The 144,179-nt window shown below is 40.4% G+C and overlaps 3 protein-coding genes across 5 annotated transcripts; 1 reads left to right on the top strand and 2 right to left on the bottom strand.

Moving 5' to 3' along the window:
* Positions 1-45,290: 45,290 nt before the first annotated feature.
* tedc1 (tubulin epsilon and delta complex 1) lies at positions 45,291-76,491 on the bottom strand. Of its 3 annotated transcripts, XM_034037370.3 has the most exons (9): positions 76,005-76,488; positions 75,043-75,127; positions 74,400-74,602; positions 68,542-68,700; positions 61,693-61,791; positions 58,764-58,850; positions 57,403-57,621; positions 49,408-49,780; positions 45,297-48,674 (listed from the first exon to the last, which is right to left on the bottom strand). In XM_034037370.3, exons 1-8 carry the CDS (start codon positions 76,131-76,133, stop codon positions 49,433-49,435), a joined length of 1,329 nt encoding a protein of 442 aa, XP_033893261.2. In that variant the 5' UTR covers positions 76,134-76,488; the 3' UTR covers positions 45,297-48,674; positions 49,408-49,432. The 3 variants fall into 3 exon arrangements, with proteins under 3 accessions (XP_033893262.2, XP_033893260.2, XP_033893261.2); XM_034037369.3 differs by having other exon boundaries at positions 45,295-49,780; XM_034037371.3 differs by lacking the exon at positions 61,693-61,791 and having other exon boundaries at positions 45,291-49,780; positions 76,005-76,491.
* A 6,089-nt stretch (positions 76,492-82,580) lies between these two features.
* On the bottom strand, positions 82,581-95,272 carry LOC117422395 (dynein axonemal light chain 1). Its single transcript, XM_034037381.3, has 8 exons — positions 95,122-95,272; positions 93,830-93,868; positions 93,550-93,659; positions 89,766-89,821; positions 88,066-88,121; positions 87,223-87,349; positions 84,137-84,277; positions 82,581-83,919 (listed from the first exon to the last, which is right to left on the bottom strand). Exons 1-8 carry the CDS (start codon positions 95,122-95,124, stop codon positions 83,870-83,872), a joined length of 582 nt encoding a protein of 193 aa, XP_033893272.1. The 5' UTR covers positions 95,125-95,272; the 3' UTR covers positions 82,581-83,869.
* Positions 95,273-95,328: 56 nt separating this feature from the next.
* On the top strand, positions 95,329-142,146 carry LOC117422392 (sushi domain-containing protein 6-like). The gene is made up of 6 exons (XM_058987222.1): positions 95,329-95,797; positions 100,477-100,639; positions 124,497-124,691; positions 129,121-129,259; positions 135,395-135,759; positions 137,528-142,146. Exons 2-6 carry the CDS (start codon positions 100,519-100,521, stop codon positions 137,551-137,553), a joined length of 846 nt encoding a protein of 281 aa, XP_058843205.1. The 5' UTR covers positions 95,329-95,797; positions 100,477-100,518; the 3' UTR covers positions 137,554-142,146.
* The last annotated feature ends 2,033 nt before the right edge of the window (positions 142,147-144,179 follow it).

Raw genomic sequence — 144,179 nt, 5'->3', positions numbered from 1 at the left:
CCAGTCCAATTGATTGCAGCTGCACACTGGTGCATTAGCCAATGATGTCAAGGGTAGCACCCACCCAGTTCAGTTTGATTGAAACTGATGAAATGCAAGGGTGAAATGTAAAAAGAAATGTGAAAGGAAACATCAAAGTGGGAATATAAAAGACTATGGAGGATCCTATGACATAGTAAAATATTATATACCTTTTAATACCAAGCAAAACAAACATTTGAATACACTTTTCAATGCAATGCTTGAGAATGTTATGAATTTAGCACTTGAATTTTGACACACAAACAGAAGAGAAGGTTACATAATGAAACATGAATATATTTTTGGGATAAATAACTCCATATTATAACGATGCAGGGAAGAATGCCAAGTGAAAAAGAACAGAGCTCTTTCCTGTTATATGGTTTCAAGTTTTTCTATTATGCATAAAGGAGCATGAAAAGACCATTCTGTCATTCTTGAAAAGTAGCTCTTTCTTCCATGTGTCAGTCTCTGTACAGAGAGTGCATTCTGAAGAGCAAACATGCCAAATCTCATGTGTGTCTGTGAATACACTTACTTCAGCATCTGAGCCAGATTTTAAATATTTACAACATACTGTGAATTATAAGCAGAGCTCAGAGATGTTTTATTTGAATACATGATTATGCTGCCTACATGCACTTGTAAGGAGCAGTGTGGAACGCTGGCTTGCAGTGCGCAAGGTCTCCAGTGCACACCCAGCCTCCGCCCTGTTACACTGGGGCTGTGACCCGGATCTCATCGATTCTCTGCAGCCGATCATCGAGGTAAAAGGGGGGGAAGGAGTGTAATGGGCAGAGTTCAGGTTAAAAGCTCTAAACCCATGGATGCAAATGAGGGACGGATCAAATGAAATAAAGAGGAATTATGAGTATATACAGTGCCTTGCATAAGTATTCACCCCCCTTGGACTTTTCCACATTTTGTAGTGTTACAACCTGGAATTAAAATGGATTTAATTAGGATTTTTTGTCACTGATCTACACAAAATAGTCCATAATGTTGAAGTGGGGAAAAAAATCTACATATTTTTCAAAATTATTTACAAATAAAAAACTGAAAAGTCTTGATTGCATAAGTATTCACCCCCTTTGCTGTGACACCCCTAAATAAGCTCTGGTGCAACCAATTGCCTTTAGAAGTCACATAATTAGTTGAATGGAGTCCACCTGTGTGCAATTAAAGTGTCACATGATCTCAGATTAAATACACCTGTTTCTGGAAGGCCCCAGAGTTTGTTAGAGAGCATATCTAAACAAACAGCATCATGAAGACCAAAGAGCTATCAAAACAAGTCCGGGATAAAGTTCTGGAGAAGCACCAATCAGGGTTGGGTTATAAAAAAATATCCCAAACTTTGAACATCCCCTGGAGCACCGTTAAATCCATTATTAAAAAATTGAAATATGGCACAACCGCGACTCTGTCTAGAGAACATCGTCCACCAAAACTCAGTGACCAGGTAAGGGGGGCATTAGTCAGAGAAGCAACCAAGAGGCCAATGGTAACTCTGAAGGAGCTGGAGAGATCCACAGCTGAGATGTGAGAAACCGTCCATGGGACAACTATAACCCGGACTCTCCACAAAGCTGGGCTTTATGGAAGAGTGGCGAGAAGAAAGCCATTGCTGAAAAAAACCCATATCAAATCCCGTTTGGATTTTGCCAAAAGGCATGTGGGAGAGACAGCAAACATATGGAAAAAGGTTCTCTGGTCTGATGAGACCAAAATTGAACTTTTTGGCTTTAGCGCAAAATGCTATGTGTGGCGCAAAGCCAACACTGCTCATCACCCTGAGAACACCATCCCCACTGTGAAGCAGGTGGTGGCAGCATCATGTTATGGGGATGCTTTTCATCGGCAGGGACTGGGAAACTGGTCAGGATTGAGGGCAAGATGGATGGAGCCAAATACAGGGAAATTCTAGAGGAAAACCTGTTTCAGTCTGCAAGAGACCTGGGATTGGGGCGGAGGTTCACCTTCCAGCAGGACAATGACCCTAAACACACAGCCAAAGCTACACTGGAGTGGTTTAAAAACAAGAACCTGAATGTCTTAGAATGGCCCAGTCAAAGCCCAGACCTCAATCCGATTGAGAATCTGTGGCAAGACTTGAAAATTTCTGTTCACCAATGGTCCCCATCCAACTTGACAGAGCTTGAGCAATTTTGCCAAGAAGAATGGGCAAAAATTGCAGGATCCAGATGTGCAAAGCTGGTAGAGACTTATCCAAAAAGACTCACAGTTGTAATTGATGCCAAAGGTGCTTCTACCAAGTATTGACGCAGGGGGGTGTATACTTATGCAACCAACAAATGTCTTTTTTTTGTTTAATTAACTTTTGGGTCACAATAAAAAATATTTTGCACCTTCAAAGTATTAAGTATGTTGTGTAAATCAAATGGTAAAATCCCAATTAAATCCATTTTAATTCCAGGTTGTAACACTACAAAATGTGGAAAAGTCCAAGGGGGGTGAATACTTATGCAAGGCACTGTATATATCAGTAGAGGCGTTTAGCTGACCATGTTGTCAAATAGTTAATAAGCATTAGGATGTATACCCCCACATCTCCTGTTGCTAAACCTCTTAACACAGCTGGACACACCACTGCTGACATCACAGTTTGTAGAATGCATCACTGCTATGGAAAACAAAGAACACCAGTTTACCTGGAAGCTGGGCACCTTGGAGCCTCCTGGGATGAACATTTTGTCGTAACCAAAACATCCCTGATGCCATGTTTCATAAAATTCTTATTTGAAAATCAACTGCACCGCTTTACGTTGAAGAAGGACACACTGTCCAATTAGGGTGACCACTCGTCCCTAATTGGGCGGGAAAGTCCAGGAATGTAAAGAGCAAGTCCTGATCCTGGGCTTAATGCCTCCGGGACAGCCTTTGTCCTGAATTCTTAGACACAGTGCAATCTTACAGTTTAGTGCCACAGTCAAACAATACCATATCTGTTTATAGCACATCATAGCACCGCCCCTGCAGCATTATTTTACAATGCCGTACACTCGCTCGCTAGCCAGTTAAAACAATAAAATATTTCACGTTACAGACAACTGAACCACACCGACGTCCCATCTCATGCCAATAACAACTCTGCATCAACATGCTGTAAAGTGTTTTAGCCAATCAGAGTGCTGCATTTCTGTTCTTTCGTAAGTTTCCCTTTCTAAAAATGTATAAACACAGCATACTGCCATCGAGAACAACTACAGTGACAGCCAAAGAGTCTACAACAATAAAAACTACAAATAAACGATTTGAAATACAGACTTATACTAGGGGAAAAACTAGCTCACAAATCTGTTATGCTGGTTCCATTTCTAATCATTTACTCTCGCAATCACCTCATTACTCTCACAATCACTACAGCTAATCATTTACTCTCACAATCACTACAGCTAATCATTACTCTCACAATCACTTCTCACAAAGGGTTAATGAAAAAAACAGTTTAGGTCATTTATTTGTGTTTTATTCATCATATGGTAACATTTTATAGCGATTACAGGTTTGAAAACATTATTATTATTATTTTCAAAATCTGGTACTTGGGAAGGGATTTCATTTTTACATCTGGAGTTGAAATGGTTAAACTTACTAATAGTATATGTTTTATCTATATAGCAAGTTTATTTTTAAAATAAATTCTTCATACAACAATATATTACTTATCTTTACTTCAAGTTTCACTAAAAGTTATTTCAACAAATGTTAGCTTGCGAGGTTCGGGGGGCCGCTAATCTCTAATCTTTCAATTTTCTAATCTCCCGTTAATTAGTTTCTATTTACTATTTAAGACCTGATCACCTGCACCTTTTCTGTCTAGTGTTTCGTTTTTTAGCAAACGCTCAGACGCCGTCGTTTCGTGCTTCACCTCTAATATCTAAACTTCGTTGCCTCACTCACACAGGTCGTTTCTCTGCACATCGCTGCCAAGATATTATCAATCATTTTCTTACCTGCTCAGGTGATCTTTCTTTTCAGTCAGCTTCTCTTTTCGGCTCCAAGAGCTCCAACGTTACTCTTTCCTGTTCCATCCGGTCTCCACCTCGGCATCATAGCCGTCCAAAGCGCAGCTTCAATACTCAACTTGTCTATAACTTTATCAGAAAGTCTGGTCCTCCGTTAAACTTCCAAGCTCCTTCGACATGACATCCTCATTCCCGTTGTCTGCGATTGCCTTACCTTAGCTCTGTTTAATTCTACCACGAAGTTTTGTCGGCTTAATCCTTCTTTACTCCTCGCTTGTAATCAGACGCCCCTCCCCTCGCTCCCACTGAGCCAGCACAATTACCGTTTCATCAGAAGATCTTACCCTGGACCTCCATCAGCTACGTTCAACCTTTTAAAGACGTATCCAGCCCATTCTAAACTCAATTTTTAACTAGTGGCGGCTCGTGACTCGACTGGTCACAACATTCTCCAACTACACTATTGTACTGTAACTTTTCCACCGGCGCCTCACAGACTATGGTTACCACGGCAACGCCCTTATTGAGTGACTGCGGGGAGTGGTAAGTTGTCATGGTGACCAGGCAGCTTCATCAGGCTCTGCGTGCTCTGCGCCTCAGCACTGCAATCTTCCGGCTTCCTGTTGCTGCACTTTCACAACTGGCAGAGACGAATTCAACGCGCCGAACCATAACATCTAAATATTGCGTTAACTTATTTCTATTCATGACTATCTGTCCTAAACATGTCTAGAATATTTATTATTCAAATCTAAAGGAATAAGCAAATGTTGTTCTACATAGACAAGGATTTTAATCGTAATAACTTCTTAGATTCTACCCTGATTCACTCAGGTCAATGATGTAATTCCAATCATAACCTCTGGATGGCAGTATAATACCACAAGCTCTCTCTCTATACATTAAACCAGTTTGGTTTCACTGCAAAGCTCGGACACTACAGCTTTTCAATCTATTCCCGCAGTTCTCACTCGGATGGATTCTCGGGAGTTCCCCTCCTGCCTCATCCTCCGTCTATCTATATCAAATGACATTCTTCAATTTCAACTCTTACCCCCCTCCCCCCGCCCCTTTGAGGCGGACTGCTCCTGACCAAATCTATAGATATTTCAACAGCCTCAGAGCAGCGGATTCTTCATCCTCTTAGGTTCTACAGCAGCCTCAGCTCTATGTATTCTCCATCTCTGGCTTCATCTAAATCAGTTTAACTCACAGTCCAATATCCACCGCATTCAGCAGATGTCTGTGCTCTACAGCAGATCATCACACTACCGATGGCAATCCACCATTCACTATTACAGATCCCTGCTTCAGCAGATATCGGCGTTCTGCAGCAGACCACCACGCTCTACCAATGGCAGTCCACCATTCACAAACAAACAAACAATCACTGCTTCAGCAGATCTCTCTCTACAGCAGACCACCACTCATTATTGACAGCACTTCTTTGTTTACTTCCTCAGATCTCTGCACCGTCCAGCAGATCCCATCCTCTACTGTTAATTGCTCCTCCCTGCAGCAGATCTCTGCTCCCTCTTCAGATCTACTCACTGTTCTAGCATGCAAGTTGCTTTAGTTCAGTCTAAATCTGGACCTGCACTACTCCAGATCTTCCAACGCTTCCGCTTTCCTCCAATACGCAGATCGTGGAAGCATTCCGCAGTCAAGGCTAATGCTAATCCCCATCTAATCAAAAATACAAGGTGCTTGTCTTTCTCAGCAATCTATTTATATGTCCACACATCCTCTCAAATATTACAGCATTAATACATGGTGAGAGACGCGGTGAGACTGGAAATCTGTCTTGTTTATGAGTTAAGGAGTTCCACTCTAGGAGAATAACTGGAGTTGTGAAACCCAGTCTCTCAATGTGAGTTCACCTTTTCCATTTCAAGCAGACATGATAGTAGCAGACCACAGATCGATCCCGTATTCACTGACACATAGGATAGTCAACATCTCATCTCTGCCCTCCATTCCAGTAAATGGAGCACAAAGCGTGCTGAGCTTCCCCAGCAGTCGATTTACACACGTTCGTTCAGTTCCAGCTGCTACCTCAACTGTCAGTTCCAGCTCCCCTTCGGCCTCCACATTTAGTGTTCAAGTTCCGTCGACTGGTCCCGTCTGCTGCGTGCCCCCCCCCCCCCCCCCCCGATTCACCAGCTGTCATTTGACAGAATCATCCTCTCAGTAACCTCCTTCAATCTGCTCAGTATTTCGTATCTGCAGCTCTCTCCCTCCTTCGACAGCTTCATATTGTACAGCTTGGTCAGTGTTTTAAACATTCTGTGCCAGAATCTGATTCATCCTATTCCTTCAAATCAAACCAGATCATGGCTTTCATCATCCAGCTAGGGATTTTTTCTTCCCACCATTCTCTCCATACCAGTAGTTTGTCTGACTCTTTCCTGAATCTTCAAAGTTCCCCCCCCCTGCTGCACCTTCCAGCCTGCCTATATCAACAGACATTCTCCATTCACTTATCTCTACTCTTTGGAAAGTTTGCTTGTCCCCTTACGAAGATCTCCTCATGGAGACCATCTGCCTAACAGCTGATTCTTAAGAGCCTTCCCTTCTGCCTCACCTTCCCGCTGTCCGCATCAATGACCATTCTCAGTTTGCTCATTCTACTCTTCGGAAACGCCGCTTCTCCCCATACAAGGATCTACCTATGGAGATCATCTGCATCTGAGCCCTCTTCGGTCTCCTTAGGAGCTCAGAATTCACAGTTCTAATTTACGCCATCATTCAGTTGTGTACCTCCAGACGGATCCATTTCAGCGCGGTCAGTTAATTCAGCTGTCAAGCAGATTCCCCTATCTGCCCCTTATTTTCAACGTCAAGGTATCTCATCTGCTTCTCGGCCTTCTTCGGCTTCCTCAGAAGCTCAGACTTCACAGTTCCCTCAGCTTCAAGCTTCCCTGCAGCGACGAAGATCTCCTAATCAGCCAACCTCTCCACCCTCCTTTCTAGAGCAGGCCTCCTTCCTCAGCTGTATTCTCCCCATTCATTTCGTATAGGTGCAGCTACCTCCGCTGCGAGAGCCAACATCAACCACAGTCTGATCAAGACCGTGGGCCGCTGGTCCTCTTCCGCAGTAGATTATTACGTTCAGAACTCGCAGTTTCTTCTGCTTCTGATTTACTTCACCATTCGGTCGTACCTCCAAGAGGGATCAATTTCAACGTGGTTAGTCCATTCAGCTGTCAAGTAGAGTCCCCTATCTGCCCCTTTTCATCATCAAGGTATCTCCCCAGCAAGAACCCCCCCCCCCCCAGGACCCTCGGTTCATTGATTCCTCTCGCTCCTATCATCACTCATCGCCCCTCCTTCCACCCTCCAGAGCAAGCCTCCCTCCTCTACTTCAGCCCCTCATTGATTTCTCTCGCTCCTAGGATCACTCGTCACTGGATTCCAACCTACCTTGCCTCCAGAGCGGGCCTCCCCCCCCAATCATTCCGTAGGCACAGCCCCCTCTGCTGCGAGGGCCAACATCACTCACAGCCTTCTTCGGCTTCCTCGGAAGCTCAGAATACACAGTTTCTTCAGCTTCAAGCTTCCCTGCAGCGACGAAAATCTCCTAATCAGCCCAACTCTCCTCCCTCCTTTCTAGAACAGGCCTCCCTACTCAGCTGTATTCTCCCCATTCATTTCGTATAGGTGCAGCTACCTCCGCTGCAAGAGCCAGCATCAATCACAGTCTGATCAAGACCATGGGCCGCTGGTCCTCTTCCGCAGTAGACTATTATGTCCATTCATCTCCCTTCGATATAGCAGCAGCCCATTTTAAAATTGCTAGCATGCCCGGAGTGGGGGCTACCTGTTCGCCGGGGCCACCTGAGGTTTTCCCCTAAATTCACTTCGAGGGGTTTTTCCCTCTCCACTGAGCGGCAGGTATACACATAGTCAGGTATACACAGTCACATCCCATTAACAAATTTACTAATTCCCCTTTGTTCGTCCTTCTGGTCTTTTGTTTGTTTGTTTATGTTATGCGTTGGCATGTTCTGTCTTGTTTGTCTCACGGTGTGGGAATTTTCGTAGGTGCCGGGGGTCCATCCTTTGGGGGGCAAGTGAGGCTCACTTCCCCGACCTCAGGGCTAGGCAGCCGCCTCCCTTACCTTCAGGGGTTCTCACCGCGTGTCAGAGCGGACCCCCGGCCAAACTCTGTCCTGTCGCAGCTCCTGCGCTCATCTCACTCGAGGCTCTCTTCTATTCTGCCTCTCTTCAGGACGTGGTCACTCGTGCCGAGTCCTATACTAACCTCAATGCTCTGTCCTTATTATCAGGTCCCAGGCAGCGTGATGTCTCGGCCAATCAGGGGTTTTACGAGCGCCCCTTAATAAGCCTCAAATGCTGGGTACCTCTCTCATCTCCTCCCGAGGGGTGGCTTTTCAAGTCTAACCCTCATATGTGTTTTCAGGTTGCCGGGTCCTCCGCCCCTGGGATGTAGACAGCGTCGGCACCAGTCGGTGACCTCTTTTCTATCCTGTTTCCGGTTGCCGGGTCCTCCGCCCCTGGGATGTCGACAGCGTCGGCCCCAGTCGGTGACCACATTCTGTCCTACTAACTGCTCCTTGCTGCTTCTTCTGCCTTATCTTTCCCCCCCAGCTCACGCCCAGTGAAATGTTAGCTTGCGAGGTTCGGGGGGCGTGGAGCTGGGGGGGGCGCTAATCTCTAATCTTTCAATTTTCTAATCTCCAGTTAATTAGTTCTATTTACTATTTAAGACCTGATCACCTGAACCTTTTCTGTCTAGTGTTTCGTTTTTCCTCCTCCTCCCCTCCTCCACCTTCTACATGCCTTCGCATCGGTCATCTCTGGGGGGCAAGTGAGGCTCACTTCCCCGACCTCAGGGCTAGGCAGCCGCCTCCCTTACCTTCAGGGGTTCTCACCGCGTGAGTCAGAGCGGACCCCCGGCCAAACTCTGTCCTGTCGCAGCTCCTGCGCTCATCTCACTCGAGGCTCTCTTCTATTCTGCCTCTCTTCAGGACGTGGTCACTCGTGCCGAGTCCTATACTAACCTCAATGCTCTGTCCTTATTTTCAGGTCCCAGGCAGCGTGATGTCTCGGCCAATCAGGGGTTTTACGAGCGCCCCTTACATAAGCCTCAAATGCTGGGTACCTCTCTCATCTCCTCCCGAGGGGTGGCTTTTCAAGTCTAACCCTCATATGTGTTTTCAGGTTGCCGGGTCCTCCGCCCCTGGGATGTAGACAGCGTCGGCCCCAGTCGACTACCTCTTTTCTATCCCGTTTCCGGTTGCCGGGTCCTCCGCCCCTGGGATGTAGACAGCGTCGGCACCAGTCGGTGACCTCTTTTCTATCCTGTTTCCGGTTGCCGGGTCCTCCGCCCCTGGGATGTCGACAGCGTCGGCCCCAGTCGGTGACCACATTCTGTCCTACTAACTGCTCCTTGCTGCTTCTTCTGCCTTATCTTTCCCCCCCAGCTCACGCCCAGTGAATTAATAGTTAAATTCTATGTGAATGTGTTACAATTAATTAATTTAGTTCCATGAGAGGAAAATGCTACTGGAATTATACTCAATGGTTCCTTGAAGCTTAGAATCTTGGTTGGCTGGACTGGAAACTCAATCTGTTGAAGTGTCCAGTATCAAAGGCTCTCCTCTCAGCAACAAAGTCTTCAACCCTGATGTAACCAACAAGCTCAACAACAAAGTATTCAATCCCTGATTGGATCAACAAACAGCTGCAACAAAGTCTTAAATCCTGATAGGATCCACAACAGCGCCCGTCCGCTCTGTCCTCTTCACTGAATCTTCAGCTACGCAGGTAGCAGGGCACAGTCCCTTTTGGATACTGTGACTTAGGTGTACAGCAGACCCAGACTTGTTTGTCTGATAAAAGTCTGTAAATTTTACGGCAGTCCTCCAGCCGGGCCTCAGTCTCTCTTTGCCTTTGGTCGTCTCCTCGCATGCAGCGTGCCATCTCTTCTTAGGTCTGTGTAAATCAACACCCACTGCACAGCTTAAATGAGAATATACCATTGACTGTATTCTAACGAGATAAAGACAAACTCATTGATTACACCGTGTAACAATTTTTTTTTTTTGTTCCTGGGTAGTAAGTGTTATTTCCTAATTGCTTATGCCTCAAAAGTATAGAAAATGGCTATTATTCCCCACAAACTTTGCTTTTGTGACCAGGACAGTGATATTTTGAAATTTACCTATTTTCCAGAACATTCCAGATAGATTCAGTGCTGAGTAAACTTGGAGTAACTTCTAGAACTTTCTACAACTTTCCAGTAATATAAATAGTAGTATAAATACAGGGGCCTTAAGCCCACCAGTTCAGTTTAGTTCCAGCTGCCTAAGTGGATACATATCTGCATTTTTCTGAGATGGCATCAAGGTCATAGGAGACTTCAAAATGGTGGCATTCCTGATGGGTCTCCAAGGCGGTTTTACCAAGTTTCCCTGCTATCTTTGCCTTTGGGACAGCAGGGACACCAAGGCGCACTACCACAGGCGGGACTGGCCACAGCGGACCGAGTTCTCTGTGGGGAGGAACAATGTCAAGTGGGAGCCACTGGTGGACCCCCGGAAGGTGCTGATGCCACCACTGCACATCAAATTGGGCCTTATGAAACAATTTGTCAGAGCTCTAGATAAGGAGTCGGCAGCCTTCAAGTACCTTCAAGACTTCTTCCCTAAGCTGTCTGAGGCAAAGGTCAAAGCCGGTGTCTTTGTCGGACCACAGATAAAGAAGATCCTGGAGTGCAATGAATTCCCCAAGAAGCTCACTAGTAAGGAGAAAGCAGCTTGGAACAGCTTTGTCGCAGTGGTTCGGGGCTTCCTGGGCAATCACAAGGCCGAAAACTATGTGGAGCTGGTTGAGACTCTGGTGAAGAACTACGGCACAATGGGCTGTAGGATGTCCCTCAAAGTCCATATCCTTGATGCTCATCATGATAAATTCAAGGAGAACATGGGAGCATACTCGGAGGAGCAAGGCGAGCGCTTCCACCAGGATATACTGGACTTTGAACGCCGCTACCAAGGACAGTATAACGAGAACATGATGGGAGACTACATTTGGGGGCTGATTCGTGAAAGTGATTTACAGTATAATCATAAATCTCGAATAACTACTCGCTTCTAAATCTTTTGAAGTCATTTTTGTATTACTTTAGTATAAATACATGTTCATTTGGATTCATATGTTTTTTTTCTGACTTTATGTGAACGAAAAGACACAAATTCGCCCGTTTTCTCATTGGAAATAGGTAAATTTCAAAATATCACTGTCCTGGTCACAAAAGCAAAGTTTGTGGGGAATAATAGCCATTTTCTATACTTTTCAGGCATAGCAATTAGGAAATAACACTTACTACCCAGGAACAAAAATTGTGTTACATAGTGTTACCGGAGACATTTGGTAAACTAAATCCCCTGCTGTGTTGGTCAGCCAGACTTAAGTGGATTATGAATTGGGAGAACTGTTTTAAAAAAAAGATTCCTGCTGTGAGACACCAAGTTTGAGGAATGTGTATTCAATAAGAATTCTGGTCAAAATGTCATACCGCCATCTGGTGGACGATGGAGATGGTTCAGTTTGTAATTAAAATGCATTGGCTTCCCTGGTGATTTATGTTAACTGTTATAAAAACGATATACTTGTGAACTCTTACATTATAAACATAGAAAATATTGTGCATTAAAAGCATTAATTAAATCAATAAAAATTAAGTAATTTATCATTCAGGAAATTGATTATAATATAATTAATTCATTGGAATGATAATTATGGGACTTATATGATTTATTTTCGTACTGCATTGTGTGAAATCACATCAGGAAAATGGAAATGTGATTATCAAGTAACAAAAGAGTATTTTTAACTAAATGCATTTTCTGTGATTTACGACAATTTGTTCAAATGAAAATGTTTGATGAAGTTATGATGTCATCTGCTTACATTCAAAGCAGCCAATAAAATTACCTGATGGAGAGTTTACCAATGAAATGACTAGCAGAGTCGACCAATTGAATGACAATAATCTGAGAGATACACATTTTCTCAAATGTTATAAAAATGCTTGCAGCATGGAAAATTAATCTTTTTAAAATTGGACTTTTTCGACCTGAAAAAAGAAACAAGGACCAGGGGTCATAAATGGAGATTAGATAAAGGGGCATTCAGAACAGAAAATAGGAGGCACTTTTTTACACAGAGAATTGTGAGGGTCTGGAACCAACTCCCTAGTAATGTTGTTGAAGCCGACACCTTGGGATCCTTCAAGAAGCTGCTTGATGAGATTCTGGAATCAATAAGCTACTAACAACCAAACGAGCAAGATGGGCTGAATGGCTTCCTCTCATTTGTAAATGTTCTTGTTTCTTTTTTCAGGTCAAAAAAGTCCCCCGGGTCGACATTGTCTATATCTTTTAGGATTTTGAATGTTTGAATCAGATCGCCGCGTAGTCTTCTTTGTTCAAGACTGAATAGATTAAATTCTTTTAACCTGTCTACATACGACATGCCTTTTAAACCCGGGATAATTCTGGTTGCTCTTCTTTGCACTCTTTCTAGAGCAGCAATATCCTTTTTAGTTACCAGTCCTTCACATATAAGGACTGGTAACTAAATAACTTATGCATCTCCATGGTGCATAAATCGATTGTATGATTAATTCTGTTTAAATTGGGTATGAAGTAATATTAACATAAATTACATGTTAGAATATGAATGCATTGTTGAAGGTTGAATATATTTAGAATCGTAATTACAACTGAATATATGGTTAATTTGTCTTGAACATACTTAGTATAATACTTGATTAGACATTGAAAACGAATTACTTCAATCTAATGCAATCTACTTTTAATCTTATTTTTGTAATTTTTCAAATAAAAGAAGGTATTTACTTTCAACAAGATTTGTCGTTCTGTTTTTGTATGTTGAAACAAGCACTGATATATGATAACACTGAATTGAATCAAAGTTGAATATTGTCTAAACCTTAAATCATATGCTGAATGAATCAATCATATTTATAGCCAGAATTTGATGATTACTGTAAAATATATATTCATATGTTTAGTCTACCTTTTGATTGCACTTGGATATGAATGTAGTTTTGATGGTGATATAGAAGGATATTGTGGTAACACTCTAGATCATTATAGTAAGGTATTGTTTATACATGGCTAAAGGCGTGTCTTGAGAAAGTATCCAAATACAATTACTTTATAATAACTTTTATCACCACAGGTCCTGTCTTCAGTCCTGGAGTTGCAGCTTGGCTTAGCAGAGTGACAACACCTAGTTTATCAATCAATGTGAGCGAGGTTTAGTTTAGCTTGAATATGTATAGTCTCTTCTCTCTGTTATGTAGCTATACACATGAGGTCATATGTGTATCTTGCCTCTTAAGACTCACAGTCCTTTGATGTTTAATGTCCTTTTCCTCTCAGGATATGTATACTTTATGTCTTCCTTCTGTCAAAACGCTTGTGGTTGATGTTGTGAATTATCTGTACATAATTCAACTGTCCTTTCAGCCTAATCCAGTCCATATGCCACCTAGCCCTGCTCACCCAGTTCAGGGATCACACAGTTCAGTATGTCTGCCAGGAAAGGGTCCCTTTTCCTTCAAGACACAGAGATTTCATTAATTAGCCCAGTTACATTTCTAATACACGTTCAGGTATTAATATCATATTCAGGGAATGTGCACCACATAATCAATATCTTATCCATGTGTCATTTATGTTACTGGTTTCCAATTCAATTATCTTACAATATTGAAACACACTTCAAAAAATGAAGGCTTTCCAATATTCATAACCACAGGCCTCAGTCTTGAAGAGCAAAACAACATGCCTATCCAAGCACAGAGACTGGGGGCCTTCATGCCATTGATAATGAAATCAGTCTTCATCACGTGTGCAGACTTCCTTTCTGACAGTGGCATTGCTGTTTGCACTGCTGTAACGAGATACATTCGTCTGATGCATGTTTCTTAATTATGTCTGCGCAGTCGCACAGACATAGTTAAGGTTTGAACGAAGGTACTGTTTAAAGTCGATTTTACAACCAGCTCGAAAGGGGGGTAAAACCCCACCAATATGCTTGAACATTTTTATGTGTGGTCGAATTGACAGGCTCAACAAACCCTGTGAACGGGGTAGCATTTGGTTGAATACTTTTTGAGATACATTGTGGCGAAAAAAAACAGCTGTTTTTTTCCTTTTTTTTTTTTTTTAAAGAAATGATTAAGACACTTTTTTATACACCTATATCTCAAAAGGTATAGCAGATTAAGGAACCACGTTTGGCATACAGATAGTCCCGGGGGTGTAGATATTAATATATTTTGGGGCTCCCAGTTTTACAGAATTTGAACCCCAAAGATAACGGTCTGATGTCATTGCTAAGCAGAGTGACTTGCGACCATTCCTTTGCACTGATAGGGCGACATAGAATATATAGTTCAGCACACATGGGTCACAGCTGTGTTTCTGTCTGGATTAAAACTGGTAATCATTGAACATTTTTTTGTGGTTGTGCCTTCAACACTGGGGAAACTAATAATATGTTTTTAATTTAGAAAATACGATTGTCATTTTCCCCGGCTCTCTTTTGTTGTTATGGTACAGTCGGGAGTTCAATGATACCGTTCCATTCCACAAACAAATCTATGTTGCTGTTGGTATTAAAACTTCTCTGTGCTTTTAAATAATAAAATGTGAAAAATAAAAGTGGTCCTGTGTATAGTGTTACTTATTATACAATTAAGATTAAATTAATCTGGTGGGGACGCAGCTTCTAGCATGTAGCTAGTACAGCAATTGCAAGCAACGACACTTACAGTACAGATTTCTTTCCGAGGTACATACTGATGTCCACATTTAGCGAAGTTTAACAATAACAGAATGTTGGTTGACAACAATAAATGATAACATGCTCTTGTTTACAGTTTTTAAAAGAATATTCTGAAATGAAAATGATTTTGTAAAGACATGAATGCATTTTATACGTTTATTCCTACTAAAAGTTACTTGTTTGGAATGTAACTTGTGCTGAGTTAGAAAATGAACATACTGCTCCATATCACCAGATTCATATAGCACCACTTTAAAATTCAAACATGGAATTAATTATCCCCCATATTGTTTATTCGTTTATTAAAATGATATGATATTGCAATTGATACAGCACTTGCCAATTTCAAGCATGACAGAGCTGTAATTGCTAGGAAAACATTTTAGCTCTGGCAATTGTGTTCCAAAAGTGTTCCACAAAAGGAAACCCATCAGCCATGGTCACCATGTTGCCTGGGTGTGAAAAGATGAGCAATGGTTTCAATGTGATGATACACAATGCAAACAATGCATCAGACTGCCTAAAAATCGGCATGATTCGTACGTGATATTTCTAGAGAGAGTGGACAGAGCCGTACAACATGAAGAATAACTGCCCTCAGCACTACTGTTCAAAGTTGTCCCCACCTCTCCAGTCTCAGGGACAGCCGTTGCTGTCCCCACCTCTCCAGGCTCAGGTACAGTTGTTGCTGTCCCTACCTCTCCAGGCTCAGGTACAGTTGTTGCTGTCCCCACATCTCCAGGTTCAGGTACAGTTGTTGCTGTCCCCACCTCTCCAGGTTCAGGTACAGTTGTTGCTGTCCCCACGTCTCCAGGTTCAGGTACAGTCGTTGCTGTCCCCACCTCTCCAGGCTCAGGTACAGTTGTTGCTGTCCCCACGTCTCCAGGTTCAGGTACAGTTGTTGCTGTCCCCACGTCTCCAGGTTCAGGTACAGTCGTTGCTGTCCCCACCTCTCCAGGCTCAGGTACAGTTGTTGCTGTCCCCACGTCTCCAGGTTCAGGTACAGTTGTTGCTGTCCCCACCTCTCCAGGCTCAGGTACAGTTGTTGCTGTCCCCACCTCTCCAGGTTCAGGTACAGCCGTTGCTGTCCCCACCTCTCCAGGCTCAGGTACAGTTGTTGATGTCCCCACGTCTCCAGGTTCAGGTACAGTTGTTGCTGTCCCCACCTCTCCAGGCTCAGGTACAGTTGTTGCTGTCCCCACCTCTCCAGGCTCAGGTACAGTCGTTGCTGTCCCCACCTCTCCAGGTTCAGGTACAGCCGTTGCTGTCCCCACCTCTCCAGGCTCAGGTACAGTTGTTGCTGTCCCCACCTCTCCAGGCTCAGGTACAGTTGTTGCTGTCCCCACCTCTCCAGGCTCAGGTACAGTCGTTGCTGTCCCCACCTCTCCAGGTTCAGGTACAGTCGTTTCTGTCCCCACCTCTCCAGCCTCATGGGCAGGGATTAACATTTTTCACATTTGATTTGGCTTCAATAAATCTGGCTTTAAAAAAAAAAAAAAAAAAAAAAACTTTACATACTTGGTGCGTGTCTCTTTCTTCTGTGCTGTTTAGTGTCTCAAGTTGTGTTTTCACCACTACATTATGTGGCAGATGTGGTTGTTTGATTTTCCAGGATGCCTTCTGCAAAACAATGGAAATTCAATGGCAAAAACTTTGTTAAAGTAACGTTAAGGTTTGGTTGCAAAAGTCCAAAAGGTTAGGAAATTGCAAGTTAAGGCAGCCATGCAACCTTAACTCTGCACCTTCATCAATGACATTGGAAATTACATCACTAAGCACATGACAAATTCTCCCTGAAGACTGGCCATACAGACAAAACACTGGGAAAGCATAGTCCTTGTGATTGGTAACAAGTTCAGTAACTACATTAGCATTCCCACAATGTTTGCTGTCAATGTGTGCTTTAACGAACAACAGAATTGCTTGTACTCAGAAATGTGTAATTCATGTTGAAGTATGTAGTGATGAGTATTAGATTTTTGGAAAGGAGTACCTGAAAACGAATGAGACATGCAATATGTCAATCCCTATGTTAACATTTCCATTACAGTTAGTACTGTATGGTACACTGTTGATACATGTATGCTGTGCTACACGAAGCAGTGTTTTATGTCTCTTGTAAGCATAACATCCACACATTACAATCCACCTCTTGTTTATGTACTTAATTCAGTACTGTTAAATTTTCACAATGGTGAACTGCAGAAATCTGCAATTGTACCTGAACATTTTAACGTCATAATTGGCTTCCAGCATACCTTAACTTGCAATGTCCTAACCTTTTGGACTTTAGCAACCAAACCTTAATGTTACTTTAACAAAGTTTTTACCATTGACTATTATTATTAATATATAATGGTAGTATTCTCACAGAATGCTCCTGACAATTAGTTGTGTTTAATGTGTCTGGGTAACTATTGAAACAAGAAAAATCTGAATATTATTACTGTCATTCGCACATCAGAATAAAATGAAACATTTCTCAGCGGTTATAGCAATGCAATGGCAGCAATGCTTCTGCTACTGTCAGCCCCATGAGGTTATAGAACACCTTCAGGCTCTGCAGTAAGAAAGAAGATGTTAAAAAGGGTGTTTTATATACAGTATATACCGGTAACTAAGTAAAACACCTGTCATTTCAAGGTAACAACCCTTTTAAAATACAGGGCACCCTTGTTTCTGCTATTCTGACTTACATGTCAAGAAATATTGAACACAGTGAATTAGTGAAGGGCCTTCACAGCGTACAGTACAATGCATTGCCAACAAGCCTGTCAGTGCAGAGGGAGCTCTGCCTGCCTGGCACAGCAACAGTTCTTTGCTTCACAGACTGAATGGCAGACAGGTCTGTTTGTACTGAAGAGAGTCCCACTGTCCCTGAACTTTCACGACCAACTATGCACAGCTTGAAATTAAAAAGGCACAGCATAACAGCTTAAAGGGAAGCTCTGTTAGCAGACCCGAGATACTGTAGATAGACAGAAAGGCAGATGGACTCACTATGTTAATGTATATAGATCTACACAGTAATGGTGCTGGAGGCAGGGTCAGCTCCTTCCTGTTAAAGCTCTATATTTAGTCTCTGCACTGGAGGTATTGGCAGGACACTTCGTCAAAATCCTTTCACCCTCCTTGGCTGAGAGATTCCTAAAGAAAGCCCTGTGACAGGAATTTCTCAGCAGAGACCCTCAAGAAGACAGCTTCATATCATACTGTACCACACACACACACACCCACACGCACGCATACACACACACACCCACACGCACGCACTGGCACAAACACATGCATGTACACACACACACACACACACACACACACACGCACACATACACACATACACCCACACGCACGCACTGGCACAAACACATGCATGTACACACACACACACACACACACACGCCAGGCTCTTCCTCCAAGGTGGGTCTCCAAGGTGATGCCCTGTTTGAAATTGACTGTTGCTGTTATAATATTATATTATATACATTATGGCAGCGTGGTAGTGATAGCGTGGTAAAGTAACTGATTTATAAAACCAGAGCCCTGGGTTACTACCTCTGTTCTTTTAGGATTCTACTTCATAAAAGCGGGTCCTTTGTATGGTAACTGTGTCTGTCTGTCTGTCACACTCTATATGATGAACACGATCACTGCCTGGATCTTCACCACACTTTTATCACACACTCCTCACCTCCTATTCACATTCCGGATTGCATGAGGCTGTAATCCGATTTTATAGAAATAATTTAACCCTGTCCTGTGCTTTAGGATTATGAGGACCCTCTGTATGCGCACTGTTTTTTAATGCTGTTCAATCACTGGAATGTGTTTCTAAACATGGGTCGCCCTTGCATCATGCATTTAGTCTGTGTGCACTTTTTCTGTTCTGCAAAACTGCCTTGGAAGCGAACAGAAATGATTTACAAGAGCAGGTAAATGCAACTTAATCTGCGCAAAGGGACCCTCGCTCCACTTACTGAGGACAGCACACTGCCAAGCATTCTGTACACAGCCGGGTTTCCCTGACTCTCTGATAGGTGGGGTTCATTAGGGCACTGACTTTTTCCTATCTGTACACAGCCGGGTTTCCCTGACTCTCTGATAGGTGGGGTTCATTAGGGCACTGACTTTTTCCTATCTGTACACAGCCGGGTTTCCCTGACTCTCTGATAGGTGGGGTTCATTAGGGCACTGGCTTTTTCCTATCTGTTTCAATCCACATGATTTATTGATAAGCAGTATGAGGGGAGCTCCACACACTCAGCGATCGTGAATTTTCTCATTTGTATTTGTCACTTAGTCACACAGGGCTCTCTTCAGATCCCTCCTCTTACTCTGCAGTGTCACATACCTCCACATGCACTGCAGCACACATATCCAGCAAGCATATACATATTGCAGGGCTCAGTCGCCAGAGTATCTCCCTTAATGCTGAATAAAATGCTATGACTGCTGACTCAGACTTTTGAACAGTACAGTACACGCAAGTACAACTCAAGCCATTTTGTTTACACTGTCAGCACTCGGATATCCGTCAGTTGCGTTTTACCGCCCTTGTAGTAAGAATAAAATCAGTCCCCATTATATACACGTGTAATATTTGGGTTCGGATGTAGTGAAGAAATGACTCTAATATCAACACATCAATTAGATGCAGACAGATTACAATCCAACAGTTTTATTTAAAACAGCTCACACGATGTCAACAACAACTGACACCCCTTACCCACTCTTCCTGGTGTTGTCAATAAAGCTTATCAATACAAAACCTTTAAATAACTTTATACAAACAATTAGAAGGCAAACACTCATACACTATTAAAGCAATACTGCACAGCACGCTTAATGCTGCCAGGAGAGTTTAACCAACTTACTTGCTAGCCTTTTAACAGTAAGTATTTTCCTTTATTATTAATAATATCTTATTAATGCTGTTTTACATTAATTATTAATTTTGTAAATATAAATGTTAACCTAATTTTAAAATACTTAATAATCCTAAACAATAACAAAAATAATCTTACACACGTAACAAATGAATGCACTTACCCGTCACACGCGATTTCTGACTTTTCTGATACAAAGCCCGTCTCTTCAGTCTTACAATGTACTTGTTTATCTGTCACAGCCCGTGTTTATTTTTTTTCTCGCATGCCAAATCTGTTTTTATTGTGCAGTTACACAGCGCTTCCTCCAATGTCACTACTAAAATGCAGCAAAAACAAAGCGAACGAGACAAGCTAGGGTAATGTAAAAGTTAATCATTAAACAGTTTTAGATACTGTGATGCATTTAAAAAAAATCTGTGATCTTTAGTTGCTTTTGGGCATTTTCATTTGCAAGTGAACTGTGATATTAGGGTCTTATCTAGTACTATATTCTGCAATTTTAAATACTGACTGGATACTGTTTTAGTTCTGGAAATTGTTGTTGTTTTTTTAAATCTTTTGCTAAATTGCATTGCCTTTTACGATGTACGCAGTTCTGTGCATGGGTAACATTTTGATTTCATTTTGCTGTTGGGTCATTAATGGGGAATTTTACATACTGCTACAATATGTACCGGATTTAAAAGTATGTCCTGTATGACATTCCATATGTCCACAATCGTCTCTTTTGGCAAGTGATATTTTCAGAATCATCGTTCTGAATTAAAATACTTCTGTTGAAAATATAGCACTGTACCAGCAAAACCAACTACTGTACATCTAAATGTACAGCAGCGTGGAGTAGTGGTTAGGGCTCTGGACTCTTGACCAGAGGGTTGTGGGTTCAATCCCAGGTGGGGGAGACACTGCTGCTGTACCCTTGAGCAAGGTACTTTACCTAGATTGCTTCAATAAAAACCCAACTGTATAAATGGGGAATTGCATGTAAAAATAATGTGATATCTTGTAACAATTGTAAGTTGCCCTGGATAAGGGTGTCTGCTAAGAAATAAATAATAATGAATAGAAGAATACTTATTTTAAAACACAGTCCTTTCAGCTATGTATTTTTGACATTGTATCTTTTATGTGTTCCCAGAAAAAATGGACAAGGGTTGAAACGGGCCAAAATGAAACAATCATATATGCGTCACACTCATTTAACCGTCACTGAAGTCAGCATTTTTAGGGTTGGATACGTGAGTGCTGACTGTATCTGGAAATATGAATACTGGAAGTTCCTTCATTCATACTTATATTTAAATACAAAAATAAATACTGAACAGGTGTACTATCCCATTACCAATAGCAAATGCATAGGAATGCTTTGACTGGTTTATGGATATTTATATTAGCCATAGGGTTATAAACAGTATATAATATAGGCTAATATGTTTTTAGCCGCTCACAAAATAAACACTGTAGTAAACAGGCACTTAATTAAAATTGTATCTAACCTTTCCACTAGTTCAATATCTGTGGCTCAGCTTTGGCGTTCAATAAACATCTCACTCATTGAGGCATCGAATCAACAAGACATTGAACTACAGCTGCATGCCTTCTTTTTATAGCAGCATGTATTTTGTGAGTGACTCAGATATATTGTCCACAGAATAGTGCATTTCTGTATTTTAAGACTACCACCCACACACATTTTAATACATTAAACTATTGATCATATAATGATTTATTATCTTTTTATTTAGATTGGCCAATTATTTTACCCCTGTTTCTCTCCCCAATCTAGAATGTCCAATTACAGTCCCTCAACACAGCAATCCCCCAAACAGCAGGAGAAGGAATTGCCTCTTCATACCCAAGAGCTTGAGTGGAGATGTTGTCTGAGGGAAAAGGCCAGCGCTGCAGGGTCCTCTAACTCACTGAGCTCTGTCCTGTAGGGTCCGCTAAAGCTTGATAAGAATAAACAGTCCCTGCCCATTTGGCTTTCATAGCCTGTGGAATTATATCATTTTTAAAGTCTGTTTTTGAAAGTAGTCTGAATGATATACCAGCTTTAAAAAAAACGAGGTCGCTGTTTGTTTGGGACATTTTACAAAAACTGCATGTGGGCGGCCGGCCGGGTCCACACACACAGGAAGAGAGGCGCACAGAAGCTTGCTTTTGGTTGATTTAGTTCTTTTATGATGGCTAGGCATTCCTTCTCGATTATAGCATACCTGGTTTCCGAGTCTTTCACGCAGCAGCTTCCTGCTAATGTACAATATCAAATGCACACGCCCTCTACCTCCTGGGAAAGATCCGTCCCTAGTCCTACTACTTCAGAGGCATCAGTCTGCAGAGTAAAATGTATGAATCAGGCTCAATTTTACGCATTAATTTATTTCAGTTTTAGGACCAATTTAAAAACCTATCCTGTCTCAAATGTGCACAGTATGCCTCTTTACATTTTAGAAACTTTTAATTAGGGGGTTGGAATTTTAGAAAAAAAGGCAGGTAAAGTTGAACGTGTACAATGCGGGAGGCTGAAGGAAATTCAAATGTGGATCCATATTCCCACAGATGTTTGAATGCAAATTCAAATTATCATTAATAACTGTGAGATTTAATTATTATCACTTGCATGTGATTTCTGTCGTATGGTACAAGGCAATAAAGGCATGAATAGTTTAACAAGCCTCATACCTTGAGTACTCTGGTTGTTGTGGAAGAGTGAGTATGTAGATGGCCCCCAAAATATGGGTTAGCGTAGGGTCCTGCTAATATCAAAAGCACTTTAAATACTTCCTGTAGCACAGCATCTGGTAAAACAAATGCCACAGACACTTGTGTAAAGGGTCCGTGTGACAGTGTGGATGTGTGTATATGTGCTGCGTTTACCTTGCCATGGTGGGAGCGCTAGGGCACTGTAAATGATTGAAACGTCTCTTTGAGAACGCAGGCTATGAGGAAAGATTGTTTTCTCTGACACTAATCCCAGTGAAATGCCTGAGCGTCTCCTAGTTATGTCACAGATAGTTGTTAAGTCCAATTAAAGTGCAAAACCACCAAGGAAGGCATTAAGAATTTACATCCCCTAGAGTATTTCTCTGAAAACTTTCCCATTCATTAGAATTTAGACAGCAGCTCCCAGATTTCTTACAGCCCGACAGTCAGCAGTCTTCATTAATACTGCATGTACCGCTTTTAGCTGAATACACTTCCACAGGTGATGTTATGTTTAGCAGTCATGCCTACAATGCTGTCAGTGTACCAATTAACTATTTTGAATAGTGTTACTGTATGAACAGTAACACATTCTGCAGTGTTGTATAATTACAGTGTAACAAACTGTCAAGTTTAATGAAGGTTACAAAACACTACTTTTAGTATAACAGCAGGTAGCAAACTATAACATACTGTAAAAAAGAGTTTCTGTAACTGAGTGGGATGTGATTCAAAGAAATAAAACGGATCACATGTTATTTAAACAATTCGATTTTCATCCTTCAAATATATTGTAATTTGATACAATAAAGTCCGCCAGGGGATCATTTTAATGAGCTGATTAGGTTTTAATTAATTAGTAAGCTGATCATTTCCTCCGGGGTTATAACAGTGAACTCGCCTCTGGCTCAAGATAATATTCTCCTGGCAGACAAAGACAAAGACAAAAGAGTTCTGTGAATGCTGTGAAAGCCACAGGGTGTCTCAAGCGCTTAAACTCCAGACCTGATACTGTACGTATTGTGTAGAATGCAGGCATATATGGATCTCATTTTTCAGTATTGTTAACTCACCCTTTTAACATTTAACAGTTACAAGCAATCTGAATCTGATCTATATTATAATAACATGGATAATTTTATTAGCAAATGCGCTGGCTGTAAAATCACTGCCAGTCTTTAAAATAGTGCTTCTTGGCACCCTGCTGGGGAGGGCTGTGCAGACATGGCAGGAAGCGATTGTGAATCCAGGACACATGGCAGAGAGGCAGGGGGCCGTGAAGTCTGCACTGCGCAGCAAACACACCCCTTGCTGTGTGAAGCATATATAACAGATACCTGCTGCTGCTCCGCACCGCTTCTCATTGTGATGCTTCTATTAATATTTCATAGACACGACATATTGTTGCAAATTTCTTTTCAAATCCAACAGAGTACGGGTCATTAATCATACATGACACTGCAATCAACGACATGTATCCTACTGCTACGGTTTCGCATTGCAGCATGCCTGTAGTAAAACAACTGGTTAACTGCAAAACTACTAGCACATTTACAATGGTAAACTTTACATGTGGCTACATGTGGGTGACCCAGCTAAAAGAGATAATAACAACACAACAGGAGGTCTTTGAATTCTCTGAAAAAATATATCTGCTCAGGGGTGCAGGAACTAGGGGTGTGGGGGTGCTTGAAGTACAGCGGTGCTGTGCACCTGCTGGTGCGATGATAAACCCTGATAGTTTCGTGACTCTTACGAGCTGTGTTACACCTAATGCCCAGTGTCCCCAACAAGTCCTCAGGGCGCTGTGCAACACATGGCCGCAACCGGCCACCTCCCCCCCTAAAACACCAAAAGTCCCTGTCTTTGTCCTTGCACAGGAACAACAACAAATCCCCGGGGGTCAGCAGCAAAAAAAACCTTTTGGAAAGATCTGAAAACTTACTAACAGACTGTTCCTCTGTCTGTAACAACCAGTTGTGTTTGAGTCTGAACACCAGAGTACATTGTTTCAAGAACAAAGCAACACTCCCAGGCAAACTCTTTAGGTTTTCTCAAAACATTACAATGCTGTTTCTTTCTTTTAAAGATATTGTGTTGATGGCTCTTATCTGTAGAAAACATTCACCTCCTCAATGTTGTTTCGAACTGCAGTGCCAATAAGCTTCTGGTAAAGTTTGCGATTTTGTCTTTTTTTTTTTTTTACAAAATGAATATGTGGAATATTATGCCTTCCACATCTGAAGCACACCTTGATGTGAGATTAAAATGGCTTCTTTAATTCAACATGGAAAGGGCCCATCATCTGTACTTTCTTATTGTGAATGACTGTGAGGCAGTAGTCCTGAAGTCATCTCTTCACTCACTGTCCTTGTTTCGGTGGTGCATGATCTCACACCAGCATCTGAAATGTGCAGCCCATTTGAACTTACTAACACTACTGTTTGCCATTGATATTTCCCAATAGGTATATAACCATGTTTTCTCAGATTTGAGTGTCATCAGAAAAATAATATATTGCAAAATATATTTCAAAAAAGATTTCCATTACACGAGAGAAGATGTTAAAACTTCATGCTGATTTGAACTCAGTTCTCGCCAAGATAAGCGCCAACTAAGATGTAGCTTTACAGTAAACTAATGTGATCCATCTGCATCTCCATCCATTTGCATTTCCTTCCATCTGATGATATAGATATCCTTATGTCTGGTGTTGATGGCTGAAGTGTTGTCTTTTGTGCGTAATGTTTTGATGGAACTGGTGGCAACTTATTGGTCATGTTACACTTGTATCGCAGCACCTGGTCATGGCGCCAAGTTGTTACGCCTGTCACCCAAAAGTAAATATTATATAAGTGGTCCATTTAAGTGCACCACTTTTTAGCCTGGCCCTTTAAATATGTTGGAGGACCTTGACCTTTATAAACCCTGCACTAATGCACTATGGGACGGCACCTTTTCCTGTTGGGAGTTTGGACTCTGGTTAGTTTGCTGCTGAAGGTTTGCCGTCGAGTATTTACATGTGTACAGGTTTACTAAACTTAGATGTGTTAATGCAAACTGCACACAGTTAGATGTATACTATGTTTATCTAGCTTTAGTTTTTCACAGTTTGAGACAATGTTCTTCGTTTAGCAAACGATACTGGCACTTATTTTTTCACTGCTATTTCCTGGAGGAAAACAAGACATCCCATTGGATATTGGATTACAGCTGTGTTTTTTGGACTTTGTGTTGTCTTTCTGGAGCGCTCATGGACAACCACACAAACCAGTGAGACCAAACTGATTTATTATTATTTTTTACGACAGATGTTTGTTTCATTTCTTTTTACTTTATTTTTGTACTGTGGATTACAAACTGAATTTTGACTTTTTGGGTTTTTCTATTTTTTGTTTGTTTATGATACTGGACTATTATTTTGGGACATTTCTACTGGACATTATTTTTACTTATTTATTGCCTCTGGAGGCTTACCGGTGGATTTACCACCGCCCTATTTCAGTTTCAACTTGGTTTTATGTGCATGGGTCAGCAGCTACCTGAGGTACTGTGGTTCATAAAATTGTTTGGTAAGCTGTGTGTGTTGGATAGATGTTTTTTAAATTAAATGTTTTGCACTCAAACAAACCTATTTTTTGCTGTGTATCTGCCTTTCTGCCATCTACTTTTTATGTCATTTTCAAGGAGTTTTTGGTGGTAACTGATTCTTATCCTGGTAATGTTGTGTTGGCTTTTTGGGTCAAAGGTAGATTGTTTGAAAGGTAGAAGTAAACCGTCCTTGGCTAAGACCCACCTTGCATCCTGTCAAAATGTGCCTTAATGTTGCAGGTGATGAACACAAAGGACATGAGGGATCCTCTCCTACCCAGAGGTTTAGGTTCTGTGGTGATGGAAGAACATCATATGTTGATCTGATGAGGAATCTGATCCTGCTCTCTTCCATTGTCCATAGGTCTTGCCAGCCTATCTTGCGTTGTTCCACTCTCTCCCATCTCATCCATTCTCCCTGCTTGGCCTGGGAAACAGCCTTTATGCACCTCATCCTCTCCTCCTGCTTTTGCACCTCGTTGACTACCAGCTTCCTCCGTTGAGCTGGGGCTACCTTGTGCCATGAAGGAGGATCTGAACTGAGATCAAACCCCCTCTTCCATGCTGAACTTGCCCCATGATATTACCGATTCGAAGGGCAGCCTTTGCATCTTCCACGGCTTTCTTTGCCGCCCACTTTCTTCCAGTTTTCAACACAGGTGCTGCCTCCCATACACATTTGTCGTGTGACTCTACTAATGCCATTTCCAGTCGGACCTTGGTTAGAGCGGAGACTGGTAGCTGCAGTATTCCTTTACCATAAAGTCCCACTCTGCTGAGGCAGCGTGGAACTCCCAACCATTTCCTGTTGTTTGAACTGATTAAAGCTTCCAGCTTCTGTACTGTTGTCAAAGAAACCTCGTACACAGTCACTGGCCACAGCAGCCTCAGCAGTAGACCAAACTGAAAGACCCAGAGTTTTAGTTTGCCTGGTAAAGCGCTGCTGTCTATGCTCTTCAACCCTTCCACTGCTTGTTGTCTAACTTCTCCCACATGAACTGTGCCCTTTAGATCCCCATCGTACCATCTCCCAAGACTCTTTACTGGCTTCTCAGACACTGTTGGTATTGCCTCACCATTAATGTAGAACCTTTTATCTACTACTTTACCTTTAATTACAGAGATGCTCCTTGATTTAGTGAGCTTGAATTGTATTCATGCCCATTCAATGTTCTTGGTTAATTTGCCCAATAACCGGTTAGTGCAGGCTACTGTTGTAGTTATAGTTGTAATGTCAAGCATGTATGCTCGAATTGATGATAGTCACATTCCAGAAACCAAGTGCTCTCCTCCCACTACCCATTTTGATGCCCTAATAATTACTTCCATTGCCATGGTAAAAGCCAGTGGAGAAATGGTGCATCATGCCATTATGATTGAGTCCCTCCTTCTGACTTTGTTCTTCTCCATTGCTTCCTCAGCTGTCTCCTTTCTCTAACTAAGCGTTCAATCTCCTGCTGCCATCTAGACATTCCAGAAATAGTTTGCACTTTTTTTCTTCCTTTTGTCAACTCCAAACCTCTCGCTTCCATATGCGTAGATGATGTCCCCAAATTTATCCAGCTTCTTTTTAACTGTTCCACTTAACCTTTCTAAAGTAAAACAGATCTGTGTTTACTGTGTGCCACGCAGTTTTGTCACACGCTCTTGGCCATTTAACTCCAGGCTTGTGCCCATTGAGGTTCTTTTCTCTCTTATGCTGGTTTGTCTGACCAGGTTCACAAGGATCATTAGGTTCATCACCAGCTGTATCCATGCAAGTCCTCCTCATGTCTATGACAGGGATGCTGATATCCTGCGAACTGTGGTTTGCTTCCTGTCGCTGGATTTCATTCGACTGGCTTGACTGACTGTGAAATATAATCAATGAAGTACATTGTTGTATACTATGACTGTCATTGTGTATTTAATTCATTATATTATATTTACAGTTCCCAGTGCATTTCAGATATATCTTAAATATATGGCTAGAATGCATTTTACAATATACTATATAATCTCCCAGTATTTGTTTACAGTATATTTGAGACATATGTCAATATATGACACTATATTGCAATTGTGTTTCCAGTGAGGGTACTGAAGATCCACCTGAGCTTGTCTGGCTCCTGGGCATTAGTCCAGAATAAAAATCTACAATACTGCCTCATACTGTATGTTTTGGTATTTGCCAATTTGTGAAGCAGATTATTCTTATGAATAGTAACAAATATATTGTACTGTGACAGGGTGGCACAAGGGATGAGGCCCAGATCAAACAAAATACTTTTATTAAATAGAAAACACAAAATAAACAGGCACGAGGGCCAAACAAAAGGTTTTAAAAACACAAACAATAAACACAAAGTAAAACTTACAGAAAATAAATCTTCCAGGCTGAGCTTTGCCTTCACTGGACTGCAAACATTAAAAAAAAAAAAAAAAAAAAAAACAGCACACAAAGAAAAACCCAGCAAGCAACAAAAACACACTTGTTTCCTCAGCTACCTCTCTCTAATGAGGAGCTGAGGCCTCCTTTTATGTCAGGTGGCTGGGTGCTAATTGATTACTAATGATTCCCACCTGACACAATAAACGGAGGAGAATTTAACCCCATCCCTGCCAATATTTCCAAGGGCAGAGCCCTGCTCTGCCACATGTACTTACATTTAAAAAAAACATATAAAGGATTATGCATTTGCAAGCCTCATTATTCACAACAAAATTGCAAGTAAATCACTTTAACAATGACCAATTCTACAAAATCATTTGCTTTCTCTAATAGGAGCACATCATTTGTAAATACCAAATTTGTTTGGACTGAATATCGATATTGACAGAAAAAAACCCTTAACGATGAAGACATTTCCATGATCTATTAAACCTTTTAGTTTACATGGCCTGAAGACCTAAAGCTCCATTAAACTAGCTTGCCTTTTTTCTTATAATTGGCTTTACTGCCTTCTCATGGCAGAGATAGATGTAATATATTACAGCAGTAAACGACGGGCCCATCTACGTGCTGATTGTATGCAGCTCAAGATACTATAACAGCCTGATGCTGCCATTAACTAATGATAGATGAATCCCTCATTCCATTCACTGTGGTCGATTGAGGACCAGCTACTGGCCAAACCAACAATCAGCCACACAGCAGCCCAGCATTCTAACTGAGCTACTCAAACCTGTTACTTTCCACACTGCAGTCCAGCACTCCAGCCAGTGAACTACTAAAACCCACTATCTTACTTAGTTTTATTTTAGTATTTCTAAATTAAGCTTAATTATTGAGTAATGGGTGAACTTTCTTGGGCCATCCCTTGCTTGAACTTTCTGTACTTGAAAATATATTTCAAGTATATATTATAGTATTTAAGTACATTATAAACTATTATGTACTGTACGATAGTGTACCAATCCTCCCCTGCAGTCTTTGCATGCTCTGCCAAAGCCAAGCATCTCCAGGTCTTATACAGTCCAGGCAGCCAGGCTAGCCAACAGAGTCACAACTGGGCAACATAGCAATCACCAACTCAGTCTACAGCTATGGCCTAAAGTTCTGTCGAATTAACTCATTTTCATAAAGTCGAATGAAACTTGCTGAATAATGTTACGTTAACATACCGCTTTGTAGTTTTCCATATACTTAACAAAAAACTGACAAACATTTAACATTTCGAAATCTAACATGAAATGCTGTACTTCTGGTAGACTTTTGCAATATAATGTTGTAGTTTCTTTGATTACATTGTGTTAAATAAAATATATAAATTATGTTCATATAGTTTTTGTTTTTAATTTTGTCTCCATCCTAAAATTCTAGGTGATGCAACCTTTTGGCCATCTGTGGTCCTCACATGAAGGACTAAACTCACAGCAAGAGAGTGCAGAGGTCCTCACACAGCAGATTACACTGCATGCCTGCATGTTAGCAGCACACACACTATCTCAGCAACAATCAGACCTCATTGTGTAGCTCCTGCATGATGACAGAGACGATGCAATTCATTCTGATTTGAATTAGGTTATCATTTCAGACAAAGCCCCGGTAATTAGGATTAATGAGATCATCGTGAGCCGTTGGCTGACTGAGTGTAATCCGCAGATTCACTGATATGAACTCAGTTTAATAATATTTCTGCAGGTGGGGTATGCTGTGTGAACAGAGCTCCCTGCCCTGCAGAGCCCCATGAAGAGTCAGAGTGCTTTCCATCATGTGTCATTTCCTGTTTCTGTGTATTCTATGCCTGTCCTGAATATTATTTGCACAACACTTTCATGGGCAGTAATTTTGAAATGTTTCCATTTATGTATTACACTAAGAAACAACCCTAGAAACATAAGAATGAGAGCATAAGAAAGGGCCGAGAGGAGGCCATTTGTTCAACTGATGCTCTTCTAGCATCTTGTAGCTGATTGATCCCCTATCGTCTATTTGGCTCTTAAAGAATCCCATTGACTCAGCAGCATGGCTAGGTAACCCATTCCATACACTCACCACTCCATTAAAAAGGGTCTCCGATTCCATCTGTCAACTTCTTATAGGCCTTTAGAAACGGTGATCAGGCCTACCCTAGCCAAGGGCACCCACATTACCAGGTGTGGAGGAACCAGGGAAACATCATTACAACATTGAAGAAATGTGAACCAATCAGATCAAGGAACACAACCCACTCAGCAATATGCACAGTGGTGTCAGTAGAAGATCATTGCTGTTGATTGACGTGTTCCTATTTTGCTTTATTTTTTTTGTACTATATGATATTTCTTTATGAATCACTATATTTATTGCATCCAGATGCAGTGTACCTTGTCCCACTAATTCTAAGACCTACGTTCAGAGCATTGACTGGAACATGAAAGCTTGCACCAATTAAACTGTGACAAAGGGATTTGAAGGTGGATTTATTTGTTAATCAATGCATCTTTATTATTATTATTATTAGTTTATTTAGCAGATGCCTTTATCCAAGGTGACTTACAGAGCCTAGGGTGTGTGAACTACGCATCAGCTGCAGAGTCACTTACAACAATGTCTCATCCGAAAGGCGGACAAGTGACTTGCTCAGGTTCACACAGGGAGTGAGCCGGGATTTGAACCGGAGAGCTCCTGGTTACAAGCCCTTGTCTTTAAGCACAGGACACACAGCCTCCTCATCTGCTGCTTCATGTCAGACTTATACCACACTTACATTAGCCACTTTTAAGCAGCTTGGGTCTTTTGTTTTGTAGTGTAAATGCAGCCATCTCTATCTTTGACAGAACGCTGACAGAGACAGAGGATTCCAAAATACAAACAAACTTTTATATTTGTGCTTTAGCAGGGGTTTTCAACCGGGGGTAAGTTTAAGGGTCATAGAGGGATGTAGGACGAAATGCAAAAATAAAAAATGAAAGTAATGATCTTTAATTGATTTTGGTTAATGGTATTATATATTATCTCTAAACCACCTGTGCCTAAATATTCAATTCTTTGTTAATTAGTCTGCCTTTTATTGCAACTGTAGTACCATTCAGCAGAGCGGAAATTGTAAAGGGATTCTTGAGCTGAAACCTCCAGACAGAAGGGGTACATTTTTAGGCTGAAAACCACTGTGCTGTAGTGGGAAATGCATGTATTATTTATTTGGGATAAATGTGAAACAAGCCTAGTTGCCATGAAATATTACTTTTCACACATATCTACAAATGGGTAATCATATTTTATATGTATCATTATGAGGAAATGCTTGGTTGTGTGGGTACCTCAATCTAGGATTAAACGTAGAAGATGCTGTAGTAAAATACAGTGATCAGTCTATACTGATAGAATACAGATAAGAGTTATTCTGAATGCTGTAGTTCATGAAGTTAAACAAGTTACTTTAGTGTTATTATTTATAGGTGTGTGAAAAAGCTGAATATTATGATCTAAATTATTTTGACCTCTAATGGATTTTTCTTGCACAGCCAGTGGTTGAAAGTTGTAATAAACGTTTCTGTGACTAAATATATACCAGCACATAGAGAGATTTGGAGACCCAGTGCTGTATGCACCAAGGAATTTAATGGGGAAAGCCATGATCTAAAATAGCTTAGCAGATCCAAAAACCAAGTGAAACATGTGTGTCTGAAACCTTCCGTCCATGCTTGTATGTGTTTGTAGTTTTCCATTACGTACTGAGAGAGTTTCTGTTAACTACAGCCTGCAGGATACACTGTGCTTCACTTGTGCCTCTCCAGACTCGAGTCTCACAGGTGATAAGCTGGTGTCATTGAAATATGCTGCCACACCACAACATATTGCACTGCTCAGCTTCTTAATGCAACATCCCCCTCTCTATTTAGAACTCTAGGTAAGTGCATTTCAATTCAGAGCTGTTGATTTGATTGGAAATCTAAGACACATCATTATGAGATCATTAAGATTAAATAGCAATATATAAGTAAATGTTATTATAACATATAGAAAATTAAGCTTATTCCAACAAGCCAGGTTTCGTACGTTTTAGAAAGTTGTAGTTTGATCTTCACATCATCTCCTTGGTTTGCAGCTGCAGCTTGGCTCTCGCAGCTCATTGTAAGATCGACAGCAGGATCTGGGTAGGCAGGTGCTTGAGCTTTGTGATTTCATGGCATTGAAGAATGGTGCTGCACATAGCTTCATAGATCTGCACACAGCAGCATTACTAGAACGTCACCACTGTGCTCAGACAACAAGACACCTTTCATGCTCATACTTTCATTTCTACAAAGAAATACAAAGATAGGCTGTCAGGTCTGATAGTCCAGGCAGCCACTCAAGAGACGTGAATATAGAATAGCAGAATGTTAAATTATTAAACTGGATCTTTAAGTGACTGTGGCAAAGTGGCTGAGTGGAAACAGGTGCACGAGTGATGCAGTGTGTTAAAGAAGCAGACAGAGATAATTGTAATCCGGTTTGGAAACATTTTTATTTTATATTCCAGGTCTGGTGACCTAAACAATAATCCCCTGGAAATACACAACGTGTGCTGCACGGGGTACATAACGGGGTTGCAATCCCAACTAATAAACAATAATATCAGCCCCACAATAATACAGACTCGGTCACCAATCCTGGGTGCGTGCGGTAGTGCTCGTGGTGGGTGATACAGTTTATTTAGTGACAATTGGTGTGGTGCTGTTCCGGCTTAGTGCTGGCCCTCGGCGACAGCTCCGGAACTGTGTTAGCTGTCTGGTAACGTACAAGACAAGACAATTACAAACAAACAAACAAACAAAACACAACACTCACGATGCAATTGCTTTTGGGGTCTCTCACAGTCCTTCTCGGTTCTAGCAATACAAACCAATGCGAAGGAACAGATTGCGATTCTCCACCCCCTTTTATGCTGGCACACATGACCCCTTGGTAAACGAGTGCAATCGCCTCTCCAATCTGTGGCTGCCACATTGTTTCCCTTCCGGGTCAATGCGTCATTGCAACGGAGTGTGCACAAGATGGTTACCTTGTTTACTAATGACATCGTAGTTTATGTACAAAATTGCAGGGGGGCTAAACCCGAACTCTTGTGAGTGCACGTCTTTAACCTGCTAGAGCTGTTTCTGACTGTACACTAGATAAGGTGCAGGCCTTTGATTCAGCGGTAACAGGAAATAGGAATGCTGCTTGCTTTAATAATAAATAAAGCTGGTGCAGTAACAGGGTAAGTCGGGGGTCTTTTGATCAGAGAGAATGCACAGCTGGTAATTATTCCAGCTTGTTCACTGAACCTCACCCTTCAAATACTCAGGATTTATTTTGCTCAGAGCAGGAAGGACATGATTTCTCCATCGAAATCCCTGAACTCTGGAGGAGTCAAGTTTAACAAGCTTCAGTCAGCATATTTCAAGATGTAATTGATCATACTTTCACAGAGGAGACATTTGGGTTAGGCTTCTTTTTCTAAGCTGGGCACTCCCTTCAATTAAACTCTTGGAAAAGTGGTCAGTTATTTCTTGTGTAACTTGATTGAGACTGATTCTGTTTCATTAATGTAAAAAAAAAAGGCAACATTTAATTCAAACCAAACGCAAATGCCGCATTCAGTTAAATTGATTTAATTAAATACTAATTAAGAGAAAACTATTATTTGCAAAACAGGTTATAACATTTTTGCAACGAGTTGTTAGATTTTAAATCCAGGAAAAGCAATTTAACTGAACTCGCTTTTTGTGTTCGGTTTGAATTAAAAATAAGGAGCTGCCTTTTTTTTTAAGTCTCATTCAAGTTATGGGAGAAAAAAACAAAAGTGAGCTTGTTCCACAATCAACGCTTTTCAAAGAGTTTAATTAAGAAACAGAGTTGGCACAATATAACTTTAAAGGGACATTACGTGACCATAAATGAAAACCGAAAACGATCCCTAGCTATTATTAATGTATTTTTAAAATGTGAACTTTCGGTATTATAAATGAGATGTACTTTTAAAACATCAAAACACATCTCAAAATAATGCAACGTTCAGCATGACACAGTACTTAATACTTTTAAGCCCACCACACACAGCCCGACTCAAGCCCGACTCAAGCCCGACCCCTCTCATCTGAACTGGTCGTACACAGTCTGGAGAATCGTAGCAGTGTGCGTGCCCTTAAACCAAGATTATCCAGATTTCAGTCGGGATGTATTCAAGTTGAATCTTTTTTAGTCACAGTTTTGTTCAGATGTGGTCAGTCTATCTTGCCGACCAAGACTGACTGAGACCGATTAGTCATAAGGGTGTCAACCAATGGTGAAGCAGGTTTAAGTGACGTGGCTAGTCATGTGACTTGTCATACAAGATGGCGGAATATTGGACAAAAGATCGCGAAGATGAGCTCGTCCAAATGTGGACCAATAGTCCATGTTTGTACGATTGTAGTGCTAAAGCGTACTCCGATTATATCTCCAGAACCTACGCAACAACAGAAATTGCAAAAGCACTTGGAACTACAAGTGAGTTTATGTGGTATTTAGTTTTAATATCAGTGATCCAGGGATCTCATCACACTCTGTACTATCAGATTCCTACCAGTAAAATGATCTACAGATCCAGGGATCTCATCACACTCTGTACTATCAGATTCCTACCAGTAAAATGATCTACAGATCCAGGGATCTCATCACACTCTGTACTATCAGATTGCTACCAGTAAAATGATCTACAGATCCGGGGATCTCATCACACTCTGTACTATCCGTGTTTTTTTTTTTTTTTAATATTGAACTTGTTTTCTTTTTGTTCTGAATTACGAACTTATCCATTTCACAATTACTGTACTTTGCCCTACAAGGAAACCTCTATTTTTTTACCAGACAGACAAGTACATTATGACAAAGGGGGGTATGTATAATTGAGTTTGCACAGAGAATTAAGGTTGCAAGTTGCAGTATACAAATTTAACTGCTGTTTTACAAAGTATTTACAAGCAAATATAATGTAATATCATAAAATTGTTTGTGATTACATTTATAACAGCACAGTTTTCTGGGAAGGGAGTAATAAAAAAATAAACCATTCACAGAACCATAAGTTAATTTCCCTCACAGTTAACACTAACCCCTCTGGAGCTTCCATGCAAGCTGTAGAGCAAGCGAGCATGCAGTAAGAGGGATTACAATTGCATATATGTGTAAATACATTTTTCAACTCAAAAGTTTCCATTTTCAAGTTGGGATTTGTGCACGACTTACAAGTATAGTTACTATGGATAGGTTCTAATGGAGACATGACTTATAATGAGCATAAAACATTTCACCCTTGGCTGTCATCCTGCAAAATAATGAACACTGAAATGCTTCATTTTTAGCTGCTCTCCAGCACTGTAATGTATAGCTCTAAGTGTTTCTTAACACCCAGTACCAAGACTTTAAAAGACAATGTGATGCGAGTCATGAGAGACACACACCTCTGGAGTGAACGGGACACGTGTACACAGACCTTACTGCAGCCACTCATTGACTGTTATCCATCCTATTATCACTAAACTGCTGCAACAGACTTCGCACAAAGAGCCTGCCATAATTCAACATCACCTCCGATGTCACCTCCGATAATTGACAGAGCCGAGGCAGGGGAGTGAATGATGTCTCAGCAGCACTCCACACTCATCACCTCCGATGTCACCCCGATAATTGACAGGGCCGAGGCAGGGGAGTGAATGATGTCTTAGCAGCACTCCACACTCATCACCTCCGATGTCACCCCGATAATTGACAGGGCCGAGGCAGGTAAGTGAATGATGTCTCAGCAGCACTCCACACTCATCACCTCCGATGTCACCCCGATAATTGACAGGGCCGCGGCAGGGGAGTGAATGATGTCTCAGCAGCACTCCCGACTCATCACCTCCGATGATAATTGACAGGGCCGCGGCAGGGGAGTGAATGATGTCTCAGCAGCACTCCACACTCATCACCTCCGATGTCACCCTGATAATTGACAGGGCCGCGGCAGGGGAGTGAATGATGTCTCAGCAGCACTCCACACTCATCACCTCCGATGTCACCCCGATAATTGACAGGGCCGAGGCAGGTAAGTGAATGATGTCTCAGCAGTACTCCCGACTCATCACCTCCGATGTCACCCCGATAATTGACAGGGCCACGGCAGGGGAGTGAATGATGTCTCAGCAACACTCCAGACTGAGCCAGCATACCAGAGAGAGATGTAGATAGAGATGGAGAGAGAAGGCCCTGACAGCTTATCAAACATGTATGCAGTATATTTCCAATTTTCCATATTCTTTTTCCCAGTCACTTTTTATTTCTGTTGGTATTTATTTACAAGGCTGTAATAGCTTTCGCAGCACTTGTTTAATAGCCCTGCCCAAAATAAATGGTATGTACCGCAGGCAAACAAAGCACCCATCCTGTATTCAGTACCCACATTCTTTGTTTAAGTGAGGGACGGATTGCATTAAATGTATTTATCTAAATGCTAGAAGTCTCAGAAACAAAATGTTAGAACTTGAAGCTACTGTACTAACAAGTAACTATAATGTGATAGGTGTTACAGAAACTTGGTTGTCTGAGAGTGATGGAGGCGAATATAATAAATGTAGGTCTATACTGTATAGGAAAGACAGGCAGGACAGAAGAGGCAGAGAGGTAGCGCTATACATAAGAAATAGTCTTGAAGCCCAGGTGTTAAAATCTGGACAAAGAAAACAACGCTGAATCAATATGGGTCAGAATAATGGACAAAAATTCAACGGGCATAATAATAGAAGCATGCTACTGACCGCCAAATTCAGACACTGAGCAAAGGAAGTAATGTTAAAACTTTACAATGCATTAGTAGGACCTCATCTAGAATATTGTGTTCAGTTCTGGTCACCTCGTTACAAAAAGGATATTGCTGCTCTAGAAAGAGTGCAAAGAAGAGCGAACAGAATTATCCCAGGTTTAAAAGGCATGTCGTATGCAGACAGGCTAAAATAATTTAATCTATTCAGTCTTGAACAAAGAAGACTACGCGGTGATCTGATTCAAGCATGACAATGTCGACCCAGGGGACTTTTTCGACCTGAAAAAAGAACCAAGGACCAGGGGTCACAAATGGAGATTAGATAAAGGGGCACTCAGAACAGAAAATAGGAGGCACTTTTTTACAAAAAGAATTGTGAGGGTCTGGAAGCAACTCCCCAGTAATGTTGTTGAAGCCGACACCCTGGGATCCTTCAAGAAGCTGCTTGATGAGATTCTGTGATCAATAAGCTACTAACAACCAAACGAGCAAGATGGGCCGAATGGCCTCCTCTCGTTTGTAAACTTTCTTATGTTCTTATGTTCTTAAATGCATTTAGGATAACCAATCAGAGAAGCTCTTGGCAATCTCTTAGGATTGGGTAATTCTATAAAGAGGACAAACGTACTGTGGAGGGAATTTATGTTTTCTGAATATTTGTATATCTAACATTTAATGCTTAATCTGCAGGGAGCATTTGCGTTGATAGTATAAGTTTGCATTTGCAGGTTTCTAGCTGAGCAAATGTCAGATGGAACATTTGTGGTTTTCCTAACAGAAGTGAACCAGACATCTCCATCCTGACATAGACTCAGGAGGCACAATAAGATGTCTGGGCAGATAGCCAGAAGTGACATGTGTCTAGTTTAGATACAAAGAGAGGTGGAAGTAAGTTTGTAGATGCGGGTAAAGTGTGAGCTAACAGGGTGATCACCTCAACGACTGGATATTGAACAAGAAGATGGGAGGCCCATGATGTTTGTGTATAAATATACAGTACTGTGCAAAAGTTTTAGGCAGGTGTGAAAAAATGCTGTAAAGTAAGAATGCTTTCAAAAATAGACATGTTAATAGATTATATTTATCAATTAACTAAATGCAAAGTGAGTGAACAGAAGAAAAATCTAAATGAAATCCATATTTGGTGTGACCACCCTTTGCCTTCAAAACAGCATCAATTCTTCTAGGTACACTTGCACAAAGTCAGGGATTTTGTAGGCATATAGTCAGGTGTATGAATTAACAATTATACCAAACAGGTGCTAATGATCATCAATTCAATATGTAGGTTGAAACACAATCATTAACTGAAACAGAAACTGTGTAGCTGTGTAGGAGGAATAAAACTGGGTGAGGAACAGCTAAACTCAGCTAACAAGGTGAGGTTGCTGAAGACAGTTTACTGTCAAAAGTCATACACCATGGCAAGACTGAGCACAGCAACAAGAAACAAGGTAGTTATACTGCATCAGCAAGGTCTCTCCCAGGCAGAAATTTCAAGGCAGACAGGGGTTTCCAGATGTGCTGTCCAAGCTCTTTTGAAGAAGCACAAAGAAACGGGCAACGTTGAGGACCGTAGACACAGTGGTCGGCCAAGGAAACTTACTGCAGCAGATGAAAGACACATCATGCTTACTTCCCTTCGCAATCGGAAGATGTCCAGCAGATTGGCCCCAAATTTATTCTGCAGCATGACAACGACCCCAAACATACAGCGAAAGTCATTAAGAACTACCTTCAACGTAAAGAAGAACAAGGAGTCCTGGATGTGATGGTATGGCCCCCACACAGCCCTGATCTCAACATCATCGAGTCTGTCTGGGATTACATGAAGAGAGAGAAGCAACTGAGGCTGCCTAAATCCACAGAAGAACTGTGGTTAGTTCTCCAAGATGTTTGGGCCAACCTACCTGCCGAGTTCCTTCAAAAACTGTGTGCAAGTGTACCTAGAAGAATTGATGCTGTTTTGAAGGCAAAGGGTGGTCACACCAAATATTGATTTGATGTAGATTTTTCTTCTGTTCACTCACTTTGCATTTAGTTAATTGATAAATATAAACTATCAATATGTCTATTTTTGAAAGCATTCTTACTTTACAGCATTTTTTCACACCTGCCTAAAACTTTTGCACAGTACTGTATGTGTTTTTATTAATTATTTGCTTATAAGTTTTCATTTTATTCCATATATAGAATATTGCTTCGGCTTAGGGCTCAGGGCGCAGTTCCGCTTCAATGTGTCTGTAAGATGTGTTTCTACTTCTGCAAAATCATGGCATGCTCCGGCAGCAAAAGGTTAGACAACAGAAACTAGAATAGAGAACAAGGTCTAAACCGCACGAATACGTGCAGGAATGAACACACACTGACAGTACTGGGTAACGACAAAAACTATGAAAAGCAACTCCTTTTAAGGAAAGTCTCTGTTCATCCTATATGACGTCAATGTACATATAAATCTCTCTGTATTCGGCTGATAGTCAAGTCAGAATTGTGATTTGAATGCATTTGCTGGCTTCCTTTGCGCATCGTATTAAAGATTATAAGACCACTGTTCCAAGCTTCCTGTGTCGAATTCTTACAAAAAAACCCACTACAGTACCTCCATCGGACTCTATTGGGCGGATTTCAAATAAGATGGTATTTATGACATACCATAAAACCACACATAAATTAGCATTCTTAAAAGCATTGAGGAAAGCGTGGTTAAAACCAAAACTCTCATAGTAAGATAGTGCTTTCTGAGTATCTTGGAATTAACTACAGGTTTTAGTTTCATCGTCACCATGAAATACACGTTCGGTACATACTATGTATTTGAGTGTCTGTATTAAAATAACTGTATACAACACTTCCATCTGAGGGTGCTCTCTCCTATCCAAGAGGTGCTTTCTCACTCATCCAGGATGTTCTCTCTCATCCATCAAGGAATATGCTCTCCCTTCATCAAAGGTACTCACTGCCAACACCCTACGAAGAAGTCTATGTCACAATCTTCCAAGCAATGTGCCTGCCTGCTGGTCGACACCATTAAAGCTTTGCATCTCCAAAATAAATGTGAGCGAGATCAAGTACATTGTTCGAGAAACTACCGTTTCTCCACTCAAGTAACTGAGTGCACCTTCTGAGATCCATCGGAATTGGGTACTTGTGGTCTTGTATCTCCCAATGACTGCATCAACTACAGTATCCTGTTCCTGCTTGCAAGATTGCGGTTCTGTTTGAATTTCCCGCTCGTGACGTTATCACAAGACACCCAGCTGCAACCCTGCTGCCTGCAACTCTGGGAATGTGTCACGTAACTATTAAATATAAACTCTACCGTTCATATTACTTCAATGGGCGCATAGATGAAGCAGATGATTCCTTATCTAAATGTTTGTTGAAATGTAGATTAATCCAATATTACATATTCTGAATTCAAAGGTTATATGAAAGCATTTCTGACTAAACGTATGGTACGAATTCAGGCGTGATATGCAATACTGACTGTTAAATCTCCTTTCTTCTCACATTAAGCTAGTTATAACTAGTATTTAGGAATTTTCTATGTTGTGTTGTTAGTCTGTGCTATAAATAAATTGATGTAGTTATACTTTTAAACCAGTGTCTGCATTTGTTTTTGATCTGTTACTATGCACTATACTAATTAATAATCCAGTCTAATATTGTATCAATGCTAAATTTTCACCAGGATTGATGGATCTGAACTCAATGGATATTACTCTATAGGGTCCATTGTGCATATTCCTATTGCGACTACTTCCATTTGGGGGCAATAATTGGAATACAAGTTAAAATCAGTAGTTGGGATTAATTCCCTAGACAACTAAATTAAGTAAATATCTGCTACATCTCTTCATAGACAGAATCGTCAGACACCAGCTTCACCCACTAATATCAGAGTGGAAATCCACTCAATTGAAATCACACATGCATACATGCGATCATTATTTTCTTTTACTTTCATTTCTATTTTTCATTTCTGAGTCGTCCTGCGTACCCCCCAGCAGTACGCATACCCCCCGTTGAAAACCCGTTTTAGAGCATCAGCCAGACACTGACCAATGCAATACCACCACAGCAGTATGATCGGTTCACGTCGGTGAAAAGACGGCAGCAGCAAAAGTTGTTTTGGGACAGCAGGTAAATATTTGACTGAAGTGGACGCTGATGGATGCAGTGATTAATTGTACCAGGCAGGACAATCTTGAGAGTGATTCGAAATGAACGGAGAGTTCCAGCAAGGTAATGGATTGCTAATTAAAGCACCTAGCCAGGCTGCACACTACACTGAATATTAACTTGACCAATTAACCCCTCCTTAATTGTAGGTACAAGATTAGCATAGTTCGACACACAAACTCTTATCTGTCATTACATCCAGGAGCTGCAGAGCGGATGTCAGCCAGCTATGGAAGCCGGCCCTGCAGGTGTCTGCTGAAGCTCACAGCGCGCTTGGCCAGTAGGGTGTGCTGTCGCGCGATGAGAAGCAGTCTTTGAAAATTGTCTCCCAAACCCACGGGAGCACCAGAGCCAATGCAATGCTCCCTGTGCGCTCCCCTGACTGTGTGAGTCAACCTGCAGAGTGCCTTTACCAGCAGCTCCCTGGATTTTTATTATTATTATTATTATTATTATTATTTATTTCTTAGCAGACACCCTTATCCAGGGTGACTTACAATCACAAGCAAATACATTCAAGTGTTACAATACAAGTAATACAATAAGAGCAAGAAATACAATAATTTTTGTTCAAGTGTGACAAACCACAATTCAATAATACAGCAGATAATAGTGATAGTTACATCAGGATATGATTAAGTACAAAATACTACAGGTTAAACACTTGGCAGATTACAATATTCTGAATACAGGATTAAATGCAGTAAAATAGGGGGCAGATAAGAGCAAAATAAAGCACATTTAAATGAAGGGTGATAGTGTCCCAGGATACAACAGAGGAGTTCTACAGGTGCTGTTTGAAAAGGTGAGTCTTAAGGAGGCGCCGGGATGTGGTCAGGGACTGGGCAGTCCTGACATCTGTAGGAAGGTCATTCCACCACTGCGGAGCAAGGGGGGAGAAGGAGCGGGCTCAGGAGGCTGGGGAGCGTAGCGGAGGTAGAGCCAGTTCTAGTGCAGGCGGAGCGGAGAGGTCAAGTGGGGGTGTAGGGAGAGATGAGGGTCTGGAGGTAGCTGGGTGCAGTCTGGTCAAGGCATCTGTAGGCTAGTACAAGAGTCTTGAACTGGATGCGAGCGGTGATCGGGAGCCAGCTGGATTTTGCTACCTTAGACAGAATAATCTAAAAAAATCACGGTTTAACACGAAATAATGAATTATGCTCATATTTGATGTTCTAGAAATGTTATTATTGTTGATAAAATCCAGGGATGGTGGACCAAGCCCCTTTACCAGGTATAAGGATCTTTTTGGAACAATCCTGGGACAACCAGGGATAGCTGCTTGATACAATACATGGGTATTCCCCAGCACTGCAAAACACTGATAAAATATGCAGCACTTCTACTGACAGAGTAACATGCATGGGTGACAAAGATATATTTTACAGACAATGCATGCCCAAATTGCATGTATGTGACAAGGCACGCTACAGTAAGTATTATGATACATTTGATGGTCCTTGTGGGCTACTCGGATGAAGTGTTCATTTAATGATGGACTACTTTGTTAAAAGACAAAAAAATAAACCGGATAGGGAGAGCATGTACCAACTATGAAACCATGTATTCTTCATTCAAGAACTACTTGGTGAACTGCAATGAGCCATGCTGTGCTTTAGGTCTAGGATCACGATATTGGATGTTGGACTGTAGCCTGCTCGCTGACAAGAGGTCAGGGGTTGGAGTCTTGTTGTCAGGAAGACCATGGAGGCTACTGTTAGAACTTCTGAGATAGCTGGAGGTGGTCTGAATAATGGTGGAAGCACAGCTGGCTTGAGCACGTTGCTTTGTTCCACCTGAAGAGACCTCAGTGGAGAGTCGGAGAGCAGGAAGCCTGGTCAGTGATGAAGGTTTTCTTTTCGGTGGAGGACGACTGTGTTTGCTTGTGCTTCGGATTATGAGGCTGAAGAGACAAGGTGCGTTTGCTGTAGCAATGGGACATGGACATGGTTCTGGAGTTTTTATAAAAAAAGGACTATTGACCTTGTTTCCCGGTGATTTTTGTTTCGTACCCTGCACACTTGGTTGCACGTCCTGCAGACAACGAAACAAAAAGCAGGTGTCTGGAAATGTGAGGTTGAGACCCTCACTGTAATATTGACTGTTATTGTGATTACACCGTGTAACAATTTTTTTTTTTTTTTTGTTCCTGGGTAGTAAGTGTTATTTCCTAATTGCTTATGCCTCAAAAGTATAGAAAACGGTTATTACTCCCCACAAACATTGCTTTTGTGACCAGGACAGTGATATTTTGAAATTTACCTATTTTCCAGAACATTCCAGATAGATTCAGTGCTGAGTAAACTTTGAGTAACTTCTAGAACTTTCCAGTAATATAAATAGTAGTATAAATACAGGGGCCTTAAGCCCACCAGTTCAGTTTAGTTCCATATCTGCATTTTTCTGAGATGGCATCAAGAGGCTGCAAGCATCCGGCAGACGCATTTTGCTATGTCTGCGGCCAATTTATCAAGACAAGAGCGAAAAAGTACTCAGTGGAAGCATCTGCTAAGATGTGTGAGGCCTACAAGGCATATTTCAGCATGCCTGTCGGGGATCAAGACAAACCCTGGGCACCTCATTTCACATGCGAGCACTGCAAAAAAACTCTGGAAGGTAAGATGGACAATTGTTGCTCGGAATTTTATGTTATAAAATTTGTTAAAATTTTTAAAATTGTAAAAGTTTTTAATTTTAAAATGTTTTACAATTTTCAATGTTATTGAAAAAATATATCATATGAAAAATGTTGCGAGAATCTCTTACACATTAGTCATGGGTGAAATAAATGTATTTTTGTAGGATGGTACAGAGGGGAAAAGAGAGCCATGAAGTTCGCTATCCCAAGAATTTGGCGGGAACCCACTGACCACTCAAGCAACTGCTACTTCTGCATGGTGGACCCTTCCAAACGTCGGACTGGCAAGAATGCACCTGCTATCATGTATCCGGACCTTCCTTCATCCATCGCCTCGGTGCCACACTGCCATGAGCTCCCCGTACCCACTCCTCCGGAGAGAGAGCAGCCATCTTTAGAAGAGAGCAGCAAGTCAGAGAGCGAGGAAGACGTTGTAGATCCAGATGACAATTTCAGAGGTGGAGCTGAGGAGAGAAACCCATACTACCCCAACCAAAAAGACCTCAACGACTTGATTAGAGATCTTGGTCTCACCAAGTCCAATGCCGAGCTTTTGACGTCTAAGCTCAAGCAGTGGAACTTGTTGGAAGAAAGTGTGCAAGTCGCAGATCAGAGGAAGCGTCACCAACCTTTTTCCAGCTTCTTCACCCGTCAAGATGGGCTCTGCTTCTGCCACAATGTGACCAGTCTGTTCGAGGCAATCGGAATCGCCTGTAACCAGAATGAGAGGAGCAAGGCGAGTGCTTCCACCAGGATATACTGGACTTTGAACGCCGCTACCAAGGACAGTATAACGAGAATATGATGGGAGACTACATTTGGGGGCTGATTCGTGAAAGTGATTTACAGTATAATCGTAAATCTTGAAAAACTACTCACTTCTAAATCTTTTGTAGTCATGTTTGTATTACTTTAGTATAAATACATGTTAATTTGGATTCATGTTGTTTTTTTCTGACTTTATGTGAACGAAAACACACAAATTCGCCTGTTTTCTCATTGGAAATAGGTAAATTTCAAAATATCACTGTCCTGGTCACAAAAGCAAAGTTTGTGGGGAATAATAGCCATTTTCTATACTTTTGAGGCATAAGCAATTAGGAAATAACACTTACTACCCAGGAACAAAAATTGGGTTACATAGTGTTATCAGTGTAACGGGGTGACGGTCCATTGCTACCCCCACCCACAGTCACATTATTTGCCCAGGAACACAGAGTTCTTTACAACGCAGGAAATAGTCACTTGGTAGCGTTCACATGTATAAATGTTTATTTTGGCACTGGGTACTGCACACAAATTACAACTGACTAGCAGGTTGTACCTTCAATGACTGATATTTACGCAGACAAGATCACGGCTGACCTAATAAACCTCCCTAAGGAAAGACACAACATTTGACAATCCCCAGCCCTGATTTAATTATTCAATAAACATTTTCACCTGGAATGATTTTATTCAAAAATAAACTCTTATTTAACATTCATACTTTTACATAAAAACATTCCTATATTTTATCTGTTTAACCTGCATGAATACCGTCTTTGTTTACAACACGATCGTTAAACTATTATATTGCTTACTCATTATTATCATTATTATTATTTTGTCCTTAACCATTACCAGTAAAGACTGAACATTAGCGTTACCCCTTCTATTGGAAGATTACCGAACATGTAGCTAGAACAAAACCTTTGTTCCACATGTATAGCTACATCAACTTCATTAAGGGAAGCACCCTAATCTAAATACAGCAATACACCGTCATATCAAACACACTTGATCAACAGCATGCACGATACATAATAAACCACGGCTCTATCACCAGTGAATAACAAACACTAATAATATGAAAAGCAATAACTTACTTTAACTTAGTGGTGCTTTGCTTCACAATATCCATGGAGAAAAACAAGGCCTTGTTAAATTGCTTTACTATTCTATCATCAGCCACCTCAAAACCCAAATATTTCTATACCTCACTGCACACAGACTTTCTAGCCAATCCGGAAGAAACTGAATCTTCAGCTGCTCTGCGTGTGAATGCTGACTCACGACACCTCTAAAGCATGAAGTACAGTGTCACGCCGAATTTTGCATTATTTTGAGATGTGTTTTGATGTTTTAGAAGTACATCTCATTTATAATACCAAAAGTTCACATTAAAAAAAAAATACATTAATAATTGCGTAAGTAATGAATCGCTGATGCATGCACATTTCTCACAATAATGCAAAATGTTGCTTAATGCAGCATGCAAATAGTGTTTGACACCTAACTGGCACGTCGTACTTCCACATTAAGCTATACCGGTATAGCAATTTCCGTTCTGTGTTGTTTGTTGTTTGCCTTGCAAGTTGTTTTATGCAAAAGCATTACAATGGACCTATTTCACACGTGGTGCCTTTAAAACCAACCCGCGTTAACAATAAATGACTCCACAGGATGGTAAAGTCATCGTGTAGCGCCAAAAAGCAAGCTGGTGAAGGGATTTAAGTGTTATGCCCAGCTACCTCTGTGACTATGAAGGGGTTATTACATTTAAGTCGATTTATTTCTTTATTTATTTATTATTTAAGTAAAATTCGATCTGTTAACATAAACATGAGCATGCACTAATTTGTGTCTACACTGATAATTAGAGAACAGTATATGTAGGGGTGGCCGATATGAAAGTTGTATATCGATATCGATAATGTCAAAGTCTTCCAAAACAAAGAAATATAATAAAACAGTTGCAATATCAAACATATATAGACGTTAACTTATTGTGAGGGTGAGACAGCAATCTCTTTAAAAACTTGTAATTAGTTTCAGCATTGCTCTACTAAACTATTTCAGTTAGCATATACTATTTGTGTGTCATTATCATTACATTAGTGCATAGTCAGTTTATAAAAGCACTCTACAAACTAATCCAATAATTTGTTCTGCTATGTGCTTGTAGTGTCAGATAAAGACAAGATGACAGGAGAAACCAGCTGTTTTAAATCACTGAAGAATGAGAAGCTGCACAGTTTAAGAGTAGGGTGTGAAGTTCAGTTCCAGTTTGTTGCATTATCATAAGTATATATACTGATACATCTAATAATACGCAATAATAAACCATTTTGTTTTACTTCACAAAACTGTTTAAGCACTAATGTGCTATACATAATTTAATTATTTATGTTTGACGATCGTGAATTTATCTCTTGGAATATTTTTCAGCTGAATTTCTCGTCTCTTCATGTGCAGGAAATGAACAAAAAGTAGTGTTGAATTGTACCGTGCTGAAGCTGAGAGTAACGGGCCACAGCAGTGATCACTGCAGTTTCCTTCTTGCCATTCATATTTAAATGTTTTTGTAGTTGTGCCTGGACTACAACTCATCATTTTTCTTTATTTAGGTCAAATATATTGTATTATTCCTAAAAGCAGTATGAAATTACATTTAAAAAAAAAAAAAAAAAAGTCACACAACTCACAAAGTCAGCACAGACTGCAATTTGCAACTTCTAGTGCTTTCATCTGTCATAATTTACATCTGCCTGTCGACATGTAAATTGATGGTCGTGTAGCTCAATGTATTTCTGCAAAAGAAAGGCGCTCTATTTCAGAAATATTATATGAAGCTGTTAAGTGTGGTTGAATACCATAAACATTTGAAATAATAAATGCAATTTAATCAAGTTTGTCAGTAAGATCTATTCCCTACCGCGGCTATAAATTCTAAATTAGAATGATCAGTATGATGATAAAGGGGATCAGTATGATGATAAAGGGGATGTCAGAATGATCAGTATGATAAAGGGGATGTCATGATGTATGTCAGAATGATCAGTATGATGATAAAGGGGATGCCATGATGTATGTCACAATGATCAGTATGACGATAAAGGGGATGTCATGACATATGTCACAATGATCAGTATGATGATAAAGGGGATGTCATGACTTATGTCAGAACGATCAGTATGATAAAGGGGATGTCATGACGTATGTCAACAGCAGCTACAGAATAGTATAGAAAAAGAAATGGCAATGAATAATTGAACTTTAAATGGACATGTGGCATTTCAAGCCTACATTAAGTAAGCAAATGAGATGTTCTGTTCATAGTAAAGTATTTTTAATAACCAATTTCAGTAATGTTCTCAAAATACATTAAAAAAATATACTGTAAGCTTCACATAAAGGCAGATACTCCCAATAAGTCATGCTGAATAACATTAATGATAACTATTGAACTGAGTGCAACATCACTGGAGGATACAGGAATCTGTGGGGACATTTGCTTTGGATGAACAAACAGTTGTAGGTTTTTTGTACCGTCCTTTTTGTTTTTTTCGAAAAGTGTTATTTTCTATTTCAAGGTAGAACAGGACCCCATATCTTGGTATTTTTTAAAATAGTATTGAATTTTGCATTGAAAAAAATGTGAAATAATACATATAGGAAAAATAATCACTTCGTGAGGAAACACAAAACCAACTCAGTATGTATTCTGATGAATCCAGCAGTAAGGTAGGCTTATTTCAACAATGCATGCTGTTCAGCTCCAAGCCTGGGGATGCTTCTGAGCAACAGGGGATGAAGTACACATTGATAATGGAACAATCTGAAGTAACAGAAGCAAAAAAAAGAGGCGGCTGGTTAGAGGCGATTTCCTCTGAAAAACTACGTGGAGCAGAATAACTAACGATAACCTGAAGATCAAATGCATACATACAGAACAGTCTTCAAACTGCTAACTGCATGCAACCACAGTTACATATATTATGAGTTAACCTCAAACCAGCAGGAATGAGGATGTTTAGCATGAGCTGGGTACATCTCTTTGTTCTAACAATGACTTTGCATCTGGGGCAGTGATTACCCAAATATTGTTCACAATGAAACACATCCAAACGACCACAGAAGGGGCTCGTTTTGCTGCATATACAACCATGTATTGGGTTATATGGAGGCACCCTGTCTGTCTGTCACACTATATTAATAGATCTAGAAAACTACTTAATCAGTTTTGATTAAACTTATTGTTATTGAGAGTAGTAGACTCTGGGTACATGGAGGCATCGGTCAGTGTCAAGATATGCAGGATTAATACAAATATGTTATCATTGTACACAAGTAAAAACTATTTATAATTTATATAAAATGTATTGCATTTACATTCATAATCACAAAATCAAACAAACTAAACAGCCCAGGCATAGCTGGTCAGTATGTGAAGGGATGGACTGCTGTTTTCTTTCATGGCCTGTCTGCAGAGTAGGTGAACAAGGGTGTAAAATGCATCTTTTATCAGGCAGTCTCTCTATAGCAACACTCCCATATCTCCATATACTTACTGCTCTTCATTATCCACCCCCAGCATCATCTCTTCAAGGGAGGTATAAAAATCATTCCATCTACCCCTGCCATCATTTCCAGCATCTCGTCTTTGCAGTCGCTTCGTAGTTTTGTCAGTTCAGACAGTAAATCAGACTCCATTTCCTTCAGCTCATTGATCACCTGTGAAGCCTCGGTCTCTCCTGCATGCACAGGGAGGGTCTTTTGTTTTGTTGTTTCTCGGAGAAGCAGCCTGTAAGCGGTGTTGGTTGCTGGCTTGACGTTGTTGCACCTCAGAGCAGACAGTTTCTGCCCCACTCTGTCGTGGAGTTTCAAGGCGATGGCACCAAACTCCTGAGGGTCCAGGGGTATATCCTGCTCTTTGTGTTCTACCTGTTAAACAGGGGGAAAATACATACAGTTTTACTGTATAATCGCAACTAGGAGGTTGTGCCTATACTCTGTATGTATATGTGTGTGTGTGCGCGTGTGTATATATATATATAATTAGGGGGTTTAATCGATTCAAGATTAATCGATTAATCATGCCTGTGGGTGTTAATCGATTATAAAAAAAAATCATTGATCGATTAATCTAGTCTACCCACGTGCTGTAGGAAATAGCAGTGCACGAGAAAAAAAATCTAGAAAGATGGCGGAGAGTACTTCAAAAGATGGTGGCAAACGGGTCAAAGAATATTTGAGAATAAACAGTTGCCACATTCAATCAATAACGTCACAAAGTGTGTGTGTGTGTTGAGCTGCTGTGTTGCCAGATTCAAGTTTTAGTACAGTAGAGTACTGGCCTATTCATCCTTTTAATGATTTTATATTGATAGCCCAGGCACTACTCCAGGGTACATAATGTACCTTTTTTAAAAAAAAAAAAAAAAAAAAAAAAAGAGAAGGACCTAAGCACATTCTTAATGCTTCCTTAAGCAGAAACCAGCATTAAAGCGCTACTGCATTAAAGGGTTACTGTATTTTCCTGTTTAATACCCTCTTGTGTGTGTTCTATTTTTGTATCTGCTGAGATCATTAATTGGCACGTTTACTAACTAATCCAGCATAAATAAGGAGGCTGTGTGGTCCAGTGGTTAAAGAAAAGGGCTCTTAACCAGGAGGTCCCCGGTTCAAATCCCACCTCAGCCACTGACTCATTGCGTGACCCTGAGCAAGTCACTTAACCTCCTTGTGCTCCGTCTTTCGGTGAGACGTAATTGTAAGTGACTCTGCAGCTGATGCATAGTTCACACACCCTAGTCTCTGTAAGTCGCCTTGGATAAAGGCGTCTGCTAAATAAACAAATAATAATAATAATAATAATAATAATAATAATAAATGCTTTTGAAGATACACCTCAGGCAGCTGAGCGGTCTCACAGCACTTCAGTGATAATGCTTCACCTGTTTCAGTGCACAGCACTTCAGTGATAATGCTTCACCTGTTTCAGTGCACAGCACTTCAGTGATAATGTTTCACCTGTTTCAGTGCACAGCGTGTCCGTGATAATGTTTCAGTTTTTTCAGTGATAATGCTTCACCTGTTTCAGTGCACAGCACTACACTAACCTGTTGTCCTACAATCAGCCTTGAGGAGAACTGAAGCAATGCTTGCTGGAATAGTTAGTAAGCAAGGAAAATAATGCTCTGTGAAGAAACAATAGAGAATCAATAGGATACTGAACAGGTAAGAAATAAAACATTAAGAGAATGCATATGATATAAAGTATCCTTTAATATTTCAAGCACCGAATGTACTGTGCAGGCTGGCCAAATTGATAATGGAAACTACTGGGAGAAAAAAACAAAACAAAAAGCAAAATACCTCAACATACAGTGTACTTGTACTGTGGTATAAAGATCTGGTTTGCTAGGCAGGGCTGTCGATACTCTTGTTGAAGCTGTTGGATTCTCTGAGTGGGTGAGGGATGTGTGATTGCCATGACAGCAGTTTAACGGGTTTTCAAGTTCACATTCTCAGATTTAAATTTTAAAATAAGATGCCAGTAAATGTGATATATTCACATGAATATTTGGCGTCACTGCATAATGCAAGAAAGCAAATATTGGATAACAGCTTTGACTTATCTGTCAAAGCAGGCTTCATCCTTAATGAATCTATAAGTGCACACAGTTCAATGCAGGCTCCACTAATACAGCCAGCTATAAATAAGAAGCCTGTCAATCCAATGCCAGGATAAACCATGAAAGATCATTTTCTCTGTGTTAAATGAGAAATAAAGATTTTCTTGCACTAAGAATATATTTTTTTTAATGAATCCCAGGAAAATGTGAAGGTGGTAAAATACCCTAAAAGTATTGAGGATCAGTGTTAGAGAGGATTCAGCATGGAGGTCCTGCTTGGCTCCGACTGTCTCCTCCTCCTCCTCTCATGTGTAAGCAGCTTGTTGCTCTGGCTGCTTCTGTGTTAAAAACAGACTGCCTGCCTGCTAGTAAATACAAAATACTGTGGTCCAGCTACAAGAGGAATCAGTGAGAAATAGCTACAATTATGTTAGCTTTTTATCACTATAGCTGTGTAGCTTAAATACAATATATCCTTGCTTTGATGGAAAGTCCTCCAAGATTTACATCTTAGTTTTATTGCTTACTACTTTTATATAAAAAGACATTGATAACAATCTCTTATAAACGGTGGTCTAAACCAGTGATCTTCAATTGGTGGCCCGTTGGAGCCTTCCGTCTGGCCCGTTGGGTGTCAGCTGTCCTTCATTACAATGCTAGTTGCAGATACACACGGTTGAAAGGTCTCCTAACAAGCGATATTTATTGGCAACACGCCATAATACAGGAAGAAATGATCACTGCACTTTATCTGGTAATAACCCTTCTGTTCCCTTGTTTACAACTCACTCTGTATGTAAGCTGCCCTCAATCAAACTTCCGCACATTCAGTATGCACATTCGCATCATAACCTAACGGTGAATGTGTTTTGTAAAGTTTACTATTATTTAACTTCTCCAAATAATTACTCCTCTCCTGTAACGTCTATGAAGCTGTAGACAGAATTTTGTCAAAATGGCCTCTCCCAGGTTTATTCCTACGATTTGTGTAGAAATGCAAAAGATAAATAAATGGGTATGGGTTCTGTCTGGTGTCCGACTCAGTGTGTGCAAAGTGCAGAAACGGAGTGAATCCCGAGACGTTCGAAGCTCCATCACTGATCTATCAAAATGTGGCCGGTTTATGACACAGGAGCACTGCTATTTACAACATCCAAGCTGCATGAGACTCTCGCAGATCCAATAAGCAGTAACATGGCTTGTGTTGAGATTACTGCAAGCTCCATGTTCAATGTGAATGGCTGCAGAACAACATTCACCATCGGGTGTCAAAACTACAGGACAGCTACCTGGGAACAAAATGCTGTTCTTGTGAATGACGCCGATACCACACTGACGAAAATGCTCCACTGGGCACTGAAACACAGCATGACATACTGTAAACGTATCTGTTTGCTAGACCAGAACATAGTCGTGCCTACCTGATTAATTATGCTGAACTGTCAAGATGCGATTCTTTGTTCAAGACTGAATAGATTCAATTATTTTAGCCTATCTGCATACGACATGCCTTTTAAACCCAGGATTATTCTGGTTGCTCTTTTTTGCACTCTTTCTACAGCAGCAATATCCTTTTTGTAACGAGGTGACCAGAACTGAACACAATATTCTAGGTGAGGTCTTACTAATGCATTGTAAAGTTTTAACATTACTTCCCTTGATTTAAATTCAACACTTCTCACAATATATCCGAGCATCTTGTTGGCCTTTTTTATAGCTTCCCCACATTGTCTAGATGAAGATATTTTTGAGTCAACATAAACTCCTAGGTCTTTCATAGATCCCTTCTTCAAATTCAGTATTTCCCATATGATATTTATAATACACACTTTTATTGCCTGCGTGAAGTACCTTACACTTTTCTCTATTAAAGGTCATTTGCCATGTGTCTGCCCAGTTCTGAATGCTGTCTAGATCACTTTGAATGACCTTTGCTGCTGCAACAGTGTTTGCCACTCCTCCTATTTTTGTGTTGTCTGCAAATTTAACAAGTTTGCTTACTATACCAGAATCTAAATCATTAATGTAGATTAGGAATAGCAGAGGACCTAATACTGATCCCTGTGGTACACCACTGGTTACCTCGCTCCATTTTGAGGTTTCTCCTCTAATCAGTACTTTCTGTTTTCTACATGTTAACCACTCCCTAATCCATGTGCATGCATTTCCTTGAATCCCTACTGCGTTCAGTTTGAGAATTAATCTTTTATGCAGGACTTTTGTCGAAAGCTTTCTGGAAATCTAAATAAACCATGTTGTACGCTTTGCAATTGTCCATTGTTGATGTTGCATCCTCAAAAAAATCAAGCAGGTTAGTTAGACACGATCTCCCTTTCCTAAAACCATGCTGACTGTCTCCCAGGATATTGTTACCATATAGGTAATTTTACATTTTGGATCTTATTATATTGGATCAAGTGTATACTTGCCGTTAAAGTGCACTAAAAGCCATAACATTTTTTAAACTTCATGTTTACTTTGATATGTTCTATAAAATTTGCTTGATTGTAAATGTATGAATAATCTATGTCAATATGTAATTTTTCAGGCTAGGATGCGTTGCATTTTATTTCTTTAATTTATTTCAGCTAACGCCAGTTCTTTTTCCAATAATGTTACTTTACATATTATCAATACAGATTGCATGGTAATTTTGATTTTTAATCTTTCTGGAGCATTATATCCTTGTTTTTATTTATTGTACTTCCTTGGGCTTATAATGTAATTTGGATATATATATATATATATATATATATATATATATATATATATATATATATATATGTGTGTGTGTTTAAAAAGCATGCAAGTCTTATTAGAGAGGGGCTTTAGGGCTTAGAATGTGTTGAAGACAGCCCTCAGGAATAGACTGGCAAGTGACAGACTGAATCCCCTCCTGTCATAACAGTTGAGGGACCTCGCTGGAAGGAGTTGATTATGGGAAGGCCCTGGCAAAGTGCAGACATGAAAAGAAAAGAAGGAGCTTCTGCACAACAGCTGCAAAAAAGTGACTTGTGTAATGTAATGTTTCTACCTGTTTTTTATAATCAAGGTAATTTCAAAATACATAATTCTTACTGACTGAATTATAAATGAAAACTTTGTTTTTACGTTTAAATGTTTTTTTGTTCTTCAATAAACTCTGTTGGCATGTATAAAAATACTGTGGTTGTGTTGAATTCTAAATCATAAAACATACTGACTCCCTCATTTCAGAAACTATGTTTGTTAACTAGCTAATGTGTGATTTAACAGGTTGGTCCATCTGGAAAAATGACAAGTTGTAAGTGAAGTCATTTCTGAATTTCTTTTTCTACAAAGTCAAGTTCAAATTTGCTTCTGAAAGTGGTCCAAAATGGCTCAGAATGCATCTGAGAGCATGTACAACCCCATAGCTTATGGGGACTTAGGCGACCCACAGACCTCCGGACAAAACATGGTTTTGCCCCAGGAGTCAGTCAAATTGATCATTGGCCACTTTCACCCATGCTTCTGACACAGAAACTGATTTGAATGTATTTTATGCATGCCCACACAAAGTTGGGTGTAGCCCCCTCAATCTTTTGTTCTGCCCCACTTCATCAGGGAAAGCCTGGCACTGCCACTGATTGCCGTGCTTTCATTGGTTCACTTGCATGCTCGCTGCGCAGTCATTTTACAAAACAAAGACGATGTGTGTCAAAATTTTAAGACAAAAAGAAAGGAAATTAGATGTCCATTTTTTATTTAATAGTTTTATTAAAATTAAGTATAATAGCATGCAGTTTTAATAGCATTAAACCTTTGCAGTCCTATGTCGGACCTGGTCCGACGTTACAATTTTTCCTTTCCAGTCCGATATCATCAAGAAGACGTCAAGCACAGGTCTCTAGTCGTTTTTTCTCCGAGTTCTTTGTTCCATTATTATCAGTAATAAGCAGGGCAGAAGAGCCCTGCGTATAAATATGTGGCAGGGCAGAGCCCTATATGTACATTTACTGTGTGTGTTGGGATTTTGTAGTCCACGTGAGGGGTGTCATGGCCTAAGGCCTAAAAACTACAGGTCCCAGAAGCCTCTAGGGCTGAATGGGAAACACCTGGGTGCATGTGAGGGAATTGTTTAATGGAATTATTGTTTGTGTTTGTAATTATTGTCATGTCCACGTGTATATAAGCTTGTCTTTGTCTGTGTGGTGGTGGGTGATCAGAGAGGAGGATCTGAGAGATACGTACAGAATGAAAATACAATTCAGGGCGTGAAATAACCGACGGCACCGGCGGCAATTGCTTCAGTGCCCAAGCTGCTTGCTGCAATGCCTCTAAATTAAAAAAAAAAAAAAAAAAACAACTTACTGCTAAAGTTGCCATATGCCCATCCGTCATTGCCACCGGTGTCCGTGAACACCAGCACATCTGATCTACAACCCATTCACAAACTTGCTCAGCGTCAGCTGGCCCATTCTGTCACAATTCAATTGAATTCTGTCTAATCTCGTCCATGAGAAAATGACTCATTATCATAATGTATTATTGTTGCCATTCTTTTTACAGTGCACCTCCCAGCACTACACCACGAGAAAGACATACTGTATCATTGGTTAATGACGGGCAAACAAAGGAAGGAACACTGTTGGACTGCGCCTCCAGGAACACTCAATCGCACGTGTTCACTGGCAGTGCCACTGTGTGATTTTTCCGTCTGTGAGCTCCATGCTAACTCAAAAACGTTTAAAAAGAAAGAAGGAAGAAGAGCTGTTTAAAGTAGCAAAGAAGCGTTCTAGGATGTACCTAATGTTCAGGTAAGAAATGGGCGCACAACAGTTTGTCCCCGACAATAATATTAATAATATTTAGATGTTAAGAGCCACTTGTACAGTTTGCATTCCACTGTGTTTGGATCAGTTAGGCATTTCACAAAAAAATACCAAACAGCAGAGGGTTTTCAGGCCATTTCTTTAGCAGCTGCAATTTAATTTGTTTTCAATGCTTCGCTGTCTGCTATTTCACATACACATTAGCTCTAAACAGGTTCCTGTGATGTTTTATTTCTGCTTTTGTTTCTGCGTGCTGCTGTAAACGGTCTCCATCCTTTCAAAATGAAACGCTCGCGTCAGTCAGGCCACACAGGAAAAAAAAACAAACAACCAGCAGTGAACTTCAATCCCTCCCCTATCCTCCCCTACAACCCGTACTGCAAAGTATGGTGGCCCGGATCACAGGCCCCAGCATGACACTTCAGTATGATTGTGTTTACACGATCACGGTCCTTAAAGGGTTAAATATATTGGGTTGAATGTGAGATCTGAGGAAAATGAAGGATTTCACTGCAGTCGAAACTAAAGCCCTGGCTTTATCCACAGGGTATGGATGAGCAGGCAAATTAATTTCTAGGACTGCTGGAATACATATGGCTGATTTCACAGACCGTGATTAGCACGAGTATATAACTATCTTACTTTAGGTACCGCTGTCCACAATTAGTGCTCCCCCGAAAACAATCAGCAAATAGATTACCAGCCATGTGCACACTACGTATTGTAAAGGGCATATTCTTTTCCAAGGTGAGCTCAAGATAAAATGCAGCAATATCATAAAAACGCATTCTTAATGGCAGTAAAAAAAAACACAACAAAGCAGCATATTAATCAAAACCATACAAACAGTGCTCTTCAGTATTGGGTGATTCATTATGTGCCTGGGACACAGTGGGGATAACCCGTCATAATCAAGGTCTTCAGATTCACTCAGGCGACAACTGCCCAACACTAACATGACGAGTTGTCAAGGTAATAGCTTTCATTTACCTCTGAAAAAATATTTACTGAAAAATACTCAAAGCAAAAAACACACACTGAAGGCGGTCCATGAGTGGAAACATTGATTCCATTTGTGTCGGGATCTTGCTGGGCATGTAATCAATAGTACTTGAACGAATGCAAGCCCACTTACCCGTTTGCACCAGGAGGCTCTCTTGGCAGACGCCTCTCCCTGTAGCCCCCACTTTAACTGTAACAGCTCCTTGCTGAGCCGGTCCATTTCTCTCTTCATTGATTGGTTTCTTTGACAACTGTCCTTGTCTTTCCTCTTGAACCCTGATGCCATGGCAATAGTATTTGCAATGAGAACTTCCTGAGAATCATCTGCAAGTCTGGCATCTAATACACTTTCCTAAATAGAGAAGTAATGGGGAGACAAATGCAATATGAAGCACACATTGTATAAATGGGCTGTCTCTTACATGACTGATTTGTATAGGTATAATGGTATCTTTGACATTACATGGAACTGGCACCTCCAAGTTTGCTGAAGGAATTAGAAACCATAATCGTTGGGGAATTATCATGTATCCCTCCAGCACAGTTTAAACAACTTGCAGACAGCATGTCGAATCAGCGCCAGCCGGGATGCTCATAGTAACCTTAAACCTTATAGGGAGGGTTGTGGCAGGTCTGTCATTTTGTGTCTAAAAACTGTAATTCTGTACAAGTGATTCTGTATACGACAAAAAACATACAGTGAAGACTCAAACTGTTTAATGTTCTGTATAGATAAGAAATGTTAAATTCATTCAAATAAAACAATATATGATAATCAAAAGGAACGAGTAATAACTTTCCAAACAAATGATCTAAAACACATAGAAATACATTCCCTCTTGTACAATGCCACAACTCCCTGAGACACACACACGTAGGTCCCTGGAACTTCCTAGACTAAAGGAGACAGAACTTCTCTTTGAAATTCAAGCACGGCATGTAAAACTCCTTGCGTCTGCATCTAATTCCCTCCCGAAAAGCTGTCGTCCCCTGTCTCCTGGTGGGGCTGAACAGGGTTATGATGCTCTTCACACTTCCAGCAGGGCAGCTGGGGGCCAAGTGGCTCACCTGGTTCTGAAATGCTATTTTCTACCTCATCTAGTAAGCGGACATACCTCCCACCTGGACATACAGCTATACAATATCCTCAAGAGTCTAACTGTAAACCTCCACATGGAAAACTGTTACCTTTCCTGCCACAAATTAATCTACAGAAAAGAAAATCTGGAGAGAAAAAAAAATTCCAGTACTGCTAGAAAAGCATTTGTTTTTTGTAGTGTTTTTGAAATTATCCGTGAAATGGAATCTCTCTGTGCTTTTTTGTCTTTAACACAATTATGATGTGGTTGATTCCTTTCAAGAACGGACACTCACATAACCATGATCGTACAATATCATTCAAAGAAGCCTAGGAAATTCAATTGATGAAACAAAAACGTAAGTGAAGAAAATGTAACTCAATGCCAAGGAAGATCTACAATATGTGTGACAAACCATCCAATGCCAGTACAATGGCTCCAGTCGCTTCCATTCCAGATAGCTCTCCAGTAGCGTGATTTCACACTCCAGTAGCATCAGCATCTGCAAAGAAAAGATTTTTTATTCTTCAACTTTTCTGAACTACAGATTCAGCAGTCCTTGGCTTGCCTGAATATCCAAGCCATGTGTACGGGTACAACAGAACAGTGGCACAATCCAAGTATTGTGCCACAGGAATGTGTCATCAATTTACTCACATAGGTGCGATAGTACAGGGCTTTTGTATTTTATCCTAGATGTATCCTCAAATTCTGAATGACCTACATAATTTTCATTTCTCACTTCCAGGAGGCAAGCACAACCCTTCAGAAGCAGTATATTTAAGGAGGGCTATGCTAAACAAAAGCAGCTGTGCAATGGGTTGGTGTTATTTTTTGAATGCTAGTTTCAGCTAAATCAAGGAGCAAACACACTGGTTTAACCCTTCCTCTACAGTGAAAATCCTACCTGTAAAATTATCAGTGGTTGCCACAACCCTTAGGAACTAGGATCAGAAACAATGTTATAAATACTGTGTCTGGTTTTGATTTTACACTAAATTGTTTGAGGGGTGTATAATGTGACGAAGTTCGCCATCAGATAGATCTGTCAACTCATCGAAAAAAGTAAGAAGAAAAGAAAAACAAAGTTTCTCTTTCGGGTCAGTAAGCATTCTTGGTAATGTAAAGCAATTTAGTATGCTCTCCGGTAATGCTGCGCTTTAAAATCACGGTATATACAGTATTCGAAACCGAAACCTAAAATACTGAAATGCTGCACCTCATAATAAAAGGTATCTCTATTGGCTTGGGGCTTTAGTGAAATGCATTTTGATTGGAGAGTCATCCCTGAAGTTTATCCTAATAATATTTCACTACAGTTAATATTTTGTACATTTATTTTTGTGTTCATAAACATTTTGGACGATTTAGTATGATTTCTGTTAAGCTTGTATTTGTTATCACCAAATCTCCCGACAGAAAACAAAAAACAAACTCCCTCGAGTAGCTTTCTGTTGATCTAACTTTACTTTCATTTTGAAACTATATAAAAGCATCCCTGATTGGTTGAAGCCTTTGGAGATGTCAGTCATTTGATAAGCAAAAAAGGCTCAAAATGGGCATCTAACGTCACCATTTCATGATCGTTCTAGTGGCGCCGTAGCAGAAGGGTTAGTGGAGGTTGCAACTCACAGATTCTTGCCTGAAGAGGGTTAATGAAAGTGAAACCGACACACTCAGCAGATTCCAGTCTGTGTTAAGAGACAGCGAGCAGAACACAGCTCAGCCACAATGACATGGCTTTTTCTGCTGTTCAAAGGAGCGATTCATATGGGGGAACACTTACAATTTTAAGGAAATGCCAATAGAGAAGGCTTGGCTTTACTGTTCTCTGTCATGTAACTATGCAAATCTGCCCTCCCCTCTAGTCACACTTGGCCTATTAAGCCATATCGAATGTGGATGAGATTCAGATAATGGCAGGTCAAATGTAGGTCAAATGATCTGATTAGGTACTTAACAACTAATTATGGAGGGCTTAAGGATGTCAGTCAGGAGCAGCGTACAATAACATCCATCAATAACTAAATTAGGAAATTCTACACACTTCATGAAGAATCCTTTTTATTTTTTTTACACCAGATAAGTCATGGCAAACAGAATGATTGAAGTGTCTGTCACAGTGCACTACAGAGCTGAAAGGCTCAAAGGATTTGATATTGAGGCTTCGCAAATGTTTAACATAAAATATTAATAACCTGTAAAGCAATTTTCATTTCACATTGTTACATAAAATAATGAAGACATTAATCTCTGAACGGTCATGGACATCCAAGTTCTTCGTCGGGGTCTGTCAGAAATGAGTTGCTGCTAAAGTATTACTGAACTCCATGCAATATTTACAAGAGAAGCATCAATTCACCTTTGCTGTATCCGATGTCTGATTTACAGGACTATATTTCTTTCTTATTTATTCAAATATTATAGGTTATATATCAAAGGGGGAATACAGTTCTTAACTTTTGTTCAGGTGCATTTACCAGGAGAAAGGGAATTTCTCTTATAAACATCTCTGTCAATCCAGACCATGCTCCGTCATGACTCCTGTTCTCAATGTGTTTCTGTGCAGCAGCTTACCAAGCCTGCCAGCAAAACACAAACTGCTGCATTTATACTCCTCAGATGTAAAAGCAGCAGTAGGAAAAGTTGATGCACAACATATTTGAATTTACAGGACACAAGTTTTACTTTCAAGATGTTGATAAAAAAACAAAAACAGCTATTGGCTTTATTGTCTGATTCTTACGTGTGTCGATTACATTGGTGATGTGTGGTGTTTGCTATTAAAAACGATGTACTCATTACATTGCTGCATTACAATTTTAAAAATTGAAAAGTTGAGAAGTGCCTGAACCACTGTGTTGGAATGTTTGTTCCAGTTTTATTACACAAGAAAACCCTTAGAATCTGTGTAAACATGCGCTGTTCCGTCAGCTTCTAAAACTTCCCAATAAGATGCCAAAAAAAAAAAGAGAAACTTACAAATGCTTGCCCCAGACTGTTTGCATAATTCTTTAGCTTATTTTCTTGTATTTCAAAAGGTAAAGTTTCTTCCTGTTACCCCAGGGCTAACTGGAAAGAGAGTCTTCTTTGGCAAAAATATTTTTAAACAGAATCACTGGTTATAATATCTTGCTTCCATATGCCGGTTTCCTCAAAAGCGCTCCAGCAGATGGTTGGCATGCACAGGAATAAGTCCGGTATGCAATTGCTGTCATTAGGTCCATTAGGGCGTCTTCATTAGAATGCTGACACTTGAGTGAAGTACTCTTACAATTCTTAACACATGTAACAACACTAATTTAATTTAGAAAACGAATGGGATTTCAAAATGGAGCACTCACCCTGCTCTGCTGCCGAGGGGATTTGATCAAACTGGTTTCTGCTACAGAAAGATGGCTGATTGAGGGGTTGCTGTGACATCCTTTGGTATAGGTATGAATCTAAAGGGGGAAAAATGATCAGACTCTCTCACAGATGTCAGTCTTAAATGACTATTATAATGCATCATGGTACTTTAAATCTAGAAAATGTCTCTTTACATTTAAGACTGCCCATGCAATCAACAGACGTAGGTCCTCTTATGCAGGGTTTCCCAATCCTGGTCCTGGGGACCCCCTGTGGCTGCTGGTTTTCATTCCAACTGAGCTCTCAATTACTTAACTAGACCCTTAATTGAACTGATCATTTGCTTAATTAGACCTTTTTACTTGTTTTCAGATCTTAAACAGTTGCAGTTCAAGTTACTTATAACATGTTATAGCTAACTTCAAATCTGCAAATGTTTAAGAGCGCACGTATACACTGGTTTATTTACTTTTTGCTGTCTAAAACTTTTAAGTAGAGGCTCAAGAGCTGCTGTGTTGATCCTGTGTTTTTTTTGTATGTTTTATTAAATCTCACATATCACACAGAGCTCTTTTTCATTTGTCTAGCAGATTATATTCTAGGGCTGCAACGAAGGGTACATTTTGACCTTCGAAGGTTCGGAACACATTACCGAAGGAAAGTCCGAACCTTCGATGGTGCTCATTTGCATAATGTATTGGTGACGTCACCATAGCTACTTGTTTATATTTGATTGAAAATCCTATTTTACAGGGAATCCATATAAATGGAATAAAACATTCACGTGTAGTTTAAAAATACGTTATATAGAACAGCAATCATGTTTTTATAATTTAAATAAAAATAAAAATACACGTTGTTTATTTACACGTAATTGAGCCTGCTTGCGATATATACAGTAAGCTTGCATTGCAGCAGCACCAACTGCAGCGGACAAAGCTTTATTTAATATCACCGTTTCAAGCAGGTTATCAGTTACATTTTACTACTACTAAAAATATTAATAATAATATGAACTTACGCTAGTCAAGTGACCCCAGAGATTGGTTATGCCTCTGTTATACGAGTCGCTTGCACAGTTTGCATTCCATTTTTTTTTTAGTCGTCTGGGCATTTAACAAAAAAATCCCAAACAGCAGAGGGGTTTCGAGACATTTCTTTCAATACAGCTTACACTATACAACGCTTTGCTGTCGAGATGGAGAATGAATAAATTAAAAGGTTTGCCTCTGGATAACACAAGCTGGAGCAGGGAGGGGCGGATGGTGCTCAGTTTAAAATGATTAGTGTTAGCGTACATTTTGTATGTTTCAAACATATTCTACTATAGCACTTCTCTTACACTATCTTGTACACTAGGTATTCAGTACATATTGTACTGAAGCAATACAGTCACTAGAGGTACGAGCCCACTGCTTTGGATACTATACCTACGCTATACACAGCAGCGGCGCCATGTAGAGTTGCTATGTATAATGATTTGGTAGCGGATTTTAATAACAACTTTTGTTTACTTAATATGCATTATACAAATCAAGAAATCGAATTTTGCATGTGATTAACATTTAATGTGTTACTTGCACATTGTCAAACAGTTTCTGTTAACAGGAAAAAAAAAAAAGAAAAAAAAAAAAAATACTACAGTGCGTGAACCTGTCTGACGAACCTTCAGAGGTTTAAAACAATCTTCGAATCCCTGGCTAGCGTACGAACCTTCAGAGGTTTAAAACAATCTTCGAATCCCTGGCTAGCGTACGAACCTTCAGCGGTTTAAAACAATCTTCGAATCCCTGGCTAGCGTACGAACCTTCAGCGGTTTAAAACAATCTTCGAATCCCTGGCTAGCGTACGAACCTTCGGACACAGCCCTATTATATTCAAAACAATTATAAATATAAATACAGTTGTTATAAACAGTATCTTATCGAGGATTAGTTTGTCTTAATCAAATCTGAGATCTTTATATGAATTAAATAAATAAATAGGCCTAAAAACACTTACAGTAGAACCTGTCATATCCTATTTAATTGGTTCCAGGGGTCCATCGGATATGTACAAATATAGTATCTCAGAGTCGTTATACTACATTGTGGTTGCTTTATTAACACTGGGGCATTATACATTAACACTGTCAGATACATCAGTCTGTCTAAAACACCAAAGTACGGTACTGCATGTGTACTATCCAAAGAAAATCTGTGAAAATAATTGCAAAACAAAGCCCTGTACAGTATTTAGCAATTCTCAAATGCACCACTTTTCTTTTTTTATCTGCATTAAATCCATTCTGTCCTGCGGAGAGCTGAATTTACTGATTTAGACTCATAATAAAATGTGCATTATTCAGTTTCCATCAGTACCATTCAGTTGATAGTAGTGTGTGTAAATGACACATGCCAGAGGTCCATCGCTTAATAAAGGGCTGTGACAGAGAAAGAATGAATCTTGGTTATAAATCTCCCTCCCGACCTGTGAGGGCGCTGTGTAAAGGTAACTGTGTGCCCCAAACGGGATGGTTTGGCAATTTTCCAATTCATTCCAGGGACAGGTGGAAGTCGGCCATCTAGAAAGGGGGTGGAGCACCAAGTTATCGCCCCAGACGGGAGGCGATGTGGCAACCACAGATTGGAGGAAAAGCGATTGCACTCGCTAACCAAGGGGATGTGGCGGAAGATACAAAAGGGGATGTGGCAAAGCAAACTGTTACTTTGTTATGGTGGCGAGAGAACCGCTGAAGGACTGTAGAGTAACCGTGAGTGTTTTGTGTTTGTTTGTCGTTCTAATTGTACTTGTTTGCCGCTAAAAGCCAGCACTAACCCGGACAGCACTGCACTGCTGTTCACTAATAAATTGTATTTCACCACTTGCACGTTAGCACTCACTCTGGAGTTGTGATCGTGTGTGTGTTCTGTGTGTGTTTATACTGTGTATTATTTCAGGACTGAACCCCGAGGTTTCACTGTGCAGTACACATTGCTGTGTATTACTAGGGATTATTATTTATGGTCGCCAAACGACCCAGATTATAAAACAAATAAAGAATTGTTTGGACATGAACTTTGTTGTCTGTCATCTGTTTAAGAATTGCATCACCTCTACACCTGCGCACTGCAAACCGCTTTGCCACAAGGGCATCTTATCTTACAGGATCAGATAGGACAGGTTCAACAGGTACACTTCAAAACACATTTCAATGAATACTGCGAGACTGCACTGCTAGATGCATTTTTAAGGGTGCTGATACACAAGCTACTCCCATGCCCTGCCTCTGCACTACAGGTTTAGATGATTCTATGGAAACCACTGTAAAACAGCAGATGTCAACCGTTACATAAAAAAACAACACTGCTTGAAGCCGATGGTTAGCAGGCTTTGAACAAAGAGAGCGCTTTTTCATTTGTCAGTTCACTTGATAAGGGTTGACCTCCAGGCTATCTTTTGAAATATCTCACTGTGGATCAATAGATTGTTATCTTGTATAAAATGCAATTTACCAGTGCCATCAGGTTACCCTATCTTAATGGAATATGATCTGGAGTCTGTAGAATTAACTGGACTATCCAAGCACAGTCATTTAAGGCAGCATTCACACTGGGTCCATTTCAAACAGACTCAGTCTGGTTCGTTTCGTTTGAAATAATGTATCAATGTGCTTGCTGTTCACACTTACAGTGCCTATAGAAAGTCTACACCCCCTTTCAAAATGTTCACCTTTTGTTGCCTTATAGCCTGGAATTAAAATGCATTAAAATATTTTTTTTTTCCATTGATCTACACATCCTACCCCACAACTTCCAAGTGTTAAATATATTCTAGAAATTTGTAGAAAATTAATTAAAAACGAAAACTGAAATAGCTTGCTTGGATAAGTGTCCACCCCCCTTTGTAATAGCAATCCTAAATTAGCTCAGGTGTAACCAATCGCCTTCAAAATCACACACCAAGTTAAGTGGCCTCCACCGGTGTTAAATTGTAGTGATTCAGATGATTTCAGGATAAATTCAGCAGTTCCTGTATGTTTCCTCTGCTGGGTAGTGCATTTCAAAGCAAAGATTCAACCATGAGCACCAAGGAGCTTTCAAAAGAACTCCGGGACAAAGTTGTTGAAAGGCACAGATCAGGGGATGGGTATTAAAAAATATCAAAGGCCTTGAATATCCCTTGGAGCACGGTCAAGACGATTATTAAGAAGTGGAAGGTGTATGGCACCACTAAGACCCTGCCTAGATCAGGCCGTCCCTCCAAACTGGATGACCGAGCAAGAAGGAGACTGATCAGAGAGGCTACCAAGAGGTCAATGGCAACTTTGCAAGAGCTACAGACTTTTATGGCCAAGACTGGTCAAAGTGTGCATGTGACAACAATATCCCAAGCACTCCACAAATCTGGCCTGTATGGTAGGGTGGCAAGAAGGAAGCCATTACTCAAGAAAGCCCACCTTGAACCTCGTTTGAAGTATGCAAAAAAACACTCGGGAGATTTTGTAGCCATGTGGCAAAAAGTTTTGTGGTCTGACGAAACTAAAATTGAACTTTTTGGCCTAAAAGCGCATCACCCAAAGAACACAATCCCTACTGTGAAGCATGGTGGTGGCAGCATCATGTTATGGGGATGTTTCTCATCGGCAGGGAATGGGGCACTTGTCAGGATAGAAGGGAAAATGAATGGAGCAAAGTACAGAGAAGTCCCTGAGGAAAACCTGCTGCCTTCTGCAAGAAAGTTGAAACTGGGACGGAAGTTCACCTTTCAGCATGACAATGACCTAAAGCACACAGCCAAATCTACACTGGAGTGGCTAAGGAACAAAAAGCTAAATGTCCTTGAGTGGCCCAGTCAGAGCCCCGACCTAAATCCAATCGAAAATTTGTGGCATTACTTGAAGACTGCTGTCCCTCAACGCTCCCCAAGGAACTTGACAGAGCTTGAACAGTTTTGTAAAGAAGAATGGTAAAATATTGCCAAATCTAGGTGTGCAAAGTTGGTAGAGACCTATCCCAATAGACTCACAGCTGTAATTGCTGCCAACGGTGCTTCTACCAAGTATTAACTCAGGGGGGTGGAGACTTATCCAATTATGATATTTTCATTTTGTATTTTTAATATATAATCTCTCAATAAAATCTTTTTTCCCCTTAACAGTGTGGAGTATGTAGGGTTGGAACAATAATCGATTATCGTGATATTATCGATAATGTTTTTGCATCGATAATTGTATTGCGTTGAAAAATAATTATCGATAATCATTTTAGCGTCTGTTACCCACTATGATATGCTTGTGTGTAACAGTAACTCTGCATTGAAGCAGTAAGACAGGACTTAACTGTCTGCATGAGGCGCAACACGTGATCTGTGCGCGCTGCATAGTGGGAAGTTGTAACATGTGACGTAAGATTCACCAAGTAAAGGCAAACGTTTGAGCTAATGGCGATGGCAACTGCAGAAACTACCAAACCTTCCGAAAAGATTTTAGAAAAAAGAAACAGCATCAGTCCTGTGTGGCAGTTTTTTGGAGTGACAGAAAGTGATCCGCAAGGTAATAAGCCCGTCTGTAGGCAGTGTGGAAAAGCTGATATTTTTGAGTCACAATTTATAATTTTTTTTTTTTTTTTTTTTTAACATTTTTTTTTTTTTTAAATTTCAAAAGTTGAAAAGCTACCAAACAAACATTTGGTTATATTATTTGTGCTTTTTAGTAACCAACCATTGTTTCATAACTTTTATTAAAGATGCTGGTCTTTTTGAAAATTGTCTAGTTTTATTTCTTCTAAACTCGTAGAGGCAGTTGTCATATTGCTTAAGTATATATAGCTTTAAATTTGATAAATTCCAAGACATTTTACATGTTATTTTTTCAGCCGATAATCATGATTATCATGATAATTTACAGCCGATAATTGATAACTGAAAATGTCATTATCGTCCAACCCTAGGAGTATGGTGTGGAGATAAGTGGAAAAAATCCTCATTTAAATGCATGAAACCCTGAGGCACTGACACAACAAAATGTGAAAAAAGTTCAAGGGGGTGTAGACTTTCTATAGGCACTGTATCTGCAAAGTGTTTTGTCAGGAGCGAGTTTGTGTTCACAATGCAGTTTGCAAGTACACTCGGCTTGTTTATATGGTGTGTGAGCTAATTTAATGAACACACTTCTTGAATGTCTACAGTAGGAGAATGCAATTCTGCACGGTTCTCCTAATGCCGGCATTAAACAAAGTAATTCGAGAAAAAACTGAATATATTTTACTATTTTTGTGAGTTTTGTCCAGTTCAGCAAGATGCTGGTGTCTCAATCTTTCTAGCAGAGCTTCAGTTTCTCGCACTGTCCATGTAGTTTAGGATTACCAGATTTCCACAGTGCAAAACGGGGAGGTGTTTTTTTTTTTCTTTCATTTACTGATGCCGTAGGAACACTGAAGCCAGAAAAGCCAGATTTAAAAAATAGTACAGCTATTACCATTTAAACACATGGTGTACACATAATCAGAATGATTAAACAATGAATCCATAAGATTGTTTATTTTATTTTTGAATGGCGCTAACAAACAACCTAATACATTACTCTGCAACATGTATAGAGCTACACTGACACCTACTGGCCAACACACTGTTATGATAACAGGTTACTATATATTACTATTAATTCTCTTGAGCGGTTGTGAGGAGTTGTTGCTGTGGTGAAAGAACATAACTGGACATACAAAATTAAAATAATAATAAAAAACAACGACCATTTCAACACAAGGAAAAGAGGAGGTGTGAAATGGCACTAAAACAAAAAACATACAGGAAAATTGCTCTACAGGTAGATAGGAAAGGAAATCTCCCCGAATTATCAAACTCACCTTGTATAGCAGTGCAGCCTTCTCTTCCTGAGCTGCGTGGAGCGCCCTCCAGTGGAAACGCAGTTGTCCCTGCAGCCACTCCAGGTACCTGGCACCACCCACACCTCCTCCCTGCACTGCCGAGAGTCCGAGACTGCCCTCGACCAGAGGAGTGCCTCCCTGAGCACAGCAAGAGGGCGAGCCCAGACACCAGCAGCAAGAGAGAGAGAGAGAGAGAGAGAGAGAGAGAGAGAGAGAGAGAGAGATTAGAAAGGAAAACACGTTCAAGCACCAACAACATTTACCAAACACTTTATTGGGTGCTATATATAATACTAAATTCAGTTGGCATGTTCCAAATCACTTTTTTGGGGTCCAATTAAATGGATTTTAGAAGTATTATTTCCTTTACATCCTCATGTTAAGCATGTATTTCAGGTGCAAAATAAAATAAAGCTTAGCATTCCATATACGCTGTTATCTTTCTTGCCTCTGCATAAGGCATGTTCAGTTCATAAATGCAAGTTGCTTAAAAAAAATTTAGCCGTCATTTTGTCACCATTATTCTACATTTAAACAGCAATACACATTACACTATGTAACACAATTTTTGTTCCTGGGTAGTAAGTGTTATTTCCTAATTGCTTATGCCTCAAAAGTATAGAAAATGGCTATTATTCCCCACAAACTTTGCTTTTGTGACCAGGACGGTGATATTTTGAAATTTACCTATTTCCAATGAGAAAACGGGCGAATTTGTGTCTTTTCGTTCACATAAAGTCAGAAAAAAAAAACATATGAATCCAAATTAACAGTATTTATACTAAAGTAATACAAAAATGACTACAAACGATTTAGAAGTGAGTAGTTTTTCGAGATTTACGATTATACTGTAAATCACTTTCACGAATCAGCCCCCAAATGTAGTCTCCCATCATGTTCTCATTATACTGTCCTTGGTAGCGGCGTTCAAAGTCCAGTATATCCTGGTGGAAGCGCTCGCCTTGCTCCTCCGAGTACGCTCCCATGTTCTCCTTGAATTTATCAAGATGAGCATCAAGGATATGGACTTTGAGGGACATCCTACAGCCCATTGTGCCGTAGTTCTCCACCACAGTCTCAACCAGCTCCACATAGTTTTCGGCCTTGTGATTGCCCAGGAAGCCCTGAACCACTGCGACAAAGTTGTTCCAAGCCGCTTTCTCCTTACTAGTGAGCTTCTTGGGGAATTCATTGCACTCCAGGATCTTCTTTATCTGTGGTCCGACGAAGACACCGGCTTTGACCTTTGCCTCAGACAGCTTAGGGAAGAAGTCTTGAAGGTACTTGAAGGCTGCCGACTCCTTATCTAGAGCTCTGACAAATTGTTTCATAAGGCCCAATTTGATGTGCAGTGGTGGCATCAGCACCTTCCGGGGGTCCACCAGTGGCTCCCACTTGACGTTGTTCCTCCCCACAGAGAACTCGGTCTGCTGTGGCCAGTCCCGCCTGTGGTAGTGCGCCTTGGTGTCCCTGCTGTCCCAAAGGCAAAGATAGCAGGGAAACTTGGTAAAACCGCCTTGGAGACCCATCAGGAATGCCACCATTTTGAAGTCTCCTATGACCTCCCAGCCGTACTCATCATACTTCAAGGCGTCCAGCAAGGTCTTGATGCTGTTGTAATCCTCTTTGAGGTGCACCGAGTGAGCCAGGGGATGAGACGGGTACTTGTTACCATTATGGAGCAGCACGGCTTTGAGGCTCCTTGATGAGCTGTCAATGAAGAGGCGCCACTCATTCTGGTTACAGGCGATTCCGATTGCCTCGAACAGACTGGTCACATTGTGGCAGAAGCAGAGCCCATCTTGACGGGTGAAGAAGCTGGAAAAAGGTTGGTGACGCTTCCTCTGATCTGCGACTTGCACACTTTCATCCAATAAGTTCCACTGCTTGAGCCTAGACATCAAAAGCTCAGCATTGGACTTGGTGAGACCAAGATCTCTAATCAAGTCGTTGAGGTCTTTTTGGTTGGGGTAGTATGGGTTTCTCTCCTCAGCTCCACCTCTGAAATTGTCATCTGGATCTACAACGTCTTCCTCGCTCTCTGACTTGCTGCTCTCTTCTAAAGATGGCTGCTTTCTCTCCGGAGGAGTGGGTACGGGAAGATCATGGCAGTGTGGCACCGGGGCGATGGATGAAGGAAGGTCCGGATACGTGATAGCAGGTGCATTCTTGCCAGTCCGACGTTTGGAAGGGTCCACCATGCAGAAGTAGCAGTTGCTTGAGTGGTCAGTGGGTTCCCGCCAAATTCTTGGGATAGTGAACTTCATGGCTCTCTTTTCCCCTCTGTACCATCCTACAAAAATACATTTATTTCACCCATGACTAATGTGTAAGAGATTCTCGCAACATTTTTCATATATGATATATTTTTTCAATAACATTGAAAATTGTAAAACATTTTAAAATTAAAAACTTTTACAATTTAAAAAATTAACACATTTTATAACATAAAATTCCGAGCAACAATTGTCCATCTTACCTTCCAGAGTTTTTTTGCAGTGCTCGCAGGTGAAATGAGGTGCCCAGGGTTTGTCTTGATCCCCGACAGGCATGCCAAAATATGCCTTGTAGGCCTCACATATCTTAGCAGATGCTTCCACGGAGTACTTTTTCACTCTTGTCTTGATAAATTGGCCGCAGACATAGCAAAATGAGTCTGCCGGATGCTTGCAGCCTCTTGATGCCATCTCAGAAAAATGCAGATATGTATCCACTTAGGCAGCTAGAACTAAACTGAACTGGTGGGCTTAAGGTCCCTGTATTTATACTATTATTTATATTACTGGAAAGTTCTAGAAAGCTCTAGAAGTTATTCCAAGTTTACTCAGCACTGAATCTATCTGGAATGTTCTGGAAAATAGGTACATTTCAAAATATCACTGTCCTGGTCACAAAAGCAAAGTTTGTGCGGAATAATAGCCATTTTCTATACTTCTGAGGCATAAGCAATTAGGAAATAACACTTACTACCCAGGAACAAAAAAAAATAATAATAATAATTTGTTACACGGTGTTATTATTCATGTTATTTATTTCAGATCCTCATACATTAACATCAGAAAGTTACTGCAATCAGTCCTAAACGCTGTAGCCTAAAGGTGTGAAACATCTTCCTAACCTATGGCAATGACTCAACCAGTGCAACATGGACTTTACATTCATGGATAAAACATACAAAGTGCTGCATTTTACAACATGTACAGAGTTACACTGACACCTAGTGGCATATATACTGCCATGAAAACAGACTTGTCCTGTCTATTACAAGAGTTACAGTTTTGATCTGCTCTCGTCTGCTCTATCGTTCAGCTTTGGAATGTCCAAACTCATTGCAGGCTTGCTCAATGGGGTTTAAAACCAGGGGCCGGTTGTACTAATGAGATAAAAAACAGGATCGGACCCAGGCTCACTGGAGCCGGATCATGAAAAGGCATTGTACTAAGCGGATCAGGATCAAGCTCCACTGATCCGAAATCTTGATCCGATACTGGAGCTGCGCAGCCGTAACTAGGGAAACTGACCAATGAGAAGCGAATATGCGTGGCGCAGAGATTGAAGATTCTGAATGTCAGAAAATGAAGTGCATTTAATTTAAACATAAAATCAGAAGCAACTACTGTACATGTATAATTTAAAACTCCAACAATTCTATAAAAACACATTGAGAATATTAATACTGGTATCTGGTTTTGTTTTTAAACTTAAAAATGTTTTAATAAACGTTACCGTAATCACGGTCATGTGTATTTTCTGACTGAAACGCAAATATTATTTTACAGCGGTATAGCCACCATCGGTTCAAGGCAAATTATCAACACATTTTGAGCAAATGTAATCAAGTGCTGACAGACAGCTGCAACTAGAAAATGTGGCGGACAGGGGGAGATTGAGGCTGTCAAAAGGTAAGCCTTATGCATTTAAAAAAAAAAAAAAAAACTACAACGTTAAATCTAATTAAATAAATGATTTAATTACAATCGATCAATCAATCAATCAATCAATATTCATTTTATATAGCGCCTTTCATAGTTGACCACATCACAAAGCGCTTTACAAGATGCAGTAACAACAAGAAAATCTATAACACTTTACATACAGTTAAATGCATAAAATATGCTATACAGGGAAAAGAAAACAAACAAACAATGCATAATACATTAAATACAGTGGAAAGTGCATAATACATGAAATAGTAGCAGCAACACAGCAGCTAATAGCAGATATCAGGCTTAAAGAGCACGGAAAGCAAGAGAGAACAGGTGGGTCTTTAGAGTTGATTTAAAGCGAGCGACGGTGGGAGAATCACGCACCAAAGTTGGGAGAGAGTTCCATAGAGTCGGAGCCATGAAGCTAAATGAGCGTTCTCCAAGTGTGGTGCACTTTTGCTTGGGGATAACAAGCAGGCCAGAGTCAGTGGACCTCAGCTTGAGGGCAGGGACATAGCGGGTCAAGGGCATTGTGATGAAGGGCATTGTAGGTGAGCAGGAGAGTTTTGAAAATAATCCTGAACTTTACAGGTAGCCAGTGCAGCTAGGCAAGATGGGGGGTGATGTGAGCATGTTTTTTACATCTGGTAAGGATCCTGGCAGCAGAATTCTGGATGAGCTGCAGTTTTATGGTGCGTGCCGGGAGACCACCATAGAGAGTTGCAGTAGTCGAGTCCAGAGGAGACAAATGCATGACAAAGTATCTCTGCATTTGGGAGGGAGAGGTAGGGACGGACTTTGGAGATGTTTCGAAGATGGTAGAAGGAAGATTTGACCACGGAGGAGATCAAAGGAGAGGTTGCTGTCAAGAAGTACACCAAGGCTTTCATACTGACGGGGAAGGCAGCAGCAGACAGTTTCCGAGGTTCAGGGCAGCTATATTTAGGTTCTTAAGTTGAGTTTTAGATCCTACTGGAAGGAGTTCAGATTTGCTAGTGTTCAGCTGAAGAAAACTGGCAGACACCCAGGTCTCGGTGTCTTGAATGCAAGCCGAGAGCCGGACCATGGCAGAGAGGCTACCAGGCTCGAGTTTTAAGTAGAGCTGGGTGTTGTCAGCATAGGAGTAAAACATGAGGCTGTGTTGGTGGATGAGGTGACCCAAGGCAAGCATGTAGATATTGAAGAGAAGGGGCCCAAGAACAGATCCTTGGGGGACCCCACAAGTGACCGGGTTTGCGACACCACTGCGTCCAGCATAGAAAACAGACTTCATGCGTCCGGATAGGTAAGAGGACATCCAAGAGGTTCCAGAGATCCCAGCATACTTCTGAAGGCGGTCAAGAAGAATGCCATGATCCATGGTATCAAAAGCAAGATCGGAGCCTGCATCCAGGATCGGATCCGTTTAGTACAACCGGCCCCAGGTGGAAAAGCAGGCCAGGGCAGCACATTAAGTTTTCTCTGTGTTTTATGAGATGCACACCCAGACATTATACTGTTTACTGGCAAAAACAACAAAACTATGGGCTGAATGTATCACCTTGCAGTTAGGGCTTCATGACCACTGAATTGTCACACTGACTTGAAACATTTCAGCCACGCAGTACCTACTGGAGCAAATAATGTATTCCAGTGAATCTGATTTTCTGTAATCAAGCCGTGAAATAAAAGGCTGTTGTTGCACAAATTAGAAAATCATGTGAATACCTCAAAGCACAAAAATTGACTTTGAAACCTGGAGGAATGGAAATACTAATAAAATCAACAGACTACACAGCTTAATGAATATTTAGAACTAACTAACAATTCTTTTGACAAAGAGAATCATCTTAAATCTAACCATTTTCTTGATTAAATTGGGAAAAGACATCTTCACAAAAAAGACAGTGAACAGTATTAAAGTCCCCATACCACACAGAGTGTTGTCTCATCCCCTAGACTGAGTCGTGTTTTATTCAGCAGCTGTTCCAGAAGGTTAATCCTGTGAAAGAGCCAGGAGAGGGCTAGCAGGAGCTCTCGACTCCCCTCCGATCCATCAGCTGGGAGCTGATACAACTCCCGGACTCCATAGCCATAGTGCAAAAGCACCGACTTCACAAAATCAACCTGCAATGCTAAACAAGACAAAAGCAGGCACCACATTACATCGTCGTGTTGGTACCGCGGTTTCCCCTATCCAGGTGGATACACTGTATTAAAGTGTAAGTAATAAACAAGTCCACGTTTGAGCCCTTAACTATTCATATAACAAGCAGGTCAACACAGGAATCTCACTGAAGTAGGGATGTTACTTTAAATGTTTTCCAAGGGTTTCATTTTGTGGTGTCGTACAGGTATGTTGTAACGGCACTTAAATGGAGAGTTTTTCTGTTTGTACAGTTACACAGATTCTTAACAGGTTCAACTGAAATGAAAAGATTTCAGAAATGAAATGCAAAGTATCATCCCTACATTTAAAGGCTCCAACACGCATAACTCCTGTTGCAGTGAGATCGGAATGTGAACTGGCATTGCTGCTCTCTGTCTGATGTGAACACTGTATTGAAATATTTACCAAGATTAGCTTTGTTTGAAGCACAGGGACAGTCTTGATGCAGGGGCTTTAGAAGACTGTACAACAACTTCCACAAATCAGCGGTCTGAAAAAGAACAGAACACGGTCTCAGTTTCCCCTTTATCTTTACTGTATATCCCCTTCATTCACAGTATGGATGCATTCAGTCATACAACATAGGCACAGCAAAGGCCAAAAGCTTTGCATCACCCTATAAAATTAACTGATTTTGCTTCATAAAGTCAAATGAAACCTGCTGAATAATGTTACCTTAACATATTGAATTACATATCGCTTTGTAGTTTTCCCATACCTAACAAAAAACTATGTAGTTTCTTTGATTATGTTAAATAAAATATCTAAATTATGTTGAGTTTTTTTTGTTTTTTCTTCATTATGTCTCAATCCTAAAATTCTAGGTTATACAAAACTTGGCCATAGCTGTTGAACCCTCACAGGTTGGTTTCATATTATTCCAGAGTGGCATGCAATAACTGTTGAGGATGATTACAATTTCCAACACAGGGTGTTATCTTCAAGGTATTTGGTCCAAAACCAAAACTCTAGTTGTGCAGTTCTGAATTGAGCTCAGCTGAGCTGAACAGGTTGGTGTGAAGACATCCTTCCAGTAATAAAGTGTGTCATTAACAACTTAAAAATAGACAGCGAAATGACTGAGTTCGTTCGTGAGTATCTGAAACTATGTATGTAACTAATTAAGTAGGTAGCTTCAAATACCATTGTAATGTGCGGTTTGTTTTTTTAATTTCACTCGCAATGTGTGTCTGCAGTCAGTAATGAAGCAACAAACCAGACTGCAAACACGATCAATATCAGAAATGAGATGTGAAGCGACACGCTTTGACACCAATCTGTCATGCCTGCACAAACAAAATAATAACAAGTTTATGAAACTTTCTCCATAATTACTGTAATAACAACTTGTCGGTGACGCCTCTTACCCCGTCTCTCCTGTTGAATTTGCCCCGCCTGAAGGTTTCTGGACTAGGCGCTTCGACTCCCAGTCCGGCCAGTAGTTTACACAGGGAGGAGATCACCTCCTTCAATTTCACGTTTGCTTCACGTTGCATCTTTTTTCTTCCACTCTGCGCCAACTTTAACTACATTTTATTTGTGAGGTTTTAAAAAAAATGTTCACGTTCCCGGCAAACCCACACTCTGGCGCGGTTGTCATGGCGATGTGCGCGTTCTTTTCACTTACAGGCCTGAGGAAAACTGCGACAAAGTCTGGCTGCGTTCACGATACGCAGACTTTACTAAATCTGCGCAGATTGTGCGGAAAACCTGTCCAAATTCATCGTCTGCGTGAACTCAGTCGGAAAAGACGTCACCAGGTCACGCATCCACAAGCTTAAAAGTCAGCACAGCCGCGCAGCTTCTCAAGAGGTAGGTACCGCGCTGGAGCAGCCGCGGCGCAAAACAATAGACGAGCGCTGGCTGACAAAGAAGTGTGCAGGCAAGCAGATACAATCCTCACTCCATGTGCTACTGCCACCTAGTCAGGGGGTGTGAATCGCCTTCGAGTCATGTCATTATCTTATGAATGATTTCTAATACAAATTAAAATGATTTGACTCTTTTTGTGCCGACTTTCCAGTGCACCCTTAATGGGCACTCACTACATCCAAATACGTCACTGCTAGTAAGAAAACAAATAAATAAATACTGCACAAAACCAGCACTGAAAACCACTGAGAGGCGTTTTCTTTTAGCCAATTTTTCTTCAAACTATTCCTAAAAAGGTTCCAGTAACACTAGTAATACAGACGTAGATATGTTCATGTAATTAAATCATATGCAACAGGACTGTTGTCCCTAGTTTAGTAATATATTAAACAAAATACATTCCTATTTCATTTGAAATAAAAAAAAATGTGTGTATATATCTTTATTTCTAAAAATATTAACACATTTAATAAGTGCAATAAGACACTCCACTCCTGGGTGTGGGGTGTAGGCCTACTAGAATAACTTCCAGAGGCTGAGGCATAGCCAACACCCTGTTGTGTCGTATTGCTTACATGGAGTGTGTGTGTGTGTCGATATATATATATATATATATATATATATATATATATATATATATATATATATATACAGTATCTTGCTACATGTCCAGCACACTGCCATTTCAGTTTTTCGCTCTTATAATAAAAATGCATACTTTTGTTTGCGCTCTTATCCATTCCTTCCTTCTCCTGTCTCTTCTTGTTATTCCCAGCATGCATCTTTCCATACTCCGTTGAGTCGTTTCACACCCGTAAGTTAGCACTGGCAGCACACATTGGTCAAAGACTTGAGGCATAAGGGTAGTTTCCCTTTCAGAATCATGCTTGATCTTCCAAAGGCACTCCAGCCCATTTTTGCTCTTCTGTTGATTTTGCACATTTGGTTCTCCATTGACAAAACTAACTGTCCTAAGTATACGCAGTTATTTACTTCTTCAAGCTTGATCCCATTGATTTCAATTGCCTGTGGAGTATATTTATTGAGCATGACTTGAGTCTTCTTCAGGTAACTTTCAAACCCGCTTTGATTCTAGCCTTGTGTAGTTCTTGTATTCTTGTTTGTAATTCTTCTGGGGACGTTGTAAATATGAGGATGTCGTCAGCAAATCGTAGGTGATTCAAGTAGGCTCCATTGATCTTCAGCCCCTTATTTTCCCAGTCCAGTGTTTTGAAAATGTCTTCTAGAGTGGCTGTGAAGAGCTTTGGGGAAATTGTATCTCCTTGACAAACTCCTTTTTTAATCTTGATTTTGTTGCTGTTTTTATGGAGTCTTACTGTGGATGTTGCATTCTTGTATATGGTGCTGATCAAGTCTCTGTACATTTTCTCAATTCCTTGTTTTTTTCAAAGAGGTTAATACAGATCTTGTGTAAACAGTCAAAGGCTTTTTCATAGTTGATGAATCCCAAGCAAAGTGGTAGTTTGTACTCGTTGCTGGTTTTAATCATTTGCCATACAACTTGAAGATGATCCATTGTGCTAAATCCACTCCTGAATCCTGCTTGCTCATTTGATTGTACAGAGCCAAATTTATCTTGAAGTCTGTTGGTGAGTATCTTGGTAAGAATGTTGTAGACTATAGGAAGTAAGCTAATAGGTCTGTGGTTCTTGAGGTCTTCTTTATCTCCTTTCTTATGTAAAAGTATCACTGATGTGTTGTTCCAGTCGTTTGGCAAGCTGTAAAAAATATTTGACAGTATTTTTGTCAGTTCTTCACCTCCTTTCATAATGTTAAATCGTTATGTGTTTTTTTAATTTTAAGGACTTTTATCTCTTACCCAAGTGCACAAATACTACAGCAGGACAACAACATATGAACACCAATTTCTGTGGCTGCATGATATGTAAATATTGTATATTCTTTTCAGCCTCTCATTTTTTGGTTATAAAGAGCGTATTGGGGATTTGCTTAAAACTCCTTGCCGTTGCTTTTCTTTTAGTCCACATTGAAAAGAAGAAAAACCCGCTGTATTACTGCGCCTTTGTTTATTTGTTGTTACTGTCTAAGACTGGACCACACAAATATTAACTGTGTTGTTTTATGTATGATTGTGTCTGTGTATGACAGGGCCCCCTTGTAAATGAGGCCTCGGCCTCAATGGGTTAATTTCCTGTATAAATAAATAAATAAAAAATACATAAATAAATACAAAAATACATATTGAGTAGAGAGAAGAAATGACAGATACCATTTGTTTTTTTAGTTTTTGTTTTCTAGGATATGGTAGTATGAGAAGTGAGGGGTGGTGGGACTACAGTGCTGAAAATTGGAAGCCCACTGAGTAGGTTATCAAGTTGTACTATCAGAAGCCAACTCCAATGTGAAGCGTAAGGAGACGTCAGTCATTTGACAAAGTAAATATAATTCCTGATACTTGACCACAAGACCTATGTGTTGTGGGCTAGTCGACGAAACACCAAGGATGGAAGGTGCCCGCTTGAAGACCCCAGAGATGTACCCTACTTAGCTCAATCCAGACGGTTGTCATGCTGATGCGCTGGGGAGGCCGCACTGTGGTTGATCCCCAGAGCCAGCATCGCAGCCGTTGTGTGTGCTGATGCGCTAGGGAGGCAAAATAAGCTGATCCCTGGAGCCAGCATTACACTTCAGCCATCAACACCTGACAGAAGGATATCTACATCATCATATGGAAGGAAGCGCAAATGGATGGAGACACCTATGGATCACATTAGTTTACTGTAAAGCTACGTCTTAGTTGGTGCTTATCTTGGGGAGAGCCGAGTTCAAATCATGAAGTTTTAACATCTACTCTCGTGTAATGGAAATCATGTCCAATGACAACAGGTGAGATGTTTGATACAAGTACTTGATAATAACATTACCATTTTAAATATATAGAATGGTTTGAGACTAGGGGAAAGCTTTCCAATAAAATAAGTGACAGTCATTAAAGGCTACACTGTATTTTCAGGAACAAAGATGAATTAAAAAGTACTGCTATCTCTACATAGATACTTGCAACATACTTAATCCCCAAAGCCAGCTTCCTAATTCTATGCTTCTTGCAGTATGTTGCAGACTGTGCCTTTTGGCTCAGATCACTGGTTGGTGACACACTGTGCACGGGGTGTTCTTGAACATATTGATTGTGGAGGTCGTCACTGCACAGGTTGTTTCTGATGCCTGTATGCACAGCATGCTCCAGCTGCAGCATGTCCTTCTGCTGATTTTCTTAATGAGCTTCGAACCTCACTTGTGTTTTTCCCAACCATGCTAAATATGCTTTCACAGAAAGAATTACTGTGTGGGAGAGCATATTTAGCTATTTTGCATAACTGTGATGGCAATGTTAAAGGGTACATAAGGACCTTTTTATTTTATTGTGTTACATGTTCCCATGTGTTGCTACAACTGTTTACATAAGGGGTGTATTGTTTTAATTATATATTTTTTAAACATTTTGACCACTTTTTTAAACTTTTAAATTACATTCCTTGACTCAAGTGGTCAAAATGAAAAAAAAAAATTAAAGCAATACACACACCTTATGTAAACAGTTGTAACAAAACATGTGAACATGTAACACAATAAAATAAAAAGGTCCTTATGTGCCCTTTAACTGTTGTTGCCTAGTGGCTGGGTCTGTCAGCTGTGACACCTGGTGCCAGAACTTATCTTGTCCTCTTGAGGAGAAGGAAGGATATCAGTAGGCTTGTTATAACATGAACTCTATGAGCAGTTCATAAGTTCTTTTCTGTGGAATGACATCACAGAATTTCTCCAGCAGTTTTCTGTGTTAGGGTTATGGTCTATTTTCTGGGTCAAACACAACAATTAGCTTTGAGTGCAGAGTTCTTGAGAGGGAATTTCCGTTTCATGTACACCCGAGCCTTCTGATAAAATCCCCTCACCTCAGCACTGAGCTTGCCAACTTCACTGGATCCCTCAAGATCCTGTTTCCTAATCATGTGAGATGCAGAGAGCCCAATAAACAAATCTGCATTCGATTTTTCCAAATCTTCAGTGACATCTATGGCAAGGAGGTCATCCTCATTCTCCATGATCACAGGTTTCATCAAGCATCCCAGCAGCTCCTGATGTAGCTTCATAGCTGTAAAAACAGCACATATACTTTATAGATGGGTTCCTTGAAAATGTTTACCAATCTCTCCCTGGCTCCAACTACATTTTCTGCAATGTTTTTGGCATAATTGACTGTGGGCATGTCCAGAAATCGAGTCCCAATGAGCCCTTCTGAGTCTTCACAGCTGACCAGCAAGAGGAAGTATTTATCATCATTATCGGTACTTCCATCAGTGCTCAGTGAATACCATGGCTTCTCTTATCCAGTCTGGTAACTGTTGTTTTCCTACCTTTTGGTCTTTCCCAATACAATGAATAAGATAACTTGCCTTTGTGTGACCACATGCATATCGTTAGGCTGTATCACTGCCTGGAAAAATCCTGCCAATCCGTTTGATGAAGCTATCATTCACAGCAAATGGAAGGGTTGCTGCAATAGAAATGCTTGAAAAAGAACTTCAGCTTTTGTTGCTCCATCATTCACTGGCTTATGTGGATTGACCCTGGTATTCACTAGAGCTTGAGCTTAAACTCCTGTTCAGTTCAGCATTTGACAATCTGCTGCTTCTCTTCACTTTACTGTCTCTCCAAACACACTGCTGCTTCTCTTCACTTTACTGTCTCTCTCCAAACATACTCTGCTGCTTCTCTTCACTTTACTGTCTCTCTCCAAACACACTCTGCTGCTTCTCTTCACTTTACTGTCTCTCTCCAAACACACTGTGCTGCTTCTCTTCACTTTACTGTCTCTCTCCAAACACACTGTGCTGCTTCTGTTCACTTTACTGTCTCTCCCGCTCCCAAATGCACTCTGCTATATTATTTGCAGCGTTTGAGGTGCTAGGAGAGTGGTCTGTAAAACAAGTTATTTTTCACAAATAATAAAAGCAAAGATCACGACAAAATTATGACAAAGTTAGTTTGGTCAGAGTTGAGGTGCTTCCAGTCTGAAAGTGACTGAGAGAGTTAGGATGAAAAATGAAATGTCACCGGCACCAAATCAATGGTGTAGTGAGAGCGACTGGCAAGTTACATACTGATGTTAACAAGAACATTGAGATGAGTCAGTGACAATATGAGTGAAGAACACAATGAGCAAATAAAACACAAGTAAATCCTGACGGCCAGCTATACTGTGTGAGCAAGAGGACTGCCTTACAATTAATAAATTACTATTAAAATAATGTGTCCCATTAGGGATAATGGAGAAATATGACAGATTAGGACATGTGTTTCCCCCTCAAAAAATACTAATACAATATTTATTTTCTGCTTAAACTCTCTGTTTTTAATCCCCATCAAATGGTAAGTAATTTTACCTGAGACCAATCTGGCTGTGTTCTTCCAAGCAGTAATGGAAGCCGCGCGCCTGCTGCTGAGTGGTACTGTGTAGAAGAACAAATGCAGTCTAAATCAGAGGCTTCAGCTGAGGCTTTAGCGCTGGTATGCTCAGCACAGTCACTCTCAGTCTACTCGGGACGGAGTGGATTTCACAATTTTGTACACACTATCAAGTTGTGAGGATCCGGTACAAAGTAAGACAGCTGGTATTGTACTGGGCAAATCAGTACAGTTGGAGGGGATGTATTTTTACCATTTTGGAAAATGCAACTAGATCAGGTGGCCCACAGCCCTAAAGGTACCAGGATGCTCTGCACAATAAAACATAGGGCTAATAATTGTTAATAAAACTAAGATGTAGGAGAATTGATTTAAAAAAATTAAGGAACACTCCTTTAAACCATAAAAAACAATAACCTAGACATATTTGTTTATTCAAACGACAGTCAACTCTTGCTAATACAAATTTCAAGGGACTGGAAAAAAATTGGTCTTATCAGTAATTCTTACTATCAGGAGCCAATGTGTATTGAAGTTAAAGTAACACTGAAATCAAATTTAAATTACAGGATAATAAACAGTATCATGCATTTAAAAATACTGTGGATTTTATTAAAAATACAGTAGTAAGTGAACTTTAAAAAAGTATACATTACAACTTGAAACCTTCAGAATGATTTGCACAAACAGGAAATTTGTGTTAAGTGAATTCGTATTATAAGAAGTCATTTACAATAAGCCACTGTTAAATTTGGCCGGGGCCATATCGGACATTTGTAGTATTGTTTAATCCAAGTTCGCCTTAATGAGAATTTACTGGATACAGTTTTTACCAGGTAATCACTCGATTTTGTGGCCTGGGCTAAAATCCAGCTTCAGTCACAAAAATAAATGTGCTTTGTGGTCTTAGCCTCAGAGTACAGTACACACCAGTAAACCACCATACTGTTTCTGACCATTGGCAAAGCTCACCTTTACATACATTGTGAAAAAAAGACATGGATAAAGACTGGACTGCTCTCACCAACAATTAAATTAACAGAAACCCAATTTTTTAAAATTCTTTAATGCAAACATAGACCACTCTAACAAAGTAACATATACATTTATCTGTACAATCTTTTTTTTTTTTTTTAATAATTTAATACAGACAGTGAACATCACTTTACAAATATTCTATTCTTCAGTCTATAAGGTAAACATTTCATTTCTATTGCATTTTGTTTGTTCAGCTACAGGAAGAAACGGGTTTGGATTGTTATGCTGTGTGTCTGCAGGCAAGGCGTTCCTTATTTGCAGACCAGGATTCCAGAGTCCTGGGGTTATACCAAGTGATCAACAATATTCCCTTTGAATGTCCATCTTGGGTAACCCACTGGTAAACCCCAAACAAACACTGTGTTATTTAGTGTACAATAGGTTTTTGTGTTTGTGGTCCTTCATGTCAGAAAACAGTATTATCTCTGAGCCTGTATAACTGGTCCTTAAGTGTTAACCACTGCAAAATCAGGCATGTGCTTTGAATAATGTGAAGTAGGCCAAAATAATGCATTATATATTTTGTCTGGTCTTAGTAAAACATGTCTTGGTGTCGACACAAAGAGCTCTTTATATAATTCCAAAAGGCTCCAGTCTGGATCACCTGAATCCTGCTGACAGTGTTCTAGGAAAAGATCCTCTCTTAAGCAGGATTAACATTACATCCTATTGGAGCAGGATTGAGCTCTGAGTGTAAGAGCTGTGTCCTGCATGGGATTTGTGCAGTCGAATATATAGAAGTAGAAAATATAAATATCTAAAAAAGGAAATAAGAATGGGGTGTTTTTTATAATATGCTGGTGGTGGGAGGTGGAACATTAAAACATCTCAAACATAAGTAAACATCTTTCTTTTTTCAAAAACATCTTTCTTGTTAGCTTTCTCCTTCACCTTCCTCGTCATCTTGTTTGATAACTGGGTTTCCTAAAAAGGAGATAAAACAGTAACCGGTATTTAAAATAAAATAAAAATGTATGCTTATCCATACACTTACAGTATAGTTTATCCATCTTTTCCCATACAGTTCTGCAGGCTCTGGGCCAAACGTTTTATATGAAGAATACACCACATACTTCAATGTAAATGAATACAATAAACAAATAGAAACCCTGATCATGTACTTCAAAGCACTGAAACTCACCATCAAGTTTCTTTAATTTGGGAAGTCTCTTGGTTGCTTCTTCTATCCAGCTGCCCTCGCTGGAATATTTCTCTTCTATGGGGTTTCCTACAAACACCAAGTCTGCCAGAGAAGGGAGGTCTGCCAGCTTCACAAACTCACCTGTCAAGACACACACGTCATTGCTCGGGAATCTGGGCATACAGTGCCTGAGCAGCAGGGACATTTAAAAGCAGTTAGCTATGATTGAGCTGCAAAGAGGCTACTAATAATTCACAGGTAAGCTTTGGTGGTGGCAGCACGGTACAGTGGCTGGGGCTAAGGGCTGTGATCCAGTGGGTCTGATGGGCAATGACTCATGAGTGGGGAGTTCAATTACACAAAAACAGTGAAAAGCAGGAGTTTTCAGAACAAATTCAGTACTGGGAAATGTCTATACTGGTGTCTTTGTAACATATGCATATTTAGCATTTTGTGGCCCCATAATTGCAGAATAATGTTTTGAAATACTATGGCTTTGTGAAGTCACCAGTCTTTGCTGGGGATTCTGGAGGGAGCGTTGCATTGTTTCTGGTGCTCCTGCGGATTAGGGAGGCAAAACCAGCAGGAATTGTTTCTCCTCGTCGCGCTGCAGAAGACCTACCAGCCTGGCATCTCGTGAGCTCAGGTGCACACCTGCAGGGCTGGCCGGTATCTCACAGACTCTTACGCTGTCAGGTGCACACCTGCAGGGCTGGCCGGTATCTCACAGACTCTTACACTGTCAGGTGCACACCTGCAGGGCTGGCCGGAATCTCACTGACTCTTACGCTGTCAGGTGCACACCTGCAGGGCTGGCCGGTATCTCACAGACTCTTACGCTGTCAGGTGCACACCTGCAGGGCTGGCCGGTATCTCACAGACTCTTACACTGTCAGGTTCACACCTGCAGGGCTGGCCGGTATCTCACAGACTCTTACACTGTCAGGTGCACACCTGCAGGGCTGGCCGGTATCTCACTGACTCTTACGCTGTCAGGTGCACACCTGTCAGGTGCACACCTGCAGGGCTGGCCGGTATCTCACTGACTCTTACGCTGTCAGGTGCACACCTGCAGGGCTGGCTGGTATCTCACTGACTCTTACACTGTCAGGTGCACACCTGCAGGGCTGGCTGGTATCTCACTGACTCTTACACTGTCAGGTGCACACCTGCAGGGCTGGCCGGAATCTCACTGACTCTTACACTGTCAGGTGCACACCTGCAGGGCTGGCCGGTATCTCACTGACTCTTACGCTGTCAGGTGCACACCTGCAGGGCTGGCCGGAATCTCACTGACTCTTACACTGTCAGGTGCACACCTGCAGGGCTGGCCGGTATCTCACTGACTCTTATACTGTCAGGTGCACACCTGCAGGGCTGGCCGGTATCTCACTGACTCTTACGCTGTCATAACAGAGGAAGCTGGTTTGTGAAAGTATTTTATTTATTTATTTATTTATTTATTTATTTATTTATTTATTTATTTTTTTACCTACTGAAGGTTGCATGTGTCCAATTTAGCTAGTGATTATTAAATCTACAAAACCACCTTTTCTCAAGTGTTGTTGTATTTGGTATACAGCTCTCTTCACAAGAGAGTCTAACAGAATTTTTTTTTGTACAGAATTCTCACAAACTTTTAACTGTTAATGGATTCTATTAACATAAAATTGTAAAAAAAAATAAAAATAAATTCATTGTTGATTTCTTTAATTTTGGGGTTGTCATTATTAACTGATTATTTAGCATTTTCACTAGTTAATGTTACATTTTAATGTCAATAGAACATTAAAAAATGATTAGATTTGAGAAAGCTATTAATAATACATTTAAGTACTCATGACTGACTTCTATTTCTGGTACTTTTGCCTGGCTATTTTTAAACTAATCTGTCTTGGATTGGCAGGAAGCTTAGTCAGGGCAGCAGTACCACTAATTAAATGAATTTCAACAGTCATATAGTGAGCACTGAAAATGCAGTCATCAGCTAAAGCCCACGTACAAAGACTACAGAGCGGATAACTTTAAACAAAATGTGACAGAATGCATCAATATACCAATTTAGATTTAAAGTTAATTTGTCTGTAATTTACTCATGGAGCAAATGCGTGGCATATTTTTTTGAAAAACATCTCAGTGAAATTCATCCACCGCCACAGCTATAACATGGAAAAGTAGATCACCATGACCTATTGAAAAAATGTAGCATGACATACAGAGGCATTAGGATAGAGAGACAGGCTCCTTATATCTCACTTCTGCTAAAGAATGTCTTTAGCAGTTCTCTAGTTATGTTATATTTTAAGCGTGACATATAGACAGACTGACAGCCGGATGGACAGAAAGAAAGACCTGGGGATTATGAAACCATCAATAATTTATGCCAACAAAGGCCCTTAGCAAGTTTCATCACAGTTGAACGAGCAGTTCTCCACATATATGCAAAACTCTTAAGTGTGACTTTATACCACAAGGTATAAGAAGTTGCGATGCTACACACTAGTAAATTACTATGATTCTGACTGGTCACTCCCTCCCTGTGGATATGAGCTGGATCCATTTCCCAAACTAACGAGTTCCTAAACTGACCCGTCACCCTTCGTGTGCTCCAGTGAAAGGAGACTTGACTGACCCGTCACCCTTCGTGTGCTCCAGTGAAAGGAGACTTGACTGACCCGTCACCCTTCGTGTGCTCCAGTGAAAGGAGACTTGACTGACCCGTCACCCTTCGTGTGCTCCAGTGAAAGGAGACTTGACTGACCCGTCACCCTTCGTGTGCTCCAGTGAAAGGAGACTTGACTGACCCGTCACCCTTCGTGTGCTCCAGTGAAAGGAGACTTGACTGACCCGTCACCCTTCGTGTGCTCCACTGAAAGGAGACTTGACTGACCCGTCACCCTTCGTGTGCTCCAGAGAAAGGAGACTTGACTGACCCATCACCCTTCGTGTGCTCCACTGAAAGGAGACTTGACTGACCCGTCACCCTTCGTGTGATGTAGGATGAACCCTTCTCCTCTCTCTCACACACACACACTGGAAATGATACTTAGCGTCTCAGCAAAGCAGCGCAGCAGTGGTCAACCTACCCCAATCCTTAACAAGGTTGTTGGACATGTAGAGGACCTTCAGCTTCTTCATCACATGGATCCCTTTCAGCTTCTCGATCTGGTTGTAGGAAATCCAAAGCTCCTCTAAGGTCTCCCCCACCGCCTCCTGTTGAGGGACAGCAACCCAGTGGGCTCTATTTAATGACTGAAACAGTGGTGGAACTGATACTACCACACTTATATGTGTAAAAGTGATTTTTCCTGGACCTTGTTTCACCGAATTTGTATTGTATGTTACAATGTTAATAAGTTGGTCAATAAATTACCCCTCAGGGAAAACATTGTATTAACATAGCGTTAAATGGTGGTAGTATCTGGATCCTACCTTTGGATCATTAAAATAGTTTACATTATAGATTGTTTTTTGTATTATTATTATTATTTATAATTATTAATTATCTATGGTATTGGAAAGAAAGAAAGAAAGAAAGAAAGAAAGAAAGAAAAAGAGAAAGAAAGAAAGAAAGAACGAGACATCCTAATTGCTTAGAGTTTACATTTCAAATTAGAGAATGAATATCCATAAGAGGTTTTAAATCTTATCTCCTTAATTTTAAAAATAACTGGTAAACAATTTCCCCAGAATACTAAAATGACGAGGGCCTGATACAATTAATGTTTAGCTGGGATAAGAAGTTTTTGGACAATACAAATTAATGCAATAAACAGAGTACATTTTGATCCATTTTTTGCAGGATTTTTAGTTTCCTAAAATGCTTTCCAAGCTCAAGGTTAATTAAATTGCACCCTTAGTCAAATGCTGTGGTAACTAAAATATTAAAACGTATATGAATAAACATCATTGAACATTAAGTAAATTACCAGTCCATTTAAATTCTTTATGTTGTTCCGTCCTAAAGACAAGATTCGTAGATTTTCTATAAAAAAGAAAGAAAAGTAAAAATGTATGCAATCTGTAAAATAAGTACAAACTACATATTCTGCAAGTATCTGAATTTATCAGTTAGATTTACATTTACAATTTGTTAAATCTAATCAATCCAGAAGGCTAAACTGCTAGTCTGTCTTTCAGTCTTGAGCATTCAGCTCTCCAGTCCCTCTCCAGCTCCAACCAAAAAGTTCATCTCACACTTCTACCAACTAGATCTGCACAACTCCTGGCCCTCAGCTCTTACACATCCCTTTATCCCTAGCCCTTGTACAGTACTTTAAAATCATGGTAAAGACCAAAGCTCTTGTAATATAATATCAACGATGAAGGTCATTTCAGCCAATTAGAGCACATATCTACTCATTTAATAGGCAGCAACAGCCCAAATCCAACCCAAAGCATGTAAATCTACCCTAAACCATGCTGTTGTACTGCTACACATGTAACTACAGCCATGCAGTTATACTACAGCCCTGGATGAAGCCAGCATCACATTTGAACTACTCATTATATATGGCCTGGTTCAGCACATCTTGGTTTTGTTACTAAAGCTCTACAACCAGCGTCTCTCTACTTCATTGCCTTCACCAGCTCGTGTTTACTGATGCTGGCCGTGTGTAAATATTCCCTCTGTAACCACATGATGCTACTTGATTGTTCCATATCTAGAGGACACCTTGAATGTACTTGCAGACAGCAGTCTCCCTTGCAATGTATACAATCCTCAAATCCATCTCAGACTTTATTCACTCAGAGACTCACTGTGGATATTGCTTAATTACATGATAAGTGGAATCTCTGTCATTCCTTTTTCTAAGAAAGCTTTTCCTGCAATAACATAACACTGTACAGATTGGATATACAAACATCAAAAGTGTCCATAGCAAGATCAACCTGTTACAAAGGAAAAATACATATTCAGCTTAAAATCCAGGATTTACAGGGCCGCTAGAGAACTTGACACAGAGTAGATGTGTTTTACTGGTGTTCCTGCACTTTAAAATACAGAAAGACCAAAACACTTGCTGTACAGGGCGCATCCAGTGTTCTTGGATAACACTGTTCCCCTTGGCTCTGTCTTGTATTTTATTTACTGTGTGGACTGCTGTGCAGTCATACACTGCATTAACCCTGCACTTATCACATAAACAGTACTCTCAATACTTTTTTTATATATATACGTTTTGTTTGTCCAATTAGTTCTACCAATTTGGAATGTCCAATTGCTTTTCCCCTCACAGCAGCAATTCCCCACATGACTCAGGAGACCTGAAGGTTCAGTGGACGTCCTCCGATCCCACGACCAAGCCAGCTTCCTTTTTCACCCAAACTCGAGAGCAGATGTCAGTGAGCTAACGGCTTCTGGAGGACAAAGCCCAGCCCTGCAGGTGACCACCTTTGAGCTCACTGGGCTCCTGGCCAGCAGGGTTCACTGTAGCGCGATGAGGAGAAACACTCTCCCGGTTGTGCCTCCCTAACCCATGGGAGGTACAGCCAATGTGACGGTCCCTTCGGAGTCCTCGGTGAAGACTGGCCTACTTCACACAGCCAGGACATGAACCTGCGCACCTCAATGCTGTGCTTCTACCAGGTAAGCCACTCGGAGACCCCCGCAGCACTCAATACTTACTGAGTCCGTTGAGGTTTGCAATCTTTTCAATGCAGTTTGTGGAGAGTGACAGCTTCCTATAGTGAACAGAAGCACAACCAACATGATTCTCATTATCTTCTCAAATTTCACAGGTTTTCTTACAAAGGTTTTACTTTATATCTATGTGTCGCAGGCCTACCTTGTTTTAAGTGCTGTCTCATGCATAATTCATACACAGTTCGATTTCAGTTCAATTACACATTTATTTGTCAATCATTATTTTTATATTTTCAACCACTTTTGGTGACCCTATTTGTTTGAAAAAAATGTAACTTACATATTATATTTCTGTATTTGTACCTGTGATTACTGCTTGGTTATATAGAATAAATACAGTAAACATGTTAATGTGCGTAGTTGTTTATGTTACCTTTTAGTGTGACAATTGTAATTATTGCAGCATAATTGGAATTGGAATTGAACAAATAGCATTGTAATTGTAATTGGACCCCAGTCTCATGGAGGATTTTAATAAAGTACATCTGGACCAACATTGGGGGAAGATAAAGCATGAAGTACTGGCAGCCAAAGCTGCATCCTAAGAGATTCACAACCAGTAAGTGCAAACAGCTCTGTGGCGCCACTCAGCTACAGTGGTAGCCACGGCCAGACCGTCACAGTGAGGTAATGCAAAAATGTCTCAGCTTTGCAATCCTATGTTTTTTGACCAGCTTTGAATCAGCTGCACTTCATTAGTTCCGACACCAGGTCACAAGAGAAAGTGGAAATAAACAAAACAGCAGGGAGTGCTGTGGACTTAAAGACTATCGTGCATTTTGTCAGAGCGCAGCTAAACTGCACATGGTTTGGAGTTATGCTCTGACGTCAATCGTGTGTTCATGCTTGTTCAAACGGGAGGTTATAGTTACTTTACTAAAATCAATACAGCAGGCTGTAAACAAATAAATACCCCACAAAACACTTTTTTTTAAGCGCGCAGGAGAGTTTGAAATGATCTGCAGCATCTTTATATAAATATGTATTTATACTACTGGTACTGTACTTATATTGTACACTTCTAACTATAATGATTCACTACTCTGAATCAAACTATTATACAGTCTTGTTAATTATGTATTTGTTAATACATGAAAGAAATGTGGAAAAATGAAAACTCAAAGCGTTGAACTTAATAATGCACTGAAGTCTAACGATGATCGAAACAGTTTATATAGAGTTAAGATGGCACAGATCTTGCTATATAAAGCGGGATGTGGAAAACCAAAGCCATGCAGTATTATGCACATTTGTCATAACTTGTGTGCTATGAAAATACTGTAGAGTCAGGCAGTGATTTTTTGTTTTCTTTATTTTGGCTTTAGCCGGCTGCGTCTAAAGTGTTATAGGAAATGATTAATGTGACCATGTACACCAACTGAGCTGTATAAGAGTGTCTTTCTACTGTAAACTATAACTCCTGCTTAGTAACCTGTACTAAAATGTTTCAGAGTGTCGAAAGGGGAAATGTAAGGTCAATGCTAGAGCATTCAGCTCAGCTGTTGCAAACTCAGAGCAAATGCATGTTGCAAGCAAACTTTGCAAAATCTAGAGACACAGCAAGTTATGGAATAGCAGGTGGTAAGTGTCATGAAAATAATGTTCTGTGGAAACAACTCTGGTGAGAACAGGGGGTTTACGAAAAGGAACCAAGTTGAGGTTTGACATTTAAGGTAAATGGGAAGTAGAATGTAGGCATAGGAGGTAATTTTAGCACAGCACGTAAACTGTCTGTCTCTATGAATTGGGAGTACACACAAGCACTTTTTGAGACATGCTTCTGAGAGCTTCCATTTTCCTCGCTGAACATTGTGCTGAGGTATGCCCAACGTAATGTAGCCGACTATCTAACTATTGTTTTAAACCTAGTGACCATTTCAACATGTCTGCTGTTAATCTCTTCTTATGCATGTGTGCTTTGACACTTGGAATCAATCAATATAATGCTGTTTAAGCTCAATCATGTGTCATTCTTGTCTTAATTATAATAATGACAATAATTAATCAATATTTTAAATTTAAGAAATGAAAGCCTCTACCTTACATATAACTACATTCTCTACCTGACATATAATAAACCGTTACAATTACATATAACTCAATCAAACAAATCTAACAGTGTCCACAGTCTCTTGGGCAGATCGGGACAAAAATTTAAAAGTAATGCAAGATACTGGAGGATACCAAAATGTAAATACACTGCACTTCTGCAAGACAAGACAAATAAAAAAATCAACTATAGCATAATTAAACCAATGAAAACCTGCAATTTCAAAAAGAAACTTAGAAGCGCTGTATCTAAAATTGAATTTCCCATAAGGAAGCATTTTATTTTATGAATGAAGAAGCCTAGTAACAGTTTAACAAACAAAGGGAGACCTACCTGTATCATAGGACATATTGCACATTCATTTTCATAAAGCTAAACACATAGCACCACTGAACAGAATGAAAGACCAGGCTTTATATGACGCACATAGATTGAAGGGAGTGGATGAAAGCCGAACCAAGATACAACTGCCTGATGGGGCACTAAAACACTGTGAATGGTATTGAACACTATACCACACAATAACTCCCCATGACAATTTCCATTTCTGAAAGAAGTGTGCAAGTATACATATTTTGTATCACTTAAAAATAAATACAGCAAACGCTTGCCTCGACACACTACCTGTTACGCTGCATTTAGGAACCTGGCAGACAGTAAACGATTGAACACATTGCATAGACTAGATCATCAATGGAAAAGACGTCAGCTGCATCAAAGATCGGAAATATTTCTACAAAAAATCGCTCTGTCGAAAGGGACATTCCAAGTGTCTTGTTATTTTTACATTTATTTATGTTTTTATTTTGATTGATAATTCATCGAGGGTGAAAATAGAATGTCTTTAAAAGGTGGACATAAATAATCATGCAGATGTATGTTTTCCCATTTATAAAAACGTTCTTTTTATTCTTCAGTAATCTTGTGTTTTGTATGTATTACTGTTTACAAATGAAATGTTTATTTTATTGTTCATTGCATGTGTTGCTATTTACAACTAAAAAAATCTACATATCATTGATTTATGTTTTATTTTGAAACATAGTATTTTATAGCAATTTCAGGGGTGAAATTAGCAATTAAAGTGATTTTCAAAATCTGGTACCTGGCATGCACATTGAATTTTACTTCTGGAGTGGAAGGGGTTAAATAGGTTTCATGCTGCATTCCCAATGTGTTTAGGTTCATAGACACATCTGTGCATCCCCAATGTGTTTAGGTTCATAGACACATCTGTGCATCCCCAATTTGTTTAGGTTCATAGACACATCTGTGCATCCCCAGTGTGTTTAAGTTCATAGACACATCTGTGCATCCCCAATGTGTTTAGGTTCATAGACACATCTGTGCATCCCCAATGTGTTTAGGTTCATAGACATATCTGTGCATCCCCAGTGTGTTTAGGTTCATAGACACATCTGTGCATCCCCAGTGTGTTTAGGTTCATAGACACATCTGTGCATCCCCAATGTGTTTAGGTTCATAGACACATCTGTGCATCCCCAATGTGTTTAGGTTCATAGACACATCTGTGCATCCCCAATGTGTTTAGGTTCATAGACACATCTGTGCATCCCCAATGTGTTTAGGTTCATACACACATCTGTGCATCCCCAATGTGTTTAGGTTCATAGACACATCTGTGCATCCCCAATGTGTTTAGGTTCATACCCACATCTGTGCTGACTCCCTTGAGAGGATTTTCAGCATACTTACTCGCAGTTCACCAATGTTGACAAAGATGCATCCATCTTTTCAATAGGAGGGATCTGTCCGTAGAGTTTGACTGCTTTTGCTTCACCAACTTTCTGCCCCGCGTTCGCCTCCTGCAAAAGCATTTCATTTTAATAAGAAAGTCAATCAACTTTTTTGTGAACGAGGCAAAACAAGCACCCTATAGCACATAGAAGTGCACAAACCCACTTCTATCTGTGTATAAACTTACAATACCTCAATATTATAGGAATAACTGCGACAGATTAAAAAAAATACTTACCCATTTTACAAGTGCTTCTTTTATGGTGGTTGCTTTTGCCTGCGGGAAACAAAGCACAGAATTGGGCATTTATTCAGAAATACACATCTTTTTATATATATATATATTTTTTTGTTGTTGTATGTACTCCTAATGCTAAATCGGTTCTGTATTTGAGTTGCTAACTGTTTGTTCAATATGCAGCAGTGATAATTAATTGGAACAGTAAAAACATATTTATGTCAATGTTTATTTATTTTAATGTTTTAGTTCCAGGGTAACAAATTAATTGCATCAATAATCTACTGAAGACTTTGTTAAGGTAGTCCATAATAGGGACCCTTTGATCAAATCCATTCATACACTGGCCTACAGATCTGGTCAGTGGTATTAGGAAATTCCACTTATGATTTCACAGTTATGGATAAAAATGGTACAGCGGTTTACAGTCACCCATAATACTATGGAGGATTATTAACTAGGTACAATGAGAAATCAATGAACACTTTCTTTGGCATGTATAACTGTAAATTACATACAAGCAACCCCTAAAAAAATATAGACCCTGGATTAAGAAATAGACACTAATAAATCCTAAAACACTACACAATACACAGTACCGGTACGGGCACCACTGTCCCTTACTCTTAGACTGGGAGGAATCAAATGTATACTTTAGATTAGAAAAAGACAAGCCATGGCAATGCAAAATTAAAGGAAGAGCGTCAAACAATATATGATGAGGCATACTAATAAAAAAAAAAATGACAGTATCCTATAATGATCAAAATGATCAAGGGGCGTACTGTCTCAATCCGTACCACCAATCGGCCTGTGGTATACATACAGATTACAGTACCCCTGTAACTGTGACAAAACTGGCACGCTTGTTTTCTGGTTGCTAGGGAGCAGTTTCCAATGAATCCTAAAGAGTAAACTCATCAATGCCAGATATCAACAACATAAACTTTGACCCAAGCCTCTACATTTAACCCAAACCTCTACATTAAACGTAATAAAGAAACAAACCAACCAATAACATACACCAACGTTTTTACATTGCTGTAAACAAGTCAATAATATTCAAGACGCAATTAAACAAATACATTGGAAATAACCAGTTCCCAGTTTACGTTATTGTTTACATCGTGAAATAAGCTGTATTATTAAAAAACGTGCATTCTAAGCACCTCCTAGATCCCACGAATTGCTTATCATTCGTAGCTACAAATTCAGTTTTGCATAAAACACTGATTCCGAATAGCAGTTACATTATTTTTCTGTTGCGCTCAAATTTGACACTTCACACTCACCATGTTGCTCTCCCCGGTTGCTATGACACAGGCGGCTCTCAGCGCATGTGCAACAAATGTTTATATTTTCGGTCGCGCACGCTGGCTCGTCAGTAATCTCGGGAGCGCGCCCGTATACCTATCACAATGCATTCTATAATATATAAAATATGCATCCCTCAGTCTTAGCCACAGGAAACACAGCAAACTTGATTTTGCAATAGCTTTTTGGCCTATGACTCCTACTTTATAGGAATTCATATGTTTGTATTTTAGTTAATCGGATATATGGCACGTAATGTGTTGTTTGTAATATTTAAATACCACACTATAATTGATTTAAGGAACATACACGTAGCCAATATAGGATGATATAATATTACAGCCGGCTTTTATGTGAACAATTGCTAAGAGACATGACGTGTGCGGGCTCTGCCCCGCCCTCAACCCTTAGACCCGTGTCAGTTCTACAGAGACTGCGCGAGTTTCACGAATACACTGTATCCATTTCCGCTGTCATTATTAGCATACAGCGAGAGAAAAACAGACAGATACTAGACAGCTGACTGGCGAGTCTAGCTTTCCGACCGCTGAACAGTAACGCAGTCCGCTGCCCGGGTAGTACCTGCTCCTCTCCGATTCGGGCTTCATGTTCCTGTGTCAGACACTGCAGAAGAAGGGTCCTGAAGCGAAGCTGGTGAGTTCTCGGCGAGGTTCGCTGGGGTTTCTCTTCAGTCCGGCTGTGTTGTTGTGGTTCCTGCTACAGCAGGCCTATCTGTCTGACAGCCGGTATAATAGTATTGCTGTGGATCGCAAGCCCGTCGATATCAGCCAGTATCAGGGTCATAGAGTATTTGTTTTATAAGCATGTGCTGTTTGCAAAGCATCCCAAATGCTGCAGTACGTACTCGATTGAAAGCCAGCTTTGTTTGTTTCTGTTACAGTCTCCATCTCCTCGATGTTCTTGTACCGTTGGATTGGCTGTCACCCTCTCAGATAATAAACCATCCAATACCGGTAGCAGTGGTTATTTCTACACTCTTAATTGTAATTATACACAGAGAGCCGGGTTTCTGTGCTTGAAGTCAAGATGAAGAAAGCTGTTGCAACAAGTTATTTTGTATTACTAGTTATTGGTGTGTTACCAGTGACTGGAATAGTCAGGTTATCGGATTACAGCAGACTGGCCCTGCAGCAGTGAACTCTCACAGCACTCCGTAGCCCACTGCGATTGTGAATGTGACTTGCACTAATGGGTCTGTTTATTAATCCATGCTGTATCGTTATTATATTTGTAGCAGTAGCTGTTTTGCCCTTTGTGTGCAGTGTAGACCCCAATGGTTTCCGTGTATGCGTCTCCTCCTGCCGTGTGCGTCCTTGTGCGGTTCTAACAGCTGTCATCGCTTCGCATTCATTGTATTTCTGCATCTGTTCAGTTCACGAGGGCATGTTAACGTGTCTAACTCCAGTGTCTGACTGCAGTTTATGTATTATGTTATTTTGCACATCGGATTGCACTGGATTGAAGCTGTAGATGGGAGGACACAATATCATTTAATGCAGGGTGTGTGCTTGATTGTTTTGAATTGAATCTTCCTTGTTCAGAATAAAGGGCTCCAAGTTAGGATCCATTGTGTCAGTGCTGGGAAACGTTTGTTTGTTGTGACAATTTCATTAAAATCCCTAAATGTATAAATGTCATTTTATGTACTTTTAAAAAAAAATCAATTCTAACAACTGTTTGTCAGTACATGTATGTTAAGGTGTAAGGGATCAATCACAGTTTTAAAAAATGACCTATACTTTGTATAGTTAATTAGTTCGTTAAAAAATTATGAATCAGGTTTTAGTGTAGTTTTTGCAAAATCAACTGTCTCTCCCAGAGAGAGAGACAGTAATGTTCAAATGTGTATGTAGAGTGGGCATCACAGTTTACTTAAATATACAAAAGTACTGCTGTGGAAATATATGATTGAAATTAGAGCACAAAGAAGATTAAAGCAACATTTCTCTTTTTCTCTGTGTTTGTTTACAATAGTTCTGGGATGTGTTTTGTGCTGTGAGCCACCATTTCTACATATTTATTTGTGTATTGCTAAATTTAATTGATTCCACACTTTGTTTTTTAAAAAGCAAATGGAGAAATGAGTGCTGGTTGAGAAGCGTCCTCATTGCCAGCTGGAGGAGGGCAGATAAGCGTCCTGCTGTTCAGGGCTGATTCAGGGACCTTGTGAGCTCAGAACTGAACCCAGGATTTTAGACTGTGAGTCAAACAGCCACCCCAGTCATTACCACAAACCCACAGAGTCTGAGCTGTACAGAGGAAGAAATACAAACAAGGTTCCCATCATTACCCTTAATCAGAGTGCTGTGTGTGTTTCATCATGTGCCTTTTAAAGAGCTGTACTGTGACACTGTAGGCTGGTAAGGTAGGGGAAATGTATAGAATCCAAAGTGGAAATATTACACCTCTGGAACAGCCTCCTACAGTAAATGTCAGGACATGAATGTTGATTTAGCCTATTTGATAAGAACTTAAGGACTGTATTTATGCACTTGTGTGCCAACTTACATACAAAAGGCCTTGACAATCCTGTGCACAAGGCCCTGCTTGAGTGACACGTACAACCCAATGCACCTCCTGCAACAGAAAAAAATATTCAAATTCAGATTCAAACTGGCTTTATTAGCATGACAGGAGCGATCCAGTGTTGATAAAGCATTTCAACACACGTTACATCAAATAAACCTGTAATTATTCAACGACAGTTCTAATACAATTACACTGTTATTGCAATTAATGACCAATTGACACCTGCACTTGTAATTGACCTCAGGTCTACTGAGCTGTGTAAAAGGGAAACTTGAACTTTAAACATGTTGTCCATAACTGTGAAACACTCAATAGTCCTACATTTCGAAATACAGTATCCACCACTTACATCGTGCAGGGATATTTCTGGCAGCCGTTTATATCTGACAAATAGCGTTTGCCATTCCCATTGATTTCAAAAAGAAAGGCATGGTTTATACCATGTTTAAGCACGCTGGACAAACTCAGCTGTTTGGATCTCGTTATGTGCCGTTCACATAGATTTATATAACAAACGCACTGCTTATATTGTAGTAATCGCTTCCAGCATGGCTGGAAAGAGAAAAGCGATGAGCATCAGCACGAAAATTCAGTGGAAATAAAATGTCTCTGTTAGGTGCTGTGCGCTTGCTAAAGCATGCTGGGAACTCTGTCAGTCAGCAAACAATGCAACGTTGCTTCAAAAAAGCAGTTTTTTTCTGTAGTTGAGGAGGAGAGCGCTGACGAAAATACAACTGGAACTGAAACTCTGACAACACCAGAGGGGATGTCGGAGGAAGAATTCTCAGCTGTGTCACCTTGGCGACCAGGACACCAGTGACGTAAGCGTGCGTGCTGCGTAACACTGCTAATATGGAGCAGCATCCGGATATAGAGCCGAATTGGGATTTCTTAGAAAACGCTGAAGGATTGAGTTCCATACTTGCAAAAAAAGATCGTCCAGATGCGTACCACAGAGTTCTTCGCTGGAAACAGTTTGCAGTGATGCAGCCTGCCTGTACTGTACATTTCTGTACTTCCATTATAAAAAGATCGTCCAGAGGCGTATCACAGAGTTCTTCGCTGGAAACAGTTTGCAGTAATGCAGCCTGCCTGTCCTGTACATTTCTGCACTTCCATTGCTTTTTTGAACTTGTTTTTTTATTATATTCATAGCTTTTAATCCATCTTTTTTATTAGTGTAATGAATGTCTTAATAAAGATTTTTAACCGCATACACAGGTGTTTGTTTTGATCACTGTACTGGTGATTGGGGGACATTTTGAATGTCAGGTTATTGTGTGGATGTCTATACCGTCCATCGCTTACTGCGGGTGAATCACGTTAACACAAACACGCCTATTCAAGCGGTGGCGACTGTACTAAAACAAACCTATAAATGAAGGACAAAGGCTTTGACTGTAAATCTTCAAGAAAATGTGTCAAGTTTAGTGTTTTAAAACACATTGTGCAGATGCCAGTCGCCATGTTAACTGTAATTTATTGAAATGCCCACACTGCTATCCTGCTGCTGTTTTGTTGAGCAATGGTTTGTTCAGGCGAGAGTTAAGGTTGCATGGCTGTACAGAAGTGCTTCAGTCATGTGATGTGTTCCCAGGTTCCAAAACAAGGAAGTCTCTGCTCGCTTGGTACCATTCCAGAGCTGGGTGTGGAGCTGCTTATCAATTGCAACACTTCACAGCTGCATCTTTCTGGAGTGTTACGTAGAGTGGAAAAACAAAACGCAAGAACAGGAACCGAGGGGGGAGGGGGGGAGAATAAAAGAGCTTACTGTACCATAACTTCCTTCATCACAAGTAATAATAATGCAAAGAACACACCCACACATAGTTTGAGGTCTGTGGCAGCACGTAGGTTTTATACTCAGTACACACTGTTTTATATGTGGCCCTTGTGACCCAGTGCAACAGCATCATGCAGATCGCTGCAGTTCTTTGGTAGCTCTTGCACTGTTCACCATTGAGAGACCATACTCAGTAAAATCTGGTAGCCTTGTACTGTGAGGCATAATGATCCTTCAGGCACATGAGTTCATTTCATTCACTTTTTTTAGATTTTAAAAAAATAATAATACTAAATACCTGTCAAAAGCAATGTATTTAATCAAATTTATTCAGCATATTAACTGTAAATACTATAATTTTGAGGATAACCTATTTTAATTGTACAAAAGTTCTGTATTTTTAACAGTGTTGTCAGCATTGCACACAAGCAACAGATCCTTTGTAAATGACTTGCTTAATATAATATTTTATAGCAACATTTCTGCTCAAATCAGTGGATATATGGTAAAGACATGAGAGTTTTGCATCAAGGGAATTACTGCACATTCAGATGTGATGCGGTTTAGAAATGTATCCGCAGAAGCTGTTGTCTTGAATGCATTCACATGTATGATTGGTTAACAAAACACTCAGCAATGGAAAATGTATATTTCCACTAATGAAGGCTGCTTAAAAAGTGTTCAAGTTTGTCTCGGAAGCTGAATGGATTACCACAGGTCTTGTTTTTAATCGCATACCTTTTTTTGAGCTTTTTGATTAAATACTGTTATTACTTTGATCCCTGCTTTGTGTGAGAAAGGCTAGCTCTCTGCATGTGTTCATTATCACCTGCCCTTTCCTTTAAACTAAGCACAGTGTCAAAGCTGAGGTGAAGGTGACCTCTTCTGTTAACCACAGTTAAACTATCTGCGTGTTAGCAGAGTTACACAGCACTGCACACTTTTGCACCTTGTGTGACTGCAGTACATGGAGGTAAATGTTCCCTTTTTCTGTTTGCAGGTTTAGCCCGATAGGATCTCTGCTTTGCAGTTGGAATAAAAGATGTGCAATGGAATGGTAGCACCAAAGACAAGATTCCTCGTCCACGTCCTTACTGTTTATGACCGACTCTTTGTGTCCCTAGTGGTGTTACTGGCTGTCGTCTCCCAAGGACTGGCATCAGGTAATTGAATCATTTTTATATAATCTCTGTATACACTTGCTGGTGACTATTGCTGGATGCCTAGGGGAAGCCGGAGCCCCTGACATTGTAAAGAAACTCTCCCCCTGCCGCAGGCAGACTGAACAGCTGAGCCCCGTGTGAACACAGCTGCTGTCAGGCAGCAGCGAATGACAGACACCTCCCTGTTTGTACAAAATTACTGTAAGGTTTATCAGATATGATGTAGACATCAGTACATATCTCACATTGACATATTTGGCTATTACAGCCTTTGTATGTATGTTTGTTTGTTTTAGTTTCCCAGATACATTACTTGTTTTTATATAAAAAGCACATTTCCTGTTAGAGATTGTGCTCTTAAAAGTTTATTTACTGTAATACAAGTTTCAGTTATTAATCATCCCTCGTTTATTGAGCTGGAACACGCAAAGGTTGTCTGTTGTGGTTACTGCTTAGTAAAGGAGAAAATGTGGCTGAGGGCAAACAAGAAATAACAATCTAATTTTTAAAATGAAGAAATCCCATTACTGTAATGCATTAATGCACATTGTATGGTTTGGTTCAGACGGGAATTATATCTGAATAACTAATTCAGCGTTTGGTTGAAGCTGAAACTGGTAAACTGGGTATAAAAATATACATTTAACCAACAGGTGATCTCCAGGCTAGATAACAACTTGTTTCAACCGGGATTTGAACTAGTTCCCGATTGTGTGACTCGCATACACTCCTGTGTGGGAGTGCTTTACTGGAGTCACAGTGACTGAGAGACAAGCTTTTCCACAGATCATATAGGCTACCTGAAGGCAGGTTGCTGTCTATCTTGCTTTAGCAGAAATGCTTCTGACGCATCAAAGCTAGCTGTGCACCATGTTGCTTTTAAATATCCCCAGTTTTCACCTTGTAGGGTTAGGATCACTACCTTTACTGAGAACCTCTCTTCCAATTCTGATGGAACTTGGTGAGGTCATTCTGTATCATCTAATGTTTTGTGTTGGGAAAAGCTGCAGTGGTAAAATGTATTTTATTTTATTTTTTTCATTAGTGTTAATATGTAATTGATTACATTGTGTATTGTTTACTATACTGTGGTGTAACCGGAGCGGTGTGGAGGGCAGGTGTGGTGTTTAGTGCAGTAATGGCTAATGCTGCTTCATTGTGAAAGCACAGATGCAGTGTCCCGTTTTAGGGGTTTTATTTGTGGCTGCCTTATTTTTCTTTTTGAAGTAATTTGCAGAAACCGTTGAGACTCCCCAGTGTATTACACAGCTGTACTGAATTCAATGAGCTGCTGCAGCATGAGCGCCACGTGAGGAAAAACGGTTCAGAGTTTGCAACCCGAAGGTTAAGATTTATTTTAAAGTTACATTTATTTTAGCTAGCTGCCCGCACATACACAGAGTCTAGTGACATAGTCTCTGGGACTGCGTGCTGTGGGCTGGTTCATACTTCTGTCGTAGATGAATGCGAGACGTCAGGCGCAGACAGCTATAAAAGCTGTGCAGCTTCACTTCGACCATGCAGCAAATGTGGACATTTTTCAACATTATACGACCCAATGCGATTCCAGGTCGCAGACGCACAAGAAAAGGTTGTACGACTTTCCAAAAAAGACACACGTCTCAAGAGTGTGGATGACGTAATTCCAACCTTTCGCACAGGGTCGGAGAACCTCGACTCTGACCAGAAATTATGTCGGAGTCTGAAGTATGCCTTATGCGTCCATGCATCCAGTTACAGTCTGGTGAGGTACGCACTAGCTCTCTGGGATGGTAAAGTCAAAACATAAATTCCGTCATTGGTTTGTAAAGCAGATAAGTAGGCACACCACTGTATAAACGCTATATCTTGGAAACCACAAAAATGTGATCATGTTTCATGATGGACTTCAGGGTGGCCTACTTTAAGGTATTGTCATAAAACAAATCCAGATTAAAGTCATTACTCCAAACACAGCATAGTTTAATTAACTACACAAATATTCATAGAGTGAATTACAATTCAATTAAATAATTATAGCAACTCCAGATACTATTTTAGATCAAACAAATTGAAATAATATTAGTCTGTATAGAAAGGAGTATCTTCATCTGAAGGACAACACTTTATTCAGCAGACAGTGGCCTGCACAGAATACTAGGTTGCTGACAATGCAGTTCTGTGCAGAAAGCATTCAACAGGATGTGGTATCTGTTAACTCAGGGTATATAGAAAATAGAGGCTTTAACTCCATTCATATTCTACCGGCTTCACTTGTGCAGTCCACAGTAGGCCCTTAAAACGGAAATTAAAGCAAGTTAAAATAATGCATATATTAGACCTTGGAGGTCTGTTGAAATGATTGTCCAAATGTTAAGTTAAACAATGTAAACTTTCCTATTTTACATTAATATACAAAATGAGCGACTGACTACAAGTGACTAGTTTCAAATGTCTGTGTCACTACATTGAATCACTGGCTTGACTGGAAAACAAAGCTTTAGGGGTTAAAACCATTATTAAATACCAGGTGATATACAGAGCCACTGTTAAATTAATATAACCGTTTCAAGCATAACTTGGTCACTGTCTAGTCTTTAAGCTACATAATTAGTGTATTAACTATAATTTGTAGCAGCACTCACAAAAAAATCTTGCAGTTCCCATTGACTTGACCCTAATTGTGGTGTTCGTTTATTCTTATATGCAATTTTAAAGGTGTTGGTAAACTGCATTTTAATTAAATAAATGGAATTCAGTTACTGAGACGTAATCCTTTCGGTATAAACCCCTTCCGGTGTTATTGTATCCCTGTTTTCTACCCAGTATCTATGTTACCTCACCGCTGCACCCGACTTAACAATCCATTCACACTGTGGAGTCGGATGCCACTTCTCACCAGCCCATCCCAAGCAGCTGTACCCTGGAGGCAGTGAACCTCCCCCCTGGCTGACTGCTAGTGTGGGAAGGAACTCGAGGTTCTCACGCACAAAGGGAAGAGACAGACTGAAGTTCCTTTTCTCATGTAAGAAATGAGTTTGCGTAAAAAGAAGCAGTGTGGAAAGTCAGCTTGTGTTCAGTTTATTTATGGATTTACATGTATGGACTTGCAGTTCCTATTACTCAGTTTGTGTTTCTCTTCAGCAGTGCATCTTGGGTACTCTATCTGTCTTCTGGTTTCTGGGTGCAGGGTCCTCTTCGTACCTTTTGTATTACTATATTACTCAGTTTGTGTTTCACTTCAGCAGTGCATCTTGGGTACTCTATCTGTCTTCTGGTTTCTGGGTGCAGGGTCCTCTTCGTACCTTTTTGTATTATTATTATTGTTAAAGCTGGCTTGTTGCCACTGCCCTGACTGGGACTGCTGGACCTCTACTCTAAGCACAAAAACAACTGCCTGTCTGCACCATTGTTCCCGTTGCTTGTGCATTTATTTAACAATTGCTTTTCACCAATATTAACACACATTATTAGAATAGTGGACGTATTAGGCAAGACTCTCATTAGCACAATTTAAAAAGTGAAAAGCAGACCTACTGAAGCTTTTCATTGACTGGTTATTGTTGGTTTTTATTCTTTCTTTCTTGCGTATGAAGCGCTTTGGGATCCTTGTGATGAAAGGTGCTATAGAATTGTGAATTGTATTGCAATTATGTTTGTGTTCAGCTTTTTATCCTCTGGAATCTATTGATCCAAATGCTACCAGCGACTCTAACATACCACAAGTCACATCATCAGGGCTGCAATCCAACACAAATCAAAGTGTGTGTTTTAACCTTTTGCGCTGAATCACAGGTGAGTGAGTTTGTGGTCATTATTTCGGGTATTTTTTATTAACATTGGGTTTCACCTCAAGGATGGCTTGTCCTGGCATGTACAAGTCTGGGGGACTATCTTGTTCCTTGAAATTGATCTGAACAGTTTCAACTGCTGGAAGACATGGTCTTCTTTTCACCATCCTCTTCACTAGATCCAGCAATGCTTTATTAGGTGGGAGAGTTAATACAAATCTACATTTGTTTGCTTCTCAGGAGGATGGATAGATGTCAGAACTTGTGGGCATTTAATTTATGCATATGATTCATTATAGCCACCTGAATGACCCATGGTACGAATCACCTAAATCAGCACCACACTCTGTGCTCTGGGCTCTATGGTGGTATCATTCAAGCAAGCTTGCACAAAGAGTCTACCACGTAGGAGTGTTACAATGTGTTTGTTGTAGTGGATGCGCACCACTGAACAAACGTAATGCTACGGACGTGTTTGAAATGAAGGTGAGCAGCACAGGCGGAGTGTGGGAGGGGCCACAGTCTTCAACCCAGACTGACAAAAGGCCAGCCCCTCACCATGTGTGTGGAGGAGCAGCTGGGCCCCTTGCACCATTCCGGTGCTCCAGAGACACTCCTTTCATTACCATCTGAAAGAGACGCCACTGCCAAGGGAGGACGGCTGTTTAAAAGCTTGAGGCTCAGGGGAAATGGTTCATTAGATTTTATAATGATTAACTTTACATAGAAACATGTTTTACTTTTTTTTTTTTTTTTTTACTTAAATCTGGACATACTGTAGAATAAATAGTGTCTCGCAATTTACTGAACACATGTGGCTCCTGTTTGTTTTACTGTAAATATTTGTTTTTGAAGCAAACTGAGCAGTCTAACCGTATACTACATTGTAGTGGATTTCCTGTTTAAGGTGTGAGATCCCAGTGCTGAGGTTTTGATAGTGAATGTGTATTGAGCTCCCTGGATTTGATCCCAGTTGTGAGCTCTCTGTATTGAATAAGCTGGTTCTTGAGTTCTGTGTTGATTAGCTGACTGTCTCTCAGATGCCAGTGCTGAGCTCTTCTTAGATCAAACATTGGAGGTCTGTTTGCTAATGCGAGTAGAGTCTGAAAGTGAGTTTGTCAAGTCCGGACGGGATGTGATCTGCTCAGTACATGCCTCCAGTGATTACAGCCTGCGGCTCAGGAACGAGATCAATCTTAGTGCTAGTCTGCTTGCTGGTTATCCATTGTCATTCTAATGCACACAGGTTGAGAATCTGCCTTTTTCTTAATACTGCCCTTTTCTTAATCTGCTCTGCCTTTTTATCACAGATCTGTTCTTGAGATCTAGTGCTGGAAAACAGCCAGCAATGTACGTTTATGGGACTGAAGCAGTTTAATTGTGCTACTGGAGATTGCACTGTAACACAGAATCAAGCACTTTGTAATGCTGTTGCATTGTCTAGCAACGAATGAGTTTGCTTTTCTCTTCCTTGTATAATGCTTCATTAATTGAGTCCACTCACTGTGGGGAAGCCTGTGACTGGTTCACTCCCACCTCATAACTGTTACACAGGAGTTTTAGAATTCCTATCTGATGTCGAGCAAATAAAAAAGGAGGTTTTAGCTTCTAGTCAAACCCGCTCCTTATATCACTGCTATTATCACACTTCGGTTAATATCAATCACATGTATCAGTAATAAGCAATGCAATACTTACTGTGGGTCTATATTTGGAGTTCCAGGCATATTATTTATGCTTCCCAATGTTTGTGTTTTATTTCATTCTTATTTTGCCAGTTCCATCTATTCTAACTATTTTTGTTCAGTCCCTTTAAGTGATATTTGCATATACAGTATCCAGCACTGCCTGTTCTAAAAATAGATCAGGTATTTCAGAAATGTAGTACCTTATGAACCATGGTGAAAATATCTGCTTGGTTTGTACTGCATACTTTCAGTACAGACAGCATGCATGTTTACATTTTGTGAGCTGTGGAGGAGCTTTCATATGACAATCATAACTTGGAGTAAGTACCAAGGTTCCGACAAATATAGCGTTACACGTCCCCACGTGTTGTTACAACTGTTTAAATAACGTAGTTTCTTTTCAAAGCTCTTTTCAAAATGTCTGCTCTAGTGCACTGATAGTGTAAGGATTATTGCCCACATTATCAAACAGGTAACACAGCAATAATGATCCATGATGTGGACCGGAAACAGAAAAGCCAGAGCACTTGTTATGTTTATTTATTTCTTTTTTTCCTGCAGTGATTTAGAGGACAGATCTCAATTACAGGTACGTTATTTAAACAGTGGTAGCAATACGTGGGGGTGTATAACGCTATATTTCAATACGGGTGAACTGTGGAAGAATCTAGCAACCTAATTACATGATTTCAGATTTTCCTTTCAAGGACAGATTTGGTTTTGCTTGTGTAAAGAAGATCCCGATACTTGTACTGGGGCACTCAGGGATCCAGCAGTCTTTGCTGTGGTGATGGTGTCTCAGGGAGGCTCTGTTTCAGTTGTACTGGGGCACTCAGGAATCCAGCTGTCTTTGCCGTGGTGATGGTGTCTCACGGATGCTCTCAGTTGTTCTGGGGCTCTCAGGGATCCAGCAGTCTTTGCAGTGGTGATGGTGTCTCAGGGAGGCTCTGTTTCAGTTGTAGTGGGGCACTCAGGAATCCAGCTGTCTTTGCCGTGGTGATGGTGTCTCACGGATGCTCTCAGTTGTTCTGGAGCACTCAGAAATCCAGCAGTCTTTGCAGTGATGATGGTGTCTCACGGATGCTCTCAGTTGTTCTGGGGCTCTCAGGAATCCAGCAGTCTTTGCAGTGATGATGGTGTCTCACGGATGCTCTCAGTTGTTCTGGGGCTCTCAGGAATCCAGCAGTCTTTGCAGTGGTGATGGTGTCTCACGGATGCTCTCAGTTGTACTGGGGCTCTCAGGAATCCAGCAGTCTTTGCAGTGGTGATGGTGTCTCAGGGAGGCTCTGTTTCAGTTGTAGTGGGGCACTCAGGAATCCAGCTGTCTTTGCCGTGGTGATGGTGTCTCACGGATGCTCTCAGTTGTTCTGGGGCTCTCAGGGATCCAGCAGTCTTTGCAGTGGTGATGGTGTCTCAGGGAGGCTCTGTTTCAGTTGTAGTGGGGCACTCAGGAATCCAGCTGTCTTTGCCGTGGTGATGGTGTCTCACGGATGCTCTCAGTTGTTCTGGAGCACTCAGAAATCCAGCAGTCTTTGCAGTGATGATGGTGTCTCACGGATGCTCTCAGTTGTTCTGGGGCTCTCAGGAATCCAGCAGTCTTTGCAGTGATGATGGTGTCTCACGGATGCTCTCAGTTGTTCTGGGGCTCTCAGGAATCCAGCAGTCTTTGCAGTGGTGATGGTGTCTCACAGAGGCTCTCAGTTGTACTGGGGCTCTCAGGAATCCAGCAATTAGACTTGAGGCATGGCTGGTTAAATCCAGAACACATGAATCCCTGAGGGCAAAAATGACATTTCTACTGCCAGAGTTTGTTTGCAAAAGGGAGTGAGATTATATTTGTTTTCCTTTTGTTAATCATTGAAACAAGCTACTTAAAGACATATTGTCGAACTTAAAACATTTTGCTGATCTTGTTTTGAAAACAGTTTATCTTTTTACTGGTGATGTCGCCTGTACACTCTCTTCTTCTACCAATCGGAGTAAAAAGCTTGGTCACATGGTTGTGTATAAATAGCCCAGTGTGTGCGTGTAAGTTAAATGTCAAGTGCACATACAGTACATCTGTATTTCTATGCTGTATACATGAAGTTTGCTGCAGCAGAGGATACTGAAAGAAAATGAGCCGAATTTGCAGAGCATACAATTTGAATAATCTCTTAGCAAGGTGTTCTGTTTATACCACTGATTTTAATTGTTGGTATCAAAAGATATCTCTCTTTTTAAAGGTACTGGAGTTAGTGTATAGTATAGTTCATTTAAATGAACTGCCAGACGACAGTGTTGTGTGGAGCTGTATTCTACTGTGTGTTTTAAATTGCTAAATCAGTCTGTACCGAAGACACCGGCTGTTCAATTTCTAAGGTCTATAATTAGGGGTCTACCTAATTCGCGATTTTGTGGAAATCGGGAAATTGAGGGGTCTTTTAGGGGCCAATGCATACCAGACTGGTACGGAGAAGAAAAAAAATTAAAATGAACTGCTGCACACTGTAGATAGGCTTTTTTTTTGTATTCCTTCACAGTCCTGTGTGCATTGCACTTGGGCAAAAAAGAAAACGTCATTAGACAAATAACATTCTAGGTAGTTTGAAAATCTGGCGGTTCTAGTGTTAAGTAACTCGGTTTCCCACTTGTACAGTACTGTAAGTCTTCCTGCTCATCGGCCTCAATTGCATGTTTGTGGTTGTATTAGGCCTTCATTTGGTAATGTGCTTACTGTAGAGAATCATTTACACTAGTAGCTCTGCCAAAAACAGTTTTCAACTTGTATTATTAACCCACATTATAATAACTATCAGTGGTGTAATCTAGTGCCCTCAGGTTTTTAACTGTCCCAGTTTCAGTGCATGAAATCGAGCCTCTGGTTTTTACCCATCTCAGTTTCAGTGCATGAAATCGAGCCTCTGGTTTGTACCCGTCCCAGTTTCAGTGCATGAAATCGAGCCTCTGGTTTGTACCCGTCCCAGTTTCAGTGCATGAAATCGAGCCTCTGGTTTGTACCCGTCCCAGTTTCAGTGCATGAAATCGAGCCTCTGGTTTGTACCCGTCCCAGTTTCAGTGCATGAAATCGAGCCTCTGGTTTGTACCCGTCCCAGTTTCAGTGCATGAAATCGAGCCTCTGGTTTGTACCCGTCCCAGTTTCAGTGCATGAAATCGAGCCTCTGGTTTGTACCCGTCCCAGTTTCAGTGCATGAAATCGAGCCTCTGGTTTGTACCCGTCCCAGTTTCAGTGCATGAAATCGAGCCTCTGGTTTGTACCCGTCCCAGTTTCAGTGCATGAAATCGAGCCTCTGGTTTTTACCCATCTCAGTTTCAGTGCATGAAATCGAGCCTCTGGTTTGTACCCGTCCCAGTTTCAGTAGCATGAAATAGAACATCAGGTTTTTGTACCCCAGCTCTCAAGGAGTTTACAAGTGTAATCCATAATTTTGAGTCGGGGGTCGATTTGGATAAAGCTGTTAATAGCAGCTCTGATTGGCTGACCTTTTGTCCCTTTGAGAACTGAAACAAAAGGTATTATTTGTGCGGCCCATCTGTCGATGGTGGGGAGGTGCAGCTGCTCCCGTGGCTGTGGTCTTGGAGGGGGTCGAGGGGCATATGCTTCCTAGTAACCTGGGGGAGGGGGCTGTCAGCAGGGGAAGCAGTGTGATCTTGGTCGTGGAGATGAGAATTGATTGAAAGTCTGGCAGAGTGCTTTGGAACGAGACTTGTTGGGCATGATAAATAAAAGGCAATGCTTGTTCAACACCTGATGATAAAGGTATCAGATTCAGCCATTCTGATGGGCTAGCCTCTATTCTAATGTTTGCTCCCCTTTCTGTTGCAAGTTCATCCTGAACATCTGAAACACTTCTAAATATGGGAGTCATGTTAAGACAAGTCAGTGAATGGTTAAAGTCAGTCAGCCCAAAGCCTGTTGTTATTGTATAATGTCTTTTATAGCTGCTGTGTCCAAATAAACCATGCTTGAAACTATTATGACATACATTTTATACAGTAATGACCCAAAAGCGTAAGGGCTGTTTGTAATCTGAGCTTGCCATTTTATAACAGTGGTGCCAAAACTGGAAATGTTGCTTTTTTTCTTTTTTCTCATTGCTTCAGTTAAAATACCATTGTAAGTCAAGTATCCATTAAAATGCATTAGTAGCAACTGCACTTTAAACATATCTTCACAAGTGGATTTTTATATTGAAGGTTTATACATCACATTTTTTTAATGCCACGTGAAGCTCCCTGAGCTCCCACACTTTCTGTAGGTTGTCTGTCAAACTGCAAGTTTGTATTTAAATAGTAGGTACTGTAAGGTTGATAGATACTAATTTGAAGATTTTGTTCTCAAGCACCTTAGTTTACATTACAACTTTTCTGTGACGTCACCATCTCTTCTTTTGATAGAAGATTCTTAGAATTCTAAGAATCTTCAAACTCTGGGGTTTTCAACGGGGGGTACGGGTACCCCTGGGGCTACTTCTAAGGGTCATAGGGGGTACGCAGAACGACTCAGAAATGCAAACATTTTAATGAAAGTAAAAGAAAATATTGATCTTGAATTGATGTAATGGTATAATATATTATCACTAAATATTTCCTGTTTGTTTAGCAGCTCAAAGGTTATAGTCTAACCTAGTTTCATCCACCTGTACTTGTGTGATTTTGATTGAGCAGATCTCCACTTTGAAACGGGCGTCTGCCGATTCTATCTATGGACAGCTTTGCGCTGCTCATGAACTTTACAGTTTTCAACGCATCGTGTAATTGAATACTAATCGGTGAAGCACAATCTGTATTTTTTGGAAGTATAAATGCTCCGGTAAACATAAATAAGTCACAATGCACAAACTTTGACGTTTTTTGTTTTATTTCAGTGTGACAGCATTTTAGTAACAGCAGTAGCGTCTGGTTGAATTTGTTTTCGGTGTTTGGTAGAGTACAGTACATCCAGATTATCAGGGCCAGATTAACCTGTGTGCAAATTCCTGCTAATGTACAATACCAAGTGCTCCACGCCCTCTACCTCCTGGGAAAGATCTGCCCCTAATCCTACGTCAGAGGCGTCAGTCTGCAGGGTAAAATGTATGAATCAGGCTCAATTTTACGCATTCATTTATTTCAGTTTTAGGGCAAATTTAAAAACCTCACCTGTCTCAGATGTGCACAGTATGCCTCTTTAGATTTTAGAAACTTTCCTTTTTAATTAGGGGGTTTAAATTTTAGAATAAAGGCAGGTAAAGGTAAATGTGTGTATTGCAGGAGGCTGCAAGAAGGGTTTAAGTCATGCTTTTTTTTCTCCCCCATTTTATGTACTGTGCGGAAATCATGAAATTAGCCTAATACCACAATTTTTAAATATATTTTTAAGAAATAAAATACATTTTCATAATTTATTATTTGTATTTCATACAAAAAAATTGCATTAACTAAACTGTACAGCTCTGCTGTGTGCCTGCATGTAATATTCGCCATGCACATAGTGCTGTGCAGTGATTGTCATGTGACTACAGTATATGCAGTTGAGGCGGGATATTAAAATACTGCACACTGTAAACAAGAATATGGATGTCTCTAAAAATGTGTCTGCAGCAGATCGCGTAAAACAGATCCAGCAGGAGTTTACACAGCGATGGAGGTAAGCTCTTCTGTACATCCTGCAACGTTGGAAATCCAGAGCAGTACCACAACTGCTTTACTTGTTCCAACAGTCCACTGAAAACCGTGAAGCACGAAACACATTACATTTTGACCTGACAGAGGTGTTTATTTGCGCAAATATCTCTGGACAACCCAAACTTACGTAAATTCTTCAGACAGTGTAGCAAATGGTGGAGTGATTCCTTCATCAGCCCAGCTGAGACTACATACCTAAAGTTGCAGAGTATCACAAGCAGGAGATTATGGAATTGGTAAAACAGTACTTGTCAGTGGTCACACTGACTTGTCGACTGATGCCCAAGATCAGTATGTATTACACATTGTATTTGTTTTGCAAGGTCTAAATGGTGAACATGCATCTGACGTAGAACTGAAAGCTGTCCTTGCAGATACACTTTACCTACAGGCTGTTAATTACAACACAGTTTCACAAGATGCTGTGCGTAGGGCCCCCTCATCCTTCCATCCGGCCCTGCAGATTATCCTGTGTATTGTTTGGAGTCAAAAGTAAATACTTTTTCTTACTTGCAAAAGAAAAACGAAGTAAGAAAACAACATGAGAGTCTACAGAAAGTGCAAAGCAACAAAAGTTATACTGAGTCCCTTTGGACCATTTTATACTGGCTTTAATAAAAAGTATATCATTGTTATTCTAGTTTTATCTTAAGGTTAATGTTTTTGATGTTGTAAAGTTTTATTGCAACTGTGGTACCATTCAGTGAATGAAAACTGTAAAGGGGTACTTTGAGCGGAAACCTTCAGAAGGGGTACAGTTTAAAAAAAAGAAAAAGAAAAAAGAAAGGTAGAAAACCCCTGTGGCTTTGAAGAGAAGGGGTGTGCGGGCAGATATATTGTTGATGAACGAGTCCACAGAAAACTGGATTCATCAATATAGCAGTGTGGAGTAGTGGTTAGGGCTCTGGACTCCTGACCAGAGGGTTGTGGGTTCAATCCCAGGTGGGGGACACTGCTGCTGTACCCTTGAGCAAGGTACTTTACCTAGATTGCTCCGGTAAAAACCCAACTGTATAAATGGGTAATTGTGTGTAAAAAATAATGTAATTGTATGTGAAAATAATGTGATATCTTGTAACAATTGTAAGTCGCCCTGGATAAGGGTGTCTGCTAAGAAATAAATAATAATAATAATATAACCACAGTCAGAACAATTCAACAGAAAAGCGAATACCATTTTATCACGCAACAATCATTTCAAGTTAATTATAGTATTACATATTTCAACAATTACTTAATTATAGTATGACACATTTCAAACATAGGAAAAGCCCTTGGAAAAGGGCTTGCAATTTCAATTTAGCAGTTTAAATAGTGCCAAGCCAGCCTTGTGAACATATTTTTGATGCTACTCGGCTTTCCTATTATACAAGGATGAAATCACCAGTCAGCGTTTGTATACTTTCAATAAGTTTAACCTTTTTACTAAGTGTTTTGAAGTTATGGATTCCTATGCTGTAATTGTAAGTTATGAAACTTGACATTTCAAAATTGGTTTAAACCGCAATTAGGTTTTTATTACAGAGTAAGTAGCGGGGTTCCAAAACACATCCCACGTCCCCCATGTGTTGTTACAACTGTTTAAATAACGTACCTGTCATTTTTCTTTTCATTGTTATCATCCAGACAACATTTTACACTTATAACTAGGCTGTTTCAAAGCTTTTTTCAAAACACAGTAATTATGATGTGGTATGGAACAGAAAAGCCAGAGCACTTGTTATGTTTAAAAAAAAAAATAAATAAATAATAAATCTATCCCATATGTAATAGATTTGGTTGTATTGTTAGCCGTCAGTAGTTTAACGATTATTAATTGCACAGCAGCTTCCCTAATTAGATGATAAGATGATATCTCTTTAGCCAAAAAGCAGGCATGGCAATTCAGGACGTTACCGTGTTAAGAAGCAGTAAACGTGTCGTGAGTTTGGTATTAAAGCACGGTCAGGTGTTGCAGGAAAAGGGGGTTTAGTTAAAGGAACAGTAAAAGCAGAACGCATAGAAATACTTGGGACTGTAATTAGGAAGTGTATAACGTACTACTGAAGTCACTGCCGAGTTTAATTAATAATAATTTAGGGGATTAAATTAAATCTAATGCAGCTGACTTGATTGCAGAAGAATACCTGCCATTCGCTGCAAATGGAAAATAATTGTTTGGTAATGTCTAAAACAGGGGTTTCCAACATCATTCAATGAAGGTCCACTGACCTCACATAATCCTCTATCCAAGGTCCATGACCACACATTCGCACACAGCTAACCACACTTTATTTTTTCAACATTCCAAAATTCTTTAAAATACAGACAGGAGGTAGAGAATTCGGCTGTATGGCTCTAAGCTGTGGAAGGAATTGCTGTTCCTGTTAGGAAAGCTCCGACTGTAGCAATCTTTAAAACGAGGCTGAAGACACATTTTTATAGTTTAGCATATTTATCAAATTTGACAGTTTTTGTTGTTTTTATTGTATTTTTTGTATGTATTTATACAACAAATTATTTTTATTGTATTTACTGCATTTTCCTAGCTGCCTTTTCATTGTAATCTTTTGATGTTCTGCAGATGTTAAAGCGCTTTGTGGAAACTTGTTGTTAAAGGCACTATACTAAATAAAGGTTTGAGTGATTGATAGGCTTGCCAGGAGATCAGTCCAATGTAGAAAAAACGGTTTGGCTTTGTTTTTTCTTAACTATTTACAAGCCACGAAATAAAGCATGAAGCAGACGTCATAACTAAAAAACTTGAAATACAAATAATGTACAAAATTGAAGTCTAGTGTGAAACATGACCCTTCTTTTCCAGTACCACCCTTTTGAATTTGGGGTGTGGGCTGTGGTAGCAATGGGAAGGGTCTGCTGCAGGGGCTCATTAGTTATCCGTCTGCTGTGTTTATTTTTTATCATGTTCATTTTGGAAAAGCATGCCTCACAGGAGTACGTCAATCCAAACATTGTGCATGTTGCCAAAGCCAGTCGTCTCCAGATTGGGAATTTCTCAGGATCACGGCATTCAAGCAGAAACATGTCGGGGCAAGCACTACGTTAACAAAGCTTCTCTGTTAACGTGTCCCTGCCATGCAGGACACCCAGCTCCATCTGAACTCATCCTCCATCTACCCTGGGAAACACAGCACTGGCAGTCTTATTCCATGATCCTCTATCTACCTAGGGAAACACAGCACTGTCTACCAGGGACACACAGCACTGTCTACCCAGGGACACACAGCACTGTCTACCCAGGGACACACAGCACTGTCTACCCAGGGACACACAGCACTGGCAGTCTTATTCCATGATCCTCTATCTACCCAGGGACACACAGCACTGTCTACCCAGGGACACACAGCACTGTCTACCCAGGGACACACAGAACTGGCAGTCTTATTCCATGATCCTCTATCTACCCAGGGACACACAGCACTGTCTACCCAGGGACACACAGCACTGTCTACCCAGGGACACACAGCACTGTCTACCCAGGGACACACAGCACTGTCTACCCAGGGACACACAGCACTGTCTACCCAGGGACACACAGCACTGTCTACCCAGGGAAACACAGCACTATCTACCCTGGGAAACACAGCACTGGCAGTCTTATTCCATGATCCTCTATCTACCCAGGGACACACAGCACTGTCTACCCAGGGACACACAGCACTGGCAGTCTTATTCCATGATCCTCTATCTACCCAGGGACACACAGCACTGTCTAACCAGGGACACACAGCACTGTCTACCCAGGGACACACAGAACTGGCAGTCTTATTCCATGATCCTCTATCTACCCAGGGACACACAGCACTGTCTACCCAGGGACACACAGCACTGTCTACCCAGGGAAACACAGCACTGCTGTCTACCCAGGGACACACAGCATTGTCTACCCAGGGAAACACAGCACTGTCTACCCAGGGACACACAGCACTGTCTACCCAGGGAAACACAGCACTGCTGTCTACCCAGGGACACACAGCACTGTCTACCCAGGGACACACAGCACTGTCTACCTAGGGAAACACAGCACTATCTACCCAGGGACACACAGCACTGGCAGTCTTACTCCATGATTCTCTTGGTTCAACAACAAATGGGTTTTTTTTGCTAACAAGAAAACTTAAATTTGTAAAACCGCTCACTGAATTCAGTGGTAAGCTTACTCAAGAATCTTTAAAAAATACCATTGAAAGGTAATTTTCTTCCCTGAAAGGCTGCGTGATCACCATCTTCAAAGTTGGAAAATGAAAGCGGTCTGGCGACTGAATGTCTTCCTGAAACACGACCAACTTCTGCTTGAATTCTTTCACATTTTCCCAAAGATCAACAATTAACATTTGTTTTCCTTGCAGTGCTAAGTTAATATATTCAAATGTCCAAACATATCCACAAGAAAGCATCTATTTTTTGACAATGTGTTGTGCCGTTGTAATATATTGCAATGGTTATTGTTGTTAAGAAGCATATCTTTTTGTTCTTGTCGTTGCATTTGCACAGTAGTCTAGTAACCTGGTTACATTTAAATTGGAAACTGGGCTTGCGCTCATTTGCTGTTACATTGATGTAGGTACTTAACAGAAAAACAAATGCAATAAAATAAATATAATTTCCACTTCATGGGCAACCTCACAACATGCTGAAGGTCACGTAGCATTTTTCTTTTTTTTTTTTAATGGTTAAATTGAGTCATTTGCCCGTTTTAGTCGGCAAACACTTTTACATTTGTAAATCTGTCTATTGCTCATCTGTTTTTAGCTACACAGAGCCATGGTTTCCCCCCAATGTATGAACTTTGTTCTAGAGATCTACAGATCTACTGTATCTAGAGGCCTACACAATACAACTGCATTTATTGCAATATTTTTGTCAAGTGCTTCTCTGCCTGCAGCTATTTCATATTGAGTTACTCTCTATTGAGTCGTAAATGCGGCTTTATTTAATTCCCTTTTTTTAAATGATAGCAACACAATGGACAACCTGTTTGTATTCTTAAAAGAGGATGTTTTCAGCCAGTCTCAAGGACTGGGAAGGGATGATTAACCCACTCTGCTCACTGATTGCAAGCATTGTGGATTTCCAAACTATTGCATCTGTGCATCCATCCTGTCTGCGTCATAGGATTGGTTGACATGCTATTCCTTTTTAACCATTAGACTGTCAACAGCATGATTTTAAATATTAGGTGAATAAAACACTGCTCACCCAGCATTGAAAAACAAGATAAAACAACAATATCTGTTGCAGTAATCCTTGATTCCAAAGTGCTCAGCAATAAACACACACTCTCCACCTGTTTATATTGAAACATTCAAAACCTTGTTGCTTTAAAATCCAGGTACAGGGTGTTCATAAACAGAGCTGCTGAAACTTCGCATGGGGGTCACAAGTGGTTTTAAGATCATCATTATTTATAGCTCATAAAAGGCCCAGCTGCAGATTTTTCTTGCATTAACCCTTTCAGGACAAAGCATTTTTCAGTGGGATGCTCCCCCAGGACCAGCCGTTTTTCAGTGGGATGCTCCCCCAGGACCAGCCGTTTTTCAGTGGGATGCTCCCCCAGGACCAGCCGTTTTTCAGTGGGATGCTCCCCCAGGACCAGCCGTTTTTCAGTGGGATGCTCCCCCAGGACCAGCCGTTTTTCAGTGGGATGCTCCCCCAGGACCAGCCGTTTTTCAGTGGGATGCTCCCCCAGGACCAGCCGTTTTTCAGTGGGATGCTCCCCCAGGACCAGCCGTTTTTCAGTGGGATGCTCCCCCAGGACCAGCCGTTTTTTGGCTGTAGTTGACTCTCTTCCTCTAAAAATTCACTAAAGGTTTTTTACAGTAGCATCCTGGAAATGGTGTCCTTTTTTCAGAACACTCTGGGGAACATTATAAAGTAGTTAAGAAACCATATAAACCTTAGTTCATGAAATAGTATATGCTTATATCCACTAATTGATATTTATAAATGTTAAAACACATGAGACAGAATAAATGTTCTAATATAATTAGAAGTCAAAGACATCAGATTTACAGTGTTTCCCCTTTTTTATTAGCTCTAAACAAGTTCCTGTGACCTTTTGTTTCTGCCTGGCTGCTATAAACTGTCTCCACCCTTTAGACACTAAATGCCCCTCTCAGTGACATCACACGAAGAACAAAATATGATATGTGTTTCAAGCCTGTACTGCAAAGTACGGTGGCCCTGTAAGTCATCAAAACAAAGTGCTTTACTGACATTGAGAAAGACTTGTCCAAATGTTTGCCATAGAATTGAAGTTTCTTCACAAAAAAAGGTAGTTTTCCTCTGGAAACCATTGTGTGGTGAGCACATAGTCCAGGGTGTACAGCAGTACATTTGATGTCTCTGTACTAGTCTAAAGTTATGGTTGCATTTCTTTCTTTCCTGCCGTACTGCACATTTTGAACGCTTTAGCTGTGCTCTGTATTACACAAGGAGTATCACATTTTGAACTCTGTAGCTGTGATCTGTATTACACAAGGAGTATCACTTAGGGATGCAACCGTTATGATTTTCCCAGTCCGAAATCAAACCAAAACTGACATTTGCATAAAATTCCAAATCGAACGATACTGACAAAAGAGAAAAAATTTGGGTTTAGTTTTTTTTTTTTTGTACAGTGAAAGCGTGGACAGTCTCAGCACGAAGCGGCTGCATTTTCAGGCGCTCATCACACACTCTGCTGCATGCAGACGGTTCATATTAACATCCCTTAATAATTTGAATATGGTAGCATAAATGAAAAGTTATGACAAGACTTCCCTGATTGATTCTGACAGCCCTCAGTAGGGATAACAGTGGCTTCACACTTAGTCTGTGTTCAGATGTCTAGGGCTGTTTTCATATGCAAACACAGCCTAGGTACTCTAGGCACTCTCACTATTTAATCATATCCTGATGTAACTTTCACTATTATCTGCTGTATTATTGAATTGTGGTTTGTCACACTTGAGAATTATTGTATTTCTTGTTCTTATTGTATGACTTATATTGTAACACTTGAATGTATTTGTATTTGCTTGCAATTGTAAGTCGCCCTGGATAAGGGCGTCTGCTAAGAAATAAATAATAATAATAATAATAATAATAATAATACTCTAACTTAAACCTTTTGCTAAAAAAAAATGCATCCTTTAGAAGTGAAAAGCTGGAGCTGAAAAAAAAGTTTGAGTTTGTCGCATCAGTTAAATTACTCTGTGTAGCCATAATACAAAATGAAATAATGATGCTAAACTGACAAACAGCCAATTGCAAAAGTATTGAAGGAAAATGAAATGTTTGTGATCCTGAACCATTGTGAAACTGGAATATGGACACATTTCTCGGAGCTGCTTTAAATTCGATGCTTCTGTGAGCAAGTCAGTTTATTTTGTATTTACTGTGCATGTATTTATTATTATTATTATTATTATTATTATTATTATTATTATTATTATTATTTATTTCTTAGCAGACGCCCTTATCCAGGGCGACTTACAATTGTTACAAGATATCACATTATTTTTTACATACAATTACCCATTTATACAGTTGGGTTTTTACTGGAGCAATCTAGGTAAAGTACCTTGCCCAAGGGTACAGCAGCAGTGTCCCCCATCGGGGATTGAACCCACAACCCTCTGGTCAAGAGTCCAGAGCCCCAACCACTACTTCACACTGCTGCCCACTTAAATTAGTTTTGTTTGTCTGATTTACTGTTTCTGCATTCTATTGGCATATTGATTGCATTCAAGTGTAAGGGCCTTTATACGTAGATGGGTCATATGTATAAATATCTCATGAGCTGCATTTCTACTCGGATGTAATTTGCCTCTTACAACCGGCCGCAGTGACAGTCCTGTTACCCCCATGTTCTTTTCCTACAATCAATGTTTAGCCCCCTATGCTTTGGTGGTACGAGAATATTTCAACGATGTGTTTTAGGACCGTTGGATTAGTCGTGGATCTGCCCATTCAGTGGCCACCACGTAGTCCTGTTCTCTCCACGTGTCCTTTGGGGATTTATGAAGAATCATGTTGCAAAACAACGATCTGAGACTACGGGGAGCTGAAACAAGCTGTCAGATGCATTTCATCTCGTCACTCCATCCAGCGATCTGAGACTACAGGGAGCTGAAACAAGCTGTCAGAGATGCATTTCACCTCGTCACTCCATCCAACGATCTGAGACTACAGGGAGCTAAAACAAGCTGTCAGAGATGCATTTCACCTCATCACTCCATCCAACGATCTGAGACTACGGGGAGCTGAAACAAGCAGTCAGAGATGCATTTCACCTCGTCACACCATCCAACGATCTGAGACTACGGGGAGCTGAAACAAGCTGTCAGATGCATTTCACCTCGTCACTCCATCCAACGATCTGAGACTACGGGGAGCTGAAACAAGCTGTCAGAGATGCATTTCACCTCGTCACACCATCCAACGATCTGAGACTACGGGGAGCTGAAACAAGCAGTCAGAGATGCATTTCACCTCCATACAGAAGATGTGGCACCGAACATGGCGATGGATCATTATCTGCCCTGAAAATGGTGACGGTCGCATCGATCTTCTGGACGTCTAAATACAGTTAAATACTTGTACCGAATGCAGTTAAGTACTTCTAAATACAGTTATCATTCTTCCACGTTTTTCAGTTGTTGGTCGGTGCACTGTAGAAAAACAAAAACATGGAGGTAACAGGACTTTGTGGACACCCTGTACATTGGTATGAGTTATGCAGTACCACTGTATTGAGCTTATTTGTCACAGCTGAAAAAATGGCATGTGTGTAATAATGGTATGTCCCGTTTCCTTGGCTGCACAAATGCACAAAACTTTCATTTCAGTTTTACTGAAAGGCGTTTAGATGTCAAAAAAGTTGATAAAAACCAAATCAATCATAGTGACTTGCATCCCTATTATCCGTTGTTGCGCTCGGTGCCTGTGATGAAAGCGCTGTATGTGTTCATGCCCACGTTTACAGAAGGGTCATCCCTAGTGGTGTCATGGCAGTGGAAGTGAAAACTCACAGTTCTTTTAAGCCTTGTGATCTTCAGTCACACATTTCCAGTTCCTCATACTGTAAATTACATGGGTTTCTTTATTCCTATGGTGGAAAATCTTTAGCACAAGCCTTTGCAAAAAGACAAGATACATTGTGCTATCTGGGGTACCCAGTTTGTTTGTTTTTAGAGCGCTTCAATTATGATTAAACCTGGTCTGGACATACTTTAGCTCAAGCTATTGAGCCTATCTGAAGCTGGAGCTGCTGCCCGTCCATCTGCTTCACATTTGTATTATATGATTATATGATTATATGATTATCTTGGATTGTCTTATATTGAGTATCCAATAAAAATATACCCTTTCTGGCAGTAATCTCACAGTACAAAGCTGCTGCAACATATCTTGGAGACCATTTAAGGTACTTAAAACTGCAGGCTACATGTGTCCATGTGATTGACCCAAAATGGCTAGATCTGCTATAGCTTAGTCTCCCACACAGCTTCCCAGACCCTCTCTAGACCCTGCCCCTGCAGATGCACTCTTGTGTCTTTGTGGCTGGATTACTGGAAAGTCTTCCAGAAACCGTCTTCAGGCACATCAGATATCCCTCCTGCTCCGTTGGCTGCCTGTGGCCCAGAGGGTATTGCGCAAGATCCTGCTGCTGCGCAAACTTCAAGCTGATTTCTTGGTGACCAGGCTCCTGTATCTTTCCAATATGGTGCAATGTTCCAGGCCACAGCTTGTGTTCTAGGAAAGCAGCCTGTCTCTGAGTCACTGCTGCCTGCACTTCCTTCGGGAACCTGTTCACTTGCGTTGCTCCTGCTCTTAGGAAATACAAGCTTATCTATTTTGTTTTCAATTGAATGCCAAAGTAATGACTTTGTTTTTCCAGAGCTTGCAGGAAGTGTTTTTTTTTTTTTTAAACTCACCAACATTCTTAAATGTATATGGGTACAACAATAATAACAAATTGCTGCTCATAATGTTTCCTTCCGGTCCCTCGGCTCTAACCAATAGGTCGCTGTGACAATCTGTAATAGTGTACAGTTCTATACAGTGCATTAGTTTGCTCCAGTGCTGCAGCTTCATGATCGATATAAATCAGAAACCAGGGCAGGACTATCCGGAAGCAGTATCTTTTGGATTGTAGCAGTGGGACCCCCTGGATCTCCCTTCTGGTGTATCTGCAGGATACAGTTACACTGGGGCTACAGAACAATGGAGCTGTTCATTCTCAGAGAAGCTGAGAAGGCCACAGGGGAGCTCTGAACCAGGGGCACAGCAGGGGCACTTCACAGTAACACAGGAGCCCTTTTACAGGAGTAAAAGGTTGTTTCTTATTTTTCAGTAAGAAACAACCTTTAAACTAAAAGCTGCTGGGAATCTTCCACCATGTTCAGGCTGTAAAAACGATGCAAGTGGTTACTGTAGAGGATTAAATAGAGCACTTTATCACCTCCTATAACTTGCAAGAGTGGTTATCCCCAACCCTTCCAGTCCTTTCGTACATGGCATTGGAGATTGGATCAGTGGTGTTGAGCAGCAGTGTTGTCCTACCACAGTGTGCCTGTAACGATTCCTGACTCGTACAGCTGGATGTTATTTTCCAAACACAGCCCAGGCTGTCATTTTCTGAAGCCTGCTCTCTTCAGCTGGTGGTTTTCTGTGTGCTGTAATTATCCATTACAGGCTACAATAGGTGCTAACACTTTGAAATCCACTGAATAACTCTTGTGGGAAATGTACGTTTTTGATGGTATTGGAATCTGTCATGGTGACACATTATTCAATGCTTTTCGGGCATTTTGTTTTATATTGCTGTCAATGTAACTAAGCCAGGTCTGTGCAGAAGTAGCCTGAATGAGGCAACCTTTAGCGGGGTTTTACTGTACACATGTGGAGTTTTTCATTTCTAAGTGTTCAATTACATGATGCCTATGCTTCTATACATCTAGCACCCATGAACTGCTGACATCCCGAGATCCATTTGAGTGGGTACAGGACTGAGCGACTGAACCTTGAGAGAGAGTACTTTGTAAAGTACTTTGTAAAGAGCAGGCTGAAAACTGTGCATCCCGGCAGCTTTAGTAGTGACAGCTATAGAGGATACAGCCTGCCAGGGAACTTCTGGTTGGTAGGAATCAATTATTTGAATCTAATGGCAGTTGGCAGTCCGATTTTGTAAAATTGCATTTGGTCTTTTTTTTTAAGCAAATCGTACTGTAGATAGATATCTATTAATCTCTGCTTAACCCAGAAGCCCATTACTACCCCATCTTTCCTCATTTGGTCTTTGCGAAACTCCTACCCACAGTAAAGCTGTCCGTCACTTGGTGAGCTCAAGAATGTGACTAAAGACTGTACTATACTTTTACCCAGGTAGTGGACTGTTCCAAGAATACTACAAAAATAACTGCAGTGTCATCTATCTCTCAGCTTTTATTGCCAACATTTTATTACTGCGTGCAGACACCTGGGTTTTATTGTGCTATAACTAAACTGTACTTTTAATTTGAGGCGGGAGTGTAAAGTGAAAAGTTCTGTAAAACTGTTTTAATTGTATGACTGGAAGCAGTGAATCCGTTTCTAATCATATGACTTGAAGAAGTGAATCAGTTTTTAATCGTATGACTTGAAGCAGTGAATCAGTTTTTAATCGTATGACTTGAAGCAGTGAATCAGAGATTTCCGTTGGTCTTCGGAATCTCCAAAGGGTTTGGACGACAGGAAACTATTTGTGCAGTAAGGTTCATGCGTCTGGATTCCTATTGCCCCTGCCATTGGGCTGCTGATGCCTAGTCTTTCCATGTTCACTTATTCAAGGTTGAAGATGTAGAAAGAATGAGAGCAGCTCCGTTGTATGCAGATCAAGTGCATGCCCAGGGACCTGCCTGGTGAGACCGTTTTCTTACCATAAAGCTTTCAAATCTCCCACATACCGTAAGGCAGGGTTTCCCACACTTTCTTGGCTAAGGCCCACATGACATTAGGCATTGTGACTGAGGACCCCCGCCCAGCATTTGTGTTTCAGTTTTGATCCCGTTGGTGAGAGAGGTTGTTTGCTTGTGCTGGTGAAAGTACTGCTGCTTTCATTACGTTCAGAGTCAAATCTCAGGTGTTTGAGAACACGCTCCGTACTGTACTCGGATTACACTGTCTGACTTCAAAAGAAACTTAAACCTGCCTGGAAAGGGAAGCTGTGGTTTGTTTGTTTTATTTATGTAGGGGGAAGAACATATCAAGAACGAAACCATCCATTGGCAGCAATCCTGCATTTATTTCTTTATTTTTTAAATTGTTATAATTATACAGTGCCTTAATGTAATTGCCTATTTTGTTCTCCTTAAAATCAGCCCCTTCTGTTATATAATGGTACATACTGTTAGCGCAGGCACAAGCGCATCAATGCCTATATTCATTCTCTCTCTCTCTCTCTCATCGGAGACTGTGTTGGAGCATATAACCGTACAATGGTGTGTTTGATGACTTCTATTCAAAAGCTTTCCAAGAACCTCTGAATAATAATACTAAATCATGCACTTGTATTCTGGAGCAGTGGAATGAAGTATTGAGGGTTCTTGAAACTGAATCCTCCAAAAATACATATTGTTGCTTTCTGAAGAAAACATGCTATTAGACAAAGTTAACCCACTGTCTCCAAGTTGCATTATGCCACCAATACAGCCCTCAAAGACTTCCCCCGCTGGGCGCTTTCTGACTTTCTTTGTGTTTGTTTGGCAGGGTGTCAACCGCCGTTTGAGCCGGAGAACGGGGGGTACAAATGCCACCCCTCACCTTGCCTCCAGCTGACGGAGGGCACTGTGATCGAGTATTTCTGCGACGAGGGCTACACGCTGAAGGAGGATTACAAATACCTAACCTGCGAGAACGGAGAGTGGAACACTGCCACGGAGATCAGCTGCAGGCTCGGCCAGGGTCAGTGCTGCTGCCTCTCACTCTGCTTTTACCTTGCCTTTGTGTTGCCATAGCAGGGATATACAGTAGAGAGAGTAGAGCAAGAGGGCATAAGGCAAGGCAAAGCTTAAATACTGCTTGTCAGAGTCTCGTTGCAGTTTTTGCTCTGATAAACTCTAAATGTTGTGAACATGTGTTCTGCAGAGACGTGTCATATTAAAGTAAATAATATGGGGTGTCTATTTACTGTACTTATCATGAGAACATCTCTACAGTGAAGCCGGTTTAGCAAAGTGGGATGGAAAAACTGTATGCAATGAATACCTTAGCTTCTGAAAATGCTGATTTAAGGTCTTTTCACAGCAAGAGCGTCGGCATCTGGTGTATTTTGACGCAGTCAAGTTTTCAATCACCGAACACAACATCTTCTTAAAGTACAGAATTATATTGTTATATCTATCAGCACTAAGCACTGTAACAGCAGTACTATCTCATGATAACTCATTACTAGGGGTCTACTTAAATCGCAGTAAATTTACATATGTTTCACGGGTAGGTTATGGAATTAGGATTTCGCTGACCTGTTTAAACATTAAATAAACTTAAGTAGACAATATTTCAGAGCACTATACCTAAAAATAGTGGTACTTGCTTCCTTACTGAAACAGAGTGCTGTCATGTGTTAAAGGCAAGCATGCAACTTCCTCCAGTAGTTTCTGCTGACATTCTCTGTCTGGTGCGGACTTGCCCATACATTGAGACTGCACGTCTGCATCCACTGAATTGGTTGGAAGTGTAAGGCAAAGCTTTGCCAAGTTATACAGATGTGGAAATCGATTAGAAACAGTTCCAAAACTCACTTACCCAAGGGCATCTGGCATGTATTTTACAAAAAAGAGCCGAAATGGCAGATGCAGACCAGCTGTAAGACAACTGAAACTGGAAACATAATATTATCCTGCCACACAAGATGATTAGTATTTATTTATTTTTTTATTCAAAAAGAAGAAACTTGTGAATACTGTATTGGTAAAAAAAAAAACTCCTACCAATAAAAAACAGATAAATGACTAAAGCGAAATAATTATCCATCGTTTTTAACACATACAGAAACAAAGAAAACAGAGAAACTAATAATAATAATAATGATCATATTGACACGACACCTGAATAAAATCTGATGCGGGCAGGTCATTTAGATTACTTTCATCTCCGTCTAGAAAACATTTTCAAAACAGGACATCAAATAAAATAAAATATAACATTAGAGAAATAAATAAGGGGGATCTCAAATGTCTGTTCAGTATCTTGTCTCAGTCGTCATCTCCTGCTCTGCAGCTGCATGCAATCTCTCACACACACACACACACACACACACACAGACAGAGTGGGGGGGGGGGGGGGACGGGGGGACGGACATTCCGAAAGTATTTAGCTTTCATATGACTTGCACTTTTGGACATGTGGAACGGGAGATACAGACGTTTGAAATAGTTAAGTGCCAATCCCATTCCCCATTAAACGCGGCTGTAATGAAGGCATGTCCCACCCACCGCAGGCCTAAACCAATTACATGGGGACATTCACCATAGTCATGGCTATAACTACCCTATAATGACATATTACAAGATGTGCAAAACAATTACCTCCATCTGCATGTACAGTTTCTTTGGGAAATATCTTGACACGATCATCAGCCGAAATATACTTTTGCTTTTTTTGCTTTGTCATCCATTTCTGGTATTTTACCTCCAATGCTGAAAACTAGACTTTAGCAACCTGGATCAAAACAGTGCAGCACTGACTTTGTCCCACCCCCTACTGTGCAGTACAGGTCACAGAATGCACTGATAGGCTGATTAAAACATTGTTGTCATTTTTTGCCTAAGTGCAATGCACACAGGACAGTGAAGGAATAAAAAAAAGCTTATTTACAGAAGGAAGATATGTAGTCTGCGTCGCTTGCGTTGCGCAGTAGTTTAAATGAGTGTTTTTTTTCTCCGTACTTGTCCGGTATGCATTGGCCCCTAAAAGAGGTGAGTTTCGCGGTGATCCCTCAATTTCCCCTACTCATTAATAAAGTGCTATGTATTTTGCAGAAATATAAAATAAAAATGGGAATATGTTATAAATATTGAGTATGTATTCTACATTTCGTTAGTGGTTTTGAGTCTTGTTATCTTTACTGCACTGTAGAGCAGTCTTTCTTTACCGTACTTCTTCACTGTTAAAAGTGAAGTGCCTTCCTATTTGACACCCAGACATACAGTCACAGCAATGACCATTATCTTTATGTATAAAATAGTTTGAACGCTTCCTACCTGTTGCTGGTCGATTATTCGCCATGCTGATATTATTATTTATTGGTTAAATAAGTAAGTTGACTTTGGACACCCACAGATAAATATGAACAAAGTCTTCTTTAGACACAGTGTGTTTTACACTATGCAGCTGTTGTGAAAGCACAGTCTTTTTTAGAAGCTGTGTGTTTTGCACTACGCAGCCGTTGTGAAAGCCTCCATAAGATGTACAGTATTGTATGAAAGATACTGTTGTGCGGGACGCTGATGCTTGGACGGGGCATGCTTGGGGTGAAAGCACCTCAACTGCTAGGGATGCAAGTCAGTCATGATCGGTTTGTTTTCGGTAAAATCAAAATGAGAGTTTAAAAAACAAAAAACATTACATTTGTGCAGCCAAGGGAACAGGACATACCATTATTACACACATGTTGTAGTTTTTAACTGTGAAACTCAATACAGTGTTATTGCATCACTCATACCAATGTAGGAGACGATTAGACACAATACTAATAAATATTCATTTTTTGTATTTATTATTTTCACGGCAGATCCCGTGTGAGTAGAGCTGCAGCTGCATAATCAATATGCTGATTTAGAATGCAGCAACAAAGTAATCAGACAAACAAAACTCATTTCAATACTTCTGTTTTCTTTCAGTACTTTTGCATTTGGCTGTTTTAGTCCGTTTAGCATATTTAATTTTGTATTAGAGGTTACACAAAGTAATTTAACAGTCGCGACAAACTTAAAAAATATATGTGTATATATATGTTAAACTTCCAGGTTCAGCTTTTCACTTCTGAGGATGCATTTTTTTAAACAAAAGATTTAAGTTAGGGTACCCAGACTGAGTGTTTGCATATGAAAACAGCTCTAGACATCTGAACACAGACTAAGTATGAAGCCATGGTTATCCCTACTGAGGGCTGTCGGAATCAGTCAGGGAAGTCTTGTCATAACTTTTGATTTATGTTAATATGAACCGTCCACATGCAGTGAAGTGTGTGATGAGCTTCCGAAAGTGCAGCCGCTTCGTGCGGAGATTGCCAACGCTGTTTCATTGTACAAAAATTCAGTTTCAGTTGTTTTTTTCTCTTTTGTCGGTGTCGTTCAGTTGTGATTTTTCTGTGAATGTCGGTTCAGTTTCTGTTAGAGGAAATCCTAACCGTTGCATTACTACACACAGTCCCTGTCTTTCACATAGCAGAGAGGAAACCAGGAAGACCTTGACAAACACGTAATATAATTGCAAAAATATTCAAGACGCTGACCATTTACATTTGGTGGTTTTGGTAATAAATGGAAGGACATTGTTTGTCTTCTATTTAAAACTTTGTTTTGCCAGGCCATTGAGGGGGTTAATACTGCTGCTCTGCATTCATTCACAAGTTCAGAGCCGAGTCTGAAACTTCTTTTAAAGAATAGGCTTCCCTTTAACACATTGAGAGAGATATATATGGTGCTTCAGCATTCGTTCTCTCCAGACAGGCTAGACCATTGGTTTTAGTTCTACCCTGGTCTTCCTGTGTCTCTCACCAGGTTGACAGGTGATGCTGTTCTCATGCTTTTGTCTGTCAGAGTGGTAGCTCTTATTCAAAGAGGCAACTACACCATAGTCATTAACACTGAATGTTAAATCAGTCAAGGCAAGGTGGTTGTTTTGTAATGAGTAATATGCATCTGTTTTGGTACAATTATTTATTTACTTGTCAAGGCTCCAGAAATATTAAGACACTTCAAACATAAAGCAATGCCATTGACATGTACTCTACCCAAGACTTTTTTTTAAAACAAATGCTGGTAATTATTTGTTTTATGAAAGGTAGACCAGCTCGAAAGAAATGACATGCTCTTCTGCTTCACCCAATCACTCTTCTCTTACCTAGCCTTTGTGTTTGCCTTGTCAGTGGATATTTATCAGAGTAGAACAAGAGATTTTTATTGCTTTTACTTGAAATATTCTGTGTGTGTGTCAGCGTACCAGTTGCTGGCACACCTTTTGGGTGTACATGGACCTAATTTAGCTGGTGTGCGTGGGTGTGTGTGCAGACACATGGATAGAGCTGATGAAACTCTTTCCCTTGTCAATGCGAGATGTGCAGGAATGTTAAAGGTTACCTCTGATTTTGTCCCCCTGTCTCCACTAGATAAAGACCAGCGCTCGTCCCTGGAGGTGCCCACACTCTCCATCGTCGCCACAACCGTAAGCTCTGTGGCCCTCATCCTCCTGCTCGTGGTCCTGTTTGTTCTGCTGCAACCGAAACTCAAATCTTTCCATGACAGCAGGTGAGTGAGTCCCAGCAGCTCAAGCCTGCTCCACAGAAGGCTGCTTCAGTACCAGGGCTCGCAGGACAAGTGGCCTTCGATCGTTCAGAAAATGAATTTCTACCAGCGATAATCGCTACCAGGGTTTAATGGCCTTTTCTGCTCTTTGCTATTCTCCCCAGCATATCTTTCAAAACACGATCTTACAAAATACTTTCATAAATCTGACCTGTTGTGTACTGCCACTCACTATATAGGTCTCAATGTGCAGTTTTGAAAGAAATTGTATTTTAATTTGTAACATGACATCTCGTACTACGCTAGGTCAAAGAAGGTTCCCAGTATTCTTGCCTTGCAGGAAATCTGTGGCACTGCAGTGTCATTGATTACTAAGCAGACCCTGAAGGGATGAGGACAATTTCACTCTCCAGGGGAAATTACCATGAATGACCTTTAACCTAATGTACAGCTGTGGCCAAAAATTTTGCATCACCCAATATAATTAACAAATTTCAATTCATAAAGTCGAATGAAACCTGCTGAATTACATACTGCTTTGTAGTTTTCCATATAATTAATGAAAAAACTGATAAATTGAAAAATGCAACATTTCAAAATCTAACATTAAATACCGCTTTATCAGGGCTCCCAAATAAGTGGCTGTCCCAATTAAATGAGAGGCATTTGAGACAACCTTAGTTACACTTTTTTGTTTCTAAATGGAAAAAAAAAATGAAATCACATCACATTATGATTAAATGTTAAATACATAGCGCCTGCGGGCTTGCCTGTAAGCTGCCCAGAGCTACGTTGTCCTCTGACGCTGTAGCTCTGAGGTGGCTGCATGGTGAGCCTGCAGTGTGTAAAAGAAGTGGTCAGCTGATGGCACACACTTCGGAGGAAAGCGTGTTTTCGTCTTTGCCACTCCCGAGTCAGTCCGGGGGTGGTAGCGGTGAGCTGACCCTAAAAATAATAATAATAATAACTATTCCAAATTGGGGAGAAAATAATAAAAACAATTGGCGACTACGAAATAAAAAAATTAAATACATAATTAAAAATACGAGTCAGTGTTTTTTTTTATTTTTTATTCCTAAACAAAATTAAACACGCCTGAAATGTTGACACGCCAACTGTCTTTGCAACAGCAGCCTGAGAAACCACAGGAGACTCGGCTCCTTCAAGAGTTCAATGAGGTTTACGCAAGTCACAGCTAATCACGTACTCCCTGCACTGCGCTACGCAAACCTGTCTTGCTCTGAAAATCTCCGGTCATCATTTGAAAGTACAGTATCCCAATTAAACGAAGTGAAGTCCCAATTAAACAACATAAATAGCATTGGGAAGAACCGTCTCCCAGAGTTGTATCCCATTTAAGCAGAAATCCTGATTATAAGTATATATAATTGTTCATTGCAGCAGTTAGGATTGAACTCATTGCCACAAAAGCAAGGAAATGTGGCGTTAGGATTTTTAGCCCTAACTCGCCATTCCCCCCCCCCACACAAGCAGCCAAAGGAACCGCAGACTGCCGTCATCAGGCAAGACATAGAACATGCAGCTCTTCCAGATGACACAAGAGACATCCATCATCATCGTCCACCGGTGCTGCAGTAATGGATATACATGCACACTTCAACACATACACACCCACTTCAGGCTGCAGAACCAGATCAACTTTACAAAAATAGAACGATGTTTGCAGCCCACGCCTGGTATGAAGAGATGACTGCCAAGTGCACTCTGAGGGTCATTAACCATAAGCCAGAATGAAATTTATCACGTGTCATGTGCTGCTAAGAAGGAATTTAGTTGGTTAGCTACCACTCCTCTGACTTTAGATAGAAAGGGGAGATTTGAAATAGGCCTAAAATTGTTCAGGGTTTGGGGATCAAGGGTAGATTTTTTAAGCCGTGGTTGTACTGTAGCAACCTTGAAGGAATTAGGAACAGTGCCAGATGAAAGTGAGCTATTAATAATATTGAAGGCAGTACTGTTCATTTCAGAAGAAATGTCTTTCAGCAGTTTAGTAGGTGGGGTCTAAAGGACATATAGTGGATTTTGTCTTACCAACTAGGTCAATCAAATCTAGCAGAACCCAGACAAATCACTGGTATAGCAGAACCCAGACAAATCACTGGTATATCAGAACCCAGACAAATCACTGGTATATCAGAACCCAGACAAATCACTGGTATATCAGAACCCAGATAAATCACTGATATATCAGAACCCAGACAAATCACTGGTATCGCAGAACCCAGACAAATCACTGGTATATCAGAACCCAGACAAATCACTGGTATCGCAGAACCCAGACAAATCACTGGTATCGCAGAACCCAGACAAATCACTGGTATATCAGAACCCAGACAAATCACTGGTATCGCAGAACCCAGACAAATCACTGGTATCGCAGAACCCAGACAAATCACTGGTATATCAGAACCCAGACAAATCACTGGTATATCAGAACCCAGACAAATCACTGGTATATCAGAACCCAGACAAATCACTGGTATAGCAGAACCCAGACAAATCACTGGTATAGCAGAACCCAGACAAATCACTGGTACAGACGTGCTCAAATTTGTTGGTACCCTTACAGCTCATTGAAATAATGCTTCATTCCTCCTGAAAAGTGATGAAATTAAAAGCTGTTTTATCATGTATACTTGCATGCCTTTGGTATGTCATAGAATAAAGCAAAGAAGCTGTGAAAAGAGATGAATTATTGCTTATTCTACAAAGATATTCTAAAATGGCCTGGACACATTTGTTGGTACCCCTTAGAAAAGATAATAAATAATTGGATTATAGTGATATTTCAAACTAATTAGTTTCTTTAATTAGTATCACACATGTCTCCAATCTTGTAATCAGTCATTCAGCCTATTTAAATGGAGGATAGTAGTCACTGTGCTGTTTGGTATCATTGTGTGCACCACACTGAACATGGACCAGAGAAAGCAAAGGAGAGAGTTGTCTGAGGAGACAGACAAGCATGGTAAAGGTAAAGGCTACAAGACCATCTCCAAGCAGCTTGATGTTCCTGTGACAACAGTTGCAAATATTATTAAGAAGTTTAAGGTCCATGGAACTGTAGCCAACTTCCTTGGGCACGGCCGCAAGAGGAAAATCAACCCCAGATTGAACAGAAGGATAGTGCGAATGGTAGAAAAAGAACCAAGGATAACTGCCAAAGAGATACAAGCTGAACTCCAAGGTGAAGGTACGTCAGTTTCTGATCGCACCATCCGTCGCTTTTTGAGCAAAAGTGGGCTCCATGGAAGAAGACCCAGGAGGACTCCACTTTTGAAAGAAAAACATAAAAAAGCCAGACTGGAATTTGCTAAAATGCATATTGACAAGCCACAATCCTTCTGGGAGAATGTCCTTTGGACAGATGAGTCAAAACTGGAGCTTTTTGGCAAGTCACATCAGCTCTATGTTCACAGACGAAAAAATGAAGCTTTCAAAGAAAAGAACACCATACCTACAGTGAAACATGGAGGAGGCTCGGTTATGTTTTGGGGCTGCTTTGCTGTGCCTGGCACATGGTGCCTTGAATCTGTGCAGGGCACAATGAAATCTCAAGACTATCAAGGCATTCTGGAGCGAAACGTACTGCCCAGTGTCAGAAAGCTCTGTCTCAGTCGCAGGTCATGGGTCCTCCAACAGGATAATGACCCAAAACACACAGCTAAAAGCACCCAAGAATGGATAAGAACAAAACATTGGACTATTCTGAAGTGGCCTTCTATGAGTCCTGATCTGAATCCTATCGAACATCTATGGAAAGAGCTGAAACTTGCAGTCTGGAGAAGGCACCCATCAAACCTGAGACAGCTGGAGCAGTTTTGCTCAGGAAGAGTGGGCCAAACTACCTGTTAACAGGTGCAGAAGTCTCATTGAGAGCTAAAGAAAACGTTTGATTGCAGTGATTGTCTCCAAAGGTTGTGCAACAAAATATTAGGTTAGCGGTCCTATCATTTTTGTCCATGCCATTTTCATTTGTTTTATTATTTACAATATTATGTTGAATAAAAAATCAAAAGCAAAGTCTGATTTCTATTAAATATGGAATAAACAATGGTGGATGCCAATTACTTTTGTCAGTTTCAAGTTATTTCAGAGAAAATTGTGTTATTGATTTGTTATTCTTCGTTTTTTGTGGAGGGGTACCAACAAATTTGAGCACGTCTGTATATCAGAACCCAGACAAATCACTTTGAGCAGCTTGTTTTAGTTGTCAGTAGTATAGAGATCTGATTTCTATATGAATGATTTGTTTGTCGAAATGGTTCATAAAATCATCATCACTAACTGGTGCCAGTGCACCAAGGAGAGCTCTTTCTGCTGATTAGTTGTTTAGCTATTGTTTTAAAAAGAAAGCATGGGTTATCTTTATTAGTTTTGATAGGTGCTGTAGTGTCAAAGATAGTGCTCAGGGTGGTGGTGTAATAATCCACCAACGTGTTAACTGATTCTGCCTGGATGGGAGCTTGAGTAGGCTTGAGTAGGCTAATGCTTCCAAAAATAAATCAGTGAGTTATAAGGGTGAGTTTTGATAGAGCGCACTGTGCGTTTAATAGAACTACGTCGTGATAGTTCAAAGAGGATGGCAGAATGGTCAGAAAAATTAAGTCAATGTGTGTGTGTGTGTGTGTGTGTGTGTGTGTGTGTGTGTGTGTATAGATAGATAGATAGATAGATATACACAGTTGTAGTCAAAAGTTTACATACCCCAGTGGAAATGTATAATTTCTAGAAATTTCTCGAAAACAAAGAATTTTAGAATATTTGCTTTGGGGATGAGGAAAAGTTAGATGTCTACAATTATTTATTTCACCATTTTTTTTTTTTGTAAATTCATATTAGTATTGTCTACAAGGTGCTAGAAATTTCAATATGATAACGCAGAACCTAATTCTAGAAAAGTCTAGAAAATGCTGGATTGTAGGTGAACATTCTTGGAGAGTATAAAAGGGTTAGACATAGGATGATTGCTGTCATTCCTGGTTTTCTGTTAAAGGTCCTGGTGTCCCGACATGTTTCTCAAAATCTCAAAGTCCCGTTTTTTTAGCCACTTCCTTTAGCATGTCTCACTCTAAACCGCTTTTGTCAAAATGACATGAACAGCATTTTATATAACTGGACTAAATAATAACAAAAAACTATTGACCGTAAGCAGCGTCACAGGAGCAATAGTTGGATCTATTTTGGGTCATGTGATGAGGTTTTAACCAATCACATGCCAGAATTTCTAAGGACTGATTCATAAATATATATACAGGTGCACTCCACTGATAACGTATTGAGGAGGCATGTCCCTGCCAAACAACATGGGTTTTAATGGGATTTACTCTGGTTAAAACTGACATGTTTGTAATGTATATACTGTTTAATACATACAGTTCCACAGGCAGATGTTTTGTGTTTTAATATGCATTTTTCCTGTTCCACAGGCAGATGTTTTGTGTTTTAATATGCACAGTTTTCACAGTTACAGTTACATTTTCACAGTTACATACCACATTTCAAATTGTGTTTACTACGTACTTCGTTTATAAAGTACTGATTTCCATTGACCCTTGGAGTCCACTATAAGTGGAGTGCACCTGTGTGTGTGTGTATATATAATATATATATATATATATATATATATATATATATATATATATATATATATATATAAAATGTTTTAAATGGTCTCAATTCTAAAGTTATAGGTGATGCAAAACTTTTCGCTATAGCTGTAGTACCAGATGTCCTGTTTTTTAAAATAAAAATGCATGCTTGCTAAAACATATTTCTTTGAAAGTCACACACCGGAGACCTTTACAGTGAAAGCATGCACATGGTACAGGGCTGTTGGTTTGTAGGCCAGGCTTCAGACCTGGAACTGTTCCAGTCCAGACAACACAAGTTAAGCCCCGTCTTAGACACAAGAATGTAAAATAAAGACTGGGCTTGAGCATCAGAATCTGAACCTAGAGAGTGGGGTGGGGGTGACTTTGGAAGACCTGTGGACCCCCTGATATGTACTGAGAGAGAGAAATGAGTGAATCTGGTGACCCATCAGAGGCTGTCCTGTGTTTGCAGCGGCAGCAGTAAGAAGTGCAATCCTCACCTGTCCTTTGTGCCTCTCTTCAGGCGTGACCCCGGAGTGTCTGGCGATCCTGTTTCCATCGTAGTGGGGGGTGTGCAGGTGGCTCTGCCTTCGTATGAGGAGGCCGTGTACGGCAGCAGGGGGGCCAGCGTCCCCCCAGCCGAGTCCCGGGTGCAGATTGTCCTGTCGGAGGACTCCCCCATTGAGTCAGACACCCTGGGACAAGCTGAGGGGAGCCAGGCCAGCGGCTTTCAGTGCTCTGAGACAGTGCTGGTGCACCCGGCCCCCACCTCCTCCTCCTCCTCCTCCTGGGCCAGCGCAGCAGCCACCCGTCCTCAGCGGCAAGACTCGGAGAGCAGCGACGAGCACAGCCTACTGTCCCTCAACTGCACAGAGGATTTCGCTGATGGCAAGTGTTATCAGTTCACTCTTTTAAAATGTGCTTTTAAGAGTCTTTCCTACTTTCACTCAGATGTCTCAAGTTGTACCGAAGTCGCATCATGTGGCCCCTGAATGGATTTTTACAGATATGAACTTCATTGTTTCATTTTCATCTTACCAACACATGTTCTACTTCCAGACTGCATTTAACCAAATCAATAACACTATGTAACACAATTTTTGTTCCTGGGTAGTAAGTGTTATTTCCTAATTGCTTATGCCTCAAAAGTATAGAAAATGGCTATTATTCCCCACAAACTTTGCTTTTGTGACCAGGACAGTGATATTTTGAAATTTACCTATTTCCAATGAGAAAACGGGCGAATTTGTGTCTTTTCGTTCCCATAAAGTCAGAAAAAAAACCATATGAATCCAAATTAACATGTGTTTATACTAAAGTAATACAAAAATGACTACAAAAGATTTAGAAGTGAGTAGTTTTTCGAGATTTACGATTATACTGTAAATCACTTTCACGAATCAGCCCCCAAATGTAGTCTCCCATCATGTTCTCGTTATACTGTCCTTGGTAGCGGCGTTCAAAGTCCAGTATATCCTGGTGGAAGCGCTCGCCTTGCTCCTCCGAGTACGCTCCCATGTTCTCCTTGAATTTATCAAGATGAACATCAAGGATATGGACTTTGAGGGATATCCTACAGCCCATTGTGCCATAGTTCTTCACCAGAGTCTCAACCAGCTCCACATAGTTTTCGACCTTGTGATTGACCAGGAAGCCCCGAACCACTGCGACAAACCTGTTCCAAGCCGCTTTCTCCTTACTAGTGAGCTTCTTGGGGAATTCATTGCACTCCAGGATCTTCTTTATCTGTGGTCCGACGAAGACACCGGCTTTGACCTTTGCCTCAGACAGCTTAGGGAAGAAGTCTTGAAGGTACTTGAAGGCTGCCGACTCCTTATCTAGAGCTCTGACAAATTGTTTCATAAGGCCCAATTTGATGTGCCGTGGTGGCATCAGCACCTTCCGGGGGTCCACCAGTGGCTCCCACTTGACGTTGTTCCTCCCCACAGAGAACTCGGTCCGCTGTGGCCAGTCCCGCCTGTGGTAGTGCGCCTTGGTGTCCCTGCTGTCCCAAAGGCAAAGATAGCAGGGAAACTTGGTAAAACCGCCTTGGAGACCCATCAGGAATGCCACCATTTTGAAGTCTCCTATGACCTCCCAGCCGTACTCATCATACTTCAAGGCGTCCAGATATGTATCCACTTAGGCAGCTGGAACTAAACTGAACTGGTGGGCTTAAGGCCCCTGTATTTATACTACTATTTATATTACTGGAAAGTTCTAGAAAGTTCTAGAAGTTACTCCAAGTTTACTCAGCACTGAATCTATCTGGAATGTTCTGGAAGATAGGTACATTTCAAAATATCACTGTCCTGGTCACAAAAGCAAAGTTTGTGGGGAATAATAGCCATTTTCTATACTTTTGAGGAATAAGCAATTAGGAAATAACACTTACTACCCAGGAACCAAAAAAAATAAAAAATTTGTTACACGATGTAATATACTAGTTCAAGTCACCTTTTTGAAAAAAAAAAAAATGTAAAGCAAGATCTAGATATTTCTCTTCTCACTACTGGAGAAGCCTTCTTAATGTTGCATTTATATTGCCTCCGGTTTTTACAGTGCATTACCAATACTCTTTTTAAGTAAGTGTAATGTGTAGGGAAAATGCAAACCTCTGCCTCTAATCTAATATTTGTTTGTCCTTCTTTTGCAGATATTCCTTTGTTAAAGGAAGCATGAAGCCAGCTGACTGGCTGCCTTTATTTAGGCTTTCCCCCTCGCCGCTATCTCTGCAGTCCCTCCTGGACTGTGCGCTCTGAAGCCTTTACCCCCTCCTCCAAACCCAACTAGCCACAGCCTGTCATCCAAAGGACTGCACAGAGACTGTTTCGCCAGTATGATTTACTTTCGTTCATGCAGAGCACTTCCTGCATGGCCAGGCTTCGGTAGGCCTGCTTACCCCATTGATAGATGCAGGTTTCCAGCAAACAGGCAGTGAGCGGTTTAACACAGACCATATGAAGGGCAGGCTTTAAGTAGAGGGATTCCTTGTATCTGGGTTTGTTTAACACGCATGCAGCTCTGTGTGCACAGCAGTGACTGTAGCTTATGTACATTTACTCACTGACACACGTGTACTCGCACTTCACAAACGCATACACACCAAATAAACATTCACAATTATTCACGCTAAATAAAGTTCATAATTATTCACAATATACTCACAGACTTGCATTCAAACACAGAACTACTTGCCCACACCCAACCTTACACAAAGCATTAAACACAAGTGCACATATAATTAGATATTTGCAGAATTAGCACAACGCAAGCATGCACACCACACACATTCACAACTCATCATACAGCCAAGCTTACAAACACAGAGTTGCAAAGTGAGTTAGTATCTCTGGGTCCATTGCAACGAACTAAAACAAGCGTACACTGGGCATGATCCCGTGGTTAGTACAGAGCATGGTACTAAACTAGTACGCAACTTAATACCTATTTTAACAAACTAAGCAGCTCCAGATAGTCCCCAGCTGTGTATTAAAGATGTTCTCAAGTGCAACAAACCCAAAGTAACTACTGCTGCCCTCTAGAGGATACTAAATCACGTCACTAAGTTAGTCTAGCAATTTCTTTAGACTAAAGACTTGTGGTATCGTACTAACTGGAACAAATATGAAAAATCCCCAGATGTATTGAACTATTCATTACCAAAGAGTATATAAAATAATTTTAAAATAAACACGTGTCAAAACGTTTTCAACGAAATCATTTCATCCTTCTTCACCTTAACTTAGGCCTATTTTATAAGTAATAATAATACATAATTCCAGTATGACTTTCTAGTGTCACTGCTTTCAGCCTCTTCCAGAGATTTTTTTTTTTGTTTGTTTTTTAAATTTGCTGCTGTACCTGACCGCCTCTTGGGAAGGCAGCATTCAGCCATCCTCCACAGTTTGAACACAATCTCTTATACACTCTATGAAATAAAGTTTTTGCCCCGTTGTATAACGTTTCACACGACTACTGGCCATGATTGCCCTTGTGTGGATGTACTGAGATGAAGCTTTTATATAGGCTACACCTGAAATATGGCATTTGCATTTCTGATTCAATTTACACCTTATATAGTCTACAATACATCTTTGGTCCCATAAACAAATGCATTTGTTTTCTGTGTGAATTAAATGAGGACTAATACAAGTTTTGTTTAACGCAGCTTCATTAATTTTGGTCGTGTTTTAGGAAAATTAGATTATACCTGTGAGTTTGGTTCAAGAAAATGGGAAAATGTTCTTATGCAATTCAGCCTTAGTATTTCCTTTCGTGTGTGAATACTTTTCCATACATCATTTTCTGAAGTTCAAAAAATAAATAAATTAAAAAACAATAATAATTAAGATGTTAAGTTTCTTAAATAAAACAATTTCAGTCTTGTTGCGAAAAATATAATTAGCTGGAAGTAATGGGATGATCCTGAGATAGTACTGTATTAGCTAGTCTGCAGCTGGGGATGATCCTGAGATAGTACTGTATTAGCTAGTCCGCAGCTCCGTACTAAATCTACAAGTTCACTGCAATTGACCCACTATGGCCCGGTTTACATTATTATTATTATTATTATTATTATTATTATTAGTAGTAGTAGTAGTAGTAGTAGTAGTAGTAGTAGTACTAGTAGTAGTAGTAGTAGTAGTAGTAGTAGTAGTAGTAGTAGTATTTTTTTTTTTTTAATAATAATAATTTGTATCAGGTGGATGTCCAACTCTCCTTATTTTCTGATAAGTCTTCTCATTCTATCTTCTTTAACTGTCCATGTATTTCACAGTACTGGAGAGGTCATGTATTTCACAGTGCTCGAGAGGTCATGTATTTCCCAGTGCTCGAGAGGTCATGTATTTCCCAGTGCTCGAGAGGTCATGTATTTCCCAGTGCTGGAGAGGTCATGTATTTCCCAGTGCTGGAGAGGTCATGTATTTCACAGTGCTGGAGAGGTCATGTATTTCCCAGTGCTGGAGAGTTCATGTATTTCACATTGCTGGAGAGTTCATGTATTTCACAGTGCTGGAGAGTTCATGTATTTCCCAGTGCTCGAGAGTTCATGTATTTCCCAGTACTGGAGAGGTCATGTATTTCCCAGTGCTGGAGGTCATGTATTTCCCAGTGCTCGAGAGTTCATGTATTTCACAGTACTGGAGAGGTCATGTATTTCACAGTGCTGGAGAGTTCATGTATTTCACAGTGCTGGAGAGTTCATGTATTTCCCAGTGCTCGAGAGTTCATGTATTTCCCAGTACTGGAGAGGTCATGTATTTCACATTGCTGGAGAGTTCATGTATTTCCCAGTGCTGGAGAGTTCATGTATTTCCCAGTGCTCGAGAGTTCATGTATTTCCCAGTACTGGAGAGGTCATGTGTTTCCCAGTGCTCGAGAGTTCATGTATTTCACATTGCTGGAGAGTTCATGTATTTCACAGTGCTGGAGAGTTCATGTATTTCCCAGTGCTCGAGAGTTCATGTATTTCCCAGTACTGGAGAGGTCATGTATTTCCCAGTGCTGGAGGTCATGTATTTCCCAGTGCTCGAGAGTTCATGTATTTCACAGTACTGGAGAGGTCATGTATTTCACATTGCTGGAGAGTTCATGTATTTCACAGTGCTGGAGAGTTCATGTATTTCCCAGTGCTCGAGAGTTCATGTATTTCACAGTACTGGAGAGGTCATGTATTTCACATTGCTGGAGAGTTCATGTATTTCACAGTGCTGGAGAGTTCATGTATTTCCCAGTGCTCGAGAGTTCATGTATTTCACAGTACTGGAGAGGTCATGTATTTCACAGTGCTTGAGAGTTCATGTATTTTGCAGTGCTGGAGAGGTCATGTATTTCACAGTGCTGGAGAGTTCATGTATTTCCCAGTGCTGGAGAGTTCATGTATTTCCCAGTACTGGAGAGGTCATGTATTTCACATTGCTGGAGAGTTCATGTATTTCACAGTGCTCGAGAGTTCATGTATTTCCCAGTACTGGAGAGGTCATGTATTTCACAGTGCTGGAGAGGTCATGTATTTCACAGTGCTCGAGAGTTCTCCCATGCTGTATGGGTATGCAGGCTGTGTTTGACAAAGAGAGGCAGACTTCCAAACCTGCCATTGCTGTCTAGAGGGCTGCGCTATAAACACATCTTTCAGCCTTTGTGTTCAATTAAAGATGAGTTCTAGGTTTAAGAAAGGGAATTGTTTGCTTGTGGGAATCTGTTTTTGTATCTCTTGTATATCTTCTGTAATCTGTTCTGAAATCCATCTCTCTCCCTCCCTCTCTGGCCCCCCTGTTTCTGTGTGAAGGTGGTGAGCAGAGACCCTGGAGCCTGTGCCTTAAGGGAGAGGGAGGGGTATGGGAGTAAGATGAGATTTGAAATGATGATGATGTTTTGTGTGTTTGTTTTGTTTTCATGTACATTTTAAATTGTGTGCTTTGGCCAAACAGATATCCTCTTTAGGTCCTCATGCTGGCTCAAGTTGACTGTAGTGTCACAGTGGGTCAGCTGGTTTTCTATTGTTATGACTGCCAGGGAATTGTTCAAGGCAAACCGATTCAATATTGCCTTAAATTCTGAATGTACATTATGCAGAAATAAGGATTCATTTGCTGTGTTTACTGATGGAATTGTTCATTTTTGTTTGTTTTGTCTATGCAGAAATGTTGTCGGTATACTGGCAAAAAGAGAATTTATTCAGTCTCTGAAAACATTGATGTACAATGCTACAGATGTACAATATTATTCTAAACTGTGGACACACATGCAATTCCCTAATACAAAAGCCAATTATTTTAATGAGAAACCAGGCTGCTTTTTTTTATTTCAGCCCGAGAACCTAAAGATAAAGATTGTTATTATTATTATATTTTTTGTTATGTTGGAAATGTAACCTTTACAAAGAGAATCTTGTTATATTGACGATTGTGTGTCCAGAAAGCTGTTGTGCACTGTTGTACGGTGTCTGCAGCGATGTGTCAAGAGAGAGAGGAGTTCAATGCTCCTATTTCATAATAATCTATTTGCCATTAAAAGACATGTCTGCAGATGGTACTAGCAATTTATAAACAACAAATGAACTGGGGTTAACTACACAAAAAGAACATGTCAAATTCCAATATTGTAATGAATTCTGTACAGAATGTTAATCTTTTTCCTTAATTGTTTTGGTTTTCTCTTGGATCTGTACATTGCAATGGGTGTGAAGATAGTATTTTAATATTTGTATAGTTTAATTTAATTCTACTATGTATATAACTATTTCTAATTAAAGGTTTCTTTTGACGTGTTCTTATGTGCCATGTTTTCTTTTATCATGCATGTAGTATGTATGTGTGATTGCCTGTGTTTTTCACTGTGTGTCTGTGTGTATGGACTGTGTGTGGAGTCATTTGTGACTCGGTGGTTCTGATAATACAATTTAAAGAAACCCTTTAAAATGGGATTGATTTGTCATTAGATGGGTTTTTTTGTTGAGCAAGAGAGATGGTGTATGTCTCAGGTGATCCTGCAATTGAATTGACACACAACCGGTGCCAGTATGAAATGCGTAAGTATTGCCTGAGGTAGACAGGGGAGAGGTGAAAAATGAAGGCATTATTTACTGCACTAAAGAATGGAACTTACAGTGGCAGTAAAGGACAAGGGCTAGAGATGGTAAAAATGTGCAGACTCTACAAGGTGCTGGAATCAATTCCGTCATTAATATTTCACACAATTGGAACAGAGAGGTAGGCAAAGGATTGTGACAAATATGTTGTTCAAATTCACCCCAAGAATGCTTAATTGGATTGAGATCCAGGGATTGTGGTGGCCACGGAAGACGTCCAAAGTCTCACTCATGCACCTAAAACAATTCATAGTTTTGCCACTGAAAGGATGCATTATCATCTTGAACTTATCAGGGTATTTATACAAGTGCAGCATTGTTGGCTGGAATGGATCTGCAATGATGCTTAATTGGGGTATACTAGGAGAACATGCCCCACACCTGGACAATGCCAAATCCAATCTGCTACAGCTCTAATACCGTGGCTAGGATGTGTACATGCAATACAGCCTATAAACAAGCTATTGATTAGTAGAATACACCCACATTTAAATGGGGTTAAGAGAGCAACAAAAGAGATTTCATCAAGCAAGAAGCTGAGGTGAAGAGCCCTCTGGTGGTAAAAAAAAAAAAAAGTGAACTTGAAATTCAGTTCATCTATCATTTTCTATCAAGCCAGGGGAAGGAATCAAGTATTCTCAATTCACCCAAACCTAATGGGAGCCTAGACTGCTTTGGAATCAAAACACAGAAAAGATCTGAATAAATTCCATTGCAAAGAATCTGGTTTTCTGTCAATCGATTATCCAAACAGGGCTAGAGTTTGGCATTTGGACAGGAATATATTTCTTATTTGAATATCATTAGTGAAACTAACTACAGAAACAAAATTATTGAAAAAGTGAAAATATCAGCTTGTAAAAAAACAAACAACTAAGCAGCTTTTTGTTTCCGATTTTACAGTGTGGTAAAGTCACTAAAGCATTAGTTCTCAAAGCTGATGCAGTAATATGTAAAACTGATGCAATGGATGAGTTTAAGTTATACAATCTACTAATGGACTTTGGGGTGTCTGTTTTTGGTGCCATTTGTAAATATGTATTTGAGTATCATTTTACTGTATATTTTGGAATAAGCAGTTTGCAGCAAGAGAGGTCCAGGGCAGCGGTCTTGTGCAGCAGCTGTGTAACGCCTACATGGTGAGAATGTTTCTATAGGGGGTGGAAAAGCCACATGTATGATCTTCAAACCCCCCCTCCCCCATCCCCATGTAGGGAATGACCAGGACAAACAGGTCAAAGCTTGTCATAAGGAGTCAAGCACCCCTCCTTGGTGCACTTGAGCTGGAATCAGCCTAAATGTATTCAGCAGTGTGTCAGTGCTAAACCATTGTAGAGTAACAAGTACCCTGGAAGTGATTGCAGAATCTTTTACCAGGACTCTTCAGGTTAGGGGCAGCACTTCAAGGCTGCATACATGCAAGAACTGAATGAATGAGAGACGTTTACATGCATTTATTGGTTATTTTCCATGATTATCTGCGAGATGCAAAGTACCACAAGAGACGAGTTTTAATCTAAAAACTTTTCACTTAAGCTTTTAATAACTTGCCTGGTGAAAAGCAGTTAGCCAGCAAAGTGGGTGAAATTGTGGATGTGGTCTACGCTTTCTGGAGCCCAACACTAGTAAGTAAACAAGGCTTCAATTCACAACTGTGTAATTAGTAAAACTTTATGTATTCATTTGAAAGTGGTGCACACAAATAATTTACAAC

Source organism: Acipenser ruthenus, chromosome 15 (genome assembly GCF_902713425.1).
Source record: "Acipenser ruthenus chromosome 15, fAciRut3.2 maternal haplotype, whole genome shotgun sequence".
Lineage (NCBI taxonomy): Eukaryota > Metazoa > Chordata > Actinopteri > Acipenseriformes > Acipenseridae > Acipenser > Acipenser ruthenus.
The sequence above is the reverse complement of the archived record's forward strand: the minus strand, read 5'-3'. Positions and strand labels throughout refer to the sequence as shown.

Excerpts from the sequence above, each read along its gene's own strand:
- tedc1 (XM_034037369.3), bottom strand. The coding sequence starts at position 76,133 with ATGCAACGTGAAGCAAACGTGAAATTGAAGGAGGTGATCTCCTCCCTG. Across the intron at positions 61,792-68,541 it reads AGGCTGCACTGCTATACAAG|ATTCATACCTATACCAAAGG; the intron begins GTGAGTTTGATA and ends TTCCCCCTTTAG. Across the intron at positions 57,622-58,763 it reads CATTGTACTGGCATTGGATG|GAAAGTGTATTAGATGCCAG; the intron begins GTTTGTCACACA and ends TTCTCTATTTAG.
- LOC117422395 (XM_034037381.3), bottom strand. Across the intron at positions 84,278-87,222 it reads CAACCTTGTTAAGGATTGGG|GTGAGTTTGTGAAGCTGGCA; the intron begins GTAGGTTGACCA and ends GTGTCTTGACAG. Across the intron at positions 83,920-84,136 it reads CAAATTAAAGAAACTTGATG|GAAACCCAGTTATCAAACAA; the intron begins GTGAGTTTCAGT and ends TCTCCTTTTTAG.
- LOC117422392 (XM_058987222.1), top strand. The coding sequence starts at position 100,519 with ATGTGCAATGGAATGGTAGCACCAAAGACAAGATTCCTCGTCCACGTC. Across the intron at positions 100,640-124,496 it reads CTCCCAAGGACTGGCATCAG|GGTGTCAACCGCCGTTTGAG; the intron begins GTAATTGAATCA and ends TTTGTTTGGCAG. Across the intron at positions 129,260-135,394 it reads AAATCTTTCCATGACAGCAG|GCGTGACCCCGGAGTGTCTG; the intron begins GTGAGTGAGTCC and ends GCCTCTCTTCAG.